General features: G+C 46.0%; 6 protein-coding genes and 1 non-coding gene across 13 annotated transcripts; 5 read left to right on the top strand and 2 right to left on the bottom strand.

Moving 5' to 3' along the window:
• The first annotated feature begins 13253 nt into the window (after positions 1 to 13253).
• Positions 13254 to 44218, top strand: SRCAP (Snf2 related CREBBP activator protein). 4 transcript variants are annotated; one of them, XM_063098807.1, is made up of 34 exons: positions 13254 to 13493; positions 14977 to 15050; positions 15750 to 16012; positions 17160 to 17411; positions 19301 to 19486; positions 19910 to 20050; positions 20822 to 21044; positions 21160 to 21437; positions 21963 to 22056; positions 22201 to 22290; positions 22791 to 22988; positions 23079 to 23407; positions 23516 to 23693; positions 23969 to 24105; positions 24336 to 24505; positions 24645 to 24837; positions 25947 to 26083; positions 26174 to 26360; positions 28320 to 28489; positions 28878 to 29143; positions 29351 to 29641; positions 30155 to 30319; positions 30610 to 30795; positions 31011 to 31274; positions 31732 to 33245; positions 36124 to 36389; positions 36528 to 36730; positions 38424 to 38593; positions 38743 to 38939; positions 39036 to 39150; positions 39367 to 39486; positions 40627 to 40821; positions 40972 to 41055; positions 41149 to 44218. In XM_063098807.1, the coding sequence occupies exons 3-34, from the start codon at positions 15959 to 15961 to the stop codon at positions 43813 to 43815; spliced, it is 9720 nt and encodes a 3239-aa protein (XP_062954877.1). In that variant the 5' UTR covers positions 13254 to 13493; positions 14977 to 15050; positions 15750 to 15958; the 3' UTR covers positions 43816 to 44218. The 4 variants fall into 4 exon arrangements, with proteins under 4 accessions (XP_062954877.1, XP_062954882.1, XP_062954878.1 ...); XM_063098808.1 differs by lacking the exon at positions 13254 to 13493 and adding an exon at positions 13635 to 13786; XM_063098811.1 differs by lacking the exon at positions 13254 to 13493 and adding an exon at positions 14438 to 14494.
• Positions 21746 to 21874, top strand: LOC134381398 (small nucleolar RNA SNORA30/SNORA37 family). The gene has a single exon (XR_010023988.1). It is a non-coding gene; the product is annotated as a small nucleolar RNA SNORA30/SNORA37 family (small nucleolar RNA).
• TMEM265 (transmembrane protein 265) lies at positions 22220 to 47768 on the top strand. 2 transcript variants are annotated; one of them, XM_063098814.1, is made up of 3 exons: positions 22220 to 22290; positions 45836 to 46006; positions 47276 to 47768. In XM_063098814.1, the coding sequence occupies exons 2-3, from the start codon at positions 45839 to 45841 to the stop codon at positions 47435 to 47437; spliced, it is 330 nt and encodes a 109-aa protein (XP_062954884.1). In that variant the 5' UTR covers positions 22220 to 22290; positions 45836 to 45838; the 3' UTR covers positions 47438 to 47768. The 2 variants fall into 2 exon arrangements, with proteins under 2 accessions (XP_062954884.1, XP_062954883.1); XM_063098813.1 differs by lacking the exon at positions 22220 to 22290 and having other exon boundaries at positions 45011 to 46006.
• A 4389-nt stretch (positions 47769 to 52157) lies between these two features.
• Positions 52158 to 63497, top strand: PHKG2 (phosphorylase kinase catalytic subunit gamma 2). 2 transcript variants are annotated; one of them, XM_063099925.1, is made up of 10 exons: positions 52158 to 52214; positions 52610 to 52722; positions 58115 to 58290; positions 58559 to 58613; positions 59953 to 60018; positions 60105 to 60268; positions 62305 to 62395; positions 62495 to 62648; positions 62721 to 62846; positions 62938 to 63497. In XM_063099925.1, the coding sequence occupies exons 2-10, from the start codon at positions 52628 to 52630 to the stop codon at positions 63229 to 63231; spliced, it is 1221 nt and encodes a 406-aa protein (XP_062955995.1). In that variant the 5' UTR covers positions 52158 to 52214; positions 52610 to 52627; the 3' UTR covers positions 63232 to 63497. The 2 variants fall into 2 exon arrangements, with proteins under 2 accessions (XP_062955995.1, XP_062955994.1); XM_063099924.1 differs by lacking the exon at positions 52158 to 52214 and adding an exon at positions 52223 to 52287.
• Positions 63498 to 63576: 79 nt separating this feature from the next.
• On the bottom strand, positions 63577 to 67580 carry CFAP119 (cilia and flagella associated protein 119). Its single transcript, XM_063099926.1, has 9 exons — positions 67258 to 67580; positions 66890 to 66921; positions 66254 to 66319; positions 65925 to 66094; positions 65063 to 65133; positions 64752 to 64868; positions 64595 to 64655; positions 64424 to 64513; positions 63577 to 63800 (listed from the first exon to the last, which is right to left on the bottom strand). Exons 1-9 carry the CDS (start codon positions 67468 to 67470, stop codon positions 63622 to 63624), a joined length of 999 nt encoding a protein of 332 aa, XP_062955996.1. The 5' UTR covers positions 67471 to 67580; the 3' UTR covers positions 63577 to 63621.
• Positions 67581 to 67938: 358 nt separating this feature from the next.
• On the top strand, positions 67939 to 80967 carry RNF40 (ring finger protein 40). Its single transcript, XM_063099463.1, has 20 exons — positions 67939 to 68017; positions 68122 to 68328; positions 68953 to 69120; positions 69253 to 69388; positions 70050 to 70256; positions 70816 to 70937; positions 71061 to 71207; positions 71302 to 71376; positions 72013 to 72132; positions 72221 to 72400; positions 72584 to 72719; positions 73434 to 73555; positions 73643 to 74070; positions 74161 to 74278; positions 74400 to 74549; positions 74736 to 74948; positions 75019 to 75144; positions 76088 to 76228; positions 76336 to 76437; positions 78535 to 80967. The coding sequence occupies exons 2-20, from the start codon at positions 68197 to 68199 to the stop codon at positions 78709 to 78711; spliced, it is 3000 nt and encodes a 999-aa protein (XP_062955533.1). The 5' UTR covers positions 67939 to 68017; positions 68122 to 68196; the 3' UTR covers positions 78712 to 80967.
• Positions 80968 to 83143: 2176 nt separating this feature from the next.
• On the bottom strand, positions 83144 to 110550 carry ZNF629 (zinc finger protein 629). 2 transcript variants are annotated; one of them, XM_063100123.1, is made up of 4 exons: positions 109990 to 110550; positions 108750 to 109016; positions 89115 to 89222; positions 83144 to 88960 (listed from the first exon to the last, which is right to left on the bottom strand). In XM_063100123.1, exons 3-4 carry the CDS (start codon positions 89185 to 89187, stop codon positions 86427 to 86429), a joined length of 2607 nt encoding a protein of 868 aa, XP_062956193.1. In that variant the 5' UTR covers positions 89188 to 89222; positions 108750 to 109016; positions 109990 to 110550; the 3' UTR covers positions 83144 to 86426. The 2 variants fall into 2 exon arrangements, with proteins under 2 accessions (XP_062956193.1, XP_062956191.1); XM_063100121.1 differs by lacking the exons at positions 108750 to 109016; positions 109990 to 110550 and adding an exon at positions 91599 to 91758.
• Between the last annotated feature and the right edge of the window lie 29121 nt (positions 110551 to 139671).

Below are 139671 nucleotides of genomic sequence, written 5' to 3'. Positions count from 1 at the left end.
TCTTGGCAGCTGACCAGTGCAGGGATGGAACCCTGAACCTTGGTGTTATCAGCACCCCTCTAACCAACTGAGCTGACTGGCTAGCCCTAGGAAAGATTTATTTTTATTTATTTATTTATTTTTGCAGCTACCTGGTACAGGGAACCGAACACTTGACCTTGGTGTTGTGCTTACAAGGCTGTGCTTTAACTAACTGAGCTAACTGTCCAGTCAATAATTATTATTATTATTTTTGTCCTTTTTGTGACCGGTAAGGGGATCGCAACCCTTGGCTTGGTGTTGCCCGCACCGCGCTCAGCCAGTGAGCGCACCGGCCAGCCCTATATAGGATCCGAACCCGCGGCGGGAGCATGGCTGCGCTCACAGCGCCGCACTCTCCCGAGTGCGCCATGGGGTCAGCCCCAGTCAATAATTATTACTAATATTATTAATCTGCCTCCAGCACTGACTTACTTGGGTTGGTTATTTAATAATAATATAATGCTAGGGCTCAATCCCTGTACCAGCCAGCCAACCGCCCCCCCACTCTCCCCCAAAGAAAAAAAGAATGGAATGCTCAGTTATACAGCGAAGCAGGCAAGACTGGTTTGACTATCCCTATTTTACACATGACTACAGTAAGGCTCATAGATGAAAAGGGCTCATCTAAACTTGGTGAAAAGAATCAAGATGAGCAGAGTTTGGGGTTGGTGAAAATATGGGTTTGAATCCCAGATTTGCTAGCTATTTGCTTGGTGATTTTAGGCTGATTACCTCTGTGAGCCTGAGAGTTAACCACACCTGTTAAAAGGGCCTTGAACCTCTCAGGACGGTAAGGATTAAAGCTGCTGCAAATGGTTGGTCAGTTGGTCAGAGCTTGGTGCTTACAACACCACGGTCCAGGGTTCGATCCCTGCCTACATGAGCCAGCTGCCAAAAAAAAAAAAAAAAAAGCTGCCACAGATGAAAAGCCCTCCCACAACTCTTGAAGCATGGTTAATGTAGTAGCTGTCAGGGCGATCGTTATGTAAATGTTCTGAGTAATAGTAACTGCTAATGCTTATGAAACTAGGTGTAAGACCCTATGTTAGTTACCCAGATCAGACCAGGTCTTCTGGTCTCTAGCTCATTCTCTAATACCAACTTCAGCTCTCCCAAGCCCCACTGTGAATGAGGAGGAGAGGCTCTCAGTCATGCAAATGAATGTTGACTTTTTCATTAACGAAACAATGAGTCCTTTGAAGTATACAATGGAAATGTTTAGAACTCTGAAAGGAGAGAAATCAGGTAACAAGTGTTTATTGATATACTCACACCCATCTTTGTCAATAAACATTTCCCAAAGCCTGGTGGAACAGCTCAGATTGAAATCCAGGTCTCTAAAATGCTGTGTGTATAACCCAAGGCCATGGGTTCACTTCCGGTACCAGCCAGCCACCAAAAAACAAACAAATGAATGAATGGATAAATAAATAAATTAATTAAAATAAAATGCTGTGTGATCTGGGGCCTGTTACTTAAGCTGTGTTTCAGGTTAATGCAGGAATAACAGGGAGGTAATGGTGCTAACCTCTCACCGCTTCAGTGAAATGTGTATGAAGAGCCTGGCCCTTATCAGAAACAAAGCAGTTTTTCTTATCTAGGGAAATCAGTTTATTTTACCCCAAACCTCCCATCCCCACCCCTACTTCAGGAGAAGCAATTGTAGACTCCCCCAGATTCTGAGCCCTAATGCACAGAGGCACTGCCATTTCCTGGAGAAGATAGGAGGGAGGAATAAGGTAAGGAATAAGGACTGAGGATGACTGGAGCCATTATGCTCAGTGCAGAACAGGCTAGTTAAGTAAGTAAAACAAACAAAACCAAACAGTTTTTCCATCCACATGAGTAAAGATATTCAACACAAGGGTATGCACTAAAATAGTGTTTCTAGGGCCCCTGAATGTACCACTCTCTCTATATATATCTATGTAGCTCTGGGTAGTCCAATGCAGGATACTTTGAACCAGTATCCTACCACTAGGCTGAGGGGCTGAGGTGTTGAAGCCACAGCAAGGCACAGGAAGAGGAGCGGCAGCTGTGGCAACAGATTGCCCTCCTGGGAAAGGATGAGAGCCCACAATAAGAGATCAGCCACTGGCTGCTAAGGAGTCACCAAAATGAACCTTGAACAGAAAGAGGCCATCTTCTATATGGCTAAACCCAGGATTGTTAAAACGTGTCTGCAAAACAGGAGGCTTTCAAACTAATGAAATCCTGGGCTTGGGGGTTGGTTAGGTTTCAGTAGAGCTGCTGGCTGTTGGCTGGTGGCTGAGTCCCACAGCCAGCTCTATCAGGCTGTAGCCTTGAGGTGCATAGAGATTTGTGTTGTTTCAGGGAGCTCTTGCATTCTTCTTCCCAACTACTCAGGTCTTCTCATCAGCCAGCCAGCTCTTTCTCTCCCTGGGCTTCTGGCTCTGCAAGAGTTGTTCACCTTCTCTCTCTGTTTTCCTTTGTTGCTCCCTCTCCTCCCTCCCCCTTTTTTTAATGAAAAAATAAACACTGCAGAATGAAAAAATGTGACTGTGAAAAATAAAATAAAACATTGTTTCTAGAGCTAGAAAATGGAAAGAACTCAAGTGTCCAAAATAAGGGATTGATTAAATAAATCATTTGACATTCACACAGTGGACTTGTGTGGTCTTTAAAAATATGAAGTATGGGCTGGCTGGTTAGCTCAGTTGGATAGAGCATGGTGCTGATAACACCAAGGTCCAGGGTTCAATATCTGTAATGTCCAGCCACCAAAAATAAATAAATAAATAAATATGAGGTGGACCCAAATGGGTAGATCTGAAATAATCTTCAAGATTTATTATTAGTAAGTAAATAGTGATAGATCATGCTCATGGATAGGAAAACTCAATATTGTGAAGATGTCAGTTCTCTCCAAATTGATCTGTAAGAGTCAATGGAATGCTAACAAAAATCACGAGTTTTTCATGAAACACGTCAAGCCAATTAAAAATATATAGGGAGGAGTAAAGAGCTTAGAACAGGAAGATACTTCTAAAGAATAAAGATAGGAGACTTACTCTATCAGAATTATTGCAAAGCTGTAGTAACAAAGACAATGTAGTGTTGGTATTGATAGGAATTCACCACAATTAACTCATCAGTACATGAAACTGATAAAGGCTGGCATGGCAGATCAAAGGAGGCACTGTTCAATAATTGGGGCTGGAAGAAAATGGTCACCCATACGGGAAAAAATGAGATTAGATCAGTGCCTCACACTATGCACAAAAATCAACTCCAGATATAAAGACTTAATTATCAAAACTAAAACTTTTAGGAGGAAAATAATGGAACTTCTTTCTGACCTTGGGGTAATGAAAAATCTCTTAAAACACAAAAGTTAACTTTAAAAGAAAATGGTAATAAATGAAACTATTAAAATTAAGGGCTGGCCTGTGGCTCACTTGGGAGAGCTTGGTGCTGACAACACCAAGCCAAGGGTTAAGATCCCTTTACTGGTCATCTTTTAAAAAAAATTAAAATAAAAAAAGTAAAGAAAATGAAATCATAAGCTAAATTTGAAAAAGACACATGTAAACACACAGAGCCATTCAAAAATATATATGGAGAAAATCTAAAGGCTTTCTAAAAATCAATAAAGAACAATAAAATGAAAATAGAAAAATGGCCAAAAGACTTGAATATGCATTTCAAAACAGAGAAAACATGGCTATACAGCTTATAGATACTCAATATCATTTGTAATCAAGGAAGTACAAATCAAGATCATAATGAGATAGCATTCCATATCTATGGGCAAAAATGAAGATGTCAGATAATACCAAGTATTGGAGAAGATCAATACGTTTTCTATACATTGCTGGTGGCTTATATAATCCATACAGCCATTTTGGAAAAAAATTATTGTCTCGTAAAATTGCATATTTACATACCTTAAAATCCAGCAGTTCTTCTTTTGGGCAAATATCCAGGAGTAAGTCTTGCCCAAGTGCTCCAGTAGACACATACATGAATATTCATAACAGCAGTAAACGTATGGCAAAAAAACAGAAGGAACCCAAAATGCCCTTCAACAAATACATTGGGGTACCTTGACAAAAGGAAATATTATTCAAGAGTGAAATTTGAGTGAACCATAGCTACACGTAACAGCATGGGTGATTTTTAATATAATATTGAGTGTAAAAAAGAAAGCAAGAACCCAAAGATTACATACAACATCATACCCTTTTCATAAAATTCAGAAACAACTAAAACCAAACAACATATTGTCTACTCATGATATAGAGGACAAAAGTACATAACCAAAGGCAAAGAAATAATAAAGATAGTGGTTTCCTGGCTTGGGGTGAGAGGAAGCAGCTGGAATGGGATAGAGGTAGAGTCCATCAGAAGAGATGAAGTTATTGTTAAAATTATTGTAATATTTATAAGTAAATATAGAAATGAATGAACAAAAACAGATAAAACAAGTAAAGAAATAAAAGAAGACCATGAATAGAAAATGACGATGGGCCACAGATTAAGGATTTCAATTAATCCAATTCTTTGTACTTGAGGTCCTTTCTTAAAAAAAAAAAAGCTGACCAGTTAACTCAGTTGGGTAGAGTGTGGTGCTGACAATACCAAGGTCCAGAGTTTGATCCCTGTACCGGCCAGCCGCCAAAAAAACAAAGAATGTGTATCATACAATTTGTGTCAAAAACATTAGCGGAGGAAATGCCCGTTGTCTATATACATAAAATTCTGTATTCGTAGAACAGCTGCAGAAGTACACACATGAAACCATCTAAGCCTTTCACTGGGTAACTGGGACTGGGTAGGGTGGGTGGCCATGGATACGGAGACTTCCTTTTTATCTTACACCTTTCTGGATAGTTTGGAATTTTTGCTTGGTTTTGTTTTACTTTGTGCAAAGAATATCTTTTTTTTTTTTTTTTTTTTTTTTTAAAAGATGACCGGTAAGGGGATCTTAACCCTTGACTTGGTGTTGTCAGCACCACGCTCAGCCAGTGAGCGAACCGGCCATCCGTATATGGGATCCGAACCCGGGGCCTTGGCGCTATCAGCACCGCACTCTACCGAGTGAGCCACGGGCCGGCCCCAAAGAATATCTTTTTAACAAGAGCTTAAGTGTCTAGATAAAAACTTAAAACAAAGCTTTTATTCAGTAAAATGATGTTTCACAGCAGATATTTTAAAAGCTTGCCTGTTAATGGTATTGTTGAGGGAGAAGCAAGGAGGCACTCTTCATATCCTGTTGGTGGCACTGGAGATTGGGGCAGTCCCTTTGGAGGGCAATATTTAAGCATCTACAGAAATCTTACATGTACATACTCTTCAACCCAGCAGTTCTCTTCCACTTTTAAGAATTTACATTACAGATTTACTTGCACAACTCAAGATGTAAATGTACAAGGTTGTTCATCACAGAATGGTACAAAGTTAGCTGTACATCAGCCCTGCAATTGACCATTAGGCAGCTGTTTAAAAGTATGAGATAAATCTACATGTATTGACCTGGAAAGATATTATACATATAGTAAGTGTAAAAAGGCAAGGTGTAGAACAATATACATATATATGTGATATCATTTGCAGGGATAAAAGACACGGGAAATTTCTGGGAGGGAAATGAAAGCAACTGTCAACATTGTTTACTTCTAGGCAATGGAATTGAGAAGGTGAGGGGAAGGACATAATTTCTGGTTTACACTTCATAATACTGGACTTAATTTTTACAAAGAGCAAGCACTTATTACCTCTACGATCTAAAAAAATCTATTTTAAGGAAGCAATGTGTGCTCACTGCAAAAACATTTTTTTAAAAATATAGAAGAATGTAAATTTTTTCTTATCCTCAACAGATAATGGCATTTAACAGTTGGGATATATTCTTCCAAACTTTTTGTCTAATTTTTTGTTTGCTTATTCAGATATATTTAATTTTACAAAATGGAATCATGTTACAGATGTTGTTAGTTGTTTTCCCACATTTTTTCATGTCAATAATATATGTTTCCAAAAATGGAAATTATTATACTTTTTTCCTGATTATACAAATGCAATTCACAAAGAAAAAAATCTTTATAACTGTTGCTAAATCAAAAATGTAAGTTAAAGAACAATATGTGCAGTATCACTTAAGTTTTGTTAAAAGAGAAAACGTATGTGTGTAAAGGTCTGAAAAACAGTCTATAAGGATACTCACCAAATTATTCAGAGTAGTTTTGTGTGGGAGATTGGATTGAGGTGGTATAGATTTTTTATAGTATGTTGCTTTTACAATAATGATACATCATGCATGTGACCAAAATTTTTTAAAATTCAGACAAATATACAAAAAGTTGAAATTATCTCTAAATCATACTGTTCAGAGATAACTCTAATAATGGAGAACACCATTTCATATTTCTCTGGCTATACAAACATATTTATTCTCTTGAGTTATAAATTGGAATCATACAAAATACACTACTCTGTACCTTGCTGTTCTCATATGTCCCAAGCCAGCACATCATTCTGTCCAATGGCTGCACATTATCACATTATACAGCTATATCATAATTCAATCAAGCAATCCCTTACTGTTGCACAGGGTTTTTGGTTTTTTAAAAGTTTTTAATTGTAAAATACAATACATATCAGAAGAATGTATAAAACATATGCACTTCAAAAAAAGTAATTATAAAGCAAATATTTGTGTTACCTCTACACTGGAAACATTTTCAGTTGTTTTTAAGTTTAAAAAATAAGTATAGCTCCTGTGTACCACTCTTCTAGAATTAACAAACACATTGTTATATTTTTTGCTTTTTTTTTTTTTAGATTAACAAGATAACACAATAGAAGGTATTTGGCTTCAGCCAACATCCTCCCTTCGAGGCTTAAACGGTTTTAATATTGGCTAGTGGGATGGCTCCTGCGTCTTTCCAACAAGGAAAAGATTCCTTGGCTCCTGGCTTAACAAGATGTTTCTGGCTCAACAAAATGTTCCAGGCTCACCTTGTACCTTCTAGCCATTGACAGGGACTCAGCCTTTTCTGCAACCAGCCCCTAGTTCCTTTCAGAGATCATAATTTGGATTGTGTGCTAAGGTGCATTGCAGAAATGAAGAATTGTTAAATAAAATGCAACTTTACAGATAAAAGTGAAAGTCCTCTTTGCTCTGTGAAATGGTTATGTTACCATTTTTATACTTCTCTGATTATTCATGAGGGTGACCATCTTTTCAATGTATTTATTGGCCATTTGAGTGTCCTTGTCTCCCTACTACTTCTTCATTTTCTTTGTCCGTTTTTCCTTTATTGAACCTTTATGTCAGGTCCAAATGTTTTGCTTTTATAAGCAGTGCTGTGATGAACATCTTTGCTCACACACATTTGCTCATTTATCTGATTCATCCCTGATAAATTTTTAAAAGTGGAATTTCTGGGGCGAAGTTATATTTAAAATAAAAAAAAAATTTTTTTAAGAAAGTTTTTAAAAAACCCAAATCAAAAAGACTGTGCACATTTACAGTCCCCCCAGCAGCACCTGAGCACCTAGCTTTCCACGTCTTTGGGTATCATGATTGTAGTTTCCTCCTTTTACGACTGGGCTTTTTTTTACTTTTTTTTTGGTGGCTGGCTGGTACGGGGATCCAACTCCTTGACCTTGGTGTTATAAGGCTATGCTCTAACCAACTGAGCTAACCCGCCAGCCTATAGTTGAAAAACTTTTGATTGGTGTGTTCACTTAAGAAGTGTCAAGTTCAGGGCTGGCCAATTAGCTCTGTTGGTCACAGCACGGAGTTCTAACACCAAGGTCAAGGGTTCAGTAAGGGGTTACCGGCCAGCTGCCAAAAATAAATATTTTTTTTTAAAAAAGGATGTGGTAAGTTCAACCTGTTAAGGTCCTGTGAAGGCTCTGTGCTTGGCTGTGGTCTCAGAAGTTCATAGGGAGGAGAGGTATTCTAGCAGCTCTCTCCACCCTCTCCCAGCCTCCTGGTACCTCAGCCACTATACACCTCCCAGAGTTACCCTGGAAGAGGTATTTGCTAAATCTGGTCATACTATCTCCATGTTCCCTTTCTACATGAAGATTTCAATTTCCATCACCTCTCACCTAGACTACAGCAATCACCTTCAAATCTCAACCCTACAGTCCATTCCCAACACGGTGTATCTGGCCTCTGCTTCTCAAAGCCCTCCTGCTACGCTTAGAATTTGATCTTAAGCCCTTAGCTTGGCTTGCAAGCCCTGCCAGATCCAGGCCTGACCCTCCTCTTAGACCTCATCTGCTACTGCTCCCTTGTTCCCTGCAGCTTCCTGGGCCTGCTGGTCGTTTCCTGTCAGGATAAGCTGGGTCTCGCCTCAGGGTCTTTGCACATATTTACCTCCGCTTACAGTAGTCTTCTCCCAGAGCATCTCTGTTCCCACACAAACTTGTGTACAACTGCACTTCCCCCGCCCTTCCCCCTCCCCCTGCAAATTGCTTTATTTTTTCAAAGCACATATTACCCATCATTATTTTATATTCTTACTTGTTTATATGTTTGTTCTTTGTCTTCCCCCACCAGGAATGTAAGCTTGATGAGAACTGGAACCTTGAGTGTTTTATTTGTTTTTCCAACATTATCTCCCCAGTGCCTAGAATAATGCCTGGCACATCGTACACTTGGACTTGATAGGCTGTATCGCACGACAATTAAGAGCACCAATGGGAGTCAGTCTCTCTAGGTTTGAGTACCTGTTCTACTCCTTCACAGCTGTGTAACTTGGAACAAGTTACTTAACCATCCTTTTTACCATCTGTAGAAAGGGATGCTAATGTACTTAACGGGGTTATTCTAGAATGAAGTGAGTTTGTGCAAAAACACAGATTGGTACTTAGTGTTTGTCACTATTATACTTTTTGTGTAAATTTAACACACGGTTATTGCTATCACTCATGCATGCAGGCATCAACTAAGCCCTAGTTATTGACATTTGCAATGTGCCTGGCACTCCCTAGACAAGTGCCCAGAAGTGAACAAAAGAGATATGAATTCAAAGAATTATTCCTAGTGTTAAGTGCTGAGAAGCAAAACAGCACAGATGTTACAGGAGATACCATGTAGTCTGAGGGCAGGGAAGGCTTCTGGAGGTAGCGATGCTACCCTGGGACTAAGAATATATAGGTTCTGAGCTGGCCAGTTCGCTCAGTTGGTTACAGTGTGGTGCTGATAATACCAAGGTCCAGGGTTCGATCCCTGTACCAGCCAGCTGCCAAAACAAAACAAAACAACTGGCTCTCAAGGATATGTAGGTTCTAACTGGGTGGAAGGAAAGAGAAGCAGAGTGGAGAAAGAGCCTCTAAAGAGACAAGTGGCTGGAGTGTAGAGGGCTGGGAGAGATGAGGCTGGAGAACTTAGCAGGGGCTCACCACGCAAGACCTTGTGGGCCTCAGAAAGAAGTTTCATGGGGGCCATGAAAGGACTTGAAGCAAAACTTGTTTCAAATGACTGATTTGCAGTTAGAAAAACTTTCCTGGGGCTGGCCGGTTAGCTCAGTTGGTTAGAGCACTGCCCTGTAACACCAAGGTCAAGAGTTTGGATCCCTGTACCGGCCAGCCACCAAAAAAGAAAAAAGTAAAAAGAAAGTTTTTCTGGATGCTGTGCGGAGAAACCTCCTTCAGGTCTCTGTTCAACTGCCACCTCCCTAGAGATGTCCTTGTCTAAAGTGGCACCTCCCCTGCCCTTCTCCACCTGCTTTATTATGTTATTAGCCCTCACCAGTCCCTGACATTATGTTACACTCTCACATGATTCTTCTGTTCCTCCCATTGGACTGGAAATCTCACAGGAACTGGGACTTGGTCCAGAATTTTCCCTTGCCAGGAGGGTTAGAAACAGCTGTCTAGATGGAAGAGAGCAGGGGGCTAGCGGACTCAATTAATCTTGAAGCTTAATTTGCATTACACTTTACATAAGACTGAGAAACATCAATTGCCCATATCAAAGAATGGGGCAGGAAGGAGAGGCTAAAGTCCCAACAAGCCAGTTTTTGTGACTGCCGATGATTGTAAGTCACCAAGGGCTTTGGAGAGGGTGTGGAACTGGAGAAAAATGGATAGAATTGAGGAATATTTAAGATGTAATGGATAAGACTTGGTAGCTGAATGTGGGTGTAAGGGAAAGGGAAGGCGATGCCTACATTTCTAGCTTAAGCAACTGGTGGACGGTGGTGCCATCTCCTCAGAGCAGAGGGGACCAAGAGCAGGTTCTGTGGTTTAGATCATGAGTTCACTTTTGGTTGTATATGAGTCCGAGGAGCCTGGGGGGCCTCTTGTTCAAGGAATCCAGGAGTTAGACAGATGGGAACCCAAGTTGCCAGCTGGGGATAGTCCTTGGGAGTCCTTGACTTAAGAGATGGGAATTGGAATGCACAATGAAAGCCGCATACATTACTGGAAGCTTAGAGAAGAATGCCCTTTTCTTATGAGATCTCTTGAGGCAAATGACCAGAAATGCTTAAATGCAAATGCCTTCTGGTTACAACCTGGCTTCCCTGTCTCACCTAGACAGTCCCATAACCCCCAGCCACTTCTAGCAATGAAGGATCCATGCAAGGGAGGGATTCTGGGAGCTTAAGTTTCATTAGCTTCACACTATCTGCCTCTGCCCTCGAAAACACGTTGGATGAGAGAAGGCACTTGAAGGAAGAACGCCTAGGATCCCCAACAATTGATGGGGGGTCCAGAAGTGTCCTGTAAGGGAGACTGAGAAAGAACAGCCAGGGAGGTAGGAGGTAGAAGCCTGGGAAAGGCTGGCTTCACAGAAGGCAAGGTGAACGGCTGTTTAGAGGATCATCACCACTGGCAATTAACTGTCTGCCAAGTTCTGTTAATTCTTCTCTTCTGTGTCTCTCCCCCCATCTTCACTGCCACCTCCTGGCCAGTGGCTCCCATTACAGCTGGATGACTGCTCATATTCTTCCTACCTCCACCCTTACAGCTATCCTTATAGCCATCCCATACATTCTGGTAGATCACGCTTTGAAAAATGGAGCCCAGACCATACCAATCCCCTGCTCGACAACTTTTTTTTTTTTTTTTTTTTTAAAGATGACCGGTAAGGGGATCTTAACCCTTGACTTGGTTTTGTGAGCACCACGCTCAGCCAGTGAGCGAACTGGCCATCCGTATATGGGATCCGAACCCGGGGCCTTGGTGTTATCAGCACCGTACTCTCCCGAGTGAGCCACGGGCCGGCCCTGCTCGACAACTTTCAATAGCTCCCTGTCACCTTCGAACTAATGCTCCATACCTCACCTGGTATGCTAGGCTTTTAGCCACTTGGATCCAGGCAACCTCCCCAGCAGTGCTTCAAGATGCTCCCTCATAAAGAATGGATCTATTTTCTGTCCCCCTAAACTTCAACCTTGTTGAGGCTGTATCACTTTCCTGGAGTGCCTACCTTCATGCCTAAATTTTTCCAGGCCAGGATCAAATGATACTTTCTCTAGGAGGCACTCCCTGATACTCCACTAGGTACCTGACCCTTGGTGAGTTCCTTGACCACCCTTCTCCCATGGCATCAGAACATTCTGGCGTGATTTTTTTTTTTTTTTTTTAACCATGCTCACAGCTTATCCCCAAATGAGACTAAATTCTTGAGAGCAGGGACTGTGCCATCTTCCCTCCTGTCTCTCCCACTGCACCCAACACAGGGCCAGACACAAAGTGGGCAGAGGAAATGTTGGGTCAGGCGAGTATGCTCACTGACATTCACATGTTACAAACAGAGGTTGCAAATTCAACTGCCTTCAGGAGCCAGACAGATATTACAAATGTGTGAAGTTGCCCAGTGCAAGACAATTGGGAATGATGGCAAGTTGTAGACCTCATTCTCCTGCCTGAAGTATTACTAATAAATACACAGAACATAAGAACACTATGTAAAGGCTGGCCAGTTAGCTCGGTTGGTTACAGCCTGGTACTAATAACACCAATGTCAAGGGCTCCCTGTATAGGTCAGCCGTCAAAAACGAACAAAAAACGACACTACATAAAGTGCATTTAAGGGCTAAACTTAACCTGAAAATCATGAGTTTGAGGCACTGAAATATAGGTCCCAAACACACTCTGCATTTAGGTGTTCCTTAGAGCTTTCAGAGCAATTTTACATCAGCAACTCTATCCCCACTTTACAGATGAGGAAAGTGAGGCTCAGAGAGGTGAAGTGAATTGCTCAAGGTGACACAGCGAGGAATTAGTAGCACAAAGCTAAGTTCAAGCCATTTGGACTCTGGCCTGGCCTCCTCTCTTCTGAAGGTGATGGGAGGAGGATCTAAAGTGAGCATCACTCACCTTTTATTTTTTTTGGCAGCTGGCCAGTACAGGGATCAAACCCTGGATCTTGGTGCTATCAGCACCATGCTCTAACCAACTGAGCTAACCAGACAGCTCTTCGTTCACTTTTCATTCAAAGAAAGCTTCATCTGTAAAATGGAACCACAACCCCTTCTTCACAGGAAAGAGCTAAACTGTGAGGATGAAGTAGAGGAGCTGAATGAGAGCTTTATCGGGGCTTTCTAACCTGGTCTTTTAGAGTGGGCTTAAGGTGGTAAAATTTTGTGAGAGCATTCTTGTGGCTTAGACAGTTTGGCTATGAATTTTGGCTTTGGGCTCAGTCACTGTGGTTAACCTCCCAGGCTCAATTCGTTTGTGAAATGAAGCAGTACTAGGATTAAAAGAGATAATCACGCACAAAGCAGTCTCAGTATAAGGTAGCTGTTATTACGGTTCTATTCTGGGGTGAGGGTATCAGATTCTCAAAGGGGTTCTTAACCTGGAAAGTTTGCGAACAAATGTTCGGGAGCAATCGGGAAAATATCCTCATGTAAAACCAAGCTGAGCTAAAAAAGTGGGCTGTCATGGGAATCAGGAGGCCCAGGCTCCACTGCTAACTTGCTTCAGCTCACCGGGTCATCTGTAAAAAAAAAATAGAAGGGGTGGTGGTCTGAGTTGGGAGCCGCAATGCAGACCAAGGCAGCTCTGTTGGTGGAGGATAGACGCTCTACTGCGGGGAAGCGCAGAGCCTTCGGGTGTTCCCCGCAGAGCCTTCGGGTGAACTACAACTCCCAGCGTGCCCTGCGGGTTGGGCGGTGCCTTACGCTAGCACGCGAACTCCCCCCCCCCCCCCCCCCAGTTACTGTCTCTCGCGAGAGGACGGGCCGCGCCGGCGGCAGCGATAGCGAGCTGTGGTGGTTGTGGTGGTGGCGGCCGAGACGGCGGCGGCCATTTTGGTGAGGCCTCGGGAGCGGCGGCGGCGGCGGCTTGCTGGAAGTAACGTCTCCCCTTAATCCCACCCACCGCCAGCATCTCTGAGCCGCGAGAGGAGGCACTGGAGACAAGGCGGTGGCAGTAGTCGCGGCCCTCAGGGGAATCTGAAGGCCGCGAAGGCGGTGGCCAAGAGGGGGCCCTCCCCCCTCCTCGGCGGGAGGGGGGTGGTGCGCACGCCCCCGAGGACGCAGGTAAGGAGAGGGAGACAAGATGGCGGACGCTCCACAGTTCCCCCTCCCCTGACGGGTGACTGCGCGCGCATCTTTCCGCCACCGCCTCCCCTCCCACCTTCCCGGGGTGCTGCGCGCGCACCTTCAGCCAGGGCCCCGGGGCCGGTGCGCGAGGCTGGCGGCGCGCGCCCATAGAGACAGACTGAGAGGGTCAGGCCGGCCGGCCGGCATTGGGCCCCGGCGCGTCTCGTCTCCCCTCCCGCCTTTCTGCGCACGCGTGCCTGAGCGAGCGATCCCTGAGAGGACCGACCCAGGTGCGCTCCTGCACGCCCACTAACCCTAGTCCCCGCTCAGGGGCGCGCGGGAAGAGGAAGGGGGGCGTGGGATGAGCAGTCGGGGCGCGCGCACGCCGCAACCAGTCAGGGGACCAGAACCTGGCGGCATGAACCCTCCTTTCTCTCAGCTTTTCGCGGTCTAGTGGTGGGGGGGGCCCCCTGACAGAAGTGGATGAAGGGCTTCCTAGCCCTGCTACCCTGGCGTGCGTGGGCTTGGGTTCTGGCGGGAGCCCCCGGGCTGTGCGCGCAGCCGACTCGCTCCGCCCCCAGCCGCGCACGCGCGGGCCCCTCCCCCCGTCTGGCGCGCACGTTGGGTGGGGTGGGAGTCTAGGAGGGGGCGGGGCGATCTTAGGGCTAGTGGCAGCTTGGGCAGAGGTCAGGGGTCACACTGGGTCAGTCTGCTGGGATGGGTTGGGCGACAGTTACGAAGACTGGGGTCAAGAGTTCAGGCTTCTTGGGATCTGGTTAGCTCGGTCCTGGGAATCCGCTGTGGAGGAGGGACTACATCAAAGGCGCACCGTGGCTGTGGAATTTCCTTAAACACTGGGGAAACACTTCCGGGCCTTGTGTGGGTTAACCCTGCCTGTTTCCGGCGCATGATTCTTCGCTGTGCGGCCTCTCTCACACCACGCTCTTTAATGTCTCTTGCTGTAGCTCTTGTGTTTGGGGAAGTGTGTCTCGGAGCAGGTATAGGATTCACAGGGCCCTGCCCAGAATCCTGGGTGGATTCTTCTGTGACCAGCATGTTTATTCTTTCTGCGAATTCCACTCTTATTTCTGACAGCCTTCAGTCATCACTGGAAAGGCCAGCAGGCTGCCAGGCAGCCAGCACCTTTTTGAGTTGCATGTGACAGCTTTTTTTGCTTTATTAGCCCTCTAGACTTGGAGGAGCCTTTTTGACTTACACTTTCTAAATCTTTTGCTCCACTTCGAACTCTCCTCCGCCGCCGGAATCTTATGACTCCACAGGATTCTGTTTTCGCGAAACATTATTTGCCTTTATTTTTCTGAAGTGTGAGCTGCTGCTGCTGTAGTTTTCCTCTTCCCACCTTTGAACTGATTTGGGTATATGTAAAAGTCTCAAAAAACTGGAGTGAATAATAAACTTTGGTGGATGTCTGCAAATATTAATTGGTTCTTTACTACTGTTTTTCTCTTGTTTGTTTCAGGCGTGATTCCCCTCAGTACGGCAGCACCGTGGAAGTGCAGACTTTCACAGGGGGTGTGGTCTCAGCTCACACAGGTGAGGGTTCCCATACCATTTTGTGTACTGATACTAATAGAAAAATGTTTGAGATAATGAGAGAAATTATAAATCAGTACTTGTGGTTTTGCTCTGGGGAACTATGGGAATACTTGCATGTGATTTTACTGTGTAGATTTTGATCATAGTAGTGCGATAACAATATTGGGGTTGTGGATGGAGGCATAGATCTGATCACCTTGGCGCTACCAGGGAGCATTGCAGATTTTCCATGGTGCTGGTATCAGACTCTGTGGGTTTAAGTCTTCCTTCTACTTCTTCCTTACTGTGTGACCTTATGCAAGTCATTTGGTCTTTTTGTGTCCTGATTTCCTAACTTTTAAAGTAGAGCTAACATAAGCTCCATTTAGGTCAGGGATCTTTTCTGTATGGCTCTGTCCTTGGTGCATAGAAGAAACTAAATATTTGTTATGGAGTGAAAAGCACCTGGCTCATGGGGTAGATGTGAGTATTATAGAGCACGTCAAGCAAGTACTTAGTAATAAAGTATCTGAGATATAGTAAATGCTCAAGAAATGTAGGCTATAATCCCTTTATTTTTTAATGTTCTCTTTTAAAAAGAATTCTTTAATCTCTTTTATTCTCTGCTTATCTTTATTTTTCAATGTTATTCCTGGTTTTTCAAAAGAATTCTTTAATCTTTAATCACATTTCTATCCTCTTTTTATACTACTTTAGGTGCTCCAGAGGCTGGTGGACCTGAGTGGAGGCTGGGACGCCCTAGTGGGCCCCGGGCCCTGGAAGGCGGGTCCCGGTGGCCGGTGGCCCAGAATGAGGCCAGCTCCCAGCATGCCCTGCAGCCGGACGCCAGCCCCTCGGCCAGCAGCAGTGGTGATAACACCCCAGTCATTCTTCAGGCATCCAACGAGGAGCCTGGGAGTGGGACCATGCAGAGCAGCCCCTCCCCTGCTCACTCTCAGCTCCCAATCCTACAGACACAGGTTTGCAAGTGGGGAGGGTTCCTTCTGTGCTTTTGCCTTGTAGACTGCTGGCTCTAAGGTGGAAGAAATGTGGCAGGTCCTAGGTTCCTGAGTAACTGAGCCTGGAGACTCTTTGGTGCTTAGGTGCGCTGAGCTCTAATACATCAAGCCATCAAGCCTATTGGATCTTCATATTCTACTTGACGTTAGTGTAGTATTGATTTCTAAGAGTGCAGAAGCTCCTCATTACCTAAAAAAGGTGGAATTAGGCCAGGTTGGAAATAGAGGTTAGGGTCACATGCTTCTAAGACTGTACGCTTTGAGAATAGTTTAACTTCTTTCAGAATTGGAAAGGATAACACTTATGGACGGTGTGTAGCATTCTCTTTTGTACTAAGGAAGTAATGTGGGGTAGAAAAAAGAGCATGGCTTTTGAAACTAGACAGATCAAGGTTTGTATACAGGAGACTTGATGTTTGTGGATTTGATATTTATAATTTTCCTGAGCAACTGGGGAAACTTGTGAGGAATAATAGTCTTTTGGCATTTAGCTGAGGGGGAAATTTGAGTGTACTGTGAGACTTGCATGCTGGAGTGGATTTCCTGAGTTCCCTGAGTATCTGCATTTCAGTACGACTTTGTTTTTTTTTACTTCTTATTGCTTGTGCAGTATCTTGTAAAATGATATGGGGTGTCTGAAAACAGTGACATCCTCACAGCCTCTGCCTCTCCAGTGAAGAGGTTTAGGTGGCTTGGTTTCTGGTGTCTACTGAATTTGGTAGTAGCACAGATTTATTACATAGGTGAATCTGCCATACTTGGCTGTGAAAATAGTGGGGGGGGGGGCAGATAGGGAATTGTTTATGTAAGTGAAATCATTGAGGCTTTGAAAAGATCATTAAAATTTGGAATCATTTGCTGTAGTAGTATTCTTAAATTTGGTAGCTGTAAATGTCAGAACATAACTCTTGCATGTCAAGCATCTGCTGTGAACTTGGCTCTGCCATCTTGAGCACCTTATTAAAACTTTATCTCAAATGTTTGTGTTTACAAAAATGAAATTGGTACTTCAGAGTTCTTTCTTATGAAGGTGGAACAAAATAATTTATTTAAAACACTTAGCACAGTGCTAAGCATTTGTTTTCTCTGTAATTTTTCCCTTTTCTAGATGGTGTCGGACGGCATGACAGGCAGCAATCCTGTGTCCCCTGCCTCATCCAGTTCCCCAGCTTCTAGTGGGGCAGGTGGCATCTCTCCCCAGCACATAGCTCAAGATTCCTCTCTGGATGGACCTCCAGGCCCCCCAGATGGTGCCACAGTGCCCCTGGAAGGGCTCAGCTTACTCCAGGCTGCTGATCTGGCTAACAGGGGCCCAAAGTGGGAAAAGAGCCATGCTGAAATTGCAGAGCAGGCCAAGCATGTACGTATTGGGAAGGCCCGTGATGATTCTTGGAAGTCTTCTTCCCTTAACCTCCCACGTCTTATGGGTATTTTACATTTCTTTCTTTTTTTTTTTTTTTTTTTTTTTAAAAGATGACCGGTAAGGGGATCTTAACCCTTGACTTGGTGTTGTCAGCACCACGCTCACCCAGTGAGCTAACCGGCCATCCCTATATGGGATCCGAACCCGGGGCCTTGGTGTTATCAGCACCACACTCTCCCGAGTGAGCCACGGGCCGGCCCCAACATTTCTTTCCTTTCGTATCATGAATTTAGAGTATGGATTCTGCCTTAGCTTATGTCATCTTGAGCAGGTCGCTTGAACTGTCTTTTTCCTTTGCTTTAAGTAAGGATGGTATAATGGTTTGTATGTACTATTAGGATGTTTAAATTAAAGGAAAACACAGACATAAAAGTGTTCTTAAGATTTAACTGATTATACTTATTTCTGTCCTGCAATTTATGTTATGTTTATCCGGTGGTAAAAATGGTAAAAAAAATAAGCGTGGTTCTTGGGCCAGCAGCATCAGCATCATCTGGTAGCTCTTCCCCATCTATCTATTTAAAACTTGGGGGGTGGGGGGTGGGGTCAGCAATCTGGTTTAAAAAGCCCTCCAGGTGATTCTGCTGCATGCTCAAATTTGAGAGCTGCTAGTCTGCTATTCATGTCTGTCTTGACTTTCCATCACTGTCAGACGATTTAGTTCCCTGTCTCATCTCTGGTTGTCATTTCCTCTGTGATTTAGTTTCTGTCAGGAGAGGACAGAAATGAGGAGGACAGTTGTCCTGAATTTGTTTGTTTTTTGGAGGCTGGATGGTACAGGGATCAAACCCCAGACTTTGGTGTTACCAGCACCGTGCTCTAACCAGCTGAGCTAACCAACCAGCCCTTGTCCTGAGTTCTTAAAGTCACATCTGTTAAAAAAAATTGGGGGGCCGGCCCGTGGCTCACTCGGGAGAGTGCGGTGCTGATAACACCAAGGCCCCGGGTTCGGATCCCATATACGGATGGCCGGTTCGCTCACTGGCTGAGCGTGGTGCTGACAACACCAAGTCGAGGGTTAAGATCCCCTTACCGGTCATCTTTTAAAAAAAAAAAAAAAAAAAAAATTGTTTTAATGCTTTTATTTGTTTTTTATCATAAAATATAACAGATGTAGACACTTTAGTAAAACTGACCACCCTGTTACCTTTTTGTTGTACCTAACTAGTGTTAATCTTTTTGTGTATAACTTCTCAGTATTTTTTATATAAGAATGTGCTTTTTTACAAAAACAGCATTTTTTAAAACAAATAGGATTGTGTAAATTGGGCTTTATGGAATATTTCTAAGCTTGATATAGCATGAACATGCTCTAAGTGGAATTCTGCAGTGATGAAGAGCCCTTGTATCTGTTTTTGTTTTGGCAGCTAGCTGATAAGGGAATCCGAACCCTTGACCTTTGTGTTATAAGGCTGTGCTCTGACCACCTGAGCTACCCGGCCAGTCAAGCCTTTGTATCTAGAGTCAAGAAGGAAGGGTGCATTCCTTCCTTCTCTGGGAATCTCCCTTTGAGATGTGTTTTCCCAAGTCTTGTCTGTGTATGTGGGGTGTGGAGATTGATGAAGTCAGGTATCTGGAGTCTTTAGACCTATCTTTGGTTCTCAGCTCTTATTAACTTCCTAGCTGTGTGATCTTGGGCAAATCACTTAATCTCCCTGAATTTTTTTTCATATGAAGAGAGCATAATGCATACTTGTAGGATTTGTATGTGGTCTAAACACAAGCATAAGACACTCAGCCTAGTCAGTGCTCAGGAACTCGGCCATGGCAGTGAGATGGAGTATGTGTCCAGGAACTGTTGATTAACTTAGCTCTCCTTCATTTAGGAGGCTGAGATTGAGACTCGGATTGCTGAGCTGCGGAAGGAGGGTTTCTGGTCACTGAAGAGGCTGCCTAAGGTACCAGAGCCACCCCGCCCCAAGGGCCACTGGGATTATCTTTGTGAAGAGATGCAGTGGCTTTCTGCTGACTTTGCTCAGGAGCGCCGTTGGAAACGGGGTGTGGCCCGTAAGGTATGTCCTCAGCTGGGTCCACCTTCCATTTCCTTTTTTTTTTTTTTTTGTCTTTTTTGTGACCGGTAAGGGGATCGCAACCCTTGGCTTGGTGTCGCTCGCACCACGCTCAGCCAGTGAGTGCACTGGCCATCCGTATATAGGATCCGAACCTGCGGCTGGAGCGCCGCTGCGCTCCCAGCGTTGCACTCTCCCAAGTGCGCCACGGGGCCGGCCCCCACCTTCCATTTCCTTCTCAGGTGTGCTTTCCCTTGATTGATGAGTTAGTTGAAGGAACCATACAGAATGGTATAGGGTTCTTTTTGATGCCTGTAGTATCAAGAAGCAAGCTCTCATTTCCTAGATTTCTTGCTTGATTATTTTCTTTGCTATTGGGTGGAGAGGTCCGGCTTTGAATTTTTACACTGGGTCCTCATTCCATAGGTGGTGCGCATGGTGATCCGGCACCACGAAGAGCAGCGGCAGAAAGAGGAACGGGCCCGTAGGGAGGAGCAGGCCAAGTTGCGCCGAATTGCTTCCACCATGGCCAAGGATGTCAGGCAGTTCTGGAGCAATGTGGAGAAGGTAGGCAGCAAGGATTGGGAAAGGGAAGTGGCCTTGGATTAGGTTGGTGGGTGGTATGGTGTAGTAGGAACAATCAGAACTTCTTGAGGGAGCAAATGCTTTAATTTCATGCATTGGACCTTTCTAGTATTGAGTGCTGTGAAGAAGAAAGAAGTGTAGTGGTAAAATATGGGGTCCTGAGTTTGGGGATTGCTAGCAGGACTCCTTGACCCCTCTAGGCCATCTGTCCTTTGCAGGGCATTTAGCATGCTTTTTCTAAAACATATTTGTCCCATTTTACCTGCTTAAATACCATCAAAGTTTCCATTGCCCATATATTAAGTTGTAATTATTTTTCAGGTACTACCTGGGTCTTTCTACATTTTCAGTCTTGGTCCTGCCAGTTCCTTTTCCTTTACACTTCAAACCTTTCATACCTTTCTTTTGCACATTCCTGGTCATTTACACATGCTCTTTCTGCTGCTGGGAATGCCTTTCTCCTGACTTGCACTTAAGGAACACTTATTTATTAAAGTTATTTTTTCTTTTATTATTTTTTTAAGATTTAACTCGATGCATTTGCCAATCTTCCTCAAATGCCTGAGGCAAAGCTGGCTCTTCTTTCTCTTGTACTCCCTTTGTGCTTTCCTCAGTAACACCCTGTTGAATCTTAGTTCTTCAGCTGTGAGAGGCCAGTCCGGGGCTTGACATAAAGGAGGCCTCCCTAAACACTGGGAAAAAGAGTATATAAATAGTTATTTTGATGAACAGTACCTTTCATGATTGTGGCAGGTGGTACAGTTCAAGCAACAATCCCGACTTGAGGAAAAGCGCAAAAAAGCTCTGGACCTGCACCTAGACTTCATTGTGGGGCAAACTGAAAAGTACTCAGATCTTCTGTCTCAGAGCCTCAACCAGCCGCTAGCCTCCAGCAAAGCAGGCTCTTCCCCTTGCCTCGGCTCTTCCTCAGCTGCCTCTAGTCCTCCACCCCCGGCTTCCCAGCTGGATGATGAAGGTGTGTGTTCTGTTTGGCCCTGTTACTCTTCTTTATGTACCCTTTCCAGAGCTGAAAAACCCACCCTGTGGCTTGCAGGGCCCGTGGACTTTGTGACCTTGTTCTCCTGCTATAGATGGGGACTTCCAACCCCAAGAGGAGGAGGAAGAGGATGATGAGGAGACTATTGAGGTTGAAGAACAACAGGAAGGCAATGATGCAGAGACTCAGAAGCGTGAGATTGAGCTGCTTCGACATGAGGGAGAACTGCCACTGGAAGAGCTGCTCCGTTCCCTCCCACCACAGCTGCTGGGAGGGTCTCCCAGCCCCTCTCAAACCCCTTCCTCTCATGATAGTGACACCCGAGATGGGCCTGAAGAAGGTGGTGAAGAAGAATCCTCTCAGGTGTTGGAGGTATAGGCAGAAGGGTTGGAGGGGGGAGGCTTCAGTGTAGGAGCAGAGAGAGAGACTAAGGGTCTAAGCTCTGTGCTATTAGGTTGGTTGTAGTTTTTGGGAGCCCTCCCTGGTTAAGGAAAATTGGGCTCTCATTTGGGGATGGATGGGGAAGAATCTGGGAGTTGGACAAGTTGCAGCCTGTGATTGGCAGAGTTCTGATACTGCAGTGGAAGAGTGAATGGTAACCTTGAAGTCTCTTCTGGACCTAAATCCTCTGTTTCTGCATATGCCTGGGTACATGGGGTGGTGTTGGAGGCCTTTCTCACCTAGCACTTTCACAGGTCCTTCCCCAGGCAGTGGGGCCAGGATTTGGTAGCTGGTGCTGAGAGAAAACCCTTGATTGCATCCTTGCCCTGGTGCTATACCAGTGGCAGCTGTCACTCAGTGGGACAGAGACCATTCTGTGATGTCTTATTCAGCATCGCGCTTTTCTCTTGCTGCTCTAATCTTAGGCCCTACCCTATTTCTTCCTTTGCCATATAGGTAAAGCCCCCACCTTCCTCTGTCAGACGGCGTAACAAGCAGCCTTGGCATCCAGATGAAGATGATGAAGAGTTTACTGCCAATGAGGATGAAGGTCAGGCCTGTTGTCTTTATCCTGTTGCCCCTTACTACTTGACTTAATTGTCTGGATCTAACCATTCAGGCTTTCTCACTCTCTCCCTTTGGATTGTGTTCTGTGCTTCTATCTCCATTGATCCTACTTCATTCTCTTTCCTAGCGGAGGATGAGGAGGACACCATAGCAGCTGAGGAGCAGTTGGAAGGGGATGTGGATCATACCATGGAGCTGAGCGAGTTGGCTCGAGAAGGTGACGTTCACCAGACATTATTGAGCATCCACTGGATAATTCCCCTGTGCAGAGTGCTGGGGTTACAGAGATAGTAAGATACTTTTTATCCCCCCTGTAGGAACTCCAGGTCTAATGCCAAAGACAGACTTATAGATGAATAATTATAAGTAGAAAGTAATGAGTGCATTTGACAGAAGTTTGAACAAAGTGATGTGGGAGCTCAGTGGAGGGAAGAGCTGCTGTAAGAGGATATTGGCAACATTTGACCTGAACCTTGAAAGAGAGGCTCACCAGGTTGATGTCCTTCTCCGTAGAAAGCAGCACCTCCCATGATTCTAAACCAGGTTGTGGGGCATGGTTTGATAGCTGGTGCTGAAAGTAAACTCTTCTGCCTCCCATCAGACCTGGGCCTAGCAGTGTCGACAGAGACCTAAGTAAAATGAACTGGCACCACTCAAATCTCTCCTTGTCCTCTCCCCTTTAAGCAAGCGAAAGTTTACCCTTTATTTATCTTCCAGGTGAGCTATCTGTGGAGGAGCTATTGCAACAGTATGCAGGAGCTTATGCCTCCGATGCTTCCGCCCTGGGCTCTGGGAGCAGTGAAGAAGAAGAGGAAGATGAAGATGAGAAGGATGAGGCAAACAGTTCTGACTGTGAACCAGACGTGGCCACAGAAGCTGAAGAGGCTCCTCAAGAGGACAGTAGCAGTCAGTCAGGTGAAATGTGTGATCATGAGATGGAGCTGGGGAAGGCAGGCATTGAAGCAGCAGGTATGGTGAGTGCTAAGCCTTGGTCTTGTACTTTAGACTCTGCTGAGGAGCAGAGCGAGGATGAAGAAGATGAGCATTCAGAGGAGGAAGAAACAAGCAGGAGTTCAGAATCAGAGGAATCTGAGTCTGATGAGTCTGAGGATGCCCAGTCACAGAGCCAAGCGGATGAGGAAGAGGAAGATGATGATGATTTTGGGGTGGAGTACTTGCTTGCCCGGGATGAAGAGCAGAGTGAGGCAGATGGGGGCAGTGGGCCTCCTACCCCAGGGCCCACCACCACTTTAGGCCCTAAGAAAGAAATTACTGACATCGCTGCAGCAGCTGAAAGTCTCCAACCTAAGGGTTACACCTTGGCCACTACCCAGGTGTCCATCCCCAGTCCCCAACTTCTACTTTTTCATATCTTGATGTTCCTGTTTCCCAGCGACAGATGCCTCAGTTCCACTGTAATACCTCTTTTTCTTTTCTGCCAGGTGAAGACACCTATTCCCCTGCTTCTGCGGGGTCAGCTCCGGGAGTACCAACACATTGGGCTGGACTGGCTGGTTACTATGTATGAGAAGAAGCTTAATGGCATTCTTGCTGATGAGATGGGGCTGGGGAAGACAATCCAGACCATCTCCCTGCTTGCTCACTTGGCATGTGAGAAAGGTAACTAGTCAGAGCCTTTTATCTTGGATCCTCATGGCCAATGTCCTGGGGAGTTTGTTGGTGACTTCAACTGCAGGAAGGTGAAATACTTGCGATCTTGCTGCTGTCTTAGTAGCTTCGTTGATTCTGGTCAGTAACTGTATAGAGAGAATAGCATAGGTGCTAGGATTCTTAGGAATGACCATTAGAAGGACAAGATGGTCAGGGATATACCTGAGGAACGAGAGCTGCAAAGTTTACATTTCCTTACCATCTCTCATTCTTTTGCCAAACAGGTAACTGGGGTCCCCATTTAATCATTGTTCCCACCAGCGTGATGTTGAACTGGGAGATGGAGTTGAAACGTTGGTGCCCCAGCTTTAAAATCCTAACTTACTATGGAGCACAGAAAGAGAGGAAGCTCAAGAGACAGGTTTGATCCTTCATGTGGTCACTTTCTCCCCATATTAATGCCTTCTTTATTTTTAGGCCTTTTCTCAGATGAGGTCCTTTCCTTTCTCTTTTTATTTCTTCATTATTCTCCTGGGACTTTCTCTTTTCTTCCAACCTGATTTCAGTCCCTTGAGGACCTTAGCATGTTTTCTCTTAACTTAATTTTCTTTTTATGCCAGTATCTGCTACTTTTCTTCTTTGATCCCTCAGGGCTGGACCAAGCCCAATGCCTTCCATGTGTGTATCACGTCTTACAAGCTGGTGCTGCAGGACCACCAGGCCTTCCGCCGCAAGAACTGGCGCTATCTCATTCTGGATGAAGCTCAGAACATCAAGAACTTCAAGTCACAGCGTTGGCAGTCACTGCTCAACTTCAACAGGTAGGTATAGAGATGGGGATTTGTGGGAGGGTTGACTAGGCCTGAAGGATGGGCTGCTTGGGTTGAGTTTATCAACGATACTCAGAAGGTTGGGATCTTGCTGACCATCCTCCTGGTGATTCCCTCTGTCTCTTTGCAGCCAGAGGCGCCTGCTCCTGACAGGAACTCCCTTGCAGAACAGCCTTATGGAGCTGTGGTCCTTGATGCACTTTTTGATGCCCCATGTCTTCCAGTCTCATCGCGAGTTCAAGGAATGGTTCTCTAACCCCCTCACTGGCATGATTGAGGGCAGCCAAGAGTATAATGAAGGTCTAGTCAAGCGCCTCCACAAGGTAGGGCCTGCAACACTTTGTTGAGGGTATTGGGAATGGCGAGGAACTAAGGGCAATAGTTCCCCAGGAAACCCTTGGGGAGGGGGAAGTCAGCGCTAGGCTGAACTTACCCAGTTGTCAAACTGCAGTGTTCTAGGGCCTAACCCGTTATGAAATTAAGTGACTTTGTTAGTTATCATTCTGCTTGTTTTCTTTAATGGTGGTGATTTTGTCCTTATTTTCTTTGAGTAGAATGATAGTGCTGATCACTCCCTGCTTGGATTTCTCCTTACCTGGGTTTCCTCAACTTTGTATTTTTGATGTGTTCTCTCTCTTTTTGGTGGGGGGGTGGATCATCTTTGGCACCTCCCGCTTTGCCCAGCTTTTAAATAACATCTTTCAGCGTTCTGATTTTTAGCTCATCTTCTCAATCTTTGTATTTCATAAGCATACTCATTCCTAAGGCTTTGACTATTTCCTGTGTGACAATAAACGTCACTCGACCTGTATTTAAGTTTCTGACTTGATATCTTTAATAGAAAGTTCTTTTAACTCACTCTGTTCTAAGACAAACATCTTTGGCCTTATAGCCTATTATTTCTACTCCATCTTGGTCAGTCACACCATCATTTGGTAAACTAAGTTTATTTAACAAGTGCTCTTCCATGTCACTATAGATATTGATGATCGTATCCTACCAGATTTTATCTACTGAGATTACAGGCTTGCCTTTTGTTTTTTGTCCTGTCAGGGCCACAATTTTTGTTTTCACATCTCTCCTGGATTTATTTTCATAATCTTGTAAATTTATAATCATTCCTCAAAATTTAGTTTGAGTCATTTTTCCTGCATAGTTGGTCTATCCTCAGTGCTTCCTTGTATCACATTGTATGTTGTGGTATCATTATCTTTGTCTCCTTTAACAGACAGTAAGTTCCTCGAGAGGAGGTCTCATATCTGATTCATTTTTGTGGGGTTGACATCTGGGCATGCCACATCGCTCCATGAGTGTTTGCTGATGGGCTTATTCAGCGCTCAGCCAGTCATCAGGCCAAGACCCAGCTAGACGGGCTAGGCTGGGGCTCAGTGCCCGCTGTTCTTTCATCAGCCTCCTGCTTATTTGCTTTTAGGTTTTGCGGCCTTTTTTGCTGCGCCGAGTTAAGGTGGATGTTGAGAAGCAGATGCCCAAAAAGTATGAGCATGTTATCCGCTGCCGGCTCTCCAAGCGCCAACGCTGTCTCTATGATGACTTCATGGCACAGACCACGTAAGGGAGGACTGAGGATGGGCCCTGGGACCGTAGGTTGAAGTGGAGGTGGCTGTCAGGATATCTTATTTACTTTTCCTCTCTCTCTAGAACTAAGGAGACACTAGCCACAGGCCATTTCATGAGCGTCATCAACATTTTGATGCAACTTCGAAAAGTCTGCAATCATCCAAATCTGTTTGATCCTCGACCTGTTACCTCCCCTTTCATCACCCCAGGCATCTGCTTCAGCACTGCCTCTCTGGTGCTAAGGGCCACAGATGTCCATCCCCTTCAGGTAAGTAGTTGCCCCCAAGGTTATTGTCCCATACCGCAAACCTGTACCTCTTTCCTTTTTTCTTTTCTTTTCTCTTCTTTTTTCTTTTTTCTCTTCTCTTCTTTTTTCTTTTCTTTTCTCTTTCTTTCTCTTTCTCTTTCTTGCTCTTTCTCCCCCTTTCCCTCCCCCTCCCCCTCCCTCTTTCTCCCTCTCCCCCCTCCCTCCCTCTTTTCTTTAGACTAGGGTCTGACATTTTGCATCCTTTCCATTCACCTCATTTCAACCCCTCAGTACTGTTTCTCTAGTTCCATTGTTTTCTAGCCATGCTGACTTTTGGCGAGTTAGTTATTAACCTCTAACCCTAGGTTTCCTTGCCTTTCAAAACAGGTATTGTAAAGCCTGTTCTGCAGTGTGTTTGAGAATTAATGTTTTTGAAAGTGCTGAGACGTGTGCCTGGCATATTTGTATTCTTGGGTTTTTTTCTTCTTTTTTTCCATGGCATATTTGCAGATACTTTGTAAATATTATCTTGCTTTTCCTACTCTTTTCTTCTTTCTGACCACTTTGTTCTCCTAATTTTTTTTTCTTGGAGTAAAATATATGTAACAAAATTTAGTATTTTAACCATTTTTAAGTATACAGTTCAGTGGCATTAAGTACATTTACATTGTGCAGCCATCACCACCATTCATCTCTTGGACTTTTTTTGTCTTCCCAAACTGAAACTCTATACCCATTAAACAGTAACTGTCCATTTTCTCCTTGTCCTACCCTGGCATTCACCATTCTATTTTCTGTTTCTATGAATTTGACTCTTATGCACTTCACATAAATGGAATCATGAAGTACTAATCCTTTTGTGAATGGCTTACTTCACTTAGCATAATGTTTTCAGTGTTTATCCATGTTGTAGCATGTGTCAATTTCCTTCCTTTTTGTTTTTATTTATTTATTTTTTATTTTTGGCAGTTGTCTGGTACGGGGATCCGCACCATTGCCCTTGATGTTACTAACACCATGCTCTAACCAACTGAGTTAACCAGCCAGCCTTTTTCCTTTCTATTTAAGGCTGAATAATATTCCACTATGTATACCAGGTGGTCCCTGATTTACAATGGTTCAACTTAAAATTTTTCGACTTTACAGTGGGTTTATTGGGGGTGTTAAATGCATTTTCAACATACAGTATTTTTGACTTATGGGTTTATCAGGACATAACCCCATTGTAAGTTGATCAGCATCTATACTACATTTTGTTTATTCATTCATCTGTTGATGTACACTGGGTTGTTTCCACCTTTGGCTATTATGAATAATGCTGCTGCGAACGTGGGTGAACAAATATCTGTTCGAGTCCCTGCTTTCTATTCTTTTGGGTATGTACCCCAAAAGTTGGAATTGCTGTATCATGACAATTCCGTTTCTAATATTTCGAGAACCACCATACTGTTTTCCATAGCAGCTGCACATTTTACATTCCCACCAGTGGTGCAGAAGGCTTTTCATTTCTCCACATCTTTGCCCCAACCTGTTTTTTCGTTTTTTATAGGAGCCAAATGAATGGGTGTGAAGTGGTGTTTCATTGTGGTTTTTGATTTGCATTTCCGTAATGATGAGTGATGCTGAGTGTCTTTACATGTACTTGTTGGCCATTTGTATATCTTTGGAGAAATGTCTATTGAAGACTTTTGCTGATCTTTTAAAAATTGGATTATCTTATTATAGTTGTTGAGTTGTAGGAGTTCTTTGTGTACTTTGAAAATTAACCCCTTATTAGATATATGACTTGTAAGTATTTTGTCCCATTCTGTGGGTTACCTTTTCACTGTATTGATAATGTTTTTTGATGCACAAAAGTTTAAAATTTTGATGTAGTTTGATGTATTTTTTTCTTTTGTTGCCTGTGCTTTTGATGTATCCATGAAATCATTGCCAAATTGTCATCTTTGACACCATTCTTTGTGTTCCTTCTTGCGGCAGCGGATAGATATGGGTCGGTTTGACCTTATTGGCCTAGAGGGTCGTGTCTCTCGATATGAGGCTGACACATTTCTGCCCCGGCACCGCCTCTCTCGTCGGGTACTGCTAGAGGTGGCTACCGCTCCTGACCCCCCACCCCGGCCCAAGCCAGTCAAGATGAAAGTCAACAGGTACCAGGACTAAGGAATAAGGGGGTGGGTTCCTAGGAAAAGTGACTACAGTTGGCTGGAAGGTATTGGGGTAGAAAGGAAAGTGTTGGAGGCTAGGTTAGATTGTTTATATGGGGTGGGTGCAAAGTACTATGGAGGGATTGGGGGGAGAGAATAACTAGAAGAGGGTCCTGGGAGGGTCTTCTATGTTTGTCACTGATTTTTCCCCCCACTCTCTGCTTGGTGCTTTCTGATAATCTTGGATCTCCTTTCCTCTTCCTCCTTTGAGTCTCTTTCCCCCGTTTGCTTTTGTAATCTGTTTTGTTTTTTCCTGCTTCATCTTTCTTTTTCCTTTTTTTCACTATTTCACTTTCCTCCTTATTTACTTCCCTTGTTTTTTTCCTCATAGGATGCTGCAGCCAGTGCCCAAGCAAGAAGGCCGGACAGTGGTGGTGGTGAACAGCCCACGGATGCCCTTGGGCCCTGTGCCAGTTCGGCCTCTTCCAGTCCCTGAGCTCTCAGCCCAGCCCACCCCCGGCCTCCCCCCCCCGGTGCTGCCAGCACCACTGATGGTGTCGGCCTCACCTGCTGGGCCCCCACTTATTCCCGCATCCCGGCCCCCTGGCCCTGTTCTCTTGCCTCCATTACAGCCAAGCAGTGGTCCTCTCCCCCAGGGTGAGTTGAAAGGGAGCCAAGGAGGATGAGTGGTACTTGAGAAAGGTTGTTCCGACTGGGGAAGAAGTGATGAAATTAAAGTGTTTGAGGAGCCAGGTTGGGGACTGGGGTGTGGTGTTTGAGTTGGAAAGGGAGCATGGAGGCTTTTGGGATCAGGCTAAGGCTTTAGTCGGGTGTATCTGACAGGTGTTTGTTTTGTGTCTTCAGTGTTGCCATCCCCCCTAGGGGTTCTGAGTGGTGGGACCTCACGGCCTCCTACTCCAACTCTGTCCCTGAAGCCGACCCCACCTGCCCCAGTTCGTCTGAGCCCAGCCCCACCTCCAGGCTCCTCTAGCCTGTTAAAGCCCCTGACAGTGCCACCAGGTTACACCTTTCCTCCTGTTGCTGCCACCACCACCTGTACCACCACAGCAGCTGCTACCACCACAGCAGTGCCAGCTCCGATCCCTGCACCACAGCGCCTCATCCTGTCTCCCGACATGCAGGCTCGCCTGCCCTGTAAGTTTCTAGGGTTCTGGGGAGGAACTTGAGATGGGAAGAAGGCTTATATGCCAGGGAGCTCGAGAAAAGCTCAGGAACATGAGAGTATCAAATTCTCGGCAGATAAAGTATATTGCGTATTTTATCAGACTTTGGTAAATCATAATTAAGAGCCATCCAAGAATTCACATATGGAGATGACACATAGATGAGTAAATAATAGTAAGCCTAGCAGTAGAAAATTATTTGGGGTAAAAGGGCAGTGTACAGGAGAGGGTGGTGATAAGCTCATTCTGGTGGCAGGCCATAAGATGTAAAGGAGATTATTAAGCAAACAAGTGGGATTGGAAGGAGTAGCATGTGAAAGCTCAAAGGCTGTAGATGGAGGCTGATTTTGTTGGGGCATGGTAAATTGTGGGAAAGGCAGTGAGGAACTGGGGATTGCGGGAGAGGTGTGTGCTTTGTGGGGGTCTGTGAAGTGAGGTTAAGCAGGGTGAGTCCTGTGTACAATAAGGCCTTCTTTGTTCATAGCAGGCGAAGTGGTCAGCATCGGGCAGTTGGCCTCACTGGCACAACGTCCAGTGGCTAGTGCAGGGGGAAGCAAACCTCTCACCTTCCAAATCCAGGGCAACAAGCTGACTTTGACTGGTGCCCAGGTGCGCCAGCTTGCTGTGGGGCAGCCCCGCCCGCTGCAAAGTAGGTAAAACCCATCCCCTGTCCTGCATTTGTTCTCCTCTCCCCTGTTCCCTTGTTTTTGTGACTGTTTTTAGTTGTCAGCCTTTATGTTTCTTTCCCTAGCTTTTGGTGGGTGGGTCCAAGGGGAATGGTTGGAGGGGATCTTTTGATAAAGATAGGGAAGAGATGATTCTAGAGAAATCATTCCCTCTCTGTTCTTTGCCTCTCTTCTTGCCCTTGCCTCTGCCCTCCTCTGGCTGATAGCTGCTTCTCTCTCTCTTTTTCTCTCTCTCTCTCTGCCCTTAACCTAGGGAATGTGGTGCACCTGGTGTCAGCAGGGGGGCAGCACCACCTCATCAGCCAGCCTGCCCATGTGGCCCTCATCCAGGCTGTGGCCCCGACCCCTGGCCCCACCCCTGTCTCTGTGCTGCCTTCTTCGACCCCCAGCACCACCCCTGCCCCCACTGGCCTCAGCCTTCCGCTTGCTGCTAACCAGGGTGAGGCTTCTGGCCTTCCTACTTACTAAGCCCTTGCTGGCCTTGGTCTATCCAGGCATGTCCTGGGCTGTTGTCTGTCCAGTCTTTCCTCAGTGTTGTTATCCCTTATCAGTGTCTTCATCTGTCTGCCATCCTCTCCTGCCCCTGGACTTCTTCCATCCTTTGGGTCTCTTGTTTCTTTTCTACCTTCCCCTCAATGTAGCTTCCTCTTGCAGTGCCACCAACCATGGTGAATAATACAGGCGTGGTGAAGATTGTAGTGAGACAGGCCCCTCGGGATGGACTGACAGCTGTTCCTCCGTTGGCCCCAGCACCCCGGCCTCCAAGCTCTGGGCTTCCAGCTGTGTTGACACCACGCCCTACGTTAACCCCTGGCCGGCTACCCACACCTCTGGGTACTGCCCGTGGCCCCATACCCGCGCCCACTCTGGTGAGGCCTCTTCTCAAGCTGGTTCACAGTCCTTCACCTGAAGTCAGTGGTGAGTCCAGGTGGCTGAGGCCAAAACTTTTTGCCAGGAATGGAGATGAAGTGGGGGTGGCCCTGACGGTTTCTTAGTCACAACAGATCATTATCAACATACAGCCTTGATTTACAGTGAGCCCCAAAACTAGGCTGCCTGAGCTCTGACAAAATATACCTGTTGGAGTCTTGGAGGGAATGAAAAGGTTAAGTTTTCTGGCCTGGCTGGTTAGCTCAGTCGGTCAGAGCATGGTGCTATAACACCAAGGTCCAGGGTTCAATCCTTGTACCAACCAGCTGCCAAAAAAACCTCCAGAAAATGTTAAGTTGTCAGGTCCTTTAATTTTTCACCTCATGTTGTGGAGTGAAGGCTTTCTGAGAAACAGGTGAAGCTTGGGGGTAAGGGAAAGGGTGGGACTTGGTAGTAGAAGGGTCAGGAAAAGAATCCTAGGGCTAACTAGTCTCTGTCTCCACAGCTTCAGCACCTGGAGCTGCTCCCTTGACCATCTCTTCTCTCCATGTGCCGTCCTCACTCCCTGGGCCAGCCTCTTCTCCAATGCCAATTCCCAACTCCTCTCCCCTTGCTAGTCCTGTGTCCTCTACAGTCTCAGTGTCATCTTCACTCCCCGTCTCTGTCCCCACCACGCTTTCTGTCCCAGCCTCAGCTCCACTCACCATCCCCATTTCAGCCCCCTTGCCTGTTACGGCTTCAGGCCCAGCTCTGTTGACCAATGTGTCCCCAACACTGGCCCCTGTTGTCTCAGTGGCTCCTGGACCTCCGTCTTTGGCACCAGCTGGAGCTTCCCCATCAGCGTCAACCTTGACTCTGGGTTTGGCCACAGCTCCGTCCCTGTCTCCGTCTCAGACACCTGGTCATCCTCTGTTGTTGGCTCCCACCTCTTCACATGTTCCAGGGTTGAACTCAGCCGTGGCCCCAGCATGCTCACCTGTCCTGGTGCCAGCTTCAGCTCTGGCCAATCCTTTTCCAGCAGCGCCAAATCCAGCTCAGACTTCCCTGCTGGCTCCAGCGCCTTCTGCATCTCAGGCTCTAGCCACCTCTCTGGCTCCTATGGCGGCTCCACAGACAGCAATCCTGGCACCTTCTCCAGCTCCACCTCTGGCTCCTCTTCCAGTTCTGGCACCATCACCAGGTCCTGCTGCTGTCTTGGCTCCATCACAGACTCCAGTTCCGGTTGTGGCTCCATCATCTACTCCAGGAACCCCTTTAGCCTCAGCATCTTCATTGGTGCCAGCCCCAACTCCTGTGTTGTCTCCATCAACTCAAACTATGGTACCAGCCCCAGTTCCATCACCTCTCCCGAGCCCGGCTTCTGCGCAGACACTGGCCTTAGCTCCAGCTTTAGCACCCGCTCTTGGCGGCTCATCTCCATCTCAGACACTCTCTTTGGGAACAGGGAACACCCAGGGGCCCTTTTCAACTCAGACATTGTCATTGACTCCAGCATCATCCCTGGTACCACCTCCAGCCCAGACACTGTCTTTGGCACCAGGACCACCACTGGGTCCAAATCAGACACTGTCTCTGGCTCCGGCACCCCCTCTGGCTCCAGCTTCTCCAGTGGGCCTGGCTCCAGCTTCTCCAATGGGCCCGGCCCCAGCTCACACGCTGACTTTGGCTCCGGCATCATCATCTGCTTCACTCCTGGCCCCAGCTTCAGTGCAAACACTTACTTTGAGTCCTGCCCCAGTTCCAGTGCCCACTCTGGGCCCAGCTGCAGCTCAGACCCTGGCATTGGCACCAGCCTCAACACAGGCCCCAGCTTCCCAGGCATCTTCCTTTGTGGTTTCGGCATCTGGCACCGCTCCCTTGCCCGTCACCATGGTATCCCGGCTGCCTGTTCCCAAGGATGAGCCTGAGACACTGACATTGCGCTCTGGTCCCCCCAGCCCTCCCTCCACTGCTGCCTCGTTCAGTGGCCCCCGGCCTCGACGCCAGCCCCCCCCACCACCTCGTTCCCCTTTCTATCTGGTAAGTGTTACTTCCTCAAAGGTGAGGGAACAGGAAGTTGTTTCTTTGGAGTGTTGATAGAGCGGATGGAACAGAATACCACTTTTAACTTGGCAAATTACAAAGCCTAGTGTATGAACTAAGTACTTGAGTGACGCTTGGGCAAGTCCCTTCTCTTTCCTGGGCCTGTATCTTCATTTGAGAAATTGTAATCCATGTTCTTCCTTTCTTGGAGGGTAATAGAGGACTGAATGTGCTTTTAAAAGTACTAATCACTGATGTGTTCAAGCCCTTTTTGTTACCAGTGGTTTCTTTGGTTCATTTTTAATCTGTTGAATTAGTGTTGGCATGTAATTGCCTCATTTTACAGAGGAGAAAACGAGACCATTAAATGCTGTTCTAAAGGTTTACACAATTTGTGAGAACACAGATGTATTGATTACATTGCTTTCACCTCTTCCTCACAAAAAACAATCATCAGAGACAGGAAGGCTTTTTCTCAATTGCTAAAATCATCACCATCATCAAGTATTTGAACTTCTAAGGGAAAGATGAAACCATGGAATACAGTTCCCTAGAGATTGTGAACCTCTAGCTTTGATAGTCATTTCTTCTAGTTTTTACCTCCATGGTGATAAGTGGGCAGTAAAAGGAAATCTGTTCTCTGTCCTTTTGTGAGCTTTCTAGTAGCCATTTTTTTTCCTTTATTATATATATAGTTTCATATATGTGTGGTTAAGTTAAATTAACAGCTCAGCTTAGAGTAACCCAGAAACTAATAAGAAAGGTCCAGTGAATCCCTCCAGATCTTTTTCTCACTCTATCAGAGTTGCTGCTTATTCTTTGCTTCAGCCCTAGTCCCCACACCCCACCCTCCACCAATGCCACTGATTCTGCCTTTGATCTTTTCCTGATGCTTGGGTTGGTCTTGGTTTTTGGCAATAGAGAGTAGAGGGAGAAGAGCTTAGATCCTAACAACCCAAGTGTGGCAACCCATGGTCTGTGCTGAATTTTGGTTGCTCTGTGATTGGGTAGTAGCTGCTTGCCACTATTTTTTTCTTTATACAATTTGAGTTGTAAATCACATACCATACAATTCACCCATTTAAGGTGTACAATTCAGTGGCTTTTTAGTATATTCATAGAGTATGCAGCTATTACCACTATCAATTTTAAAATTTTTCCACGGCCCCAAAAAGAAACCTTGTACCCCTTAGCCATCATCCCCCTACCCAACTATCCCTCCCAGCCCTAGACAACCACTGACCTATTTTCTGTCTGATTTGCCTGTAGAGTCATATAATATATGGTCCTTTGTGACTGGCTTCTTTCATTTAGTATAATGTTTTTAAGGTTCATCTAGGTTATAGCATATGTGAGTACTTTTTATTGTTGAATAGTATTCCATTGTGTGGATGTACATCACATTTTATTTATCCATTCATCAGTTGATGGAGGCATTTGGATTATTTCTATTTTCTGGCTGTTGTGAATAATGCTGCAGACATTTTACATACGAGTTTGTGTGGATATGTTTTCAATTTCTCTTATATACAAATACGCAGAGGACAAGAATTGTTGGGTCATGTGGTAACTGTTTAACTGTTTGAAGAACTGCCAAACTGTTTTTCAAAGTGGCTGCAGCACCATTTGACATTCCCAACAGCAATCTGTGAGAGTTCTACTTTCTCCACCCATTTTTACCAACACTTTCATTTATAGCCATCTTAGTAGTATCTTATTAATGTTTTGATTTTCATTTCCCTGTTGGCTAATGTTGAGCATCTTTTCATGTGGTTGTTACCCATTTGTTTATCTTCTTTGAAGAAATGTCTGTTCAGATTCTTTGCCCTTTTTAAATGGATTATTTATCTTTCTATTATTGAGTTGCAAGTGTTCTTTATATATTCTGGTTCCAAGCCCCTTTTCTGATGTGTGGTTTGCAAATATTTTCTCTTTTGTTACTATTGGGAACTGGTGTGTATTGGTTTTTCCCTCTGCTTTGATGTTTTTTCCCCCTTCACTTAAGGTAGCAATCAGGAAGGGAGATTTGGGACAGTGCTTTTTTCAGAACCATCTCCTGGAGTCCAGGCTCCCTCATTTGTTCTTTCTATTAACAGATAAATTTGCTGAGAGCCTACTTTGTGCCAGATACTGAGCTTGATATTGGGATTATAGTGAGCAAGATCATGTTATATGGGGCTTACAGGTTAGTAGGTGGAAGATATTAATCAAATAATCGTACAAATGTAAAACTACAAGCATGGTAAGTACAGCAGAGAAGAGTTAGGTGGTTTTACAACTGAAACTGGAAGCACAGAGATGGAAAGGATTGGGTCAAAGTCATATAGTTTTCCTGACTGCCAGGTAACCCTTTTTCTTTCTCAGAGTGTTGATACCTGGATGTCCGGTTAGCTGTTCTCATCCCATCTCATTCCAGTCTGGCCCTTGGGAAAAACCTGCTATAGATTTGATTAGCCCCTCTGTATCCTAGTCAGCAATTTGAGGAAGGCTTCCAATGATTGTTTTGGACCCACCATAAGAAGATAAATTAAGATAGGTGTTTTGGAGTTGTGTTACATAGGAAAATCCCCATAAATCTTCCGTTCTGTAAACTCATTGGATAATCAGATCTTAATTTTGAATGTTTAGACATTTTGCTCTGGTAGCATACAAGGGAAGATTTATCTTGCAGAGAAGTTATTTAACGTTGTGAAAGGAATAGTTCTCATTGATAGTTCATTGGAAAACTACAAAAAGCATAGTGTATTTTTGGATCTCATGGTTTCTATAGATTGTCTATCTCTGGGAAGAACTGTCAGATTTTCTATAAGGCTTTGATGTGGACTCTTGAGGACACTGATTCTTGTCTCTGTGATTTTTTTTCTCTTATCCCCAGGACTCTCTGGAGGAAAAGCGGAAGCGGCAGCGGTCTGAACGCCTGGAACGGATTTTCCAACTTAGTGAGGCTCATGGGGCCCTGGCACCCGTGTATGGGACTGAAGTCCTGGAATTCTGTACCTTGCCCCAACCTGTTGCCAGCCCCATCGGCCCTCGTTCTCCTGGCCCCAGCCACCCCACCTTTTGGACTTATACTGAGGCTGCCCACCGGGCTGTACTGTTACCCCAGCAACGACTAGACCAGCTGTCAGAAATCATTGAGAGGTTGGCAGGGCTAAGTGCTAATGGGGAGTGGGTCTTGGGGCTCAGAGTGGATGTAGTGCTTAGGGCTGGTGAAGGTGCTAACTTCTGTGGTATTTCAGAATCCCATCTTTTACACTGCTTGCCTTCTTCCTTTCACAGGTTCATCTTTGTCATGCCTCCTGTGGAGGCACCTCCCCCTTCCCTGCATGCCTGCCACCCACCTCCTTGGCTGGCCCCACGTCAGGCAGCATTCCAGGAGCAATTGGCCTGTGAGCTCTGGCCCCGGGCTCGTCCTTTGCACCGGATTGTGTGTAACATGCGCACCCAGTTCCCCGACTTGAGACTCATCCAGTATGATTGTGGTGAGTTCATTGGCCAGTGCAGAACGTGACGTCTTTTTCTTAGTAGCAAGACTGTTATATCAGAGGGATGCTGCACATGAGGTCTCTAGGGATTTCTGTAAAGCATTAGACAGTTTTTTAGGTTGTGCTTATGGGCAGGATGGAGAAATGTAGGCCTTATGATGGTACCTTAGCATTCATGAATTTGACTTTTATGAAAGTTGAAATGCGTGCTGCTAACTCATTTATTCATTCACTGATCGTTTTGTGAACATCTGTCATATTTTGTAAATCCTATGGTATACAATAACAAGTGAGATAGCACAGCACAGAGTTTTTAGATTTATGGGAAAAGGTTATTGTGGTACAGGACTGCACAGTAAGTAGTTAATTTTGGTCTTTGAAAAGGCAAGGACCCTTGTATTGGTTAGAATGCATTTGGCTACAGGTAACAGAAAACCAGTTGACAGTGGCTTAAATCAACAAGAGCATTTATTATTTAATGAGAAATTCTGAGAACAGTGGTGTGTGGTTGGCTCAGCAGCTTAATGGTATCTTCATGGACCCAGAATCTTGTCTTTCTAACTGCTTACCATCATTATCTTTTATCTTTTTATTCTCATGCTTATTTCTCATGGTGTTAAGTTGGCTACCATAGCTCCAGGGAGCACACCAGTTCTCTATCTAGGAAGCAAGAGATTAATTAAGACAAAACACTTTGAGCAAGTCTTTCTCTTTTTTTCCTGGGAAAGAAAGTCCTCCTTTGCTTTACAGCCCATTGGCTCAGAGTGAGCCATGTGCCCATCCTTAAAGCAATCACTAACAAAGGGGAACGGCAAAGAGGAACTGTGGCTTATTTAGACCAATCATAATTCACTTTCTGGGGTTGGGGTGGGGCCTGCCTACCCTGGGAGCAGGGGATCTCTGCCAGGTGTCTACAGTGTTAATCATGTTCTATTACCCAAGAATGGCTATTGGTCAGTAGTGACCAGTTTCTGCCACAACTCTAGACAGACATTTTTATAGTAACATGTTTGGAGATTTCCTAAATGTCCTAGACTATAAGAAAATCAGAATTTTTATTCATACGTGCTGAATACATATTTTAGTAAAAGAAAAAATTTTAGTAGCATTTGAAACCATTCAGAATAGATGAATTGAAAGTCTCTGTTGAAAGTGTTAAAATGACCTTTCAGAAATGTCATATTAGTTATTTCTGTGTTTAATGTGAGGATGAACTATATAACCTAAGATCCTATCTGACTCTATGATTCTGATCTGTGATCTTAAATCCCTGTCTGTAACCTATGCCCATGGATTTATTGGTGTCGGTCCTGTGATTCTGTTCTTTGTTTCAGCTCATATGACTTTTGTGGTAGGAAGGTCTCTTGTTCATAAACCTTTGAAGATTCCATTTTTCCTCCCTGATGGTTCTGTATTATCCTATCTATCCCTAGTTACACTCAGAGAAGTTAGATCCCAGACAGGAGCAGACTTAAGAGGGGTACCCTTAAAGGAAGAAAATGTATGGGGTTAAACTTTTTTCCTATTTATTGTCTTTATTTTTATTGGAGTTAAATATATTTGGTCTCCTAGGCTAACTGAAACATTGGCCTAAAGCCTTGATTACCTCTCAATCATAGCCTTCCAGTGCTAAGCATTCTCCTCATTCCAGCTTGTGGTTAGCTTCCTGTACTCCTTCATATCTCTTCAGGAAAGCTGCAAACGTTGGCAGTGCTGTTGCGGCAGCTCAAGGCAGACGGACACCGGGTGCTCATCTTCACCCAGATGACCCGAATGCTGGATGTATTGGAGCAGTTTCTCACCTATCATGGCCACCTCTACTTGCGTCTAGACGGGTCTACTAGAGTTGAACAGAGACAGGTAACACAGACATCTGCAGCCCATACAGGGTCACCTCAACTTCTGTCTCCTTTTCCTAGGCCTTGGCTTCCAGAAGAGGCCTCACTAAGCCTTGGACCTGTTTTGGGGGATAAGTCATCCAATGCCATCTTTTTTTCCTTTTCCTCTAGGCCTTGATGGAACGGTTCAATGCAGACAAACGCATATTCTGCTTCATCCTTTCAACTCGGAGTGGGGGTGTGGGCGTGAACCTGACAGGAGCAGACACTGTTGTTTTTTATGACAGCGACTGGAATCCCACCATGGATGCTCAGGCCCAGGATCGCTGTCATCGAATTGGGCAGACACGAGATGTCCACATCTATAGGTATTGCCTAGTGTTTCCTCACCTTAATTTCCCTTTAATTGATTGGGTTTCCTTGATATATTTGGCTGTTTACACTTAGCCTCCATTACCCCTTAGGCTTATCAGTGAACGGACAGTGGAGGAGAACATCCTAAAAAAGGCAAATCAGAAGAGAATGTTGGGAGACATGGCCATTGAGGGAGGCAACTTCACTACAGCCTATTTTAAACAGGTACTAAATAAGATCTTTCAGCCTATGCAGAAAAGAACTGCTATCCTTATAGGTGTTTTTCCTGTCTATTAAAGGACTTTCTTTGGCCTTCACAGACCTATCTTTTCAACCAGCGGTGCCTATGATATCCAAGAGCTATCAACCAGCTTCACAGCTATAGACTGGAGACTAGCATTCCATTGACTATGACATTTTTCCCTCTATTCTGTTCAATAGCAGACCATCCGAGAGCTGTTTGATATGCCTCTGGAGGAGCCACCTGGCTCATCTGTACCCCCTGCCCCTGAAGAGGAGGAAGAGACTGTGGCCAGCAAACAGACCCATATTTTGGAGCAGGTGAAAAAAGAGTGGGCAATCCCTAAAGTAGAGCTAAGTACTTACAGTATATCTTGTCTTTCATTAGACTGTTGTACTTGTCCAGGGAGAAAGAACTGTTTCTACTGCTTCCCAGATTACAGTCAGCTTTTGATAGTTGTAAGTACGTAGCTTATTGGTTCACATGATTTAGTAGGAAAAAACAGGATTTGGAGTCCTCAGTTTGAGGTTTGAATTCCAACAGTACTTCTTAATAATTGTGTTTGTTAAGCCAAGTTACAGACTTGTTACACTTGTGAGCCTCACTTTCCAGTTCTCTGAAATGCTAATGAGAAGGAAGTAATTCTGAGGATTAAATGGTATAATGCATGTAAGCAGTGCTTTGTACATGATGTAGAACACTGTTTTCCAAACATTGATGAATAATAGAATCACTTGGAAAGGTTTCAAAAGGATTCTTGGGCCCCATCTCAAAATCTACTAAATCATAATTTTGGGGTGTGGGTCTTCGTTTGTGGGTTTTTTTTTTTTTTTTTTTTTTCTTTCTTTTTTTGGCGGCTGGCCAGTATAGGGATCCAAACCCTTGATTACCAAGTGAGTTAACAGGCCAGACCTGTTTGTGTTTTTTTTTTTCAGAGCTTTTCAAGTGTAGACAAGTGTTTAGGATCCATAGGTGCCGCGCATCATGGAGATGTTTTCCCCTACTGAGTGCCTTTTCATTTCAGAGTGTGCTGTAGGCAGCTTCCCTCAGTGGCTTGGTGTGAGCTCTCTGGATATTCATCTAAAGGAAAGATTAGATGTGGTTAGTATGTTGTTCTGAGGCATCTCAGTACGAAAAAGAATTACAGGTTTTTTGATGTTCAGATCCTTCTGTGACTGCCTTTTTTTAGAGATCTAAGGCTGACTCTAAAGGAAAGGAAATAGAGCTAGGGGTTTCTAAAAAACAGTCTTTTTGTCCCTAGTGGGAGTCCTGGTGAAATCCATTTCATCCTGTGTGGACCACTGAATTGTTTCGTTAGCCCTAGGGGCCCAGAAGTTTATTGAGTTCCATTACAAACCTGCTTAGGTATAAATTTGGTCTCAAATTTTTGCCAGAATCAAATCACAGAATGTAAAGTTCATTAAGTCTCAAGTTTTTTTCTCGTCTTTACACCCTTGCAGGCATTGTGTCGGGCAGAAGATGAAGAGGATATCCGTGCGGCCACCCAGGCCAAGGCTGAACAGGTGGCTGAGCTTGCAGAATTTAATGAGAATGATGGGTTTCTTGCTGGTGAGGGAGAAGAGGTCAGTCGGCCTGGGGCTGAGGATGAGGAGATGTCCCGGGCCGAGCAGGAAATTGCTGCCCTTGTAGAACAGGTCAGTGTTGGATTCAGTTCTCTACCTTACCCTCCACAACCCCTTCCCCTGTGCTTATGACCCTCTTTTATCTTCTCTGGTGATAATAAACAAACATGATGGGGCTTTGGGCACCAGGTCTGTGTTCTTCACCACTACTACTCCCCACAGCTGACTCCCATTGAGCGGTATGCCATGAAGTTCCTGGAAGCCTCTCTGGAGGAGGTGAGCCGAGAGGAACTCAAGCAAGCAGAAGTAAGTATTTCTAGGGAGTGGGAAGCTGCTAATTTCTACTCACTCCCTCTCTTGCTTGCCTCTCTGACCACCCTTGGGCTCTGTTGTTGGTAGGAGCAAGTGGAAGCTGCCCGAAAAGACCTGGACCAAGCCAAGGAGGAGGTGTTCCGCCTACCCCAAGAGGAGGAGGAGGGGTCTGGGGCTGGGGATGAGATTTCCTGTGGGAGTGGTGGAGGCAGCCACCGGCGCAGTAAGAAGGCCAAGGCCCCTGAGAGGCTGGGGACTCGAGTTAGTGAGCGTCTTCGTGGAGCCCGGAATGAGACTCAAGGGGCAAACCACACTTCTGTCACATCCACCCATCATACCCGGAGCATCACCACGACCCCCCGCTGCAGCCCTGCCAGGGAGCGAGTTCCCAGGCCAGCACCTAGGCCTCGACCCACTCCAGCTTCAGTTTCTGCTGCAATTCCTGCCCCAATCCCTGTCCCAACCTCTGTGCCAATACCCATTTCATCCCCAAATTCAATAACCATTCTTCCTGTCCATATATTGCCTTCTCCCCCACCTCCTTCTCTGCAGATTCCTCCCTCCTATTCTCCTGCCTCTACCTCTCCTTCCTGTACTCCTCCACCAGCTCATACTCCACCACCAGCCCAGACCTCTCTCTTAACTCCTTCCTCTCCTCTCTTGCTTGGTCCACCTTCTGTGCCCATCCCTCCCCCAGTCACCAGCCTCCCCTTGGGATCGGGGCCTGAGGCAGAACTGTGTGCACAATCGTCATCTACAGAGTCCCTGGAGCTGGCTAGCATGGCCAGTTCTGAGACCTCCTCACTTACTCTTGTGCCCCCTAAGGATCTGTTGCCAGTTGCTGTTGAGATCCTGCCCATGTCAGAGAAGCACCTTACTCTTACCCCTTCTGCACCTAGTCCAACCCTGGAGGCTGACAGTGTCCCCAACGGTCAAGAGCAGGAAGTACCAGGTCCTGCTGAGGGGACCATCCTCACAATGCTGCCTGCTGGTGAGGAGCTATCCATGTGTCTGAGTGAGAGCAATGGGCTGGCGCTCCCAATCTCAGCAGCATCCGATGAGCCGCTTCAGGAGCCATTGGAGGCTGACAGGAACTCAGAAGAGCTGGTGGAGGCCCACACCCCAACCTGCGGCCCAGAGAAGCCACAGGAAGTTGTTACGGCTGAGATCGCAGCCCCGTCAACCTCATCTTCCACCACCTCCTCACCTGAAGGTCCTTCACCTGCCCGACCCCCTCGGCGTCGCACCAGTGCTGATGTAGAAATTAGGGGTCAGGGGGCTTGTCGGCCAGGTCAACCTCCAGGCCCCAAAGTTCTTCGCAAACTGCCAGGACGGCTAGTAACTGTGGTAGAGGAAAAGGAACTGGTGAGGCGACGGCGGCAACAGCGAGGAACTGCCAGCACACTAGTGCCTGGAGTCTCTGAGACTAGTACCAGCCCAGGAAGCCCATCTACCCGCAGCATGTCAGGGCCAGAATCCTCGCCTCCCACCAGTGGGGCCTGTGATGCTGCTCCCCCACCCTCACTGCCCAGCCCAACCCAGCAGTCCTTCATAGCTCGTCGCCGCATTGAGCTGGGGGTGACTGGTAGGGGCAGCCCAGAGAATGGAGAAGGGGCACTGCTTGCCATCACCCCACCTGCTGTGAAACGACGGAGGGGGAGGCCCCCCAAGAAGAACAAGTCTCCAGCAGATGCTGGGAGAGGGGTGGATGAGGCACCTTCATCTGCCTCTAAGGGAAAAACCAATGTGGCTGACCCAGTCTCTGGGGCTGAGACTCTAATTGTTGCAGAGCCTGTCCTGGGACCCCAGCTTATTCTTGGGCCCCAGCTAGTTCACAGACCCGAGCCCATCATCCTGTCACCTGTGGAGAAAAGAAGGCGTGGGCGGCCCCCTAAGGCACGAGATTTGCCCATCCCTGGGACCATTTCCTCTCCAGGGGATGGCAACTTAGAGAGTCGGACACAGCCACTCCCACCACCACCCCCTTTGCCACCACTCCCACCACTGCTAGCCTGTCCCACTGCTACTGTTGCCAACACTGTTACCACTGTCACCATTTCAACGTCCCCACCTAAGCGGAAGAGGGGCCGACCTCCTAAGAATCCACCATCGCCTCGGCCCAGCCAGCTCCCTGTCTTGGACCGTGACAGCTCTTCTGTCCTTGAGAGCTGTGGATTGGGGAGGCGGCGGCAACCCCAGGGCCAGGGGGAAAGTGAGGGTAGTTCCTCTGATGAGGATGGAAGCCGCCCCCTCACCCGTCTGGCCCGGCTGCGGCTTGAAGCAGAGGGAACACGGGGACGAAAGAGTGAAGGGTCCATGGTGGTGGCCGTAATTCAGGATGACCTGGATTTAGCAGATAGTGGGCCAGGCGGGTTAGAATTGACACCTCCTGTGGTCTCAGCCCCCAAACTGCGTTCGACCCGGCTGCGTCCAGGGTCTCTAGTTGCCCCACTAGAGACTGAGAAGGTGCCTCGCAAGCGGGCAGGGGCCCCAATTGGTGGGGGTCCTGGGCTGGCAAAGCGGGGCCGCCCACAGCCCCCAAGTCCCCTGGGCCCTGAGGGTTCAGTAGAGGAGTCTGAGGCTGAAGCTTCTGGTGAGGAGGAGGAAGGGGATGGGACCCCACGCCGCCGGCCTGGACCCCGCAGGCTTATTGGGACCATCAACCAAGGGGACCAGCGCATCCTGCGCAGCAGTGCCCCTCCCCACCTGGCTGGTCCTACCGTTAGTCACAGAGGCCGCAAGGCCAAGACGTGAGTGGACTGCACCTCCACCTAGGCTTTCCATCACGGCTGCGCTCCTTCCATGACCAGGCCTGACTCTTAACCACTACTTGAAGTCTTTTGAGAGGGGAAAGCCTCCAGGGAGACAGGGGCCTTCTCCCTTCTTTCCACCAAAGTAGGGGGTAGGCTGCTGGTTGTCATGGAAACGGGGCTCATCACAGTCCTTCCCTTTCACCCCACATGGCTGGGCAGTGTTAAGGGTGGCAAGATCGTCTCTGTCCCCACCCCCTTGTACTTGACTCCCCAGCTGTCTTTCATAGCCCCCCACCCTTAGGGGAAGGGGGAGGGGCTTCTCTACAACGAGTTTTTTTTTTTTTTCTTTTTCTTTTTCTTTTTTTTTTTAAGAAGAAAAAATAATAAACTTAGTTTCTGTACGAGCATCCGCGTAAGGAGGCTTCTGATTTTCTGGTCTGGTGGAGGGTTGGGTGGGAACTGGGGCATTGTTTTTCTCTTCTCTTTTGCTCTTGGAAAGATCCTAGTACCTGATCTCTAACTCAGGGTTCTATACCTTTGAGGCAAAAATCACCCATGGAGAGGGAAGATTGGCAAATCTGATCTGCTAGGGTGCTTTTTCCTAAGTCACTCAGACAGACTCCCCCCATCTATCCCCGTGGTTCCTGGACTTTCCCTCTAGAGCTCTCTAATGCCTCAGACTCTTCCCTTCTTTCATCCCTCTTGCTCAGGTGCTACCTTTCACTCCTTTTCCTAGAAGGCAGGCATCCTACCTCTCTCTAGTTGCTCCTCCCTTGGCCCTCCTGTTTTCCATCTAGCCAAACTGGTTTGAGCCAGCCACACCCCCTTCCCAGCTCCTGGGACTCCAGGTGGTGGCTGGCCACCCAACCCCACCCTTGAGCTTGGCTTGGAGCCCTGAGTCAGCCCCATCTCCACCCAAGGCAAATCAGACCTGAGGCAGGAGCCGAAACTCTCAGTCTCTCAAGTCCTATAGACAGGTAAGAGTCCCTGTTCTTTTTACACCTTCTGACTTCAACTCCCTGCGCATTCTTGTGTTCTCTTCCTGCCGATTTTATGTCTGTGTTTACCTCATCTGAGTTCTTTCCTCATGCCTACGCACCTGCAACCTCATGGCACATATCATTCTTTGCTCTCTGATTGTCTTGCCTCTTTCATCTTCTCTATCCCTTGTTACTTGTTTTCAGGGAATCACAGATGGTTCTATTTTGTCTAGGCTATAGGAATGGTTGGAGATGAGGGTGGAAAGAGTTTGATGTCAGAGCTTAGAGGATCTAGAAATTGGGAGATGAGAAATGATTAAGTAGAGCATCATTATGCTGGTTTCTGTGTGGGTAATGAGGTCATTTGGACTCAGTATGCTAATCTGATTGTCCTGTGCGGCCTGGGTTAAAATGGAGAGAGTTGGTGGCAAGGAGGCAACAGCAAAGAAGGGTGCACCGTGGAAGGTAACATCTTTCTGATGTTTCTTCAACTACAAAAGACGGCTTAGATGGGTGTTTTTTCTTTCCTCCATTCTCAGAACTGTTTTCATGTGAAATGGCTGCTCTGTTTGAAGTGGGGTACCGGACCTAGGGTCCTGCTCTCTGACGACTCCTTATTGCTTAGAGGCAACTTCTGGGGATCTTCAGGGAACTTTAGGGCTGTTTGAAGTGTAGTTTAAAATCACTGACTTAGTCTTGGATTCATAGCAGATTTTGAGATTCTGAATCCTTCCTGCTTCTCAGTGTGTACTTGTCATTTTGCTTCTCTCCACTTGTCAAAACAGTAAATAATACAGGTAATGCTTTGTTCACACTGGCTTGCCTTCAAAGACTCAGAATCTTAAGCTGGGGAAAGAGGATTCCAACCACACATTTCCTCTTCTGGTCTGAGTCACTGGAGGAATTCCCCAGTAAGGCAGCATTCCTGAGAGTTAGGCTAGGCCAGGAGGACAGAATGCTCTGAGAGGGGTGGAGTCTGAACAAGCCAGGCCAAGGGCTCAGTTGTTGGGCTTACAAGTACGTTGACTGTATCGCCCACAGGTGATGGAGGACGAGGAGAAGGCAGTGGAGAGCTTGGTGAGCAACACGGAAGCTGCCCATTCTCCATCCCCCATCCGCTGCTGCTGGCTCCGCCTCCGCTACATGGCAGCTACTAGCATTGTCTGTGGCTGCTCTTGCCTGGGAGTCATGGCTCTTGTGTTTGCCATCAAGGTGAGGAACACAATTCCTATGGGAGCAGGGGAGTGGGTGTTAGGCAGTGGTTTTGAATAGCTTTTCCACATTGATGAAACAGTTTCTAAATACTTATCAAGGCTTGGCTCTGGACCTAGTGCCAGAAATAAGAATAAGACATGGTTCTTGCTGTGCTGTCAAAAGATACATGGTCTAATGAAAGAAAGGGCAGTGAAAGTGGATAATTTTTAATATAATGCAGTTCATCGGTGCCATAATAGAGAACACAGCGTACTCGGGATATATGTGTGTGATTGTGTATGTGTGTATGGAAGAGTAAGTTACTGGAAAAGCATCTTAGGGGAGGTTACAGGAAAGTAACCTTACAGGATGAGTGGATAAGGGTGAATGGGCCTTCCAGGTAAAGGGAGCAATGTGTACAGAAGCCTGGATTATTAGTTCAGCATGGCTGGACCAGTGAAGGATAGTGAGAGATGAAGCCAGAGGGCCCAATTCCTGAGGGCCTTCAATTCTGTGCTTAGGAGTTTTGACTTTATCTCGAAAGTACTGGGGAGCCATTGCAGGATTTTTGCAAGGGAGAGTGGTATGGTCAGATTTGTATTTCAGAAAGATCCACTCTCAAGACCTACATGGAGGGTGGATTGTAAGGGACAAGACTGGAGGCAGCTGATCAGTTATGAGAACAATCTCCAGGAATCTGGAAGAAGCTGTAGAGTCTTTGAGAAGGCTTCACTATTTCAAGAAACCTAACAGGAACTGCATGCGTACCTTTTGAAAGGCTACACAGGCTAACTTAACTATTGTGCTGGAATTTTCTCAACCCTAGATGATTTTAACAGTCAGAAACTGTTCCTATCATCATAAGAGCTTCTGGGTTTCATTAGGGCAAAATCACAAAAAGTTTCCTTAACGATGACAAAGGTGAGCCTATGGGGTGTTGTTTGACGGGTCATGAATGAAGTACAACAAGCTCACCGTTTGTTTCTTGCCAAGAATTCCAAATTCTGAATGAGTCTGGGATGGGTAGAAAAAAAATGGGGAAAAAAACGATTGAAAAGCACTTTCCCATATGTGATCTTATGAGCTAACTGTGGCTTTCCTGAAAAGTAGACAGGGCAGAGGTGGATATCTCATTTTGTAGATGAGGCATAAGAGAAAATGGAAAGGGAGGTAGAGGGCTTGGGTGTGAGGTTTTGAGCTATGACAGGGATGGGGGAGTGGAGTGGGGTAATGGGCACTTTGGGGCAGAAGCAGAGGGAGAACCTAACCAAGAACCTGCCCCCACAGGCGGAAGAGCGGCATAAGGCAGGCCAATCCAAGGAGGCAGTGCACTGGGGGGCCCGGGCCCGGAGGTTCATCCTGGCCAGCTTTGTTGTCTGGCTTGCTGTCCTTGTTCTGGGCCCCCTGCTGCTGTGGCTGCTTTCCTACGCCATCGCTCAGGCTGAGTGACCCTGGGTGGCCTCTGCTGAGTCAGCCGAGACCTCCTGGATCCTGCAATGCGGCATTGCTAAGATCTGGTGACAGCAATGGTCCTTCCTGGCTGGAAGGATGATGCCTTTCTCAAGGGGTTTTGGAAGAGCTCTTCTAGCCCTCATAAAAGGAGGGCAGCAGCTGAGACTGATAAGGGGAGGTCAGTCTGCTCTATTCCTTCAGTGCCCACCACCCTCTATTTCCCCCACCCCTCCCCATCCTAGGGGCCTCCACCCAGAGGAGGGGTTGAAGACCAGGCCTGATTTTATCAAAATTTGTTTTGTAATAAAAACCTTTTTTAGTGGTGAAATGTTCCTGTCTAATTGTTTTTCCCTGCTTTCCTCTGGGCCCTTGGTGAGATCCAGACTGGACATCTGACTGACGGCAGAAGCCTGCATGTCACCTCGTCTAGGAGCTCCAAGAGAAGGAAATCATTTTTTCTTCTGAAAGTTTCTTATATGTAGCTTCTCCCTTACATATCAACAAGAGATCCTGAGGCCAGAGAGGAAGAGTACTACTGGTAGCAGCTGCTATTTTTTGAGTACTTTATTCCAGGTTGTGTTCTAAGCACATTATATTTCTTAGCTTCTGTCATCCCTCAGCAATGATTCAGTAGTAGGTACTCTTGTTCTCATTTTATAGTTGAGGAAACAGGCACAGATTTGCCCAAGGTCACTCAGTGAGTAAATGGCAGAGCTGTGATTGAACCTAGGTAGTTTGGTTCCAGAGCTCAGAGAGGAAGGAAAGGGTTGGATAATAGCAACAACTACCCTGTATGATTTTTGTATGATTATAATGAACTTTCACATCCTTTGTCTCAGGCCTCATGATAATGTTTTAAATATTTTTTAAATTGTGAAGTATATCACACATACAGGAAATTACCCAAAACAAATAACACAGTTCAATAAGTTAACACAAAGCAAACATCTGACTAACCACCATTCAGTCAAGAAACTGAACATTGCAAACACTTCAAAGCCTCCTTTATAATCCTCCTGATCACTGCTCCTTCCTTTCTTCCCACGGGTAACTACCATTCTGACTTCTAAGAATGTAGTTTAATTTTTCCTGCATTTGAATTTTACATAAGTGGAATCATATGTATTCCTTTTATGTCTGGTTTCTAACATAGTGAGACCCATCAGTATTCAGTATAGCTATAGTTTTCTTTGCTATACAATATTCTTTTATGTGAACATGTCACAATTTATACATTTTTGTTGGACTTTTGGGATGTTTCCAGCTTGGGGATATTTTGAATCATGCTGCTGTGGACATTCTTATACGTGCCTCTTGGAGTACATGTGTCCTGGGAATGGAATTTTGGGGTTACCTGACCATAATTCAGAGACCAGCAGAACTCTTAAAGGAATTAGAGATGTTGCATACTGAAGAGGTGAAGGGAAGAAGCACCTAATGGCTGTCTTCAATGTTCCAAAGTGCTCCAGGAAGGAAAAGTGAAGAGAATTCTTTGGTGGTCCCAGAAGTAAGAATTACAATGGGTAGAAACCATACACAGGGCAGTGGTTCTCAACCTTGACTTCACAATGGAGCTACCTGGGGAGCCTTAAAAAGTATTTATGCTCAAGGTCAGACACACACACACACAAAAGTTTTTATGCCTGGGTTTAAGTCTAGAATGCCCCAGAGATTCTGATTTAATTGGCGTGAGAGGCTGCCTGGGCATTAGGATTTCTCAAAGTTTCTTGAGTGATTCTAGTGTACATAGTTTAAGAAGAGATGCTCTCTAGATAAGATTGTATTGGATTCACTCTACTAATTACTAAATCAGAAAGAAAAAAAATACATTTTAGGAACATTTTTACAGAAACACTTTTTGAGCTAATGTTTGATTAATCAGCAATTTTAGTTTCCTATGAGAGAATATCCCATTCACCCAAACTGATTATATAAGTTCTTGCTATTGTTTAACTCTTTATTTTTAAAACATTTAAAAACAATAAAAGACTAATATAAAAAACTCATGAATACTCTTTAACTGGATTAATAATTTTTAACATTTCACCACATTTGTTATATCGCTGAACCATTCAAGGGTAATTTACAGGCCCTTTATCTGTAATTTCATGATTTATCTCCTAAGAGCAGGTACATTCACTCACATAACTACAGTACAATTATATAATTCAGAGGAACTGACATCTATATAATATTCTAATATATAGTCCAAATTCAAATTTGCCGGTTGTCCCAGTAGCATCCCTTATAGCAATTTCTTTTCTGTGTTAGGATTCAAGTGGGAACACTCACTGTATTTAGTTGTCATGGTTCTTTAGTCTCCTTCAATTTTAAATAGCTCCTCATCCTTTCTTTTTTTGTCTTTCCTTTAGTGACATTTTTGAAGCAAGGCCAGTTGTTTGTAGAATGTCCCTCAATTTAGATTCTTATAAGTAGATTCAAGTTATGATTTTTTTTTGCAAAAAGACCATATAAATTGTCTGTTCTCAGTCCACATCAGAAGGCATATATTGGTTTGTCCTCTTATTGGTGGTGGTAGCATTGACAGCTTGGTTAAGGTAGTGTCTGTCATATTACTGCAAGGTAAAGATTCTTTTTTTTCCCCCTTCGTAATTAAAAAGTAATCTATATAAATATCTTGTTCCCCAGCAAATTTTCAGCAGTGATTTTAATGCCTGTTAATTTTGCTGAAAACATTTATTACTGAGGCTTGTAAAATGTTGATGTTTTCACATCTACATGATGTCTTAAATGGACCTTTATCATTCTTTATGCATTTGTTAGTTGGCTTTCTACTGTAAAGAAAGTCTTTTTCTGCATTAATTTACACACACACACATATATATATATATATATATATATTTTTTTTTTTTTTTTGCGACTGGTAAGGGGATCGTAACCCTTGGCTTGGCGTCGTCTGCGCCGCACTCAGCCAGTGAGCGCACCAGCCATCCCTATGTAGGATCCGAACCCGCGGTGCGGAGCGCTGCTGCGCTCCCAGCACCGCACTCTCCCGAGTGAGCCACGGGGTCGGCCCTACTTATAATTTTTAATATCAGTATGACCTCAGATTATTTTTCAGTTCAGTTTGTTATACCATTACTGTCATTATCCTTAAAATGCTTAGTTGAGGTATAATTTACATACAGTAAAATGCACAGATCGTCTGTGTGCAGCTTGGTGAATGTTTTTATATGAATATACCTGGGTAGTCACCACCTGGGTGAATAGAACATTCGTAGCACATCAGAAGGCCTGCCTCATGACCCTCCCCTCATAATTATTTTGTCCCTGATTTTGACCCTTGGAAACCCCTTCAACCTGGTTGTTGTGTCCTTTAGATAAGTCCCCATCATTTTTTACTTAACTTTCTGGCACAAATGGTTCCAGACTCATCTTGTATTTTCCCTGCTACCACCTGGGAATTGACAATTTCTCCCAGGGGGCCCTGGTTCCCTTTATTTGGGACTGTTCTTTAGAAATCAGTATCTAGACACGAGGTGTGCTCATTCTACTGGGCTGTTACTGCTTCTGGGCCCTTCCAGAGGTCAGAGCTAGAAAATACGTAATTTCATCTATTTTAAACCATTCTTCCAATTTCAGTCATCATACAGTCCTTTCTCTCCTTTCCGCATTCTAGATTCCTTTTTCCCACATTATGAAGTAGGCTCCCAACTACATCATGTGTTTATTACAACTTACTCAGTTTCAGAATAATGATATACTACCAAAAACCAAACCTACTAAATACAGTCCAAGATTTCTTTGCAATTCTTTTGTCTTTAAATTTATGGTATAAAGTCTACATACTCCGTAAAAAGTTACGCGGATATACTTTTCTCCCCACATATGGTTGTGATCCCAGACTGACATTTTTAAGGTAGCTATCGTTAGATTAAATGATTTCATTGTGTTCTCTTTCGCTGGAACATAATCTCCATCCACATGGATATGTTGTCACTGCTGTTAGTCCAGCGCATAAGTCTTAAGACGTTCAACAAATATTTGTTGAATGAGTAGGTGAATGCCAGTGCTGAGCTATGCACTGAAAAGGCTTCTTATATCGCTTCTGGCAGAATCTAACAACCCGCTGGGCTTAGAACAGAGCTTGATACACCCCCAAGGCTTTTGAGAGGGGGTGAAAGATTGGGAAAGTGAATACTCCCAGATGGTAAGCATTAGGACTTTGGAGGTATTCTGAACGGCCACAGAACGAGTCCTCTTCTAGCTGGCTGAGTTCGCACCCAGTGGCAGAGCTAGGGTCCAAGCTTCGTGCGTCCAGGCGTTTTAAGGGCTGGAGTCTGCCCTTCAAGGCAGGAGCTTTGGACCAGGCTGCTAATATTAAAAACAGCTAAATTCAGATAGGGATGCTGGGAGGAGACTGAGGGGGCCCCTGCCAAAGTCCGGGAACTGGAGGCGCAGCGAGGTCCTGCATCCCAGCTGCCCGACATCCCAGCTGTCACGCTTCCCGGTAAACCTAACTTCCGAGTCCCATCGCAGACCTCCAACGCCCGTTGACAGCAAGCCCCGCCTTCTGCTGCCCCCCCAGCAGATGCCGTACGCCGATTGGCCGTATCTGAAGCCCCGCCCGAGCGCCGCGCTCTGAGGTCATTCCGTGCTCCACTGCTCGCCGCAGCCCCGGGGCTCTCGGCTTCCTATTGGACTACCAGTTTCCAATCGGAAGGGATTCTGAGCCGCAGTCTTCGGGCGGCGTTGCCATTGGTGGGCGGCGTGGGGCGGAGCCTCAGGTCGTCGCCGGTGCCGCCGGGTTAAGGTAAGGAACTAGAGGCGAAGCCGGCGACAGAACGGCCTCGCGTCGACCCTGCCCTCACTGCCCGCCCCCACGGGTGAGCCTGCGCGAGACCCCGCGCCCCCTCCCCGTACCTGCTCAAGTGCGCCTGCGCGGCAACAGCCGCCAGCCCTTGAGCCCCTTCCCCGTTCTTCCTAGGCATTTCCCTTCCCCTTCCCCGTCCTCCTCCCTGCCGCCCCTCCCGCCCCCAGGCCCTTCTGAGGGGGCTCCCCAGTCCCGATCCTTCCCCAACCCCGTCCCCACCCCCCAAGACCCTGGCGCCCCAGCCGCAAGGGCTTCGCCTTCGGGAGCCGCGATGTGTGTCGTCTCAGAGCCTGTGGGCCTCTCTGCCCTCACTTCCCTCCGTCTCCTCCGCACAGGCCCCCACCTCCTTCAGAATGACGCTGGACGTGGGGCCGGAGGATGAGCTGCCCGACTGGGCAGCAGCCAAGGAGTTTTATCAGAAGTACGACCCTAAGGATGTCATTGGCAGGTGAGGCCGCGGCCAGGGAAACGGGGCTCCAGAGAGGTCGGGTCCTAGCCGGTATGCGCGGTTACATCTGAGGGCTGGATAGTTCTCAATGGGAAGGGTTAGTGGAGACTATTTGGTGACTAGACTCTTATTCTGGATCAATCCCCGTTTTTTCACGAGCTCATTCATTTATGCATTCAGCAAACATGGTTGAAGCACCTACTGTGTGCCAGAAACAAAACTAAACACGGGGAGGGTAGAAGAGATGTCTTTGCCCTGGAGGCACTCCAGGTGAAGTGACCGAAAGAGGCACATGAACATTCTAAAGAGGCACATGAACATTTATCAAGCTAAATAGGTAGAGGTTTGTATAAAGTGCTGTGAGGTCCCAGAAAACCACAGCTTCCCAGAAGGAGTGATCTTTGGGCTGGGAATGAGTAGGAATTCAGCACGCAGAGGATAGAAGGAAGGCCTCACCTGCAGAGGCAGTGGCAGATACATACATTTCTCAAAGGTTTCCTAAACTCATACAATGTGCTGGGTGTGCTGTGTTAAGCACTGGGGATACAGATCCATAAGGTTTCTGTCCTGTAGTTTATATTCTGTTGGTGGAGGCAGACAGTAAACACAGAAACAAGATAAAGATCAAACTGAGTGCTAGGGAGAAAATAAATAGGGCAATAGAATGAGCGTAATTAATGAAGGCCACTATCGATAAGGAGGTCTGGGAGAGCTTTCCTGAGGAAGTGAGTTTTGAGCTGAGATCCATGTGGGCTAGAATGTAGTAAGGGTAGAAAAGGTAGAAGAAATTAAGTTGGAGAGGTGAATAAAGGTTAGATTATATAAGAGCCTTAGGCCATGATAAGGAATTTAAATTTTATTCTAGTGAAACCAAATGGTTTCTAACAAGGTAATAACATGATGTGTTGTATATTTCTGTGATTTGAGAGCAAGGAACTTAACCTTTTTGTGCTTAGTTTCTCCCTTGTAAATTGGGAATAAAAATAGAGCCTACCTTGTAGGTTGCTGTGAGGATGGCATGAGTTCATATGATATCTTTAGAACACTTCTCAGCACATGGTAAGCACTCGATACATATGTGTCATTATTACATTTTAAAAAGATCATTCTGGCTCCTGTGTAGAGAATGGAAAGGAGAGGGGCCAGAATGAAAGCAGAGATCAATTAGGAGCTATTGATTCATTCAGGCTAAAGATGGTGATGGTTTAGATTAAAGTGGTGGTGGTGGAGATGGAGAGAAGTGAATAGATTTGGGTGATGGTTTAGAGGGAGATTTGATACAACTTCCTGAAGGATCGGATATGGACCATGGGGGAAATGGGGAAAACAAGGATAACTTCCAGGATTTGGATTTGAGTGCTTGAGTACCATTTACTGAATGAAGAAGGCTGAGGAAGGATCAGATTGGGAGGTGGGGTGAGTAAATCAAGAGTTCTATTTTAGAAATGTTTAGTTTGAGGGCCGGCCCGTGGCTCACCGAGAGAGTGTGGTGTTGATAACACCAAGGCCATGGGTTTGGATCCCTATATAGGGATGGCTGGTTAGCTCACTTGGGAGAGCATGGTGCTGACAACACTAAGTCAAGGGTTAAGATTCCCTTACCAGTCATCTTTAAAAAAAAAAAAAAAAAAAAATGTTTAGTTCGAGATATCCAAGTGGCACTGTCAAGTGGGTATATGGGTCTGGAACTCAAGGGAGAAGGCTGGGCTAGAGCTCTGAATTTGGGAAGCATCAGCATTAGGTAGTAGTTATGGGGAGAGAGTATAGATAGAGAAAGTGAAAGGGGCCTAGGCTCAGGCTCTGGGGCTTGTCACCATTAAGGGGTCAGTTAGAGAAAGAGGAGCCAGCACGGGAGACTGAAGAGATGGCATCTACTAATTAGAAAGAAAAACACAAGAAGAATGTGCTTCTGGAAGGTTGGCATGGTCTGCTGTGTCAAATGCTGCTGAGGCCATGAAAGCAGACAGGAGTGTGACTGTCAGATTTGGCCAGACTCCTTTTAGATATGACATGGAGATGTCAATAAGGCAGTCAGCATCAGGAATTCTGGAGAGATATCAAGGCTTGAGACAGTATAGTGGGAATCATTTGCACATAGAAGGTATTTAAAGCTCCAGGGACTGGATGGAGGTCACCAGGGGAAAGAGTATTGGGGAGGAAAGAGAACCCAGATCTAATTCCTGAAGCACTGCAGGGTTTCTGTACCAGGTAAAGGAGGATGCACTGAGATGGAGAAGAGCCCATAGGGGAGAACCTAAGAGTGACTCCACTGCCAAGGGGAGCAGAAAGATCAGTTTTGGTAGAGGCGGATCAGAGAGGGTAGGGTCTTTACTGTCTCATTTCAAGATTACTGTGGTAGCATCATCCCTTGTCTTTCTCTTCTATCTTTTCTTTTTATTTGTCCCGCACAGTAAATTACTTGCACACTCTCACTAAATTGCTTTACCCAGAGTACCAGTTTCTTCATGGATAAGCTTGAAACTTTTTTTTTTTTTTTTTTTTTGGCTGCTGGCCTGTATGGAGATTCAAACCCTTGACCTTGGTGTTACCAGCACCACGCTGTAACTAACTGAGCTAACTGGCCAGCCTGGCTTGAAGTTTAAAAGAGCTTGGCACGGGCCGGCTCGTGGCTCACTCGGGAGAGTGCGGTGCTGATAACACCAAGGCCACGGGTTCGGATCCCATAGAGGGATGGCCAGTTAGCTCACTTGGGAGAGTGTGGTGCTGACAACACCAAGCCAAGGGTTAAGATCCCCTTACCGGTCATCTTTAAAAAAATTAATAAATAAATAAAATAAAATAAATAAAAGAGCTTGGCACATTCTAGAAATCGGTGATAAGTTATAAGTCACTGAAGCAAAAATTGAATAGTGTGGCTGTAGCCAGAGATGAGGCTGAAAACAGACTGAGCCGTTTGGTGAAGGCCATGAATGACTGGTGAAGCAACTTGGATTTGACTTTTATTTTGTAGGTAGTAATAAGAGGCAGCATGGAAAGAAGATAAGAATTTTGAGTGCACCCCACAATTAACTGTAAGATTGAAAGTATTAGATATCATTTAAAAAGAGGACAGTTACTCTAAGGGTCCTGCTGAGGAATCAGGGAACACTTATAACTCAGTAGAGCATTTAAGCTGGGAACTCTTTAAGCAGCAAATGACATGATTGGAACTATATTTTAGGAAGCTAATTCTAGAAGCAATGGGTTGGATGGGTTGCAGGGGCTGAGACTGGCAGCAGGAAGATCAGTGAGGAGTCTGTTAGTTGTCCAGGTTAGAAAGACAGGGCCTGAGCCAAGGCAGTGGCAGTGGGGGGTGGAGCATTAGGAGATAGATTAGAGAGCTCTGCAGAGTGGATTGGAGTGGTTAGATTTAGATTGTGAAGGAGAAGGAGAAGCCAAGAATGGCACCCAGGATTCTAGCTTGGGAGTCTAAATGGATGGCAACACCATTAATTGAGGTCAGGAGTATGGAGAAAGGAGCCAGTTTCAGGGGAGATGAGGTGTTCAGTGGTCATGATGCATGTGAAACGTCTCTAGGACCCTCAGGAAGAGGTGTCCAGTAAGACATGTTGGCCTGATGCTTGAGGCAGACATCTGGGGCATGGAGGTTCATAGGATTACTGAGGGAGAGTGTATATAGCCTGAGAACAGGGTCAAGGATGGGACCCTGGGGAAGTCTAACATTTAAGGAGTAGGCAGAGAACAAGGCAATGGGGAATAGCAGTAGAAAGGAATTTGGGGCCAGCTGTGGCTCACTTGGGAGAGTGTGGTGCTGATAACACCAAGGCCGTGGGTTTGGATCCCTATATAGGGATGGCCGGTTAGCTCACTTGGGAGAGTGTGGTGCTGATAACACCAAGTCAAGGGTTTAAAATCCCCTTACTGATCATCTTTTTTTTTTTTTTTTAAAAAAGGAATTTGGACTTTGAGTCAGAAGACTAGGGTTTCCCACACAGATAGTCATGATACATAGTCATGATATACTACTTAAGAGTGAATGTTCTGTACTGTCACACTGATCATCAAAAAAAAAAAAAAGTAAATACTCTTAGGGGTAAAATGCCGTGGGATGCCAGAGAAGAGAATGGTCCCTTCCTCTGAAGAATAAACAAAGAATTAGCAGAGGTAGCATTTAGTTTGGGCCTTAAAGTAGGGATTCTTAGCTGGATGGCCAGGTTCAGGGGATCTTTGAACCCCCTGAAATTGTAAAAATGTATGTACATGGTAGAGGTGTGCAGCTTTCATCAGATTCTCAAAGAGGTTTATTAAAGATGAATAATAATTAGACAATGGGCCTCAAGTTCAGATGCCCTTAGTGGTTGGGCAGGAAATTAAAACCATAAAGTGCCAAGAGTAAGACAGTAGGAAGTGCTGAGTACTGTGGTAGCTGGAGGGTTCTTGTCCCATCTGAGATATGTGAATTCAGATTTGTGAAAAGCATTGCTCTTCCAAAACATAACACATCTGTGGGCTGTGTTTGGCCTGAGGGTCAGTAGTTTGCATCTCTTGATTTAACCAGAGAGGTGGGTGACAGAACTCCAAACAGAGGCAGTTATGTGAGGCCAGGGAGGCCCCCGAGAGCACAGCAGTAAGGCTCACGTGAAGAACAACTGGGGAATGAGAAAAACAAATGTAGTTTGAAGCCAGATCCTGGGGGGATTTGCACCTTAGTCTGAGTTATTTGTAGGGTCATATGGAGTTGGTGACAGAGCCCTAGCAAGGAAATCCCTGTCTAGGACTTTCTCTTAGGAAAGCCAAATGGACTTTCCTGTCTTTATCTCATTAATGCCTTTCAATATCCCTTCAAGATATTGTTGGCTACATTGAGAACTGCAGAAGCTAAAACCCAGAGACCTTATGTGAGCTGCTTGGAGATTAATTGGTAGCAAATTGGGGGCCTAAACTAAGGTCTAATTCTTAACATTGGTCTTCTAGTCAATGGCTCCATATTTATTTGGAGCCTCCTACACCTGAGGTATTACAGGGGAACTGTGGGATTTGGACGGGGTAATCAGGGAACTGTGAGTGAAATATGGAAGGAGATGTAGATGATTTCTTCCCCCTTCCTGCAAGAGGCAGGTTCTGGGGCTCAGTGTGGAAAGGACTTGCCTTGGCTTACCTGTGGAGGGAGTGGCAGAACGTGGATTTGAAACCAGATCCCCTGCCTACCTTCCCTATGAGCTAGCTTCGTGTTGCACCTTGCCGGGTACCCATGTTCCTGAGGCTACTGTGAAGCTACTGTAGACCAGGGTGAGCCCCTGGGGTAACTGCCCTGTTGTCCAGGTGGGTCTTCAGAGTCTGGCGCAGTGGGCATGAGGACACTGAGGCTCTGTTGTATGTAGAAAGGAGACTGTAGGAGGCCCTGACTTGTGCTGTTGTCTGGCTCTGGCAGAGGAGTGAGCTCTGTGGTCCGCCGTTGTGTTCATCGAGCTACTGGCCATGAGTTTGCAGTGAAGATTATGGAGGTGACAGCTGAGCGGCTGAGTCCTGAGCAGCTGGAGGAGGTGCGGGAAGCCACACGGCGAGAGACACACATCCTTCGCCAGGTCGCCGGCCACCCCCACATCAGTGAGGCTGCATTCCCTGCTCCTGTTAGCCAACAACCCCACTACCAACTGCCCACAGCCCCCTTCCCCCAACAGTGCCTCCATGCCTCTCCTCCCTTCCTGGTTTTGTTCCACTTCAAAGAGTGGCCAGCCTTTGGGTCCCTACTGCCTCCTTTGGTTCTCCTTCCTTCCCAGTAACAGCCCACTGCTGCCTCAGGTGGAAAAGCCCATTTAATATGTACCTGCTTCTTCCCATTTCTGTCTCTCTGCCTTTCTATCTCTTTCCCCAGTCACTCTCATCGATTCCTACGAGTCTTCTAGCTTCATGTTCCTGGTATTTGACCTGTGAGTATCTCCTTGTCCTGATCTGAAAAGCCGCCTCCCCACCTCCATGTATGGCCCCAATCTTACAGCTCAGTGGGCTGAAGACTACCCTGCTCACACCTTCCTCTGCTACAGCAAGGGCTCTCTCTACCACCTTGGCCTGCCTGCAGCCTATGGCTCTGGCCCTTTCCCTAGGTTCTATGAGTGAAGCAAGTTCTTCAAGAGTGATAGTGATCAGTCAAATACAAAGAGTTCTCATGACCCAAGGGGTCACTATCCAGTACCCCATGGTTATAAAGTGAGCAGGGGAAAAAGCTGTTTTAAGAGGAGAGTGTTCAACGATGAACTGACCACTTATAAAACAGATCCTCACTCACCAGTCTCTCCTTGTTTAACACATACCCTGATGTCTCTCTCTGCCCATTAGTTCTTTTCCTGATCAGTCTATTCAAGTGTCAGATGTTATACAATATAATGCAAACTGATTACAGAGGTACTTAAAAAGAGAACGAATACCAAAGAGTTAAGATGTGCCCTTGGAAAAAAATTCATGAAGCCTTCAGTGTATTTACAGAAATGACCCTCTGCAAAAGTCATAGGGAGAGTAGGGAATGTCTGTTACACTATCATGCAATTTTGCAGGACAATGACACTCCCCAAAACAATACCTGATATATTCTTTATTTTGAGGATTGATGCAGAGTTGCAATTATAAGCTCTCTTTTTTTTTTGGTAGCTGGCCGGTATGGGACATAACCTCAACTTTTAAAGACAATATAAAATAAAATTTCAAAATAAAGTCCTATTCAACCTTTTTGCCACTATTAACTGAAATTCTGGTTTTTTTAATTTTTTTATTTTTTGACCGGTAAGGGGATCGCAACCCTTGGCATGGTGTGGTCTGCACCATGCTCAGCCAGTGAGTACACCGGCCATCCCTATATAGGATCCAAACCCGCGGCCTCGGTGCTACCAGCACTGCACTCTCCCAAGTGAGCCACAGGGCCAGCCCGAAATTCTGCTTTATGTTCTAAATAGAATTACTTTAAGAGGACTTTTTAAGGTATAGTTATTCTCAGATAAAAAGAACCACCTGTAAATATTATCCCAAGAAGCCACTTATCCTTGCTAAAATTACCCCATCACGGTCCAGTGCAGATATTTCAAACACCAATCCACCAGACCAAACTGCCCTAGTGTCTAGTTCACTCTTGGAGTGCTCTGTTTTGTGACTCTTTGGTTTGTCCGCAGAGGAATCTCTTTTCTGGCTTCTACCATGATATTTTATGTGAGCACTGGCTTATCTTCTCAGTCCCCACTGTGGGGTGAATCAACCTCCTGTGCCCCTCCTGTCCCTTAGGATGCGGAAGGGAGAGCTGTTTGACTATCTCACAGAGAAGGTGGCCCTCTCAGAAAAGGAAACCAGGTAATGGCTGAGCCTGCAGCCCCTGGGGTGAGCAGGGAATGGGGCGGGGCAGGAAGAAGCAGAGGAGGAGACTGCGCCTCCCCCAGGTCCATCATGAGGTCTCTGCTGGAAGCAGTGAGCTTTCTCCATGCCAACAACATTGTGCACCGAGACCTGAAGCCCGAGAATATTCTCCTAGATGACAATATGCAGATCCGACTTTCAGATTTTGGGTTCTCCTGCCACTTGGAACCTGGCGAGAAGCTTCGAGGTGAGGGCATCTGGTGCCTTAAGATGCTTGGGAGGGAAGGAGACTCAGGCCTAAGGATGGTTGGCTGGGTCTGAGTACTGAGTCCCAGGTACCAAGGAAAGGGGAGAAGTCGGTGAGTGCTTGCCAGGTACCCTCTGGGTGTAGAGCCTTGTGTGCAACTCAGAGTGGCTGTCCTGACCTGGGGAGGATGGAGACAGACAAATGAGCAGACAGTGTTACCCAGCAGGCACAGGGCCATGCCTGGGAAGTTGAGGAAGGAGTATCATCAGCCTGAGTGACCCACAGAGGAGGGGTCTCCCAGGCTGGGCCTTGTCCCAGGAGGAAAAAGAGGGAGCAGGGGATAACAGGGCTCAGCACTGTGCTTGGGATCTGGAGGAGACAGGATCAATGTGATCCTTAGGTGTGCTGTTAGGAGCCTGATGTGTCTAGGCGGCACTTCCCACCTGGGGTCCCAGGACTCGGGCTTACCTAGTCCAGTGTTAATGCGTTTGTTGTGACAGAAATGTTTCTAGTGCACGTGGGAAACGTTAAAGAAAGTTCAACTGTGGGACTCCTCAGAGGCTTTAATATGCTACTATCTCCCTCAATGGCTTTGCACTAGATTTATTAATAGCTAACATTTACTGGCACTTTCTGTGATGTAGGCACCACACAAAGCTTTACATGGCTTATTTCTTTAAGCTGTCTCCATAACCCTATGATAGGTAGTGTCTCCTTTTTATAGATGGGCTTAAAGAGCTGAGATGACTTGCCCAAGGTCAAAGGGCCAAGATATGAACTTGGCAGTCTGACTCCAGAGCTCATGCTTTTAACCTGTGGACTTATATGTCTTATGGATGCAGTACTTTATTTCCCTTTGGGCTTCCACTAATCCTTTTCCCCTTTCTGGAATCATCTTTGCCCCTGCCCATTCTGCCTTCTCCCTTGGCTCAGATAATTCAGGTTTCATTTTATTTTATTTTATTTTATTTTTTTTATAAAGATGACCAGTAAGGGGATCTTAACCCTTGCCTTGGTGTTGTCAGCACCACGCTCAGCCAGTGAGCGAACTGGCCATCCCTATATGGGATCCGAACCCGGGGCCTTGGTGTTATCAGCACCGCACTCTCCCGAGTGAGCCACGGGCCGGCCCCTCAGGTTTCATTTTAAACCTCCAGGTCAGGTTAGGTTCCCCTGCTTTTTGTTGTTATATCTTCTCCCTTCACGACACACATCTTATTCTATGCTTATTTCTTGTTTGCTTTCTGGTAGACAGCCCAGTAGGGGCACATCTAATTTACCACTGTGTCTCATATGGTGCTTGGTACAATAAATACTTGGTATAGGAATGAATTTCCCAGGACAGTAATTTTCAATTCAGGCCTATTAAAATCTCCTGGAGGTGTGCCATGGTACACAGTTTGGAAAGTGCTGGCCTGGAAGAATTGATACCTGAGTGGTAGAAGAAAATACAGATGTGGATCAAATTATGGTGGGCTCTGTGCTGCAGGAGTCTAGACTTGATCCTGATGCCATGGTGGAGAGTCATGGAAGGGTTTTAAACAGGGGACTTACCCAGTATGTGCTTTAGAAATCCCATATTTTCACTTGTTCCCCTTGGGCTGAGTTGTGGTTTCATGAACCAGAGTGGAGATTATCAGAAGAGGAATAGGTTTTGGCAGAAAGGGATGCACAGAAGATTTAGGTCTTGTTTTCCATATATACTATGTATGTAAAAATGTGGTAGCAAGTTGTGTGAGGAGTGGGTAAGTTGGCTTGCCTGGAGGGTTGGAGGAGGCAAATCATACACCTGGGTAGGACCCTGAAGTCAATGCCAAACCCAGGTTTTCCTAGGAAGGCCACCAGGAACCTTGGTGGGCATTTGAGTTGTTCAGCAGGGACAGTGTATAGTACTGAGACTTGACAGAAGGCAGGTGGGAGCAGAATGGGAATACTGGTGGCCCTGGTAGTGTAGAGGAGGCTCCAGCAGAGATATGGTGTTAAGGGCCCTGGAGGGAGCTGGTAACATCTCCTCAATCTTGACCTTCTCTCCTCAGATTTGTGTGGGACCCCGGGGTATCTAGCACCAGAGATCCTTAAATGCTCCATGGATGAAACCCACCCAGGCTATGGCAAGGAGGTTGACCTGTGAGTTTCTAGTCTCCCCCTCCCTCCTCTTGTGTTTACTGTCCTTCAACTCACATTTGACTGTCACCTAGTCCTGCCTGACTCTGGTCTCTTTCTCAGCTGGGCCTGTGGGGTGATCTTGTTCACACTCCTGGCTGGGTCACCACCATTCTGGCACCGGCGCCAGATCCTGATGTTACGCATGATCATGGAGGGCCAGTACCAGTTTAGTTCACCTGAGTGGGATGACCGATCAAACACTGTCAAAGACCTGGTGAGCCGGGGTCATGAGAGGACACTGGGGGAGGCCCAAGAGCTGCCCTTCATGCTCTGGGGTTTCTCCTAGATCTCAAGGCTGCTGCAGGTGGATCCTGAGAAGCGCCTAACAGCTGAGCAAGCCCTACAGCACCCCTTCTTTGAGCGTTGTGAAGGCAGCCAACCCTGGAACCTCACCCCCCGTCAGCGGTTCCGGGTAAGCCTGACAGTGTCATGGTTTGTGTCTCTGTCCCATGATCTTTCTCCTGTGTTTCTCCACTGGAGCTCACGCTGGCCCCTCTTCCCAGGTGGCAGTGTGGACAGTGCTGGCTGCTGGACGAGTGGCCCTAAGTACCCACCGTGTGCGGCCACTGACCAAGAGTGCCCTGTTGCGGGATCCTTATGCACTGCGGTCTGTGCGGCGCCTCATTGACAACTGTGCCTTCCGGCTCTATGGGCACTGGGTGAAGAAGGGCGAGCAGCAGAACCGGGCAGCCCTCTTTCAGCACCGGCCCCTTGGGCCTTTTCCCATCATGGGCCCTGAAGAGGAGGGGGACTCAGCTACTGTCACTGAGGATGAGGCCGCACCGGTGCTGGGCTAGGACATCAGCCCAGGGGAATCCTAGAAAGCAAGACTTTCCAGGAAGATTTTTATTATTCCAGCCCCTCTGGGCTCTAGCCTCTGGCCCCCCTGCCTAACCAGGCCCACCATTGATCATGTTACTATCATAAATACCAGCCCTGTACACCTACCCCCGCTGGCCAGGGCCTTGAGATCAGAGCTGGTGTGAAAAGGAGCCACTCCGAATGCCATGCCTGGCCCTGTTAGTGCTACATATGAAATAAAATCTGCTGCACGCCAGGGAGAGCAAGTGCCCCATGTCTGGTGTCTGGCTGCAGCAGGGAAGCCCAGAAAGTGCTGGGGGGACGGGGGACAGAGGCAGGGATGGGGCTGCTCTGGCCAACGCCTTTATTAGAGAAAATGCTGGGGATCACTTAGTCTTGTTCTTGCCTTTGCTCGGAGGTGGCTGAAAGGGTCGCTCTAGTGCGGTCAACTTGCTGCTGAGCCTTTCCTCGCTGGCCTTCAGCTGCTCCTCAACCAGCTGTTGCAGCTGCCCCAGCTCCTTGTTCAGCTGGGTCTTGATGTAGGCTCGGAGGACACAGACCTGACCTGCAGGGTCAGGGAGGCAGAGGTGGGTCAGGAGAGCTGCCATCTGGGAATGAGAGACTGTATCTAGCTGGGTGAACACAATCCCCAAGGTGCACCTGGGGGTTCACAGGTGGCAGTGTTGCTTCAATTTAGGAAATGTCAGCCAGCCTTCTGTGACAGACAGTTGGGCAGAGTGGCTGTGCTGGACAAATTCTGATTTGTTACTTAGTAGCTGTGTGACCTTATGCAGGTTATGTGTGTGTCCCTTTCTGTGCCTCAGTTTCCTCTTGTGAAATGTGAATAATAATGACACCTAGCATGTAGGTTTGAGGGAGGATTAAATGAATTCATATATGTAAAATGCTTAAGAACAGGGCATGTCTGCTGCACTTATTGCCAAATATGTGCTGGCTATTATTGTCAATGGTTTTCTATTCATTCTCTTTCTGGAGCCACCTCTTCTGCCCCACCCTGAGCAGCTGTGCTTTTATCTATTTGTCATCTTGGCCTTCTGCATAGGGAATCATTCGGAGAAAGGACACCATAACTATAAACAAAAAGTCTGAAGTCCTGATGGTGGTCCAAACCCTTCATTTTACACCTGCTTAGAGTCACTGGGCACCCTAACCCCTCCAGATCCTCACTTGGCTCTTGCTCTGGCTGGGCCACTGTCTCCAATTCCTTCTCCTGTGGGGTGACTGCCTGCTCCTCCTCCTCCTCGCTGCCTTCTTTCTCTGCAAGCCAGAAGCAGGAAGAGGCCTCAGCCCCAGCCCTAGCCCACCCCTAGCCCCAGCACTCTCTCTTACCCATCTTACCCTCTGGCCAGACCTCAGGTGGCTGTAGCCCCATGTAAGTCAAAGATAGATCCAGCTGCACCTGGGAAGAGAGGAAGAGGGAGACTAAGAGGAGGGCACCTGCACTGAGGGAGAGGGGGAGATGAGGGATGGCCTCTTGTAATCTGTAGCCCAGTACCTGGGGCGTGAAGACATATTTGTAGAGCTTGAAGTGGCGAAAGTAGGTGTTGACCACATAGTCTGCCATGGCCAGCAGCTGTTCCTCCTTGAAGAGGTCGATGCTGAAGGGGGGCCGCTGTGGTGATGACTGGGAGTTAGAGCACTGACTACCTTGAAGCCCTGGCCTTTCCTCCAAGAGCCCAGCAGTCTAAGAGCAGGGAGAGCCCACTGTGGCCTTGAGAAGAAGATGAGGGTGTGTGTGAGAGAGGAGGGAGACTGGGCTAGACCTTATCTGGGGGAGGAAGAAAGTTCTGTTCCAGGCAAACTGACCCTGACTCCATGGCAAAAAAGAACACTGGTGAAGTAGCGGTAGCATTCCTCCACGTTGCCCAAGGGGGTTGCTGGTCGGGGAAGTGAGACAAAGCCATGAGTCCCCTCCCTGATAATCATTCATTAGTTTCTTTCTTTCTTTTTTTTTAAAAAAGATGACCGGTAACGGGATCTTAACCCTTGACTTGGTGTTGTCAGCACCATGCTCACCCAGTGAGCTAACCGGCCATCCCTATATGGGATCCAAACCTGTGGCCTTGGTGTTATCAGCACCACATTCTCCCGAGCGAGCCACGGGCTGGCCCATCATTCATTCGTTTCACTCACTCAGCAGCTACTTGAGGAGCATGAGCTTCACAGGTGGACAGATCTAAGTTTAAGTCCCAGCTCGTTTCCTTAATTCACTCAACAAATACTGAGTGCCCAGTATGTACTGTTTTAGGCTCCAAACAAGACACACTAGTCCTGCCTTATGAAACTTATATTCTAGTGGAAGTTACATACAATAAACCAAGAAATATATAATTTTGAGTTATTGTTAAACGTTTTGAAGAAAATCAGTCCAGGAATAAAAGGGAGTGGGGGTGGGGAAGCAGGAGCTATTTTATGAGTACTATACATATATTTACATCTTTTATTTCTGAGAACAGTCCCATAAAATTAATGCCATATCCTTTTGTTCCCTCCAGGGAACAGGATGTCCAAGGCAATAACTTGTATGTGACACTACTGCTAGTAATGACAAAACAAATATTTCAGGGGTAATCCCCCTACTTCTGCTTCCCATAGTCCTTTATGCCAGCCAACCCAGCTGCCTCCTCTCCCTGGGGCTCAAACCTTCTTGTAGCTGCCTCCCTCTCACCAACACAGGCCTTGTGAAGGTCTTGGAGCAGGGCACAAGCCGCTGATGTCTGCTCCAGTGAGAAGCCCTGCTGGCGGCAGAAGATGAGTGCATGGGAGAAGAGGTCCAGGGTGATGGCATCCCGCAGGCTCTGCTCAGGATGGCCTAGCTCCAACAGCTCAGCCAGCACCCTTGGGAGGGAGAAGGAAGGAGTGAGTGACAACAGGAACCTCCCCTCCTCACCCCACACTCACCACATGCTTTAGAGCCAGCCATTCCTCATGTCTTCCCAACCCACCCCCTCAGCCTTCCCCAAGAGTTCTTTTTCCCTTCCCTGCTCAGTCCCATACTCCCTCATCTCCTCAATGCTGGCTGTCTTCTCCAGCTGGTGCATGGAATGGATGTCCAGGTACTTCCTGTTGTAAGAAAAGAAAAGTATTGGTGGCTGTTACACATTAGTCTCATGACAGGTCTATGAAGGCTAGAGCATCAGACTGGGGATGAGGAGACCCGAGTTTTTGAGGCTTGGCTTTTTTACTAACTTGCTGTGTGACCTTAGGCAAGTCACTTCCCTTGCCGGACCTCACTTTCTTCATCTGTAAATGAGTGGTATGGCCTAAATGAACTCTTATGATCCTCTCTATTTATAAAGCCTTGGATTAGCAAACTTGAGTTCTTGTCTCTGCTCTGCCATTACTTTGCTGTATGACCTTGGTTAAGTCCTCCCCATGGGCCTCAGTGTCCCCGTTTATACAGTGCTCCATAGCACCTACGATATCATTTACATCTCTTTACAAACTGCCTTTTTTGGACTGGGGAGGCTGAAAAGCTGGCTTCTAATGACCTTGAGTAACTGCATGCCTGAGCCTCAGTCTCCTCATCTGTAAAAAGGCGATGCCCTGGCTGCTGGACAGGACTGTTAGGGAGGCACTAAAAGAATAATGCAAGTGTGAAGTGTAACTTTCCCCTGGGGCTCCCACACTCACCACATGCAGATCCGGGGCTGGGGCGGTGGCGGCTGCGGAGAGAAAGTGGATTGGGGAAGGCAGAGCTGTTTTGTATCTGGCCCCTAGTCCCTGGCCTATCGCGAATCTCCAGCGGGCCTGAGAACGCGCTGTAACTTGCCTTCTCATTTCAAGAACTATGTACGAGCAACGCGGACAGGGCTGGGCTCCAGCAGGCCGTAAGTATTATTCAAGAGCACATTAACAGTGCGGATCACACAGCCCCTACCTCTCTAAACAATAGGCAGCCCGAGAATCGTCGGAACGTTAGTAAACATAATGGCGATGGCGCCCTGCCCCGGAACCCCTTTGTAAATATTCACGAGCGGACCACTCTGTCCCGCTCTCACCGGGAACAAGTTGGCGCCAGGATCGTCATCCGCTCCCACGGAAGCCAGCGCCAAGGCTGCCGCCAAGCCGGCCCGCACTCCTGTTCCCATCCGCGCGGCCGATTCGCCCACTGAGCTGAGCCCCTTCTCCGGCTCCCGCCGCAGTTCGGAGGGCTGTTCAAGCTCAGACTGCACCCGCACTCCCAGGAACTGGCTGAACTTCTGGCTGATCATCTCCCCGCTCCGTGTCGCGGGCCACCGCAAGCGCTGTCCCTCCTCGGTTCTGGGACGGGAAGTTCTCGGGCAGCGACTGCCAAGGCTTGGCCCATCCGCGACGCTTCAGCCAATCCGCCGGGACGTCTCCCTCTGTTTCAGCAGCGACCGTTGCTAAGGGGGCTTGTGAAGGAAGGAAGGGAGAAAGTGCAGGCACACGCCAATCAGGGAGAGGCGGACGCGCGTGCGCATAGGGTGCACGTGCCCACCCGGGTGCCCGCTCGTGGAGGTGCGGATGGCAGGGCCCGCGAAGTCCTCAGGGTTGGGAAGTGGCAGTGCGGTGTCAGTTACCATGGGAACTGCCTACTGGCCAATCACTGAGAGAAAGAGGAGGTGTTCAGGAAGAAGCCGAAAGACCCCAGGGGCGGGACCAAACGCGACCAATAGGAGCAAGAAGTGGAGAAGGTTCGCCACATCCGTCGCTGCCTCTGGCGCCTGCGCCCGGTGCCGGGGGCCGTTGATATCCGGTGAGATCCAAGATGGCGGCGTTACGCTGACCCTGCTGCCGGTAAGGGCCCCGGGGCGGCAGCCGGCGGGTGTGTATGGGGCTGCTGGGGTTCCGGGCTGGGGAGCACCGGCCGCTTCCACGTCTGTGCTTTCTGTCTTCTACAGGTGACGGAAGTGCCGCCTCCGCCCTCCTGACGCCCCTCGGGGGACCCTGCGCCGCTGCTTCTCGCCGCCGCTGCCATGTCTGGGCCCGGCAACAAACGCGCCGCAGGCGACGGGGGCTCAGGGCCTCCAGAGAAGAAATCGAGCCGCGAGGAGAAGACCACCACCACTCTTATCGAGCCCATTCGTCTCGGGGGCATTTCTTCCACGGTTCGTGGGCTTCTGCCCTAGCCCTCTGAACTTGGCAGACTCTATCTCTGTTTTCGACCCAAACCGTCCAGAATCTTACTCCCAGTTCCCCAAACGTGGCAAGGTCCATTTCACAGAACACTCTGTTGAAGGAAAACAAGAACACCACGTCTGTCTTCGCTTTGCATATAGGAAAACAGGTTCCCAGAGGGTGCATGATTTGTCAAAGACTTCAGAGTTAAGGAAGGGACAGAGGCAGAAGCAGAATGTGAGTCTCCTCACAACCAAGACGCTTTCTTTGTGGGTGTCTGAGCCTCTTTGAAAACCTGTTAGCAGTGGGCCGGCCCGTGGCTCACTTGGGAGAGTGTGGTGCTGGTAACACCAAGGCCACGGGTTCCGATCCCTATGTAGGGATAGCAGGTTAGCTCACTAGGGAGAGCGTGGTGCTGACAACACCGAGTCAAGGGTAAAGATCGTGTTACTGGTCATCTTTTTAAAAAGCAAATTTAAAAAACCTGTTAGCAGTTAGTCTGGGAATACCCTCGTCTCTCATCCAGTCCAGTTGCTCTCTTCCTCTGTCTCTCTTTGTGATTGGTTTCTGAGTCGTGCTTGATCCTCTCCTCGCGCCTTTGTTTCCCTTGGTAGGAAGAGATGGATCTGAAAGTTCTGCAGTTCAAGAACAAAAAATTGGCAGAGCGGTTGGAACAGCGACAGGCTTGTGAAGATGAACTGCGAGAACGAATTGAGAAGTTGGAGAAGCGGCAGGCCACAGATGATGCCACACTCCTCATCGTCAACCGCTACTGGGCCCAGGTGGATGTCCTTTGCTTTCCAAGACCTGGTCTTGATTCAGTTGCCAATCCTCAGAATCTCCTGCTGGGAAAAGAGTATCATGCTGGAAAGCACCGAGGGATTTGTAACATTTTTGGTGCTTTCTCTTTTCAGCTGGATGAAACTGTGGAAGCCCTTCTCCGATGTCATGAGAACCAGGTGGAGCCAGGGATAGAGGCACCTGGGACCCAGGAGGGGCCAACACGTGTTGGGACCCCTCTCACAGAGCCAGGGACTTCGGACCTGAGGGGTAGGGCCAGAGCCCTAAAATCTGGGGAGCTTAAGTTCTGCGAAATGTCCTGGGGAGGAGGGGACTTTGATATTGGGCTCTTGAATTCTCTGCCTCACCCCCTCCCACCTCACAAAAAATTGATTTCATGTTTGAACAGCAGAGTGCAATGGGTAAGAACACAGGCTTTGGAATTCTACTAATTTGATTCATACTGCAGTTTGTGTTTTGACATCTGTTTAGTTCAAAAAAGTGTTATGTGTTGACTTGGTACTTGGCACTGTTCTAGACTCAGGAATCAAAGATAGGCAGAAAGTGTTTTTGTTTTCAGGGAGGAAATGATCATAAACCATAATAAGTAGGTTATAAACTATAACAAGTGGAAAGTATTGGGGCTCCTGAAAGAGAATAAATGTGTTTGCATGTGTGTGTGGTTCTAATTTGGATTGGGAAGGTAGAGGAGGCTTCCCTGAGGAAGTGATTTGGCAGCTCGTCAACCTTCAGGAATTTACTTTTCCTCCCTGAACCCCAGTTGTTTCACTTTTGAGATGGGGATAACAGTGCTCTACAGCTTGTATTGAGTGAGCCATGGAGTGGTGAAGGGCTCAGTCTGGAATTTGGTACAGAGTGGTGGTAACTGCTGCTGCTGCTATCGTTGTGAGAGTCTGTTCATCCCTTCCAGAGCCCCTGCCGATGCAACTGCGGCCCCCTCTCAGTGAGCCAGCCTTGGCGTTTGTGGTGGCACTGGGTGCCAGCAGCAGTGAGGAGGTGGAGCTGCAGCTACAGGGCCGCATGGAGTTCTCCAAGGCAGCTGTGTCCCATGTGGTAGAGGCCTCAGACTGCCTACAACGCCGGGTGGAGGAACTCTGTCAGCGAGTATACAGCCAAGGTTAGTCCTTTGTACTCCTACCCCAGAGGTGTCCATCCCCACCTGGATTCTTATGGCACCCCCTGCCCAATTCCCCTAGTGCCGTAAGACCAAAGGTAGCCAAAATTCCTCAAGGTATAAATCAGCCATATTCTCAGGAGGGTAGGCTGATGACAGGGATTCCAGCTTTGATTCCTGAACTCTAGAGCCGTGGAATGGAGGAGTTAATGCTGGTAGGGCCAGCCCCTCCTGGGTAGAGACCTCTCTGGAGCACTTTGCACAAACCTTGGTGGCAGTTGCTGATCCATGAGGCATAGCAGCTAGTGCCCAGGATTTGCAAGTTGACAGCGTTTTCCCAGCCTTAGTTGTGCCACCCTAGCATGGGCATTCTGGGTAAATGGTTCCCCTCTCTGAGCTGGTTTCCTCCTCTGTACAGTGAGGATAAAGACTCCGGGCTTTGTCATGAGAAATTGGCAAGACAGCTGGTGGATCATACTGGGCACATAGCAGACTCCAGAATGAGTTAGTACTTTGCCCCATTGCCCTGGGCTTGGCTCTTACCTGGGCCCTCCCTTCCCAGGAGACAGTGAGCCCCCCAGTGAGGCGGCTCGGGCACATACCCGGGAGCTGGGCCGTGAGAACCGGCGGCTACAGGACTTGGCCACCCAGCTACAGGAGAAGCACCATCGCATCTCATTGGAGGTGGGAGCCAGGGGCTTTTGGGATGGGGTTAGAACCAGGGTAGGGTTTGGGTTAGATGGGCACCCAAGGATCTCAGGGAACCAAGTCCCCCATCCATGCATCTGTGCCCTGCATTGCCCCCAGTACTCTGAGCTCCAGGATAAAGTGACATCAGCAGAGACCAAAGTTCTAGAGATGGAGACAACGGTGGAGGACCTGCAGTGGGACATTGAGAAGCTGCGTAAGCGAGAGCAGAAGCTCAATAAGCACTTAGCAGAGGCCTTGGAGCAGGTAAGGCTGGGGTGCTGGGGCAGATGGAGATAGACTGGGCACTTAGGGCCCTAGCTTCTCCCCTCCACATCCATAATCTGTCTTCTTTCCACAGCTTAACTCTGGCTACTATGTGTCTGGAAGCTCGTCAGGCTTCCAGGGGGGCCAGATCACACTCAGCATGCAGAAGGTGAGCAGTGTCATTCCTCTCAGTTCTTCCCATGACCTTTTCTCTTTTCCATCTTTGAAATTCTCCTCAGGATTAGGAACAAACATTTACCTTTGAGGCCCTTCCCTGTCATTCCTGCTGGTCTTTCATTCATTCATATTCTTATTTGGTAAATAATTTCAGAACATGAAGTGCTAAGCACTAGGCATATTGGAGAGAACAAGAGAAAAAAATCAAAGCTTCTGTGGAATTTAGGTTCTAGTTGGAGGAGCAGATGAGAAATAAATAAGGTAGTGCATCAGTTGGTTGTAAGTATCACAAAGAAAAAGCATTGAAAAGAGATAAATGTTATGATATGCTAGGTAAACTATGTTAGAGTCATTGGCATTCTAGGGGTCACTGTACCCGGTTATTCCTTTACCGGCTCTTCAGTTCTTCCAGGAATGCTTCCCTGACTCCTTGTCAATTCCTCACACTGAGCATGCAGTATTGAATTTTCTGCCACTTGCCTGGGAGCCCTTAGGAACGTCCTTGTTTCGGGGCTTCAGAATCCATCACTGCCCTACACAGGGGAGTGTGGGTGGAGTGCATGGTGGGATGTGAGGGAAGCATGCCACCTGACCTGGCCCTGCCTGCCATTGCTCTTCTCCTCCTTAGTTTGAGATGCTGAATGCAGAGTTGGAGGAAAACCAGGAATTGGCCAACAGCCGCATGGCAGAGCTAGAGAAGCTGCAGGCAGAACTTCAGGGGGCTGTGAGGACCAACGAGCGCCTCAAGGTGGGCTGTGGTTGGGCCTGAGAGGGCCTGGGCCTACAAGGTAACTGAATCCTCTCGCTGATTCCTTTTGGGCATCCTTGTCTGTTAGGTGGCCCTGCGGAGCCTTCCTGAGGAGGTGGTGCGGGAGACAGGGGAGTACCGCATGCTGCAGGCCCAGTTCTCACTGCTCTACAATGAGTCTCTGCAAGTGAAGACCCAGCTGGATGAGGCCCGGGGGCTGCTGCTGGCCACCAAGAACTCCCACCTGCGACACATTGAGCACATGGAGGTATGGCCCTGGAACAGGGGCAGGGGCTGGGGGTGAGGGCTAGACCCTTAGCGTTGAGCTGTTCGTGGACTTAAGAGGCCCTGTGTGCCCACCAGGGGTCCCTTGGGAATAGATTCTTCATAAGGCACTGAGGCCTGAGGTTGGGCTGAGGTGTTGTGCGAGTCCTTAATGCCTCAACCATAGAGTGACGAGCTGGGGCTGCAGAAGAAGCTGCGCACGGAGGTTATCCAGCTGGAGGATACGCTGGCCCAGGTACGCAAGGAGTACGAGATGCTGCGCATCGAGTTTGAACAGAACCTGGCAGCCAACGAGCAGGCGGGTATGTGGTGAGGATAGGGTGGAGGTGGGGCCTTATCTGGGAGTGCTGGCCCCTGGTATGGGGCTGCTGCTTATCCAGATGCAAGAGGTGAAGCCCCTTCCTTTTGCAGAGCCTCAGCTCCCTGTAGAAAATGGGGACTGCACTCAGGCACAGTGAGGGTCGCTACCAGCTATGGTGGTTGACGGAGCACATGTAGCCAGGAAATGAACTGTTGGCCCTATCTGGTTCTCTGGCCTTAACAGTGTTTCTTCAAGATACTCATTTTTACAAAGATTTTCTGCCACTTGCCTGGTAGCCCTTAGGAAAGTCCTTGGTTTGGGGCTTCAGAATCCATCACTACCGTACACAGGGGTTGTTGGGAGAGCAAAGCTCTGTTCTAGGCTTTGAGGTTATGCCAGTGAACAAAACACAAAGAATTCCTGCCATTGTGGAGCAACATTCCAGTAGGGGAAGATAGACAGTAAAGAAAAAGATAGTACGTGTATGTTAGGTAATGATAGATATACCAAGAAAAGTAAAGCAGAAAAGGAAGACAGGAAGTATCATAAGAAGGGTGTTGCAATTTTGGATGTGGAGGCCAGGGAAATGTAACTGAGAAAGTGACATTCGTTTAATGGGAGTGATGGCTCTGGCTTAGCCTCTTTCTCCACTGAAGGGTTGGGGCCCTAATACAGGGACCAGTCCAACACCCTTACTTCTGGACCCTCCCCCCAGGGCCCATCAACCGAGAGATGCGCCACCTGATTAGCAGCCTCCAGAATCACAACCACCAGCTCAAGGGGGATGCCCAGCGATACAAGAGGAAGCTCCGAGAGGTGCAGGCTGAGATTGGCAAGGTGAGGAGGGAGCTGCCTGGGGAAAGTCTTGGTTTAACCCCAGTGAGCACCATCTCCCCTCATCCCTGTTCCTCTCTGTCTCTGCAGCTCCGGGCCCAAGCCAGTGGCTCTACCCACTCCATCCCCAATGTGGGCCACCCAGAAGACTCTGGCCTCAGTGCCCCAGCCCCAGGGAAAGAAGAGAGCGGGACAGGCCCTGTTGGTACTCCTGACAGCAGAAAGGAGATGGCTTCTGTGCCTGGCACTACCACTGCTACCTGCTCAGTGAAGAAGGAGGAGCTGGTCCCCTCTGAAGAGGATGCCCAAGCCCTAACCCCTGGGGCCCAGGGCCCCTCCTCCCGGGGCCGAGAACCTGAGGCCAGGCCCAAGCGGGAGCTTCGGGAACGGGAAGGGCCTGGTGTGGGACCCCCACCTGTAGCCTCGGCTCTCTCAAGGGTTGATCGGGAGAAGGCCAAGGTGGAGGAGGCCAAGAGGAAGGAGTCGGAACTCCTTAAGGGTCTCCGAGCAGAGCTCAAGTGAGGCCCTATTCCTGTTTTCTTCCTCCCCCTGCCAAGTGGCCTCCAGCCCAACTCACCAAGCCTTCCTCCTGTACCCTCCTCCCGCAGGAAGGCCCAGGAAAGCCAGAAGGAGATGAAACTGCTGTTGGACATGTACAAGTCAGCACCCAAGGAGCAGCGGGATAAAGTGCAGCTCATGGCAGCTGAACGCAAGGCCAAGGCTGAGGTGAGGGCAGGCAGGGCTTGTGGTGCATGCAGAGAGGCTGCCCAGGGGCTTCTGTCCAGAGCAGAGCCCTAAGTTAGCAGGAAGCATTGACAAGAGAGCTCCCTCCTGCCTGTGGCTGTAGGTTGATGAGCTACGGAGCCGTATCCGGGAATTGGAGGAGAGAGATCGAAGGGAGAGCAAGAAGATTGCAGATGAGGATGCCTTGCGGCGCATTCGGCAGGCAGAGGAGCAGATAGAACACCTGCAGCGCAAGTTGGGTGCCACCAAGCAGGTGCAACCCCCTTAGGGTCCCCTTGCATCTGAATACTGGAATTCCCTTAACTCACTAGCAGATGTGGCACCTAGCTGGCCCAGGTCCACTCCGTGGTTGTTTGCTTTGCCACATTTTCTTGTCATTCCCACATGGCCATCCCATCCACCTACCATGTTCTGTCTTGTCCCTGCCCGCTTGATGCAGGAGGAGGAAGCTCTACTGTCAGAGATGGATGTGACAGGTCAGGCTTTTGAAGACATGCAGGAGCAGAATGGGCGGCTGTTACAGCAGTTACGGGAAAAGGACGATGCCAACTTTAAGCTGATGTCAGAGCGCATCAAGGCCAACCAGATTCATAAGCTGCTGCGGGAGGAGAAGGATGAGCTGGGCGAGCAGGTTCTTGGCCTCAAGTCGCAGGTATGGCCATCCCAGTCTTGCAGGGGGACCTGAGAGGCGGCTCGCAGCACTGAGTCTGTCACACCCCCAGGTGGATGCCCAGCTGCTGACCGTGCAGAAGCTGGAGGACAAGGAACGGGCCCTGCAGGGCAGCCTTGGTGGTGTGGAGAAGGAGCTGACGCTGCGCAGCCAAGCCCTGGAGCTCAATAAGAGGAAGGTGCGGCTGGCCCGGGGGGAAGCAACCTACATGGGTGGCCTGGGCAAGACCCGCTTTGCTGCTTCTCAGGGGGCAGTTCACATGTACCAGATGTTTACTGTGTGCCAGACCCTGTGCCAAGGACTTGACATGCTTGGTCACGTTTCAGTCTCAACGAACCAAGATAGTTTTTGTTATTATCCCTATTTTATATGCGAGGAAACTAAGGCTCAGGGAGGTCAGTTGATTTGCTCAGGAAAGAATGGAGCTGGGATTTGGGTCCAAGTCTCCTTGGCTGTAGGACCCGCATCTTCACTACTCACTGGTTAGCTATAAAGTGGGGTTGGTGGTCCCGATCGTATAATTGTATTAAACATAAGAAATATCTAGCTGATGGTAAAGGCCTAAGGTTAACATTGATTTTTATTTTATTTCCTCTATTGGGCTCTTTTCTACTCCAGTTAGTTCATTTAAGCAGTATTTTTTACGCCCCTGCTATGTACTAGGCCTTATGCTGATCACTGCAGAGACAGTGGGAACAAGAGGGTCCCTGCCTTCCAGTCAAGGCTAGAACTTCCAGTCTTGAGGGACAGATAGCAAGCCAGTAAACCCACAAATAAGGAAATGCTATTAAGGTCACAGTAAGTATTATGAAGGAAACTAAGGTGCTGTAAAAAAAAATAGGAGGGGACATGAGCTGAGACCTGAGGGAGCTGCATGTGTGTTGGGGGAGTTGAGGGGAGCAGAGAGAAGTGCCAGTGAAGGCTCAAAAACCAGAGGGAGCATCATGCAGGTGAGGGACTGAAAGTGTCAGGAACGGGAGGGAGAGTAGGGAGGTGAGAGCTTGAGGGGTCAGGAGGCAGGACCAGCTCCTTGCAGGTGTCACTGGAACATTTGAGACAAGCACCAGTAGACCATGGCTCCACATGCTTGAGTCTCCCTCCTTCCTGTCCTACCACCTCAGGCTGTGGAAGCAGCCCAGCTGGCTGAGGACCTTAAGGTGCAGCTGGAGCATGTACAGACTCGTCTGCGGGAGATCCAGCCCTGCCTGGCAGAGAGCCGGGCTGCTCGCGAGAAAGAGAGCTTCAACCTCAAGAGGGCTCAGGTGTGTGGGGGGAGTGCTGAGTGGGCCAGGGTCACCCATGTGGCCTGGGGGCAAGCATTTCAAAGGTGAGGACCCTTGCACTTAGCTTAGCCTCTCTCTTGCCCCAGGAGGACATTTCACGGCTGCGGCGCAAGCTGGAGAAGCAGAGGAAAGTGGAGGTTTATGCGGACGCTGACGAAATCCTCCAGGAGGAGATCAAGGAGTACAAGGTGGGGCTGTGGGGCTGAATTGTGGCCCATCAACCTAGGAATTTTAGATGAGGGGTTGACGAGAATTGTAGTGGGTAGTCTGGGACCCTGGAAATAAGGTAGGACAGCAATAAGTGGGCAGAACACTGGTTGTAGAGTCAGACAACTGTCTGTCTGTTGTATACATGCCATATGCCAGGTACAGTGCCTGGCTGGTTATGGCAGAGCTAAGAACTAGATCTGGTCTCAGTCTCTTGAAACTGACAGTCACTTGGGGGAGGCAGCCAAGGAATTCTTCCATCCCAGGATGGGAGAGGCCAGAGGGGCTGTGGGAACTCTTGGGAAGCCCTTAAATCAGCTCTGGGGGTCAGCAGGCTTCCTGGAAGGAATGTCACCCAAGGGGTGAGGGGGTGACTCACTGAGGAGTGAGTCAGGGTTGGCCATGAGGAATGGATGAGAGGGTTCAGGCAAAGGGGAAGGCAGGCGGTGAGGTCCTGAGCTGAAAGAGGTGTGCTGGAGGGACAGAGCTGGATGTTGGAGGTGAAGGAGAGAATGTGGAGAAGTGGTGCAGGATCAGATCCTGAAGGGTGTGGTAAGCCAGGTTGAGCAGCTCAGCTTATCCCGTAGGTGGTGTGGAGACATCGAAGGGTTTAAATAGAATGACGTGGTCAGATCTGCTGTTGGATTTGGGCTGGAAGTGGTGAAGACTAGAAGCAGGGAAATTGTTAAGCGATTGCAGAGATTGAAGCAAAAACTAGTATTTAGCTAGCTTAGAGTATTGGAGATAAGTAGATTGGTTCAAGAGATACTGTGGAGACAATTGCTTGGACTCAGGGATGGATCAAATGCATGGAGTGAGGGAAGTGGAAGTACTGAGGAGGACTCCTGGGGTCCTGGTTTGGGAAACTGGGTTGATGACAAGTACCATTTAGTGGGTTAGGAAGACTTTGGAGGAGCAGGTTTTGGTAGAAATGCATTGATGCTGAGAATGTGGTGCTCATGGTACTTGGCGGGAGACTGTCTGGGGAGGTACTCAAGGCAAAGGGCTGGGCTGGAGAACAGGGGCTTGGGAAATGCCAGCAGAGGTGGAAGCCACGTACGACTGTGGTCACCCAGGAGGGTCTGTGGTATGAGAAGGGTCAGGGGTCATCTTTCCCTTAGGAAACTCAAAGCTTAAGCAATGGGCAGAGGAAGCCTGTGGGCTGTGAAGAAGGAGAGCGAGCAGGGGACTTGGTGGAGAAGAAGGAAGATGGACTGAGCTATGAGAGATGCCCCCTGGACTCAGCAGTCTTGGTGGGAATGGTTCTTGGGCAGGGGTGAGGATGGAGGTCAGATCACTGGTACTCTCACCACTTCAGTGCGGAGGGGTGAGGGCGAGTCAGTAATCAGACAGCCCTTTGAAGCAAGTGGGTCTTGAAGGGGCAGAGGCAGCAGGAGGCAGCCATGAGGTAAAGAAGAGACAGACTTTAGAGCCTGTGCAGAGGATTGGGTCCTGAGAAAGGGAAGAGGGATGGATGCTGAGGAGGTTGCTGAGGTGGCCGGCTGGCTGGGATTTCAGGCAGGCCAGAAGAGGAATGTTGGGAAGTGCTAAATTGAGGCAATTCCTGTCTTGAGGCAAGACTCTCCTGGTGGCAGATGGGAGGTCTCAGGCTAAGGCAGGACCCACAGCAAAGTCTCTGGGCAGTAGTACCAGGGCTGGACCCAGTTGAGGGTAGAGATAGCAGATTTCTAGTGGCACTGCCATGTCCAGCTGTGACTTAGCAGGTGCAGATGAAGAGAAGTTAGACAGGATTGGGGTTTTGCCAGAGACAGCCAGTGGGGCAAGAGGTGAAGTTCCAGGACGGAAGAGTCCAGGCTGTGCCTGTGTGTCTTTGTCCTTGAGAGGGAACAGGTGATGTCATCACTGCTCTGGTTAGAATCCAGAACCTGCTACTTTCTCTTGTGGCTTTGAGACTTTTTCCTCATACATAGTGTTCTCATCCCCACCTGCCAGGGTTATGGCGAGGATTAGATACAGTCCGCTGTGTGGGGGGCTTAGCCTGGACCACCTCATGCTGTCAGCTTGGGGTCTGGGCACTGTTAGAGTTGTTCCCAAGCTGATGCCTTTGCCCGGCCCAGGCGCGGTTGACCTGCCCTTGCTGTAACACCCGCAAGAAGGATGCAGTCCTTACCAAGTGCTTCCACGTTTTCTGCTTCGAGTGTGTGCGGGGCCGCTATGAGGCCCGCCAGAGGAAGTGCCCCAAGTGCAACGCAGCCTTTGGTGCCCATGACTTCCACCGTGTCTACATCAGCTGAACCCGAAACTCAGGGACTTTGGAACACCCATGGACCCTGGGGGCTGTGCCCCCAGCCCCTTCCTACTCCAGGTCCAGTGGCCCTATCCTCCATTCTGGACCCCATGTGCCCAGCCCCGGCCCTCCTAGTTGGTTTGGGGGCTCTGGTGCATGCTAGTGGGAGTGGGATCAGCCAAGCCCAGTTCCATCTTTTCCTGAAGGTCAGATCTATGTGCTAGGGGACACCCACCCCCATAGGAAAGGTCTGCCATGGGAGGCCCAAGGCGCCCAGAGCACTCAACTGAGCTTCCCAGAAGCTGGCCCCAACCTTTCTCCTCCTGTCTCCGTGGACCCATCCTATCCCTAAGGGGATATTCCCCAGGCTGTGAACTCCCACACAAAAGGAGGCTAACTACCTGCCTACATACCCAGAAGTGAGGATCAGGGCTGAGCCAGGTCCTCAGCTTCTTGCTGACTGGGCCCTGGGGCCCAGGTAGACTTTCTTCACCTGCCTCCACCCCCCCAGGCCTGGGCAAGGCTTCTGTCCTGTGGCGTACCGTAGACACTTAGGTCTGGCTCTTGTGCTAAGGGCTGAAGGAGATACCCCCTGGGGGGCACCACCTGCTTCCTCTGGGAAGCTGTATAGTTGCAGTCACCATCCTCATTTTAGGAGTACAGAACCAAGATCATCAGTTTCTAATCAGGCCCCTCCCCAATCTCTACGTCCACTTATCCCCACCTCATGCATCCCAAGGCTCCACTGGATCCCTGGCCCTAACCCTGCTTTCATCCTGGTGGCCTTAACTGCAGTGGAGGTGGAACTTCCCAGGAGAGGAAGGGACAGACCAGCCCCAGCCACTGGGCCAACTTCCGATCATTCCAGGTAGAAGAGCTTCACCCAACACCCTGTGACTGAGCCTGTCCCTACAATGCCTCCTGTGCTGTCAGCCCAAGCAAAGGCTTGGGCTGTGAAGGCAGCACCCAGAGAGGCCTGGGAAGTGGAGCTGCTAATAGGTGCAGGGGCTTATTTGGACCCACAGCCTCTGCTCTAGAAATGTCTTGTATAGGCTAATTGTTACGAATAAACATCCAACCCTTGGCCTAGGTCAGAATAGCTAAGCCTCATACCCCAAATATAGTCCCGGTTTTTAGCTGCTACCTATCCAGCACTTACCGGGCTCGATGTGTCTGGGAGGGGGCCTTCGCCAATATGCCACTCCGTTCCTGCACACCTCAAGGCTAAGTTGTGCTTAGCTCTCATGGCCATTAGGGATCCCTAACCGGCCCTGTTGGGGAGCGCGTCTGCAGGGACAACACGTCCTAGTCACTGGAGTTGAGCTATCCTGTACTGGAGGGAGGCTGCAGACCCTCGGCCGGGCTGTCCACGCCCCCGGCAGGCATTGGTTGCTGGGGCGCTGGGAAACCTTGGCTGCATCCTGGGAAGTGTAGTCCCTATTCGCACATGGGAGAAGGTTATCGGAGGCTGGAGCTGGTTATCCCGTTTACTGGTAAAAGGCGGTATTGAACCCAGCCCCGCGGGCCGTTCCTCAACGGCTTCACCCGCCCCAACCCCTCGGACGCACAGATCGAGACACCTCAGTTGGGTGACTTCCTTCATTGCAACCTGCCTCAGCCGCGGGCTGGCCGGGTCCTCGGAACTATGCCGCATGCTGAGCGGCGCCTCTGGGCTCAGCGCACTATCGGCGCTACGGACCGAGCCTTTTCCGAGGCCGTGCTGGAACTGGCGCCAGTGCCGGTGCTGACCGGGGTTGGTGCTGGAGCAGGAACCAGGGCCATGGTTTCGGTAGCGGCCACAGGCTTGTCAGCAGCCGTGCCTCCGCAGGACCCCGGAACCTTGTCAGCGGTCGTGCCTTCGCGGGGACTCGCGGCTTTGTCCGCTTTCGGGCCCCACCTGGCGCCCGGGGTTTCGGCGGGGCCGCAGCAGCTGGACCAGATCGGACTGGAGACTGAGGCGTGGACTACGGTGACCTCGGGCGCAGTGTTGGCGGTGGTGGGCACGCTCGCGGAGGCACGGGCCGGGAAGGTGGAAGACATCGGGCCGCCGAGGAAGTGGCTGCGGCCGAGAACAGCGGTGGCAAGAGTGGGTTAAACGCAGGATATTGCATCATAGAGGCGCGGTCATCTGCGCGCGTGGAGAAGCCCAGTCTCCGAAGAGCGCTGCGCCCGGGGTGGAGGTTAGCCAATCCTCTGTGAGCACTGCCCTCCTTCCCGGGAGTCACCTTCGCATGGGCTCCTTAAGTAAAAGCAAGTAACCACACATCTCTTTCCTAGATATCTTCTCTAAAGGCCAATCTCCATATCAAAGGGACTAAAAACTCCTTGTGGGTCTTCATAACTGATAGTAAGGTCGGGGGTCAAGCCACTTTCTCAAGCTCAAGCCCAAACGAGTGTAATAAAGATCCCAAAATCTTAGTGGGTCGAGCAAGCCTTCATGCGGTGGCTGGGACAGAGTAAACTCTCAGTAAACGTTGCTTTACTATGAGCCTGTGCTGGGAAGACCTACGTTAATGGTTGGTCAGGCCGCTCCACCCAGGTGGTTTGAGTCCTTACTAACCCAGTCGCCCTAGTGGTCTCAGAGGCTATGGTACACTGGGCCACGGGGAAAGGCAGGCCAAAAAGCTCCTCCTGGGCCAACCCTGACCTTGGCTATCCTCTTGGGGGTGAGCAGATGTTGGCATCAGTGGTGGACTCACCAGTTTCAGACAGAACTAGGGCTACTGCCTGTGATTGGCCAGTGGAGCATTTAACGTTGACCACTCTCTTCTGGAAACTTCCCTTGGGTCCTGTGGTGCTACATTTTCCTGGTTTTTCTCATACTATCTTCTGCTGGTCCTCTTCTTTCACTCGTTTTTCTACTTTGCCACTCTCCCTGGGTGCGTGCGTGCATTCATGGCCATGGCTACAGCCAAGCTGCTAAGACCCAACTCCTCCAGCCCAGTTCTTTTTCCTGAGCTCCAGGCCTGGAAAATCACCACTGTTCACGGTGGGGAGGAGAAGATCATGTCATCTTAAAAATCCCCCAGTGGCACCCTGTCCCCACGCTCCTCAGATAAGATGCTCCACACTCTGGCCTCTGCTCTCTAGTTTTCTGCTCTCAGCCTATACACAGCTGTTATGCACCCTCTGTCCACGCTCCACTCTTGGCCCCTACACATACTATCCCTGTTCCTGCAACCTTCATCCCTCAGGACACTCCCTCCAGTCAGTTTCCCAACCATCTGCTGTGGCAGCACCATCTCTAGGTCCATAGCCCTTTTGCTAAATCTCTGAACCAATCACTGTGCCCCAGTGCCTTCTCTTTCCCTGTAGTCCCCTCACTTTACTGAGAACTCCTCCAATGCTGGGACTAGTTCTCATGTACCTCAGTGTCCCCAGGGTGGGGGACATGGAATGTGGAGTAGCCTTCATTACTGTCTCTCAATGAAAGACAAGGCCTTCCTCCCATCCCTCCCACCCCCATGCCCGCCCCACCCACTTCCCAGGTGGGGAAAAGGAAGGAGACAGTGAGCCTTCCCCTGGGGTCTGTGTCAGAGGCACAGGGAAGATAGGGAGACACCTCCCTGTCGGGGTCAGGAGTTCCCCGGGAGACAGAGACAGAGGCATATGACAGGCTAGAGCAAGCACTGATCTCAGCCACTCGGCTATGGCCAGGCCCAGGCTTAGGAGATCAAGCCTGGCACTGAGGATTCCTTGGAGCAGCTCCTGCTGGCCCAGTCAGTGTGGAGCCCCAGCCAGGCCCAGAAGTGGGTAGGAAAGGCTTGGCGGGGTGCAGAGTCTGCTTGAGCTCATGGTCATGCTAGTTTACCTCACTGTCTTGCTGTGGATCTTGGGCAAGTAGCAGCCCTTCTCTGAGCCTCAGCATTCCCACGTGGTAAGGGCCTATGGGCTGACCTCCTGAGAGTGAGATGGAAAACCAGGTCTCCACCCACCTCTCCTCAGGGTCTAAGAGACAGTCCAGAGGAGGGACTGAGCCAGGCCCAGGACCCATGAGAACCAGAAGAGGTGGCTGCCAGCTTCTGGAACTAGCTAGATCCTAGGAGCCATCCCCTGTGGCACCCTGGGGAAGATGCAGTGTTGTGGCCAGAGAGGCCTGCCTGGGGCTGCACAGCTGGGCCTGAGCTGGTCAGTGCCAGAGGCACCAGGCACTCACCCAGTAGTCAGCATGTCTGTTGGGGTTGAAGCCAGGCACTGACAAGGGAAGCTTGGCTCTGCCACCATTTCATCAGATTTCTCCCCCAGTCCTCCAAGGGTATGGATTTTAAAACTTCATAAACCCTTCAGTCTCACAAGCAAGCACTGGATGGGGACTTCAGGGCCCCTGGATGGAGGGTGGGCCTGGAAGTTGGCTGAGCTTTTGAGGTCAGTCATGGGCCCTGGCTCTGGTAGGGGCTGAAAGGGAAGACAAAGACACCTGGGGAATCTTATTCCCTTTATTCTCTTCAACTAATCAACATGACCACCGGAGACACAACACTGCTATTGACACACAACACTCAAAAGCGGGGCCTCGCTTCACTCCATGGGGACAAGTTGGGTGAGTGGGGCTTTCCTAATGGGGGCAAAGAAGTCTGGGAGCTGCTCATCTCCAGCGTGGTGTCATGGGACCCCACCTCTTGGTTGTGATGGTGTCAAGTTTCCCCACCATTCAGGATTCCTGCCCAGTTCTTTGGAGTTCCCATCTGACCTCCATATCCACAGCAGTTTCAAGTTTCACCCTAAGCTCAGATCAGTTTCTGCTCTCCCTTCTGCTTCCACCAATGACTACCTGACCCCTGTCTGTTGGGTTCCTCCACCGGGGCACTTGTGAGGGGTCTGTGTGAAGTTGGGTAAGAGGGTCTAGCTATGTTACACCTTCCAGACTCAGTTTTGGTGGACAAGTGCCTCAACCCCTGGGCCTTTGCCTGAGCTGGTCGGAGGGACTTTGGATGCTGCCCCCTCCCTGCTTAGTTCTTCCCAAGACATAGCTTGCTCTGGGAGGAAAGCTCCTGGCTAAAGGAGCTTAGGGAGGTGGGCAAGAGAGAACAGCTTACACTCCGGAGGCCTCTGACTCTGCCCGTTTCCTACTATGAAACCCCAGACCCCACCAATCATGTCCACATCCTCCACTCAGTACCAGAGCCAAGACCCTTAGCCCTCACCCTCCCTACAACATGCGAGCATCCTACTACGTATGCTACACCCTAGTCCTCAATAGGCCTACAGTCGGCTTTCAACTACACTGACCACCTCCCCCAGACTGGCCTCTGAGCCCCGAAAGCTGCTCCCCAAGATTCTTCTGGGGACAGATTCCTCAGACCTGTTTCTGGGGGAATCTACTTATAGCTTTACAAAGGGCTTGTCTCAACAACTTAAGTTTCTTTCTGCTACCATCTTAGAGGAGGAAAAGTCTGCTTAGACTTGGAGGATTTCTCTCAGTCTTAGGGGCGTCCCCTTTATCGACATTTCTGCCAACAGAGATTGGCAGGCAGGCTGCTCCCCTCTCAGTAGTGTTTCCCTGCCTGGTGCTTGGATGGGCCAGGGCTTTATGCAGACGTCAGCAAGGTCCTCCCCACAATCATAGAAGACCTGCCTTTCCACTCTCACCAGTGGCCTGGGTTTCTTCTCCCACAATGTTCTACATTTTGATCCTTTTAAATGTGAGCGTCATCCCTTTGGAGGCAGGATAGATGAAGCGTAAAAGATTTTCAACTTTTGAACTTGTAGGTAATGAAATTAGGTCGCTTCCACAGCTTCGCAGGAATCCAGGTCACCCCTATCCTCACCTGGCATCTCAGTCCTGTCACTCCAGGACAGCACATTACTGGTACAGTGAGCACTTCCTTTCTGAACCAGCACTGAGCAGAGTCCTCTCCTTCTTTAAGGCTCTCCAGGGTTAGGGTGTGGGATTCTTGTTACAGATGTTTCTCTCTCGAGTTTTCTCTCTTCAACCATATTATAGGGCAACAGTCTCTCCCCTGCTACACATGCCCAGTCATGTGAGCAGGTTTGGCTGGTTTATGCAAGTGTGTGACAGTGTGGTGTGTGTGATGAGAGGGGCCTGGCAGGGGAACGCTTGTCTTCCTTCCGTTTCCCTCTGAAGGGTTCTGGCTAAGCAGGAGAGAGGAGCTGAGTGGGTGGAATCCATCTCTTCCCAAGGCCAGGATTGGGTCGGGTCATCACAGCCTCAGAGGGCTCCAGGGAGCAGGGAGAGGAAGGGTCAGGTCTCCGTAGATGCTGTAGAGACCTATGTCCAGTCTGTGGGGTGTCTAGACACCCAGCTCTGCATGTGGCCAGGTTCATCCTGCAGGAAGCCTTGCTACCAGCTCAGATGAAGGCTGAGGTTTAAAATCAGGTTGCTGGCTGACCAAAGCTTTCTATTCTGTCCACTTGCTGTCCCTTGTTGCCACCGTGAACCCACACATAGCTCTCACTGACTTGGAGAAGTCTAGGGAGGACAACCACACACAAGCCTTGAGTCTCTGATGGGCTTTATTCTTTGGAGGTCGACTAGCAGCAGTTCTCTCCACTGAGGACAGAATTTGAAGAAACGGGCTGCCACTGCAGCAGGACTGGTGGCAGTTAGATTTCAGGAAAAAGCTCCTGACAGTGAGACCTGAGAATGTGGCAGGAGGCACCCTTTCCCTGGACGCCTCTCAGAGTACAAGTCCCCAGCTTGGCTGGGGAAAGGGTAGTCCTGCCTGGCTCCGGGAGAACCCTGGCGGCCTGAGCTGGGAGTTGCTTGCACTTACAGATTAACAAGCTCCTGGAAGTGGGAGAAACTGGCCTGGAGTTTTTGGTGGGTTTCAACTGAACAGTTTCTCCACCTGGGTTTGCTTCCTTCAAAGAAATCTAACAGAAATCCCCCCACTCTGTCCCCTAACTTTTGTGGTGGTCTTTCAGTATTCTTACATTCAAAAGTTTTTTATGCACCCCAAACTTCAGCCTTTAAAAAGGATTGGCATAATTTTTTTTCATCCCCATTTTTGGGTTCTTTTTGATAAGGGATTCCATGGACCTCTTCCCCTCACACACAATTCAGCTAAGGTTGGCCCCATACCCCAAGGAACCACCAGTGCAATGAGCTGGACTTTCTCTTCCTAGTCTGTGTCTTATCTCCTCTGTGGGTTTGAGCTCCTTGTCATTTATTTTTGTCCTCTTTTTGTTTTCCTTTTCCAGTTCCACCCAGTTCCCACACTACTCCCCAGCTGAGCATCTTCCTCAGTGTTAACTGTCCATGGCTGCTGGGAGAGAGGCTCTCTCCCATCCTCCTGGGGGAGAGAACACTGTGGAACGAGCGGATGGGAGGTGTTTTCTGCACCTTCTGAGGGTCACTCCTCCCAAGTTGATGCCACTGCTGCATTTCCTACACTTCCCCTACAGGATTTTGATACAGTTTTATAGGGTTGTCTAGAGACATATTGGGACCTCATCCTACAATTAATAGGGCTTTTATCCACTATGGTTTATAGGGTTCTGCTACAGACTTAAAGGGCTTTTTTTTCCTACATATTTATAGGGTTTCTAACCCGACAGTTTTTCTCTACTGCCTTATAAGTGGTTCCCACCAACAATTTTATAGGGTTTCTCATCACTGATGGAAAAGCACTTTTTTCCCCAGGGTTCTTTATCCTCCACTTCTCTATAATCTGATAGGGTTGTCCTTTCCCCCACATATTTTTTTGGGTGATCCAGTGTTCCTCTCAGGAGAGAGAGGCCCCTGGTCTCTCCAGACCCATTTCAAAGGGAGACACCTGGGTGACAGCTCCTGTGGAGCAGTAGGGCTGCGACTTCTGTGAAGCCATCTCCACACTCAGGGCACAAATAGGGCTTTTCTTCCAAGAGGGTTTTGGGGCTTTCCCCTTCCTTGTGGCTGCTGCTCCCTGTGGGGGTGGGGGCCTCTCCCTCACCTTCCTGGCTTGTGGACAGGGTGGCTAGCTCTGGAATAGGGTCCTCGCGTCTGGGGGGCTTTTCTTGGGTGTGGGTTTCCTGGTGCCTGGCGAGGGCTAGGCGATCAAGGAAGGAGGCCCCACAATCTGAGCAGCTGTAGGGCCTGGCCCCTAGGGGGCTCCTGAGGTGTTCCAGGAGGACGGAGGAGCTCTTCCCCGGCTCCGGACTCTTTTGGGACTTCCCGCCTGCATGGACTTTCTGGTGCAGCAGCAGCTCAGAGCTGAGGCCAAAGCTTTTTTTGCATTCAGGGCATTTAAAGGGCTTTCCACTTAGGAAGGGACTGGGCCCTGCCCCTTCCCCTAGGCCAATCCTATAATCAGGAAAGAGAAAGGGCTTTTCGTTGCCATGGGTGAGCTGATGTTGGAGGAGCACAGAGCGATCCAGGAAGCTTTCTCCACAGTGGGAACAAATGTAGGACTTGGAAGAGAGCAGCCCCAGCCTTTGGCTGAAGCTCTCCTGACCATCAGGCGTTTTAAAGGGCTGTCCTGGGGGGTCAGCTCTGCCCTCCCCAGCACCTGGGTAGGAATTCCCTCCAAAAGGGAGCCTCGGGGATCGGAACTGAGGAGGTTTGGGGGTTGGGTGTGCGATGAGACCGTCTGCGTTTTTGTAGGGGTTTTCTCCAATATGGATCCTCTGATGCTGCATGAAGATACCCTCATCATTGAAGCCCTTTCCACAGACCAGACACTTGTGTGGTTTGGCTCCGGGTGGCGGGGTCAGCAGGGCGGGATCCCCAAGCCCCAGCAGGGTGTCGCCTTGCACTCTTCGGGCTGGAGTCTTCCCCCGCTCATGGATCACCCGGTGCTGCTCCAGCTCGTGTGCCTCCAGAAAGGCCTTCCCACAGTCCGAGCACACAAAGAGGTTCTCGTCCATGTGGGTGCGGACGTGGGTGATGAGGTTCGAGCTCTGGCTGAAGCTCTTGCCGCACTCAGGGCACTTGTAGGGCTTCTCGCCCGTGTGGGTGCGTCGGTGCTGGATGAGGTGGGAGCTGCGGATGAAGCTCTTGCCGCAGTCGGAGCACTTGTAGGGCTTCTCGCCCGTGTGTATGCGTTGGTGGCGGATGAGGGTGGAGCTCATGATGAAGCTCTTGCCGCAGTCGGCGCAGATATAGGGCCGCTCACCCCGGTGGATACGCTGGTGGTTGATGAGGTTGGAGCTGACGCTGAAGCTCTTGCCGCACTCGGGGCACTTGTAGGGCCGCTCGCCCGTGTGTGTGCGCTGGTGTCGCAGCAGCGTGGCACTCAGGGTGAAAGTCTTGCCGCACACGGGACACTTGAAGGGGTCCTCGCGCAGGTGAGTCCGCTGGTGCTTGATGAGGGTGGAGCTGTGGCCGAAACTCTTGCCGCATTCGAGGCACTCGTAGGGCTTCTCCCCAGTGTGCGTGCGCTGGTGCTGGGTCAGCTCTGAGCTCTGGATGAAGCTCTTGCCGCACTCGGTGCAGCGGTAGGGCTTCTCACCTGCGTGGATCTTCTGGTGCTTGAGGAGGTTGTGGTTCTGGCCGAAGCGCTTGCCGCACTCGGGGCACTTGTAGGGCTTCTCGCCTGTGTGGGTGGCCTGATGCTGAATGAGGTCCGAGCTGCGGTAGAAAGCCCGCCGGCACTCGCCGCACTTGTAGGGCTTCTCGCCCGTGTGCGATCGCTGGTGCTTGATGAGGTTGGTGCTCTGGGTGAAGGCCTTCTCGCACTCGGTGCACTTGTAGGGCTTCTCGCCGGTGTGCGTGCGCTGGTGCTGCACCAGGTTGGAGCTCCAGCTGAAGCACTTGCCGCAGTCGGGGCACTTGTAGGGCTTCTCACCAGTGTGCGTGCGCTGGTGCTGCACCAGGTGCGAGCTCTGCGTGAAGCTCTTGCCGCACTCGGAGCAGGTGTTGGGCCGCTCGCCCGTGTGGATGCGCTGGTGCCGCAGCAGCTTGGACCACTGGCTGAAGCTCTTGCCGCACTCGTTGCAGATGTAGGGCTTCTCGGCGCCGGAGGGGCGGCCCTGCACCAGCTCCCGCAGGCTGGGCTCATTGGTGGGGACCACCGGGGGGCTGTTCCACGTGGTGAGAGTCCCCCACTGCCAACTGGCCTCACAGGCCTTGGTCCAGTCAGATGGGGTAGGGACTACCTCGGGGGCTGGGGGGTCCAGAGGGGTCTGGTGGTCCAAGGGGTTGGAGTGACCCAGTGTGGTTGGGGGGTCCTGGGGGACTGAGGGATCCTGGGAGGGTCTCTCCGGGGGCATCTCTGGTGGGTCCTTGAATTCTGGACTCTGAGCTGGATCTCCCAAGATGATCTCCACCCCAGAACTTTCCTGCTGAGAGCTCTCCTCTTCGTTCCCACTCTCGGCACCTACAGAGAGAAAGGGAGTCTCCAGCCCCCATCTCCTTTCAGAATAGGGGTCTGGTCTCTCTTCCCTCCCCGGGGTTTCCCCCAGAGTCTGGGCCCCTCCCTGAACTGGGGCCACTGTCTTGTCAGGACCACTGTCCCTTCTTGTGCCCCTCACCTCTGTGAGCATCGTTGGGGCTTTGTTCAGGACCCTGCAGATCCGGGCCCCACAGCGCTGTCTCAGGCTCCATCCCAGAGCTCAGCACTGCAGAGGGTTCCAGGGACCCTGGGGAGGGGAGGGGGAAGAGAGAGATAAGCACACAGGGGAGCTGATTTTGCACTTTTCCTTACTCCCTCTGAACTTCACTTTCCCTCTCCCCACCCTTATTCCTCGTTATGTGAACTTCAGTGTCCTACCACCCCATTTTTTCTGGGCACCCATTCTCTCTGTGGCCCCCTTCCCCCGCAGGCCTGGTTCCTGCTCCAGATCTTAAAATCACAACTCAGCAAGTAGGTGAATTTAAGAGTGTAATTAAAAACTCATCAGTCATAACCCTTTGAACCCAGACTGGGGGCTGGAGAGGTTTCTGACACCTACAGGGGAGGGAGGTTCTCACTTCACATCTCTGATGCCCAGAGGCTGGGAAACCTGTTATTTCGCTAATCAGAGGAAGCTCATTAAGACTCTAATTTTCCTTCTTAATGGGGCTACTAATTGAGACCAATAAACTATTACCTTATGAGCCCCAGAGATAACTGAGTCTGCTCAGGAAACTTAAAGGGTTAAAAACAAAAACAAAAAAACTCCTGTTTCCCTAAGGGGCCCTCCAGAAGGAGTGGGGCACTTTGTTGTTATCCAAGCACAGAAAGAGGGTCAGGCCAGAGGTGGGGGAGGGGTGTTTTAAAGCCCCAAGGGTCTTCTGCAGGAGCCACCAGGAGAAGGAAAGAGGGAAATGGAAAGGAAAAGAATGGACAAGTGTGTGGAGGCCAGCTGCAGCAGACACAGTGCCTGCCATGGTGCCCTCATTTCTCTCACCCGATTCTCCCACAACCCCATGAAGAGACCCAGGAATCAGGTTGTCCATTTTGCAGATTAGTAAATCAATGCCCAGGGAGACTTTTTCAAGGTCACAGGTTGGGAAATGCAGGGTTCTGTGTCTGGCATGACCCTGTCTCTCAGAGCATGAGGTGACCTTGGAATCATGTTGTGGGCTGACTCATACTCGTGGGCTGCTGGCAGGAGGCAGGTGACAAGGAAAGCTCAGACAGAGCCTGCTGGCCATGAGAATGGGCTGGAGAAATTCCTGGGACCCAGGGGTTTCCTTGGCTGTAAGAGGGGTTGGACCCAGGGACTAGGCCTGCCAATCTGTCTGTGAGCTCGAAACAGTACTCCCCACCACAGCTTCATTATCCGTCCCCCCTGAGACTCCTACTTTTGTTCTGTTTTGTCAATGTTATAGATATGCCTAGGACAGTGCCTAGCACATAATAGTTGCTCGATAAATTTTGCTGAAGGACTGAAGGATGAGTGAACGAGATGCCCCTTGCTCCTGGAAAACCTGTGTGGTCCAATGCCTTTAAGATCAGTTTGCAAGTTGATGTCAGCAAAGGAACAGTTCGGAGTGCCCCCCCACCCTTTACAACACAGCCAGCTGTCTACTCCAAAGACAGTGAGATGATTCCAGGATGAGAGAACAGGGCAACAGGAACAAAGTGCTAAGAGGACTTCCCACAACCTTTAGACCCTGAAGAGAGCCCCGAGGTGGGGCCTGGGCTTTGGGCGGCCGTGTGGGATGGGCACTGTATGCATAGGGCCCAGGGTGTAAGGGAGGAAAGGGATCCCTGGGAGCGGCCAACTAGCTGAACAAACAGCGACAGAAGAGACTGAAGTTGGATTTTAGGAAGTGCATTCATTTCTGCATCTCTGCATTTCTGCCCCTACTTAGGCTCTGAGAATCTGCCTCCCCATCTGTGTCTTTGGGGAGGTGGAGGCAGGAACTTCCACACCTGTCCACTTGGAGGAGGCCGGGAAGGCCGTCCTGGTGTGTTTGCGGAGGACAGGTAAGACCTTATGTACCTTGATTGTCCCCAAAAATTCAAACTCAGTGGTCCAGGGCAGAGGAAGGGGTTAATGACAAGGCCGACATGGACCATGAAAGTGGGAAGAAAATCGGAGGGAGGCAAGAAGTGCCGGGAGCCGCCCGGCCAGCCTCGGACCTCGGAGGGAGAGGAGGAACGGCCTCTGGGAGAGGTGTGGGGAGCCGCCGGGGTGACCCTGACGTGGAGGCAGCGCCAGGCCAGCGCAAGACTTGCGCTGCCCCCGAGCCGTGACCCTACGGCCGTCTTCCGAGCCGCGCCGGCGTCGCCCCTACCCCCACCGGCCTCCGGGCCCCCCGCCGCGCCGCTCCTTCCAGAACCGCGGCTGGCTGGCGCCGGCCCCGCTGCCGGCGATTCCCTCTTCCCGGCATGCTCACGCCTCCCCTCCCCCACCGCCGACCCTCGCGCCGCTCCCAGAATCCTCCGGCCCCCGCGGCGCCCCCGCCCCCACTGGCCGTGAGGGGGGCGCCGGCCCGCGCCGCCCCCTCCTGTCGCCCATTGTTCCCCGGCGGCCGTCCCGGGCGCTCCGGGCCACCCCCCGGGAACCCAAGCGTCCCCGACTCACGGCTCTGGGGTCTGGGAAAAGCCGGAAGGCGGAATCCAGCCCCGGGGGATTTAACCCCTTGACTGCCCTGCTGCAGGGGGCGGGCTGGACGGCCAGGGATCCGGGGTCCTCCTCAAGGGGTGATTCCAGGCTGAGGACCCGGGGACCAGTTCAGGGTGACTGGGACGGAGCAGGAAGTGACCCCAGCTTCCCGGGCCCCTCTAGCCTGGAGTCAGAGCATCAGCTCTATGGGATTTAACCCCTTGCCTCCCACAGCCTGGGAAAAAGGGGACTGAGGGAGCAGGGAGGTGGCTGAGGCGACACCCCTCTCCCTGCCTCAAGTGGGAGCCGGTGAGATGGGCAGCTGGGGGAACCCAGGTGCCACCGAGGGTCTCCGGATCTCTGGCGGCTCACCATCTCCCAGGAGCTCCGCCAGCGCCTGGCAAGGCCTGTCTCAGCTTTGGCGGCTGCTGGTCCCCTGGGGCCGGCCTTTGTCTGGACTCACCCTGGGATGGGGCTGGGATGCCTGGGTTCTGGGGTAGGAGTAGGGGCTGGCAGGGGGAACACGTAGAGGGAACATCCTACAGACTAAAAATGGCTTAAATGAAATAAATCATGGCAACAAGAGTTTGGGCTGAGGGGACAGGGGCAGCCAGGAAGGATTTGTGGCAGACTGTGTTCTGGCCCCTCTTATCCTATCACCTCCCCTCAGAGGAGAAAACTGAGGCCCATGGTGGCAGGAGAGAAGCCAGTGGGGTCTCTCTGGCCAAGGAGGGTGAGCATCTTTTCCATGAGCTCAAGGGGCACCTGGCTTGCAGCAGGAGAAAGCTTTAAAAACCCGGAAACACTGGTCTCTCAAGGCCCGGGTTATCTGGGCTCCCAGTTTTTACAGCCTTTATCTCATTTCCTCCTCCCCACAATCGGGTGAGGCAGGACTATTATCCCATTTTACAGGTGAGGAAACCAAGGCATGACAAGTGAGGTCATGTTCTTAAGGCCACATTATTCTTTCAGTTCAACACATTTGTACGTTGCAGCCTACTGTTCCTGGGCACCGTGTGAACACAGAGGTGGGGTGACCTCAGAGTTAAACCACAATTGGCCTTTCTACCCTCAAGAAGTTGGATGTTGTATATGGGTTACAGGCACAAAGGAATCCCAGGAGAAGGTGTAAAGGGCTATCTGTCCAGAGACTCCAGAGAGCTAGGGGAGGAAAAAGGGCCAAATGGCAGATATTGCTAAAAAGGATACAGCTCCTTTGGGCCCCATCAGGGGTTCACAGAGTGTGACCACCAGGAGAAGAGGTCCGGCCGGGTCCAGTCTCTGCCCACCTCCCAGTACTGTCTCCTCCACCCGCCTTCCCATCCAGGCCCAGCTCCATCTTGTCTCTGGCTCCCACCACCTTTGCCCCCTCACTCTTACCTCAGGGCCCCTCCTGGTCCCCCTTACCCTGCTCTGTTTCTTACAGCCTGTAACAGAATATGTGCTTGTAATCTGTCTCTCCCTGCCCTGCCACACACCGTACCTGCCTGTGCACACGTGTGCTAATGTCAGCTCTGCCTGGGCAGGGGCTTTGTCTCTTGTATTCACTGCTCTATGCCCAGTGCCTGCAACAGTGACTGGCACGTAGTAGGTGCTCAATTTGCTGACGAGGCTGCAAAGGCCTGGCCCTGGGGTGGCGACATACTCTGGGGGTTCACAGAAGTGTTTAGTTTGGCTTTACACAGTTTTCGTTTTCTTGCTTGCTTTTTAAATTATTTGCCACACTTAAAAATCAGTATATTTCAATAGAGATAAAAAAGAAAAAGAACAAAACAAAAAATCAGTACATTTCACATAAAAGTCCGAATTTCCTGCTTCTTTGGAAAATCCAAAGATGTGGCAACATGACCCAACTTTTCATGTCAATGACTGGCTGTAGCTGGGTAGGAGCTTGCTTTTCTATAGGGGCACCAACTTCCCAGTTTGTCACAGTCCCTATCACTCCTGTAGTGTCCTCAACGTTGAGGTTGAGAGGTGGTTTCACTGTATTAATGGTCCTTCACTACTGACATTCCAACACCCATTTAACTGTAGGTGTTAAGTCTGTACCCCTTTAGTCTGTGGCCCCCAGGTCCAGAGTAATAAGTAAAGGTAATAAGATGATGTCTTCTGAAATAGCCACACTTAGTGAGTACTTATTAAGTGCCAGGCACTGTTCCAAGGGTTTGTATGTAGTAACTCTTTGAACCTTCACAACAACTCCTGACACCAGTATTATTATTTTCCCAAGGATAGACAGGGTAAGTCACCTACACACAGATAGGAAGTGACAGAGCTGGATTTAAACCCAGGCACACTGGCTTCAGATCCACCATGGCTCCTACCCACAACTTGCTGCTCAGATTGGCTTCAGTGTGTCTAGGACCACAGGCACACAGTCTTCTATTCTCTCCTTCATCTTGCTCTGGGAGTCGGAGACAGAGTTGGGAAGTGCAGGATGCCCCCATTTGGGCTGAGCCATTCTCAAGGAACAGTTTGGGTGTCCTGCTCCTAGAGAGACAGAGGCTCTAATCGTGCACAACAGTGCGATGTCCTCCTGCCCACATTCAGCTGGCGTAATGGCCATGAAGGTGACCCTCCTGGCAGGGGACTCTTAGAAGGATGAAGATGATCCCACCTACCCATGCCTTTCATGAACAACCACCGCCATGCTCCTCTTGGTCATGGCTCACCTACCTCCCACGTGGCCTCTTAATGCAGGTGGCCGTGAGAGCAGTGAGGTCCTGGAGGTGGACCCTGGTCCAACCCTAAGCCATCCTCATTGGTGTGCTCTTGGGCAACTGAGATTCTTGGAGATTCCACTTCCTCTTCTTTGGAATGAGGATGAGCCTTGGTACCCAAGGGACAGGAGGGTTAAATGAGATAATGCATGTCTGAGCACTTGGAAAGAATCCGTTCCCTTTCCCAGAAGGAGTTGACCAGCTCTAGCCAGGTCTACCTCACTCTTCCTCATCCAAGTTCACAGATTGGTAGGCAGGAGAGCAAGGAGTCTCAAAACCATGTCCTGAGAACTCAGGCAATGCTTAACCTGTGAGCACTTAGGGGCCCACGATCATGCACTCCAACCCTCTGTTTTATGGATGGGGACACTATAGAGGGCACCACCTGAGGTGCCAGGAGAGCTATCTAACCACAGGCATGAGAGTTAACTAGAGGCTGCATCAGGGAAGGATGGCGCCTCCTTTCCTGGAGACATGCATGCGCACAAGGTGTGCTGGGGGCTGGTTTTTAGGAGTGTGGGACAAGAGCTATGTCCCAGGACCTGGGAGGTCCCTTCCACCTCTGAGAGTTGGGGGATTCTAGGATCAGTCACTCCTCTGCTCAAGAACCTACAGTAGCTCCCTAGAGCTTCTCACACCAAACCCTCCTGATGCCTCCTGGCTACTGCATTTCCTAAGGCTGAGACCTAAGTCTTTCCCTTTCATTCTCTTCCTTAAAAGTCTCCTCCTCCATGTGGTCAATTCCAGATTCCTTAGATGCCAGCTGCCGGCCCTACCCCTTTCCTCACCTTGTTCTTTCTCTGCATTTGCCTAACAGATCTTTCCACTCAGCAGTCATCCCAAATTCACCAGCTCCATTTCCCTATACCATACCTAGTCATCCTGCTCCCCAAGGCCTCGGGGGTGCCCTCTTCTGCACCCCCTCTAACCAGTAGGTCCTCAGACCTATGGGGCACCCTCTTCCATCTGCCCCAGCTCCAGGCTACAGTAGCCATCAGGTCCTCATTCCTACAGTAGTGACTTTCTAATGGGTTGTCCCACCTCCATCCCTCTTCATTTCTCCCCATTGATCGGATGCCCCATGATCTTCCTAAAAGCTTCAGAATATCTCCGTGGTACTCATTAGCAATAGAGGGCTGTTGTTGTTTTTAATTTTTGGAAATTCATAGAATTTTTATATTTTTTAAAAACCATATCTAATTGGATAAATAAATGTATATATTAAGCAAATATGTATATGTTAATTAAAGATAAATGTAAATAAAATAAAGATATGTATACAATTTTGTAACCAAATATTTGCTTAAAGGTGAGATTTGAAATAACTCTAGTCACTTTTCTGGGTCTCAGTTTCCTTATCTGCAAAATGACAGTGTCAGATCAGATGTTCTCTACTCTAAGAGTCTGTGAGTCTGTGAATCATTTTTGTGTATATCTTGACTATTTGGGTGCGATACTAAAGGGCCTGGGGACAGTAGCTGCTTCTGGGGAGGAAGGACTAAAGACCCGGGGTAGGAGGAAGACTTAACTTCGTAACCCTTTGTTCTGCTGAGGATTTCCAATTACAAAAAATATTTTTAAAACGGTAAATATTTGCAGTGTAAGGCTGGGAATGAAGATTGTGAGATTAAAATAACATCTTGATTTCTTTTTCAGGTCTGAACTGATCCAAGTCATGTTAAGACAAAGGTGATTCTTTGCCTGCCCACATTTGACACATGGGAGCAAACTGTCTGGAGAGGTCTTTGATCACCCCTGGGAGCAAATGCTCTATTGCTGCCTAAGAGTAGGGAAGGAAGTTGAAGACAGACAGAGGAGAGTATTATATTTTCACACAGTTAAAATTCTTTAAAAACCCAGTAAGCTTTCCAAACACTTGAAGCCTGATTCTACCACTGGCATACCCCAAGGAACCTAGAATTATGCCTGTAAAACAGTGAAGTCCAAACTCCCAGAGGGCCTGGCCCTATTGGAAAACAACCTTTCTGCCTCCATGCACAATGCTCTTCTAGTAATCCCCACTCTTACATGGTACCAAACACTCCACACCATCCCGCCCCCATCCCAGTAAGGACTGTCTTGCTTCTGGGCCATTAACTGAGCCATGCCTCCCTCCACCTCCTCCAGAACACTTCCCCTTCTCCACTCTACTGAGGCAGGTCTTGTCTGTCTTTCAGGGTCCTGCTCACACGCCAGCCAATTTAAGTCTAGGCCCTGGTAGACTTAATTTATAACTTATAAAGTACGTTCATGCACATTAAGGCATTTGTTTCTCTTGATACCTTTGAGAGGCCAGTATTATCATCCTTTTTTTTTTTTTTTTTTTTTATTGGCAGCTGGCTGGTTATCATCCTCTTTTTACCTGTGAGGAAACAGGACTTCAGATAGGTCAGATATGTTTGAGGTCACAAAGCAACCATAACACCTTGGGATCTGGAGGTCTTTGGATTTCTGACTCTAGGTTTGGGAATTCCCATGTTCAAATTCTAGCCGAATCCTACAGTCCTAACCACAAGGTCTCCTAGATAACTGCTTTTATCTTTGCCATGGTCTGACTGTAGGGATTCTGTTGTACTCACTCTATTTGCCACATTCAGGTTCTCTCTGTACTGTTATTTGATATTTTTCTTCAAATTGCCTCATTTTTCTTAGCTGAAAAAAAAAATCTGTCTGGGAAGGAAACTAAACATCAGTATAATAAATAGAAAATTGCTTGTTATAAATTATAATTATAAAAGTAGATACATTGCAAAATTAACTGATTATATATCAAAGACCTAAATTTAAGACCTAAAACTATAAAACTTTTAGAAGAAAATATAGGAGTAAAATTTCAGGAATTTGGATTTGGCAATGGTTTCTTAGATATGATACAAACATACAAGCAATGAAAGAAAAAAATTGATAAAATGGACTTCATAAAAATTAAAAATATTTGTACATCAAAGGAAATTATCAAGAAAATATAAACAACCCACAGAATGGGAGGAAATATTAGCAAATCATATATCTGACAAGGATCTAGTATACAGAGCGTATAAAGAACTCTTCCAACTGAACAACAAAAAGACAGACAACCCAATTAAAAAATAGGCAAAGGACTTGAATGGACAGTTCTCCAAAGAAGATATATAAATGGCCAACAAGCACATAAAAAGACACATAATGTTATTAATCACTAGAGAAATGCAAATCAAAACCACAATGAGATACCACTTCACACCCATGAGGATGGTTATAATAAGATAAAAAAATGTAAAAACCTGAAAATAACCAGTTTGGGTGAAAATGTGAAGAAACTGGAAACCTCACACATTGCTAGTGGGTATGTAAAATGGTGTGATAGCTATGGAAAACAGTTGAGCATTTGTCAAAAAGTTAAACAAAGAATTATCATACAACCCAGCAATTCCACTCCTAGGTATGCTTGTATACCCAAGAGAAATAAAAATAGACGTTCACATAAAAACTAGTTTATGAAGATTCATAGCAACACTACTCACAGAAGCCCAAAAGTGGAAACAACCTAAATGTCCATCGAGGAAGAGTGTGGATAAATAAAAAAACAGACTGTGGGATATCCTGTATTTTTTTCTAAGTTTTTTTTTTTTTTTTTTTGTCTTTTTTGTGACCGGTAAGGTGATCGCAACCCTTGGCTTGGTGTCGTCCGTACCGTGCTCAGCCAGTGAACGCACTGGCCATCCCTATATAGGATCCGAACCCGCGGCAGGAGCGCCACTGCGCTCCCAGCGCTGCACTCTCCCGAGTGCGTCACGGGGTCAGCCCCTAAGTTTTTTTTTTTTAACACAGTTGTCAGTTTTTGTTGTGTCATTGTCTTTAAAGCCATAGTTTTAATGGCTGCATACAGTTCTTTCCACATATACCACATTCTGCTAAGTCATTTCCCTGTTGTTGAATATTTACAACCACCTCCATTTTTGTGCTTTTAGAAATAAAATTATTTTTTTTCAAAAGATGACTGGTAAGGGGATCTTAACCCTTGGCTTGGTGTTGTCAGCACCACACTCAGCCAGTGAGCTAACAGGCCATCCCTATGTAGGATCCGAACCTGTGGCCTTGGTATTATCAGCACCACACTCTCCCGAGTGAGCCACGGGCCAGCCCTTAGAAATAAAATTTTGATGAGCATCTCTGGAATACGTGTCTTCCAAATTTAAAATATAGTACTAGAAATATAAATATTGGGTTAAATATGAGCATTTCATTGGCTTTGCTGGTGCATAATCTTGTAATTAGCTGACTCTCAATGCAGGACATCTAGCCTATATCTCTCCATCTTGTTTAAAGGATGTGAGGAAAGATTTTATTACATGCCTTGCTCAAATCCATATAAACTTGATCTATACAATTTTCTTGGCCTGTGAACCTATCAATCCTATAACCATAGAAAATAGTTCCTACTTTATAAAGTGGACATGAGGATTGTAATGTGTTGAATTATGTCCCCCTCAAAACTCCCTAAAGCTTGAATTGTGTCCCCCAAGTTTTATGTATTAGAAACTTAGCCCCCACTGTGACTTTTACGAGGGTGGGAAATCCTATTATGGTAATTGAAAGGGGAAACCTTAAAGAGGTGATTGGTTTGAGGACCACACAGTAGTGAATGGATTAAAAATGGTGTCAGGGGCATGGTTCTGAGGGCTTTAAAAGAAGAGGAGGGTTTGTCTCTCTCTCTCTGCTCTCTCTTGCTTCCTCTCGCCATGTGATCTGCTTGTACCCGCTGGTTGCCTGCCACTTTCTGCCATGAGTAGAAGTAGCCTGAGGCCTGCATCAGATGCAGCTGTGCCAGAACTGTAAGACAAATAAACCTCTGTTCTTTATAAATTACCCAGTTTCAGGTATTTCTGTTATAGCAATACAAAAGGGACTAATACAAGGATTAAATATATTAATGCATGCAAGCTCTTAGGTCAGTGTCTGGCATGGAGTGAGTGCTCAGGCCTCATCAGTGACTGTTCTCATACTATATGAGGGGACTTCAAAAAGGTCGTGTTAAAATAGATTTCAAAGATAATACAAATCTTTCCATGAACTTTTTTTTTTCTTTCTGGCACCTAGGCAGTATGCGGACCCAAACCCTTGACCTTAGTGTTTTCAGAATCACACTCCACCAACTGAGCTAATTGGCCAGCCCCTCTATGAGGTGTTTGGAGCACCCTCATATAAAGGACATGAGATTTTTCTGGTACTGCTATTCTTTGTAGACTCCTACAATCACCACTTACCTTATTCAGGTCTTAGGGGTTGAGTTTTATAGTGTTATTATCACTAAACTCATGGCTTCTGACTGCTAAGAGGTTTTTGTTTTGCTTGCTTTGTAGGTTTGTTTATTTTCAAACACAGGTTGTAAGAACTATGAAGTGAGGATGTGCAGCCTTTCTCTAATATATAAAGCTTTGGATATTAAAAAGATACCTCTAAGTGGGTACCATAAAGGAGATGAGGGAGTTGTATTTGTTTCTTTATTTATACCTTGCTTCGTTTCAAAAAGGACTTGAGGCATTTATAGAGCAACATATTACAACAGGTGCCTGGCATCTAGTAAGACTCACAGCCACTAACTGTTGGCCATTGTTAGTGATAGTAGCAGTAGCAATTGACTAAGTAGTATCATTAACAAGATCAAAAAGAAAATAGCAAAGGGAAATTAAGGAGGAAAATGATAACACGAAGCTAGTGTTGGTACACAAAACATATGGTATAAAGTTTTGTTTATACAATTGCTAAAAGTAGGTCACAGATTTGCTGAACTTTGTAGAGGTCCAGGCAAATATTGGTTACATAATTCATGTGAGGCTTGGGGGAAAGTTCTCCTATGGGTCCTCATCAAGGTGCTATTTTGGGGCGGGCAGGTTAGCTTAGTTGGTTAGAGTGCAGCCTTATAACACCAAGGTCACAGGTTCAGATGTGGATCTGAACCAGCCAGCCAGACACACACAAAAATAATAAAAATAAAAAATATGCTACTTTGCGATGCAGATGGTCATGTCCTCAATCTCATGCCCTAGTTTTGGTTGGTCCCAGTCCAACACAGAGGCAAATGGGAAAAGAAGGCCCCAATGGTGTATGATGTAGAGCCCAGTGGCTATATTAGTCCGTTTATGTTGCTTATAAAAAAATGCCTGCAACTGGGTGATTTATAAAGAAAACGAAATTTATTTGCTTACAGTTTCTGAGGCTGGGAAGTCCAAAGTCCTTCTGGTGGTGGCAACAGTGACCCATGGATCTCACATTGCAAGATGGTGGAAGCAGAAAGAGCAGAGAGAGAGAGATAGACTTTCTTCTTCTTTTAAAGCCGTCAGAACCACACCCCTGACCACCATTTTTAATCCATTCACTACTGCACAGTCCTACAATCCAATTACCTCTTCAAGGCTCCACCTTTCAATTACCATAATAGGATTTTCCACCCTCTTAACAGTCACAGTGGGGGTTAAGTTTCTAATACATAAAACTTTGGGGGGACATAATTTGATCCACTACAGCAGCGATAGGTTTGGCAGTCATGCTTTGAAAGCCACTGTTACAGATCACATATACCAGCCTTGGATTATCCCGATCATTTCCATAGAATATTGAATTTTAAGCACTGGTGAACTCTAAGAAAAATTAGCCACAACATGTATCTCTTGGCTTTGTGAGTTTACTAGACAGATACACTATCTCCCCCTTTCCCAGCTCCAGGGCCATTCACAAAGAGTGAAACATGGTGGCCCTAGAAATATCCAACTGGTAAGAAGATGGTTTTTGTTTCATCCTGTAAGGGGGTAGTGCAGTCATGCACCACTTAATGGCGAGGATGTGTTCTGAGAAATGCGTTGTTAGGCGATTGCATCGTGTAAACATCATAGGGTGTACTTACACAAACCTAGATGGTATAGCTTACTACACACCCAGGCTGTACAAGGGTACTTCATAAAGTTTGGGGAAAAATAGAATGAAAAGGTAATACGAATCATTCCATGAATTGTTTGCAGAACCCTTGTATGGTATAGCCTATTGCTCCAAGGCTACAAACCCATACAGCATGTTATTGTACTGAATACCGTAGGCAATCGTAGCAGAATGGTAAGTATTTGTGTATCTAAACATAGAAAAGGTACAATAAAAATACGGTAGTATAATCTTATAGAACCAGCATTGTATATGTGGTCCATCATTGACCTACATGTTAATGTGGTACATGACTGTATTTGGGTTTTGCTGGTTTGCTTCTTTACCTTTGGGAGCTGCCCACTAGTTTTGGAGCAAGCCCCCCTTGGATAGGGGCAATCGACCTATGCTGGCTCCAGGTCATCTGTCGGGTCTTCCCTTTTTCTTGGAGGTGTAGGGGCTGCAACCCCAGAGGGCTTGGATTTGATTTCTTTTCTTCCATTTTAACTAACATCTTTGTGCCAAGCATTTTACGAGTCGTTTTAGTTTTTGCCATCACTCTGGCAGATGGCTATTGCTGCCCCTATTTTATGCTGAAGAAATTGAAATTCAGAGATATAGTAAGTGCCTTGCCCAAGGACTCCCTGCTAGTAAGAGCTGAGATTTCACACAGTCCTGCAGGGCTCAAGGCTTTACTCTGCCCCGCACCATACCATCCTATTCGCAAGTGGTCCATTTGATGGTCTAATTTAGAATTGCCATTGAGTTAAACATCAAGTTTCCTGGCCTTCGGTCTGTAGCAATAATAGCTTTCCCTGATTTTAAAAACTGGGAATTCATTTGTCCACTCCAGTCTTTTGCATCTCTTGGAGGCAGGTGGTTGGAGCGCTTTCTGGCACATTTTCTCATTTTGCTCGTCCAAGTCGGATCAGGAGACATGAATTAATTCAAAGCAGCATGATGCTTTTTTAAAATTTCACACCTCTCATGTTAAGTTTCAATCTCTGCTTACCAGTGTTTGTTATAAAACAGACCTTGTAATGCAAGTAAAAACAACCATGAGTGCTGGCATCACCAAAGTCAAGCGTTTGGATCCCCTTCCCAGTCAGCCACCAAAAAACAAACCAACAAAACCCCCAAACCAAAAAAATCAATAATCATGAGATACCATTTTTGACCTAAGAGGTTATTGGATATAAAGTTTGATTATATACTATGTGGAAAAACAGGTACTTTCAAACATTATTAGTAAGAGCATGCATCTGCACTGCCTCTTTGGAGAAAAATGTGGCTATACTGATCAAAATTCAAAATGCCCACACACACCCTCTGACCCAACAATTCCATTTCTAGATCCTACAGGCATGGCTGAACATGCATACAAAAATGTATGCACAATAACAGTCATCGAAAAGTTTTTATAACAAAAGACTGAAAATTACCTAAAAGTCCGCCATAGGGGAGTTGATTAAATAACTCACAGCTTATCCTATAATGGAATACTCAGCAGCTGTGAAAATAAATGAAGCAGATACGTATGCTCTGACATGAAACATTCTCCAGACTAGGTTATTATGTGAAAAAACCCAGGGGAAAAGCAAGTATCTACAGTGTTCTATCATTTTTGTAATTTCTAGATGATGTTTGCATAGACTATCTCTAGAAGACACAAGAAACTGGTAACGGTGTTCAGCTCAGGAGAGGGAATGGGATGGGGGTGGGCAGAGGCAGAAGGGAGACTTGCTTTTCACACTTACCTTTTTATATACTCTGAATTTTTTTAAACCATGTGAATTTTTTTTTCTAAAATATAAAAGCAAAGTGAAAGAAAAAATGTGAAAGAAACCTTATTAGAAAACATACCCTGTATTGTATGGGTATGGGCATGATTCTCCTTGCTGGGGAAAGTGGGCATGGTCTTTAAACCCAGTTATGTTCCCCTCCGTGCCCACGGGTACATTCTGTGGGACGCTCATGGCTCTGGCCATGTACTCCAAAAAGAACCTGAAGCTCGCAGCCAGCAGGCAAGGGATGTGAGTTCCAGTCCTGACTAAACCATTTACTTCTGAAGTTGTCCTGGGAAAGCCCCACATTGTTCTCAGGGTAGGGGGCAGAGATGACCAGATGGACAGCGTCCCACCCTCTCAAAGCTTAAATCCAGCAGAGGAAGCAGCATGGTTAAGGGCATGCAGGTGAGAAACTCCGCACTTCCCACCCCTCACCCCCACTCTCCTGGGCCTGCCTCTTCAATGACTATCCACCTGCTAAATCCCTAGGGTTCAAACTCTGCAGGAAATGAAAAGAAAGGACAGCCTGACCATGCTCTCTCAGCCTCCACAAACTCTAAGGACCTTTAGTACTAAATGCTGGAGCCAAGCGGAAACTGCCCAGAGGGACCCTGAGCCATCGAAGCAGGAAGAAATGGCTGGTAGGGAATGTCTGCTCTTCCAGCATCTCCACGAGTCGTGTGAAAGGGCAAGCAGGATGGTAATTGTTGTTGCTCATAAAAACATGGTTCTATTTTATCCTCAAACATACACTCAGTACCTTTCTCTCTTTGATTGTCTGCACCTTGTGTCTTTTCCAAGGTCACAAGATCTTCTGTAAGCAAGGTTGGTGTTCAATCTGGGGCAGCACCATTCACAATTTTTTTTTTTTTTTTTTTGCATCTAGCCAGTTTGGGGATCTGAAACCTTGACCTTGGTGTTATCAGCACTGTGCTCTAACCAACTGAACTAACTGGCCAACCCTCACAATCGGTTTTTATACTACTGTAGGAATTAGGTGATTTTGCACAGTGTCCTCAGCTCTAGACTAACTTGATATCCATATCTAGGGAAGCACCATGGGTTTGATGCTTTAGTTTGGAATTCCCAGAAAAACTTTCCCATATCAGAGATGCGGTGTGGAGAAGAGGGAAAGGCATGTACCCTGGAATCAGTTGGCCTTGACTTCCAGACTGTGACATACATTCTTCATCTATAAAATGGAAATTGCCCTGAGGTCTTAGAAAAAAGGTATAGAAGGAACCTAGCTCATAGAAGGTCCTCAATAAAACAGCAGCTCTTACTATCATTTCTATCATGTTCCTAGTCTCATGTCACAAAACTGACCCTCCGGGCTGGCCTGTGGCTCACTCGGGAGAGTGTGGTGCTGATAACACCAAGGCCACGGGTTCGGATCCCTATATAGGGATGGCCGGTTACCTCACTGGGGAGAGCGTGGTGCTGACAACACCAAGTCAAGGGTTAAGATCCCCTTACCGGTCATCTTTAAAAACAAAAGACAAAAAACCTGACCCTCCATTGCTACAACGGTTTTTTTGTAGCAGTAAAAATAATGAAAATAATATCTGCCATTTATTGAGCACTTCTTGTCAGGCGCTCTTCTTAAGCACGTTACATGTTGAATCCTTAACAGCAGCCCTTTGAGATGGATACGATTATTTTACAAATAAGAAAGCAGAGGCTCAGAGAGGTTGAGTAACTTGTCCCAGGAGCTCAGCAACGTGCCGATCGGGGATATGAACCCAGGCAGTCGGGTACTGCCCTGTAGATGGAGGCACAGCACAGAAGACAGACAACGCAGCGCTTCTCAGGGAGAAAGTAAACGAATCCCTCCAGCCATCCTTAGCCTGCTGGAGCAGAAGGGGTTATTCTCACTGAGAGCAGAGCCCGGGGCTCCTAGAGAGGCTGCTCGGGGGCGGGAGGCGCCCGCACTTCCTGCCAGTGTCGGGGATTCCGGGACACCGACGTGCCGGCCCACCTGGGACTATATGGGGGACGGCAGCAGGGGAAGAGGTCCCCGAAAAGCATCCCTGCCCACCTGAGTTCCCAAGAGGGAGGCCCAGGAGCCGGGGAGGGGAGGGCCGGCTCGGGCCGGGCGCGCGGGAGCTGCGGGGAGTTGTGCACGCCGCGTCCCGGAGGGCCCGCCCGGTCCCCTGCGGAGGCCGCTCCCGCCCCCGGCTAGGGAACCGCTCGCTCGCGCTCCCTCCGCAGCTCCGGCCCGGTCGCCTCCTCGCTAGCCCCCAGGTGATAGGCCACTTGCTTATAAAGTCTGAGCAACGCGCTTGTCCAAGGCCACCCGGCCAGCAGCGGAGCCAGGCCTGCGCCCAGGCGACGGGGTTCTGGGCGCATCACCCCCTGCGTGTTGCGGCGACGATCGGATCGCTGGACCGCTTCTCTGCACTCAGAGGGCCCGAGACCCGGGTGGCCGGCTCTTCTCCTGCTGCTGGTTCGCTCTCACTCAGATTGGAATCTCAGTTATCTTTCTCTCCTGCCTTCCTGCCCCTTCCCGCATCCTCTCTGCATCTTCTCCTGACCATACTTTTGGTCTTCGTCTTTTTCATCCGACCTGTCTTTCCAGTCCTACTGCCACCATCTTTCAACCTCACTGTCACAAACCTCTGTCACTGCAGTAACCTGCAATCCAGACGCCTCTCCCTTTACTACATATGCAACTCCACAACCCTCGAAGCAAGCCACTCCCCTGTTCAAAAACAAAACCTTTTAATGATTTCTCACTGTCTATAAGTTCAAGTCAAAACTCCTTAGCTTGGCGTTCAAGGCTATTTGAAACCTGGCTCCAGCCCACCTTTCTAACTTGATCTGTTGGTTCCCTAAGTAGAGGTCACAGACTGGCAGATGCAACTGGAAAATGTGTTTCAATTGGCCAACAGAGTTTCTTTTTAAAATCTGAGCTGATGTTTATTTTTAAATGGGGAGATTTCATTTAAAAAAAAAACAAAACAACCCAGATTTCTAGCTTCTTTTGAAACATCAGTTAGAGCTGGAACCACTTGGCCTATGTTACAACTGCCTTGAGCTAAGGAGCGACTACCCCCTTTAGACTGGTTTGTGTCCCCAGTTTGTCATAGTCCCTACCACTCCCAAGTACCTCCCTGTCTCTGAGCCCAAGGATCAGCTGTCGTGCTTGCACCAATGTTTTTCACGTATAGAGAAATCGTTTTTTAGGACCTGCGTCTCTATCAAAAGTGCCCAAGTGGAAGGCAGAGCAAGAAGGGTGCATACGAGAAAGATAAATGAGAGAGAGTACACACCCAGCCTCCTTAACTCATTTACTTTTCTTGGACCCAGTAGCTATTTGAGTCTTCCACTCAGGCCCTACAGGAACCCTCACATACAGCTAGACTTATTGCCCCACAGCTTCGCAAGTGAACCTGAGGGCCCTATCTTTGTGTCATCTTCTCCGGTGAGTAAATTCTATTCAGCAAGGTCCAGGGCTATTTCTTCTACTCTGTGAAGCCTTCCCTGACAACCAACCATCCAACGAACCAACCAACCAACCATCCATCCATCCATCTCATCCACAGTTTTGGAGACCAGGCACCGGATTTGGTGGGTATGGCCAAACCACCACACCTCCTCTGTGTTTCTATGTTTGTGCCAAAATCAATGTTTTATATAATGTCTTGCAGATGGTAGGTGGTCAATAAATAATCATCAACTGGGTAAATGGCATAGTCATACACGTGTCCTATCTCCCCAGTTAGATTGTAACGCCTTCGTATCTGTCTTTGCACTGCCCTAGTAACTAGCATGGTGTCTGGCATGTAGCAGACATTTGGTGATGTCTGAGGAAATGTGCTGCAAGGAGGTGTCCCAGCCAAGCAATATATACAGAATTTCAGTCCAGTCCCACGGCTGGAAGCAACACTCACCCTGCCCCCAAGCCTTAGTGGTACAGAGGAATGGAGAGGCAGCACCACAGAACAGAGAACAGAAGTCTTACTCAGTCCTGAAAGCTGGGAGCATTTCCCAGACCCCTTGACATGGAGTCTCTGCCCAGGATTCAGCCGAAGCTGTGTTTAGGACTGGGCTGTATCTACGGAACCTTGTGAGCAAAAAACCCAAACTGATTCTGATTCTGAATTCTATACTCTAGAATAATAACAATGGTTAACAGGTACTGAAGTGCTCTCTGAGCCAAGCCCTTGCCAAGTGCTTCATTCATATCATGGCTCTTTCCAGCCTCACCACTGCCGTGGGGTCAATACCATGAGTATGCCCACTTGGCAGATGAGAAGGCTGAGGTCGCAATGCCTGAGCAACTTGCATAAGGCCACAGAGTAACAGGCAGAACCAGGATTTCAAATCCATGTAGGATGATTCCAGGGTGCCTGTGTGAATCACTGGGCTCCTTTAAAACACCTGAGGCTGAAGAGGGACATTGGGCAGGACTCAGAGACTCAGCTGTCATCTTACTCAGGTTCTGGGTTGTGTGCCAAATATTAAACCTAAAGCAAATGCCAACTCCCAACTTCTTTTCACCAGTTTTCTCTAATATCTTTCTTTAACTCCCTCCCTAAAGGATTAAAATATATGTCATCAGAACCAATGATACCATAAAAAGTCCAAAGAGAAAACTTCAGAACTTTATCAAACTGACAGACGATGTAGCTTCAAACTCTTGAATAACATGCCTGTATTCATGGGAAGATATCACAAGAGGGAGAGGTAGCTTCCCAAAGAAAGGACAGAAAGGAAAATAATTATCGAACACTTACTGGGTGCCAGGGACTGACATGTTTTCATATCTTATCTCACTGAATATTTACAAATATGAAAGTATTATAATCCTATTTTACAGAAGATGGAAGTGAAGCTTTAAAAGGTTATGTAATTTTGAAAAGTTGAATGGACACTGAGGGCTAGAGCTTGGATCAGAAGCCAGTCCTGGTAGTCAGAAGGGTGTCTAGCATTCATCCCATTCATGCCCTCTCCTGTGTCTCCATGTGAAATGGTTCAGGCAAAAACTGTTAACAGTTTTTATATAACAGTGAGGTATATAGGTCCATCACTCTCGTCCTTCACTGTCAAATGTCATTCTAGACTTTCTCTCCTTGCCCCCCAGAGTTCTTTTAAAAAGACTGCTTTCTCCCTAGCCTTTTAGCCACAAATCTGTCCGGTTTACAAAACACTCTTTTAACACTTCCCTTCTTTATCAAAAAAGTACCCACATGGTAGATTCATTCACTCATTTAATGGATACGTATTGAGGGCTTACTCTGGGCTCTCCTAGGCACTGTAGATATAGTGTGAACAAAACAGATAAAAATTATAAAACAAAAATTTGGGCCCTTACAGTGGTTAAATTCTACTAAGGAAGATAGATAAAGAAAATAGGGAGAAAAATAAAGCAGGGAAAGGGGAGAGGAAGTGTTAGGGTCAGGGAAGATGGTGACAGTTTGGGTAGGTCAGCCAGGGGAGACTTTTCTGAAAATGTAGACTTTTAGTAAAGACATAAAGGAAGTAGATGTTTAATACCTGACTGCATGAATAAGCTATTAAAATGATGCTCCCTCTAGGAACACCTCCATAAAGAAAACAACCATGAAGAAGGCTACTCAAATACTATATCCCATCCTTAAAGTAGTCCAGAAGGAAAAATAAAATCACAAAAGATTAAGGTTCTTTTCCTTTTCAACATTTCCTTTTGTTCTTTCCAATTTTGCCCTACGGAATTTCTCATTTCTCCAGTCTCCTGCAAGACTCACCTCTATTCTATTCTTCTCCTTTCGATTCTTCCCTTCTCTATCCCAATTCCATCCAGGAACCGAGATGGCAGCCCAGGCAGGTGCGCGGGCGAGCACGGGAACTTGCATGCTTCCTTCAACCACATGGAGCCAGGCAGAGTAGAAGGTAGTGGCCAAGCAGGAGATGGGGACCCTGAAGCGACACACTTGGAGATTCAGGAAACATCTGCAGGGGCCAAAACAGCACCCTAGGTCTCCCAAGAGTGAGAGGATGTAGACACGCAGAAGCTAGGGAAGAAACAGGCACGTGTTGGTTTGATTCGCTTTTGCTTCCTGGGATGCCTCTTTTGATGTAACAGCTTTATTGAGATGTAATTCACATACCATATACATCATCTACTTCAAGTGTACAATTCAATGATTTTTAGTATCACAAAGTTGTACAACTGTCACCATAATCAATTTTAGAATATTTTGATCACCCCAAAGTAAACTCTGCATCTCTTAGCAATCACTTCTTGTTCCCCACCATCCTCAGCCCCCTAGGCAACCACTAATGTCCTTTCTGTCTCTGCAGATTTGCCTAGTCTGGATATTTCATATAAATGACATGGTTGTTTTTGGCTTTAGTTGGCTTTTTTCTATTCTTTTTTTGAAGGTGGATGGGTGACCCCTGAAGATTAGAGGTGGATTTGGAACATTAGAAGGTGAGAAGCTCCTCTGGAGGGGACAAGGGTGACAGAAAGCAAAAGCAGAAAAGGGAGGGAACTTGGTTCTGTTTTATTTTTTATTGCTTTATTTTTGCTTTGCAAGTCACCCCAAACGTAGGCGGGATAGAAATCTTAAGTAAATGAAAGTGGGAAGTGCTACAAATTAAATGGTTTGCTTTTATTTCTGTGGGCAATTTTCTTTCCCTGTTTCTACATATTTATGCCTTCTATTTGCTAACACTTAGTAAAGGAACTGATCACGAAGTCAGAAAACCTGAATCAGTCTTCCTCATATTGTGACTTGGCTCTTCTCAAGGTTTCCTCTTCTGTAAAATTAGGGTGTTAAAATATAGCGGACTTTCCACTATCCTCTCCAGCATCATTTCCTGTGTTGCAGGCAGTCTTTGTTGCCAGTATATGTTCACAGTCCCTATTTTATTTTTAGTTGCCAACTTAGACTTTCCCCTCCTTTCCTAGAACTTCTAGGTACAGAAAGTGAAGGTGGCTGAGAAGATACCAATGTCAAACATTTACAAAGAAACTTTACGCACCTTATCAAGGCTGTTTCATAGATAAGAAGAACTAGAAGGGACCTTAGAGGACATCTAGTTCAATCCCTTCACGGTAAGATGAGGAAACAAGCCCAGAAACAGGACGTGACTTGCCCAAGGCCACCCAACAAGTGAGTGCCAGAGCCAGGATCAGTTCTAGGCTTCCCATGCCTATTCATTTACACTTGACGAGGCCAATGGCCAGAGAAGCCCAGGACTTCCATGAAGAATACAGCCTGTCAGACGGCAGGCTCCTTGGAAATCATCTAGTGAGTCCAGTCTTTCAACAGCGGTTCAGACGAGGGGCCGGCCGTGGGCTGAGGTTTCTCGGAACTCGCTGGACCTGGATCCAGACCTTTAGGCTCCAACTGCAGTCTGAATGAATAACCGGGGAACCTGTGGTGGCAGTAGTCGCCAGGGGCAGAAGCACCTCTCCCTGCGCCGGGCCGGGGCGATCACTCTGGGCGGGACTCCTCAGGTATCCGGGCTACCGGGGTCACCTCCCCGGGAAGAAGCCGCGACCAGGGGGCGCAAGCCGCCCTTGCCTTGTCCTCCTCCGAACGCGGCGGCCCCCGCAGCCAACCGGTTGGGGCGCTGCACGTGCCCGGCCGGGGGCGTGGCCTTACAGCGGCGAGCCTATCCCAGGGAGCATCGTGGTAGGGGCGGGACGTCCGCTTCTCCGCCCCTCCCCTTTGCTCTCGGCGGCGGAAGCTGCGGTGGCCTAGGCAACCGTCCCAGCGGAAACGCCCACCTGGTAAATTGGCTGCGACCCGCCGCTTCTGGCACTGCTTTTAGGAAAGCCAAGGTTGGGGCCGGCCCGTGGCTCACTCGGGAGAGTGCGGTGCTGATAACACCAAGGCCCCGGGTTCGGATCCCATATAGGGATGACCGGTTAGCTCACTGGCTGAGCGTGGTGCTGACAACACCAAGCCAAGGGTTAAGATCTCCTTACCGGTCATCTTTGAAAAAAAAAAAAAAAAAAAAAAAAGGAAAGCCAAGGTCCCCCTGAAGGGGCAAAAAGGACGCGGATTTTGATAGGTTGGTTGGATGGGGCCTTGCACAGGTTGTATGCGGTGAGCTTGGGACGCACACTTTCAAGAAGCTGAGCCGAGAAAGGGCTTAGGCGGACCGAAAAATCGGTGTTTTTAATTCAAAGCAGTTGCTCTCCGAGGTGTGGTTGAATGTATGGGAGTTCAAGAGCACCCGGGGCCCACCACCCGATAGCGTTAGTTATACTTCTCGGTGGTAGCATTGTCAGGCATGCAGGCCTCTAATGTTCACATTCAACATTTATTGGGCGCCTGCAGTTTGCCAGGCACTATTCTAAATGCTCGGGCTCCGTGAACAAGTCAAAGATTTCTGCCTTCTTGGAGCTTTGGAAGCAGGACACAGTAGGGACACGGCCCGGGGAGGCTGCTCGTAAACATTCAGACTAGATCGCCGGCGCCTGGGCACTAGGCGGAACAGGAGGGGCAGAGGACGGACCATTAGGAGTTTCCACGTGGGACAGAGAGGAAGGAGAAGGCGGGGGGTGCCGTGGGTCTCTCTCTGGCGGAGATGCCTGTGCACGATGGCGCGTCCCTGCGCACCTTCCCTTGGTAATAAAGCCCTATCATGTTCCGTTTTTCTCTCTCTCTCTTCTTTTCCTTTTGCCGGTCCCGTGAAAGGTTCTTCTTTCATGGGTCAAGAATCTGGATATGCCGCCTGGTAACACTTCTATTCTAGCAAGGGGAGATAATACATTATGTAGAGTGTTAGGAGGTGATTACAAGACTGTGGGGGGAAAGGTAAAGCACAGTTTCATCATTTAAAATATCTCCAGGTTAGACACCAGCGAGAATGAGAGCTAAACAAAGAACTGGAGTCAAGACTGTTAGCCAACGGGCTATCTGGGAGAAGAGCATTCCAGGCAGATGGAACAGCTGATGGTGTTACTGAAGAACAGCTGGGCTAGTATGGCTGGAGCATCCGGAGTGAGGACAGAGCGTGAGGAGCCAGGAGGGGGCAGAGTGCAGATCCTGTAAGGTCTTGTGTGCTTGGCTTTTATGCAGAAATGGGGAGCCATTGCAGCGTTTTGAGCAGAGGAGTGACATCACCTGACCTATATTTTAAAATAATCGTTCTGGTTGCTGTGTTGAGAAGCAATGGAAGGGGGCAAGGATGGAAGCAGGGGTGCCCGCTGCAAGGCCATTGCGGTAATACACGCCACAGTGTACAGGATGTGATGGTAGTTTGGGCTAGGGTAGTGGTGGTGGAGGTGGTGAAAGTGGTAAGATTCTAGAAATATTTTGAAGATAGACCCCACAGGATTTCCCAGAAGATTGCAAATGGGGGCGGGGGAGGTATGAGATAAAGAGATGAATTAAGAATTGCTCTAAGGGGTTTGGCCTGAGCAACTGAAGGGGGAGTTGCCATCACTGAGGTAGAAAAGGCTGGGGGTGGAGCAGGTATGGCCCCTCAGGGAAATCAACATTTACAGTATTTACAAGTAGAGTGTCTCAGTCAGAGACAGATGTGACTAGAACACACGACAGGGTCAAGAAGGCTTTCCCTCGCCTCTGTCAAAGATGGAGAGCGACCTCAGTGATTCTGTAATGAAGGAGGGGGACCAGAATCACTTGGGAAATCTTTTCAATCTGAACGACTGAGGCAATCTTCAGTCCCTTAAGTCTTGATTATGGCAAGGTGGTGGGCGCTGTGGCTGCCAGAGTGTGCTGCAGCCAGGACAGCCATGACAACGGAGAATGACAAAGAGGGAGGCAGGACATCTACTCTCTAGTAGAGGGCATATCTTGTGGAACAGCTATTTCCGGCAGGTTGGAAATCAGCCACCAAGTGATAAGACCAGAGGGAAGTGTCCTGTCCAGCCTCTAGACTTTTATTCTTTTATTCACATTTTTATTTGTAACAATGACATTAATAAGAGACTTCTGGTTAAATATGGTGGTTTGAAGTCACTTATTTATCTCTAACTTTTCCTGAACCTCCTTTAAAATGAGAGTAAAGGAGTTTTTTTGTTTTTTCTTTTTAGAGGCTCAAATATACAAGGACAAAGAGAAATAGAGAGGAAATGAGAGCTGACAAGAGCTGACAATAACATTTTGAAGCCTGAAAACAGAGAACCCTTGCTGGTAAATATGATAGGCTATTCAGACCAATTCACTCCCTGAAAACAAGAAAACTGCAGGTGCAGGAATATATACATACATACATATACATATATATCAATATATACATATATACATGCATCTGTGTGTGTGTATGTATGTATATAACTTTTTTAAAGTACTGAAGAGCAAAGAAGTAGTAAGGAGTTATCAGGATAAAGCTACATGGAAGTGTGAGCCCAGAGAGGAACCTGAGCACCAAAGCTGTCTTTACCCTGAAAGAATTTGCCAAACCAGGTGAATGTCAACAGGCTTCACACAACAGAAGTCCAAGCCCTGGGTCTGCACAGTGATTAAGAGATGCTCCCTAAAGAAGGTTGGACCCAAAAGGAGTAAACCAGGAGTAACCTGGCTCAGGTTCCTTGCCATCCCAGAGGATTGCAATGAAAGTTCTTTGGTTCTAAGCAGAGCAGAGGGAAGAAACTATTTCTGAGATGATGTTGTGATGACAAACTAGCCCTGGGGTGGATATTCAGCTCTAAATGGCATAGCTTGTATAATCGAAAAATATCTTTAAACGGTAAGTTTAGTTTAAGTGCCTGCAGACTGGCCATCTTTAGGTGATTGACAGAAACAAACACAAATCTCAAATAAGTTTTCAAGGAGAATATACAGTCAAAAATATTTAAGCACACAGAGAAATAACAGAAAGCAGAAACTGACCTGCAACACTTCCTATATTGGAATTATACCCTAATAATAAAGTATCTCTGATTTATATGTTTAAAGAAATATAGGCTTGAAAAATACTTACAAGGAGCAGGAAACAACAACAAATGACCAATCAGATCTAAAAAGAACCAAATAGAACTTTTAGAAATAAAAATACAATAATCAAAGTTAAAAACCCAATAGAATGGAACTTCTTTACCTGATAAAAGGTATATACAATAAAACTACAGCCAAGATCATACTTAATGATGAAATATTTAATGCTTTCATTCTAAGATTGTGAACAAGTCAAGGATGTTCACTCTTGCTACTTCTATTCAACATTGTACTGGAGTTCTCAGCCAGTGCAATAAAGCAAGAAAAAGAAAAGGGTCAGAAGCATCAGAAAGTAAGAAGCAAAATTTTCTACATTTACACATTACATGATTATTTATGTAGAAAAACCCTAAGGAAACTATAAAACAACTATTACAACTAATAAATTTAGCTCTGTCTAGGATACAAGATCAATATACAAAACTAAGTCGTATTTTTTTCTTTTTTCTTTTTTTAAATTTTATTTTGTTGATATACATTGTGGATGATTATTGCTCCCCATCACCAAAACCTCCCTCCCTTCTCCCTCCCCCCTCCCCCCCAACAATGTCCTTTCTGTTTGCTTGTCGTATCAACTTCAAGTAATTGTGGTTGTTATATCTTCTTCCCCCCCCGTTTTGTTTTTTTTTGTGTGTGTGTGTGTGTGTGTGAATTTATATATTAATTTTTAGGTCCCACCAATAAGTGAGAACATGTGGTATTTCTCTTTCTGTGCCTGACTTGTTTCACTTAATATAATTCTCTCGAGGTCCATCCATGTTGTTGCAAATGGCAGTATTTCATTCATTTTTATAGCTGAGTAGTAAGTCGTATTTTTTCCATTCTATTTTTTTAATTGTAAATTTTATATATTATTAGCAACAATTGGAAAATAAAATTTAAAGGATGTCCATTCTTATTACTCTTATTCCATAAAGTTCTGGAAGTTCTAGTCAGTGCAGTAGGGCAAGAAAAGAAAAAAAAGGGCATGCAGACTGGAAAGGAAGAAATAAAACTGTCACTACTTTCAGATGATGTGATGATTGCCTACAAAGAAAATATCAAGGAATCTACAAAAACTACTGGAACTAATAAGTGAGTTCAGCAAGGTCTCATGATACAAGATAAACTTTTAAAAAATCAATTGTATTTCTATATTGTAGCAATGAACACGTGGACACTAAAAATTACAATACCATTTATAATGTCACAAAACAATAAAAAAGAAATATGTAAGTGTAAACCTAAAAAAGTGGAATAGGTCTTCTATGATAAAAACTGCACAACACTGATGAAATAAATCAAATAATATACATATAGAGAGAGACAGAGAGAGAGAGAGAGAGAGCCATACTGTGTTCATGGATCAGAACATTCAACATAGTAAATATATCAATTCTTTCCAAATTGATATACAGGTTTAATAAAATTTCTATCAAAATTTTGGTAAGATTTTTTGTGTATATAGACAAGATTATTCCAAAATTTAAAGAAAAGATGCAGAGGAAATAAAATAGCTAAAACAATTTTTAAAAAGAAGCTAAAATGGAATAAATCCATTACCAGATTTCAAAACTTATTGTAAAGAAGCTAGAGTAATCAAGACTGTATTGTCATCAGCCATCAAAAAAAAAAAAAAGTAAAATAAAAAAGACTATTGACAGAAGGATAGATATATACATAGATAGTGGAACAGAATAGAAAACCTAGAAGTAGACCCACACAATTATTCCCAACTAATTTTTTTACAAAGTTGCAAAAGCAACTCAATGTTGCTTTTTCAAGAAATAGTGCTGGAGTGATTGAACATCCATAGGCAAAAATAAAAACAAAAAACAACAAGGACCACCACCACCAGCACCAACAAAAACCCAAAAAACAAAAACAAAAACAAAACCTCTCATACAAAAATGAACTCAAAATGGGAAAAAAAAAAAAAAAAGATCTCAAAATGAATTACAGACTTAAATGTAAAATGTACAAACTATAAAACTTTTAGGAAAAAACAAGAACGTGTTCAGGACCAAGGGCTAGACAAAGAGTATTTAGATTTGACACCTAAAGCAAGATTCATGAAAGAAAAAGTGATACCTTAAAGTTCACTGGGGTTGGCCAGTTAGCTCAGTTGGTTAGAGGGCGGTGTTATATCACCAAGGCTGAGGGTTCGGATCCCTTTACTGGCCAGTCGTCAAAACAAAACAAAACAAAAGTACTCAATTCAATGGTTTTTGGTATATTACATTGTTAATTTTTTAAAATTGTGATAAAATAGAACATAAAATATTCCATTTTAACTATTTTTCAGTGTGCAATTTAATGAGATTAATTACATTCACAGTGTTGTGCAACCATCATCACTATCTCCAAAACTTTTTCATCACCCTACAATGGTTTGAATGTGTCCTCTCCAAAATTCAGGTGTTGAAACTGAATGGCCAATGTGATGATATTAAGACGTGGTGCCTTTAAGAGGTGATTAGGTCCTGAGGGCTTCCTCAGGAATGGGAATCAGGTGCCCTTATAAAAGGGATTTTGGGCCCACCCCATGGCGCACTCGGGAGAGTGCTGTGCTGGGAGCGCAGCGATGCTCCCGCGGCGGGTTCGGCGGGTTCGGATCCTATACAGGAAAGGCCGGTGCGCTCACTGGCTGAGCGCGGTGTGGGCGACACCAAGCCAAGGGTTGCGATCCCCTTACCGGTCACGAAAAAGACAAAAATAAATAAATAAATAAATAAAAGGGATTTTGTCATTTTTTCCCTGCCACTTTCTGCTATGTGAGGACAAAGCGTTCTTCCCTTCTGAAGACATAGCATTCAAGCAGAGAGAATCCCTCACAAGATGCCGGCTTCTTAATCTTGGACTTCGCAGCCTCCAGAACTGTGAGAAATACATTTCTGTTCTTTATAAATTAGGCAATCTCAGGTAGTCCCTTATAGCAGCACAGATGGACCAATGCACTTGGTAACCATTAAGTAAAAACTTCCAATTTCCCTCTCCCTTTAGGAATAGGTTACCCACTGGTAACCTCTAATCTACTTTCTGTCTCTAAGAATTTGCTCATTCTAGGTACCTCATATAAGTGGAATTATACACCGTTTGTCTCTCTTTCTCTGGTTTATTTCACTAAGCATGATGTTTTCAAGGTCCATCCATTTTATACCATGTATCAGAACTTCATTCCTTTTTATGGCCGAAAAATATTCCACTGTGTGTATACACCACATTTTGTTTATCCATTCACTTGTTGATGGACACTTGGTTGTTTCCGCCTGTTGGCTATTGTGAATAATACTGCTGTGAACATTGGTGTACAAGTATCTGTTAATCCCTGCTTTAAATTCCTTTGGAGTGGAATTGTTGGATCCATATAGATGTTTAGTTTTTTTGAGGAACCACCAAACATCTTTCCATAGTGGCTCCACCATTTAACATTCTTGCCAGCAATGTACAAGGGTTCCAATTTATCCCTATCCTTGCTAACACTTGTTTTTGCATTTTTGTTTCGGGGGTTTGTTTGTTTGTTTTGTTTTTATAATAGCCATCCTAAAGTGCTCGAAGTGATATCTCAATGTGGTTTTGATTTGCATTCCTCAAATGATTAATGATGTTGAACATCTTTTTATGTGCTTATTGGCCATTTATATGTCTTCTTGGGAGAAATGTCTATTCAAATCCTTTGCCCATTTTTGAATTGGGTTGTTTGGTCTGTGATTGTTTAGTTGTGGGTGTTCTTTATATATTCTGACATTAATCCCTTACCAAATATATGATTAGAAAAATATTTTCTCTCGCTCAGGGAGTTGTCTTCTAACTTTTTATTTCATGTTTTTGATTACTATTCTATGTAATATTGTATTTTTACATTTTTAAATTTATTTTTATTTTATCGTTACACAATGTAAACATTTTTTTTGTGGCTCTTTACCCATCTTTTCACTTTCTTGATAGCGAGTGTCTTTTGATGCACAAAAGTTTTTAATTTTGATGAAGTCCAGTTTATCTATTTTGTCTTTTATTGCCTGTGTTTTTGCTGTCAGATCCAAGAAATCATTGCCAAATCCAATGTCATAAAGAATTCTCTCTACGTTTTCTTCTGAGAGTTTTATAGTTTTAGCTCTTAAGTTTAGGTCTTCTTTGATCCATTTGGGGTTAATTATGTATGGTTGAATATAGGGGTCCCACTTCATTCTTTCACATGTGAATGTCCAGGTTTCCCAGCATTATCTTTTATAAAGACTGTCCTTTATCCATTGAATGGTCATGGCACTCTTGTCAAAAATCAATTGATCATATAAGTGAGGGCTTATTTCTGGGGTTTCCTTTCTATTCCATTGGTCGATATGTCTATCCTTATGACAGTATCACACAATTTTGATTACTGTAGCTTTGTAGTAAGTTTTGAAATCAGGAAGTGTGAGTCTTCTGACCTTGTTCTTTTTAAAGATAGTTTTGGCGATTTCTTTGGGGTTTCTTAAGATTCCATATGAACTTTAGGGCGGGTTTTTCTATTTCTATAAAAAACACTGTTGGGATTTTGATAGGGGTAGTATTGTCACCTTAACAATATTAAGTCTTCCAGTCCATGAACATGGAATTTCTTTCCATTTGTTTAGGTCTTCTTTAATTTCTTTCAACAAGTGTTTTTTAGTTTTCTTTCTTTTGTTCTTTTTGTGGCTGACCTGTATGGGGATCTGAACCCTCAGCCTTGATATAACACCAAGATCTAACCAAATGAGCTAACTGGCCAGCCCTGTTTTGTAGTTTTCAAGGTGCAAGTTGTTTGCCTCCTTATTTAAATTTATTGCTTATATTCTTCTGTAATTGGAATTGTTTTAATTTTTTTAAAAAATTGCTCACTGAAAATATATAGAAATACAACTGATTTTTGTGTGTTGATTTTGTATCCTATAACTTTGCTGAGTTCACTTTTTATCAATAACAATTTCTCTGTGTGTGGATTTTTTTTGTTTGTTTGTTTGTAGCTGGCTAGCAGGGGTATCTGACTCTTAACCTTGATGTTACAAGGCTGTGCTCAAACCAACTGACCTTACCTGCCAGCCCCAATTTTTTAGGGTTTTCTACATAAAAGATGTTGTCTGCAAACAGATAACTTTATTTATTTCCAGTTTGGATGTCATTTATTTTCTTTTCTTGCCTAATTTTTCTGACTAAAACTTCCAGTACTATGTTGAACAGAAGTGGTGAGGCTGTCTCTGCTTCCACCATCTTGCAATATGAGACCTCTGGGTAACTGTCACCAATAACAGATGGACTTTGGACTTCCCAGCCTCAGAAACTAATTTATATATAGACTTCCGGTCAAGATGGCGGAATAGACGGTCCCTAGCGTCACTCTCTCCCACAAATCAACTGATTTAAACTATAAAAACATAACATCAAGTGCATATGGAATGGGGAGACGTCCAGCAGGGGAGGCAGAAGCTCCACGGAGACCACATGCCCTGCAGGGCCACTGTCGCACTATCCAGCAGATAGGCTTCACTGCCGCCACCTGGCTCCATTCCCAGCCCAGCCCAGTGTGCACAGAGTGGGGAGACATCCGGCAGGGAAGGTGGAGGCTCCGCAGAAACCACACACCCTGTGGGACCGCCACTGCATGATCCAGCAGGTAGGCTTCACCACAGGCACCTGGCTCCATTCCCAGCCTGGCCTAGTGCACTTGGAGCAGGGAGACATCCGGCAGCGGAGGCGGGAACTCCACGGGAACCACACTGCTGCCGCAGGATCCAGCAGCCCGGCCCAATGCGTACAGAGCACAGAGATGTCCAGCAAGGGAGATAGAAGCTTCGTAGAGTCCACACACCCTGTGGGGGGGCCACCGCCGCACGATCTAGCAGCAGGTAGGCTTCACCGCCGCCACCCAGCTCCATACTAAGCCCAGCCTAACGCGCACAGAGCAGGGAGACATCCTGCAGGGGAAGGGGAAGCTCTGCAGAGACCACACGCTCTGCGGTACCTCGGCACATCCCAGCAGCCCTGGCCAGAGTGCATGGAACAGGGAGAAGTCCAGCCCGGGAGGTGGAAGCTCAGCAGAGACCACACACCCTGCGATACTGCCCCGTGATCCAGCAGCCTGGCAGAGTCCAAGCTGACCAGAGAGGTGGCTCCCCAGAGAAACCTAAGACCTGAGGCAACCACACATGCAAGGCACTAGTGGCCAACAGAGCAGTCATTGAGGTAGCCATACCAAATTGGCAACCACAGCAACATCTTAGTCAGTCAATAGTGTCAAATCTGTGGACTGTGAAACCCCCTGCCACAATGAATAAACATCAAAGAAAAGATACCAAAAAATACAAAAAATCAAGAAAGTACACCACCAAAGGATAATAACACTCAAGCTCTAGATCCTATAGAACGAGAAGCCCTTGAAATGACTGACAAGGAATTTCGAGTGATAATTCTAAGGAAACTGAATGAGATACAAGAAAACTCAGCTAGACATCATGATGAAAAGAGGAAAAGTATACAGGACCTGAAAGAGGAAAGGTACAAGGAAATCAATGCCCTGAAAAAAAATGTAGCAGAACTTGCCGAACTGAAGAAGTTATTCAGTGAAATAAAAAACACAACGGAGAGTTTAACCAGCAGGCTTGTGGAAGTTGAAGAGAGAACCTCTGTACTTAAGGATGGGCTGTTTGAAATAACACAAGCAGACAAAAAAAAAAAAAAAAAAAAAAAAAAAAAAAAAAAAAGAAAAGAAAAGAAAAAGAAAAAGAAAAAAGAATCAAAGGCATTGAAGAAAATCTGAGAGAGATATCAGACAACCTTAAGCGCTCAAATATCCGAGTCATGGGTATTCCAGAAGGGGAGGAAAAAGAAGATTACATTGAAAACATATTCAACAAAATAGTGGCAGAAAACTTCCCAGGTATAGGAAAAATCACAGATCTTCAGATCCAGGAAGCTCAACAATCTCCAAACGTATTTAACCCAAAAAGGTCTTTTCCAAGACATGTTATAGTCAAATTGGCAAAACTCAAGGACAAAGAATCTTAAAAGCTGCAAGAGAGAAGCATCAAATCACTTGTAAGGGAACCCAATCAGGCTGACATCAGACTTTTCATCACAAACCCTAAAAGCTAGAAAGGAATGGGATGATATATTCAAAATACTAAAAGACAAAGATTGCCAGCCAAGAATACGCTGCCCTGCAAGGCCATCCTTCTGAAATGAAGGGCAAATAGTATATTTCTCAGACAAAGAAAAACTGCGGGAGTTCACTACCACATGACCACCCTTACAAGAAATCCTCAAGGGAGTACTGGGTTTGGTTCCTGAAAAATAGCTACCACTGCCATAAAAACCCAAGAAAAAATCAAAAGCGACTAGTATAATAAAAATGGCATTCATGAAGAGAAAACAAACAAACAAAAATGCTATCTACAACCTAAGGAACCAACAAACACAGAAACCAAACAGTAAATCAGAAAGCAAGGAACAAAAGACACCTAAGACAACCAAACAACCAATAAAATGCTAGGAATAAATCAACACCTTTCAATAACAACTCTTAATGTAAAAGGCTTAAATTCCCCTATCAAAAGACACAGACTGGCTGACTCGATCAAAAAGGAGGACCCAACTATATGCTGCCTACAAGAGACCCACCTCACCCATAAAGATTCACATAGACTGAGAGTGAAAGGATGGAAAAAGATTTACCATGCAAACAGAAAAGAAAAACGAGCTGGAGTAGCTATTCTTATATCTGACAAAAGAGACTTTAAACTAAAAACCATAAAAAGAGACAATGAGGGACACTAAAAGGACTGATCCATCAAGAAGACATAACAATCATAAATATGTACACACCCAATGTTGGAGCAGCCAGATTTATAAAACAAACTCTATTAGACCTAAAGAAGGAAATAGACACTAATACCATAATAGCAGGGGACCTGAACACCCCTGTCAATATTAGACAGATCATCTAGGCAAAGAATCAGTAGAGAAACACAAGATCTAAACAATACTCTAGACCAATTGCAATTGGCAGATATCTACAGAACATTCCATCCAACAACCTCAGAATATTCATTCTTCTCATCAGCACATGGATCATTCTCCAGGATAGATCACATATTAGGTCACAAATCAAGTCTCAATAAATTCAAAAAAATTGGAATTATCCGATGTATTTTCTCAGACCACAATGGATTAAAACTAGAAATTAATAACAAACGAAACTCTGGAAACTATACAAAAACATGGAAATTTTTTTTTTTTTTTTTTTTTAAAGATGACCGGTAAAGTGATCTTAACCCTTGACTTGGTGTTGTGAGCACCATGCTCAGCCAGTGAGCGAACCGGCCATCCGTATATGGGATCCGAACCCGGGGCCTTGGTGTTCTTAGCACCACACTCTCCCGAGTGAGCCACAGGCTGGCCCAAACACATGGAAATTAAACAGCATTCTGCTTAATGACATATGGGTCCAAGAAGAAATCAAGCAGGAAATCAAAAAATTTATTGAAACAAATGAAAATAATGATACATCATACCCAAACCTGTGGGATACTGCAAAAGCAGTATTAAAGGGGAAATTTATTGCATTAAATGCTCACCTCAGAAGAATGGAAAGATGGCAAGTGAACAACCTAACACTTCACCTTAAAGAACTAGAAAAACAAGAACAATCCAAACCTAAAGTTAGCAAACAGAAAGAAATCATGAAGATCAGAGCAGAACTGAATGAAATTGAAACCCAAAAAACAATACAAAAGATCAATGAATCAAAAAGTTGGTCTTTTGAAAAGATAAATAAAATTGACAAACCATTAGCATGGCTAACAAAAAAAAAGAAGAGAGAAGACTCAAATAACAAAAATTAGAAATGAAAAAGGCGATATTACAACTGACTCATCTGAAATACAAGGAATCATTCGGGACTACTATAAACAACTATATGCCAACAAATTTGAAAATCTGGAGGAAATGGATAAATTTCTGGACACACACAAGCTCCCAAAACTGAACCATGAAGATGTAGAAAATTTGAACAGACCAATAACAATAAAGGAGATTGAAGCTGTTATCAGAAGGCTCCCAAAAAAGAAAAGCCCAGGACCAGATGGATTCACAGCAGAATTTTACCAAACATTCAAAGAGGAATTGACACCGATTCTTTACAAACTATTCCAAAAGGGTGAAACAGACGGAAATCTCCCAAACTCATTCTATGAAGCAAACATCATCCTGATACCAAAACCAGGTAAAGATATAACCAAAAAAGAAAACTACAGGCGGATATCCTTGATGAATATAGATGCAAAAATCCTCAATAAAATACTAGCCAACAGAATACAACAACACATAGGTAAAATTATTCACCACGATAAAGTGGGATTCATCCCAGGGATGCCAGCTTGGTTCAACATATGCAAATCAATAAATGTGATACACCTTATTAATAAAGTCAAACACAAGGACCATATGATCATCTCTATAGATGCTGAAAAAGCATTTGATAAAATTCAACACTCATTCATGACAAAGACCCCCTATAAGTTAGGTATAGATGGAAAGTATCTCAACATAATTAAAGCCATATATGATAAACCCACTGCCAATATCATCCTGAATGGGGAAAAGCTGAAAACTTTTCTTTTAAGAACAGGAACTAGACAAGGATGCCCACTCTCACCACTTCTATTCAACATAGTTTTGGAAGTACTAGCCAGAGCAATCAGAGAAGAGAAGGAAATAAAGGGCATCCAGATTGGAAAAGATGAAGTCAAACTGTCCCTGTTTGCAGATGACATGATCCTATATATCGAACAGCCTAAAGCCTCTACAGAAAAACTTTTGGAGTTGATAAATGATTTCAGCACAGTAGCAGGATACAAAATCAACACACAAAAATCAGTAGCATTTCTATTCTCCAATCGTGAACATGGAGAAAGAAAAATCAAGAAAGCTTGCCCATTTATAATAGCTACCAAAAAAATAAAATACTTAGGAATTGAGTTAACCAAGGATGTGAAAGATCTCTATAATGAGAACTACAAACCATTGCTGAGAGAAATTAAAGGGGACACAAGAAGATGGAAAGATATCCCATGCTCTTGGATTGGAAGAATTAACATTGTGAAAATGTCCATACTACCCAAAGTGATATACAAATTCAATGCAATCCCCATCAAAATTCCAAAGACATTTTTCTCAGAAATGGAAAGAACTATCCAGACATTTATATGGAATAACAAAAGACCATGCATAGCCAAAGCAACACTGAGCAAAAAAATAAAGCTGGAGGCATAACACTACCTGTCTTTAAATTATATTACAAAGCTATAGTAACCAAAACAGACACTTGGATCAATGGAATAGAATAGAGAATCCAGAAATCAACCCACACACCTACAGCCATCTGATCTTTGACAAAGGTACCAAGCCTATACACTGGGGAAGAGACTGCCTCTTTAGCAAATGGTGCTGGGAGAACTGGATATCAGTATGCAGGAGAATGAAACTAGACCCATACCTTTCACCATACACTAAAGTCAACTCAAAATGGATTAAAGAATTAAATATACACCCTGAAACAATAAAACTTCTTAAAGAAAACATAGGAGAAACACTTCAGGAAGTAGGACTGGACACAGACTTCATGAATACAACCCGAAAAGCACAGGCAACCACAGGAAAAATAAACAAATGGGATTATATCAAACTAAAGAGCTTCTGCACAGCAAAAGAAACAATTAACAGAGTTAAAAGACAACCAACATAGTGGGAGAAAATATTTGCAAAATATACATCTGACAAAAGATTAATATCCAGAATATATAAGGAACTCAAACAACTTTACAAGAAAAAAACAAGCAACCCAATTCAAAAGTGGGCAAAAGAGCTAAGTAGGCATTTCTCTAAGGAAGATATACAACTGGCCAACAGACATATGAAAAAATGCTCAACATCACTCAGCATCCGGGAGATGCAAATCAAAACTACACTGAGATACCATCTCACCCCAGTTAGGATGGCTAAAATCCAAAAGACTCTGAACGATAAATGCTGGCGACGTTGCGGAGAAAAAGGAACTCTCATACGTTGTTGGTGGGACTGCAAAATGGTGCAGCCTCTATGGAAAATGGTATGGAGGTTCCTCAAACAATTGCAGATAGATCTGCCATATGACCCAGCTATCCCACTGCTGGGAATATACCCAGAGGAATGGAACTCATCAAGTCGAAGGTATACCTGTTCCCCAGTGTTCATTGCAGCACTCTTTACAATAGCCAAGAGTTGGAACCAGCCCAAATGTCCATCATTGGATGAGTGGATACGGAAAATGTGGTATATCTACACAATGGAATACTACTCAGCTATAAAAAAGAATGAAATACTGCCATTTGCAGCAACATGGATGGACCTTGAGAGAATTATATTAAGTGAAACGAGTCAGGCACAGAAAGAGAAATACCACATGTTCTCACTTATTGGTGGGAGCTAAAAATAAATAAATAAATTCACACACACACACACACACACACACACACACACACACACACACACACACACAAAACCCCGGGGTGGTGGGGGTGGGGGTGGGGAAAGAAGACATAAAACTACAGTTCCTTGAAGTTGATACCACAAGCAAACAGAAAGGACATTGTTGGGTGGGAGTGGGGAGAGGGAGAAGGGAGGGAGGTTTTGGTAATGGGCCACAATAATCAACCACATTGTATATTGACAAAATAAAATTTAAAAAAAAAAGAAGTGGTGAAAGCAGACATCCTTGTCTTGTTACTGATCTCAGAGGACAAGCTTTCAGACTTTCATCACTGAGTAAGATATTGCCTGTGGGTGCTTCATAAATGCACTTTATCATGTTGCGGAAAGTTACTTAAATTCCTAGTGTTTTCAGTGTTTTTATCATGAGTGTTTAATTTTGTTAAATGCTTTTTCAGCATTAATTAAGATGATAATGTTTTTTCACTCTGCTAATGTTAATTCTTTTATAATTTTATAATACATAAATAATATACTATTAATTCATTCTATTAATTAATTGCATGTATTGATTTCACATTGAAAAAATCCTTGTATTCCAGGAATGAAGCCCCTTGGTCATTTTATTAGTCCATTTGTGTTGCTATAACAGAAACACCGGAGACTGGGTAATTTATAAAGAAGAGAGGTTTAATTTGCTTACGATTCTGGGACAGCTGCATCTGGCACAGGTCTCAGGCTGCTTCTACTCATGGTGGAAAGTGGTAGCAGCCGGTGAGTACAAGCAGATCAGGTGGAGAAAGGAAGTAAGAGAGAGACAGAGAGAGAGAGAGAGAAGGTGCCAGGGTCTTTTAAATAACCAGCTCTCGTGGGAACTAATAGAGCGAGAACTCACTCATTAATCCTCCCACCTGGGGAGAGCATCAATCCATTCATGAGGGATCCACCCCCATCACTCAACTCCCAACACTGCCACATTGGGGATCAGATTTCTACATGAGTTTTGGTGGGGACAACACATCCAAACTAAATCAGTCATGATGTGTAACACTTTTAATATGCTGGTGAATTAGATTTGCTAGTGTTTAGTTGAGAATTTTTGTACCTATGTTCATAAGGAATATTGGTCTGTAGTTTTCCTTTCTTGTAGTCTTTGTTTGGCATTGGTATCAGGGTAATGCTGGCTTCATAGAGTGAATTATAAAGTATTCTCTCCTCTTCAATTATTTTGGAAGAGTTTGAGAAAAATTGATATTAATTTCTTTAAATGTTTGGTAGAATTCACCAGTGAAGTCATCTGATTCTGGGTTTTTGTTGAGTGTTTTTGATTACTGATGCAATTGCCTTACTAGTTATAGATCTATTCAGATTTTCCTACTTTTTCCTGAGTCAGTTTAGGTAGATTGTGTTCTTCCAATTCACCTAGGCTATCCAATATGTTGGAGTACAACTGTTCATAATATAACTCTTTTATTTCTGTAAAGTCAGTAGTGATGTCTCCACTTTCATTCTGGATTTTAGTAATTTGAGTCTTCTCTTTCTTTCTTAGTTAATGTAGCTAAAGTTTTGTCAATTTTGTCGATCTTTTCAAACAACCAGCTATTGTTTTTTTAATTTTTTCTATTCTCTATTTTATTTATCTCTAATCTGCATTATTTTCTTTCATCTGCTGGATTTTAGTTCAGTTTGCTCTTCTTTTTCTAGTTCCTTTACATATATAGTTAAGTTATTGATCTGAGATCTTTCTTTTTTACAAAATATATGAATTTGTAGCTTTAAATTTCCCTGTAAGCACTGCTTTTGCTGCATTCCATAAGTTTTGGTATTTATGTTTTCATTTTCATTCATCTCAAGTTATTTTCTAATTTCCCTTGTGGTTTCTTTCTTTGACACATTGGTTATTTAAGAGTATGTTGTTTAATTTCCACATACTTGTGAATTTTTCAGTATTACCTCTGTTATTCATATCTTGTTTCATTGCTTTGTGATCAGAAAAGTTATCTTGCATGAATTTAGCCTTTTAAAATGTTTTAAGACTTGTTTAGTGGCCTATCATATGGTCTAATCTAGAGAATGCTCATGTGCACTTGAGAAGAATATGTATTTTGCTATTCTTGTATGGAGTGTTCTACATATATCTGTTAGGTCTAATTAATTTATACTGTTGTTTAAATTGTCTATTTCCTTGATGATCTTCTATTTTGTGGGATTGTAAGTGGGATATTGTTATCTCTAACTGCTATTGTAGAATCGTATTTCTTCCTTTAATTCTGTCAATATTTGCTTCATATATCTTGGGGCTTTTTTACTAGGTTAATATATGTTTATAATTATTTTATTTTCTTCTTGTATTAAATCTTTTATCAATATTTAATGTCCTTCTTTGTCATCCTTATCTTTGTGGAGTTATTTTGTATATAACATATGTACCCCCCACTACTTTTAATATTTTCTCTTTATTACTGGTTTTGAGCAATTTAATTATGACATATCTTAATGTAGTCTTTTTTTTTTTCATATTTTTTATTTACAATTGTTGAGCTTCTTGAATTTAAGAGTTTGTTTGGAAATTTTTTATCCACCATATATTTTCATAATTTTTTCTATCCCCAATCCTCTCTTAGAGACTTTTCTTTTTATTTTAATTGACACATGGTAATTGTACATGATTATGGGGTACAATCTGATGTTTCAATACATATATATGTTATATAATGATTGGGTCAGGGTAGTTAATGTAACCATAGCCTCATGCGTTGATCATTTCTTTGTGGTGAAAACATTGAAAAGCCTCTCCTCTAGCTATTATGTAATATACAAAACTTAACTGTTAACCATAGTCACTATGCCTACTGTGCCATAGAAGACCAGAACTTATTCGTCCTATCTAATTGTAATATTGTACCCATTGGCCAACCTCTCCCTATTTTTCCTTCCCCCCTCTCCTTTCTAGTCCCTGGTAACCACTGTTTTACTCTCTGTCTCTATAGAATCAACTTTAAAAAAATTCTCCATATGAGTGAGATTATGTGATATTTGACTTTCTGTGCCTGGCTTACTTCACTTAACATAATAGCCTCCAAGTCCATCCATGTTGCTGCAAGTGACAGCAATTCATTCCTTTTTATGGTTAAATAGTATTCCATTGTGTATATACCACTTTTTTTTTTGGCAGCTGGCAGTATGAGGATCTGAACTCTTTACCTTGGTATTATCAGCACCATCCTGTACCAACTGAGCTATCCTGCCAGCCCTACTACATTTTAAAAATCCATTCATACACTATTGGATGCTTAGGTTGATTCCATATCTTGACTATCGTAAATTGTGCTGCAATAAACATGGGAGTTCAGATATCTGTTTGACATACTGACTTCATTTCCTCTGGGTATATACCCAGTAGTGGGATTGCTGAATCATATGGTAGTTCTATATTAAATTTTTTGAGGAACCTAAATCCTGTTTTCCATAATGGCTGTACTAGTTTACACTCATGTCAACAGTGTGCAAGTGTTCCCTTTTTTCCACATCTCCACCAATACTTGTTTCTTTTGTCTTTTTCATAGTAGCCATTCTACCTGGAGTGAAGTGGTATCTCATTGTTGTTTTGATTTGCATTTCCCTGATGATTAGTGATGTTGAGCATTTTTTTCATATGCCTGTTGGTCATTTGTATGTCATCTTTTGAGAAGTGTCTATTAAGATCCTTTGCCCATTTCTTAATTGGGGTTTTTTGTTTGTTTGTTTGTTTGCTGTTGAGCTGCCTTATATATTCTTGATATTAACCCCTTGACAGATGAGATGCATAGTTTACAAATATTCTCTCCCATTCTGTAGATTATCTCTTCACTCGGTTAACGGTTTCCTTTGATGTGCAAAAGCTGTTTAGTTTGATATAATCCCACTTGTCTATTTTTGCTTTTATTGCTTGTGCATTTGAAGTCTTATTTAAAAAATCATTCCCTCTGTCTTCTTCAAGTAGTTTCATAGTTTTGGGTTTCACATTTAAATCTTTAATCCTTTTTGAGTTGATTTTTGTATATGGTGAGAAGGTAGAGGTCTAGTGTCATTCTTCTGCATTTGGATATCTGGTTTTGCCAGATCCATGTACTAAAGAGACTGTCTTTTCCCCAATATGTATTCTCAGCACCTTTGTCAAAGATCAGTTGGCTATAGGTGTGTGAATTTATTTCTGGGTTCTCTATTTTCTTCCATTGGTTTATGTGTCTGTTTTTATGCCAAGAACATGCAGTTTTGGTTATTATAGTTTTGTAAGTACAATTTGAAGTCAGGTAGTGTGATGCCTCCAGCTTTGTTAATTTTTCTCAGGATTACTTGGCTATTTGGGGTCTTTTTGGTTTTGTGTAAATTTTAGGACTTTTTTTTTTTATTTTGGTGAAGAATGTCATCAGTATTTTTTTTTTTTTTTTTGTCGTTTTTTCGTGACCGGCACTCAGCCAGTGAGTGCTCCGGTCAGTCCTATATAGGATCCGAACCCGTGGCGGGAGGGTCGCTGCGCTCCCAGCGCAGCACTCTACCAAGTGCGCCACGGGCTCGGCCCTGTCATCAGTATTTTGATAGGGATTGAATTATATCTGTAGATTGCTTTGGGTAGAATAGCCATTTTAACAATATTAATTCTTCCAATTCATAAATATGGGATATTCATGTCCTCTTCAATTTCTTTCTTCAAAGTTTTATAGTTTTCATTGTAGAGGTATTTTACCTCCTTGGTTAAGTTTATTCCTAGGTATCTTTTTTTTATAGTTATTATAAAAGAACTTTTGTTCTTGATTTTTTTTTCAGATTATTTGCTAGTAGTATATAGAAATGCTACTGACTTTTGTATTATGATTTAGTACCCTGCAACTTTACTGAACTAGTTTATTAGTTCTAACAGTTTTTTGGTGGAATCTTTATGGTTTTTTATATATAAGATCATATCATTGGCAAACAGGGACAGTTTGACTTCCTCTTCTCCAATTTGGATGCCTTTTATTTTTTTCTCTTGTATAACTGCTCTGGCTAGGATTTCCAGTTTTTTACACATACACACACACACACACACACACACACACACACACACACGCATGTATAAAGTATAAAACTAAAATCTATACATATAAATCTCTCTCTCTATATATATATATTGAGTTTATATGTATAGATTTTAGTATATAAAAAATATAAAATATATATATTTTGTTGTTGTTGTTTGTTTGTTTTTGGTGGCCGGCCGGTACAGATATTGGACCATGGACCCTGGTGTTATCAGCACAATCTTCAGTACTATGTTGAATAGAAGTGTTGAGAGTGGGCATCCTTGTCTTGTTCCTGATCTAAGAGTAAAACCTCTCAGCTTTTACCAATCAGTATGATGTTAGCTATTCATTTGTTGTATATGGCCTTTATTATATTGAGGTATATTTTCAACACTTAGTTTGTTAAGAGCCGTTACCATGAAGGAATGTTGGATTTTATCAAATGCTTTTTTTATTTCAGTTGAAATGATCGTATGGTTTTTGTCTTTCTGTTAATGTGGTGAATCACATTTATTAATTTGCATATGTTAAACTATCCTTACACTCCTGGGATAAATCCCACTTGATCATAGTGAATGATCTTTTTAATGTGCTGTTGGATTTGGTTTGCTAGTATCTTGTTGAGAATTTTTGCATCTGTGTTCATCAAGGATATTGGCCTGTACTTTTCTTTTTTTCTTGTGTCATTGTCTGGTTTTGGAATCAGAGTAATGCTGGCCTCATAAAATGAGTTGGGAAGTATTCCCTCCTCAATTTTTTGAAAAGATTATTTCAAAATAATCTTCAGTAGTGAAGTCATCAGGTCCTGAGCCTTTCTTTAATGGAAGAATTTGTATTACTGATTCAATTTCCTAACTTGTTATTGGTCTGTTCAGATTTTCTGTTTCTTCATAATTTAATCTTGGTAGATTGTATTTGCCCAGGAATTTATTCTATGTTACCAGATTTGTTGTCATGTAGTTGTTCATAACAGTCTCTTATGATCCTTTGTGGTTTTTTAAGTTTCTATTTCATTTATTTCTGCTCTGATCTTTATTATTTATTTTCTTCTGCCAATTTTGGGTTTAGTTTGTTGTTTTTCTAGTTCCTTTAGGCACATCATTAGGTTGATTATTAGAAATTATTCTTTTTTTTCCAGCCCCCAGCCTACCCTCCTCCCCTCTAAAAATCATTCTTTTTTGATATAGGCATTTATGGCTATAAATTTTTCTCTTTGAACTGCTTTTGCCATATCCCATAGGTTTTGGTATGATGTGTTTCTGTTTTCATTTGTCTCAAGGAATTTTTTAAATTTCCCTTTTAATTTCTTCATTAACCTGGCAGTGGATTGAATGGCCCCCCCAAAGTCATGGGAAGCTTATCCCTGCTGTAACTGTTGAGGGTGGAAAATCCTATTATAGTAATTGAAAGGTGGGGCCTTGAAGAGGCAATTAGGTTGTGGGGACACTGCTAGAACAAGTTGTTTAATAGTGGTAATGGGCATGGTTCTGAGGACTTTAAAAGGAAAGCACATGGAAGTCTCTCTCTCTCTGATCTGCCATTCTGCCAAGTGAGAGCCCTGTGTCACTGTTGCCACCAACAAGGCCTTTAGCAGATGCATTCCCCGGACTATGGATTTTCCTGCCTCCAAAACTGTGAGCAATACATTTTGTTTCTAACAAATTACCCAGTTCCAGGCATTGTGTTATAAGCAACAGAAACAGACTAATATAAGCCATTTGGTTGTTTAGGAGCACGTTTAATTTTCCTGTATTTGTAAAGTTCCAAAGTTTTTCTTGTTGTTGATTTCTAGTTTTACACCACTGTGGTCAGAAAAGATACTTGATATGATCTCTATCTTTTAAAATTTGTGTAGACTTGTTCCGTGGCCTAATGTAGGGTCTATCCTGGAGAATATTCCATGTGCATCTGAGAAGAATGTGTAGCTGTTGGATGGAATGTTCTGTAAATGTCTGTAAGGTCCATTTAGTCTATGGTACAGTTTAAGTCAGGTTTTTTGTTTATTTTCTGTTTAGATTATCTGTTCATTGAAAACAGGGTTTTAGAGTACCCTACTATTATTGAATTGCAATCTATCTCTCCCTTAGGTCTAATATATTTGCTTTACATATCTGGATGCTCTGTTGTTGGATGCACATATATTAAAAATTGTTATATCCTCTTGTTGAATTGATCCCTTCATCAATTTTGTCTCTTTTTACAGTTTTTGATGTAAAGTTTATTTTATCTGATGTAAGTGTGGCTACTCCTGCTCACTTTTGGTTGGAATATCTTTTTCTAGCCCTTCACTCTCAGTCTATGTTTGTCTTTAATAGTTAGGTGAATCTCTTGTAGGCAGCATATTTTGGGGTCTTGTTTTTTTAAATCCTTTCAGCCACTCTATATATTTTAATTGGAGAGTTTAATCCATTTACATGCAAGGTTATTACTGATATGTAAGAACTTATTCCTGCCATTTTATTAATTGTTTTCTGGTTGTTTTGTAGAGTCTTAGCTCTTTTCTTTTTCTGTTGTTATTTACCTCTATGGGTTTGTGGTTTTCTGTGGTTCTAAGCTTTATTTTCTTTTTCTCATTTCTGTGTATGCTGTAATTTCTTTTTTTGTGGTTACTTTGGGGCTAACATAAAGAATCTTGTAATTACAATAAACTATTTAAGCTGATAGCAACTTAACTTTAGTTGAGTTGAAAATACTCTAGACTTACCCACCCACACATGCAAATCATATTTTTGTTGCCTTAATTAACATTTATGTTTATATGTTCCTTAGCCACTAATTATATTTGGTTTTCTTTTTTCATTTGTTTTTGGTTTTGACCATTTTGATTTTAAATCTTCATACTAGAGGATTGAAGGGTTTACATAGTACCATTACCTCACTGGGATGTTCTGAGTTTGAATTATGAATTTACTCCTACAGGTGAGTTTTGTACATTTACATGTTTTCATGATAGTAGGTATCATCTTTTCATTTCCGGTTGTTGCTCCCCTTAAGTATTTCTTGTAGGGTTGGTCTGTTAGTATTGAATTCCCTCAGTTTTTGCTTATCTAGGAAGGCCTTTATTTCTCCCTCATTTCTAAAGGCTAGCTTTGCTGAATAAATTATTCCTGGCTGACAGTTTTTTTCTTTCATGACCTTGAATATATCATCCTATTCTCTTCTGGCCTGCAAGGTTTCTATTGAGAAATCTGCTGATAGTCTAATATGGATTCCCTTATATGTGACTTGATGTTTTTCCCTTGCAGCTTTTAGAATTCTCTCTTTGTCTTTGACAGTTTGATTATGATCTGCTTTAGAAAGGATCTTTTTGTGTTGAGTCTAACTGGGGACTTTTGAGCTTCCTGAATTTGAATGTTCATATCTCTCCCAATACATGTGGAGTTTTTAGCTATTGTTTCATTTAATAGGGTTTCTGTGTCTTTTTCTATCTCTTCTCCCTCTGGAATACCTATTATTCAAACATTTGTTCACTTAATGGTGTCTCATAAGTCTCATAGGCTTTCTTCATTCTTTTTCGTTCTTATTTCTTCTTTTTCCTCAGACTGGGCAGTTTGAAAAGATCTGTCTTCAAGTTCAGAAATTCTCTCTCCTGCTTGATCTAGTCTGTTGTTGAGCTATCAATTACATTTTTTATTTCATCCATGGAATTCTTCAGCTCCAAGGTTTCCAGTTTTTAAATGATATCTATCTCTCTGTTAATTTCTCATTCAGATCATGAATTATTTTTCTGATTTCATTGAATTGTTTGTCTGTGTTCTCTTGTATCTCATTAAGTTTCCTTAAGATCATCATTTGAAATTCATCTACAGGTATTTTGTGACTATCCATTTCTTTGGCATCTGTTACTGGAGACTTATTGTGTTCCTTTGAGGTATCATGTTTCCTTGCTTTTTCATGCTTATGTCCCTAAGTCAATATCTGTGCATGTAATGGAGTAATTGTTTTCCCCAATTTTATGGAGTAGATTATGTAGAAATGAATTTTTCCTGTATGCAAGTCCCAGGGTGTCCTTTGGATATGTTGCAATGGCTCTGGTGTTGGGTGGACTGAGAAGTATAATCTTTGTGCAGTTTCTATAGTTGTAATCTTCCTCAGTGAAGTCTACAAATGGCTTAGTGGCCTAGACTGCAGGAGTTTGTGCCAACACTGGCTCTGTTTTGCTAGGTCAGAGACTCTGGGCTTGTTTTTGAGCCAAGTGGGTGCAGGCACAGAGGGCCAACTGGCTGTTTGGTAGTCTGAGGCATGGAGTCACTGCCCAACTGACTATCAGGCCATGAGTGGGCATGCAGTTGATGTTGTCTCTCCTAGGGGGCAGTGCATTGCATGACAAGTTTTTGGGCTGCATACGGATGTGCCTGGTGCAGGGTAGGGGGTCAAGCAGCTCTGTGAAGACCACTGCCTGGCCAGGAGCTGGCATGTATGGGGAGACTTTAATTACCCATATACTAAACCACTTGAAGTTGTCCCATAGCTCAGTGATGCTCTTTACCTTTTTGTTTTTATTCTTTTCTTTTTTCTGAGTTTCATTTTGAATAGTTTCTATTGTCATGCCTTCAAGTTCTCTGATATTTTCTTCTGCAGTGTGTCATCTGGTGTTAATCCCATGTAGCATATTTTTCATGTCAGACTTTGAGAGTAGTTTCCACTCTAGAAATATGATTTGGGTCTTTTTTTTTAATGTCCTCTATATCTCTACTTAGTTTTGTGAAAATATAGAATTTATCTTTTAATGTCCATCACTTCTAATTCTAAAATCTCTCTCAGTTTTGGGTCACTGTTGATTGATTGATTATTATTCTCACAACGATCATGTTTTCTTGACCCATTGTGTGACTGGTAATCTTTTATTGAATGCCAGACATTGTGAATTTTACCTTCTTGGTTGTTGGATATATTTTTATTCTTATAAATATTTAACCTAGGATATAGTTACATTACTTGAAAACAATTTGATTCTTTTAGGTGTTGCTTTTATGATTTGTTAGGCAAATCCAGAGCAGTGCTCAGTCTAGGGCTAATTGTTTCCCAGACTGAGGCAAGGACTTCCTGAGTGCTCTACCCACTGCTTCATGAAGTATGAGTTTTTCCAGTCTGGATGGGGGAAATAGGTATTATTACCTGCCCTGTATGAATGCCTGGCACTATTCTGTCTAATTCTTTCAGATAGTTATTTCTCTGATATCAAGTACTTTCCTCACACCCATGCACTAAATACTCTAGGGGGGTTTCTGCAGCTCTACAGGGATCACTCTTTGTACAGCTTTATCCTTTCTGGTAGTCCTTCCTGTGAACTTGAGGTGCCTTGGTGTCCCTGGTATCTAAACTCCATCTTATGAACTCAGAGTCTGCCGGGCTCTACCTCATGTCTTCTTCTCTGTGCTATGTCTTGGAAATTCTCCCAATGTAATGGACTGGGACTGTTTTAGAACTCATCCATTCCCATCTCCCATCTCCCAGGGATCACTGTTCTTCACTGTCTGATGTCCAAGGTGTTGAAAACCATTGTTTCATGAATTTTTTTAAGTTGCCTCAGGCAGAAGGGTAAATCTGGTCCTCATTATTCCACTTTGGCCAGAAGTGAATGATAACCCAATGCCTTAAAAAAAATTGTGATAAGCTATACATAACATAAAATTTACAATTTTAACCTTTTTCAAAGGCACAATTCAATGATATTAAATATATTCAAAATGTTGTGCAACCATCACCACTATCCATTTTGTGAACTTTTTATCATCTCAAACAGAAATTCTATACCTATTAAAAAAATAACTCCCCATTAGCCCTTCCTTCCATCCCCTGGTAACCACTATTCTAGTTTCTGTCTCTATGAATTTGCTTATTCTAGCTACCTCATCTAAGTGGAATCATAAAATAGTTGTCATTTTGTGTCTGGCTTATTTCACTTAGCATAATGTTTTCAAGGCTCATCTGTGTTTTGTATCAGAATTTTATTCCTTTTTAAGGCTGAATAATATTCCATTGTGTGTTTGTATAGACCACATATTGTTTATTCATTCATCTGTTGATGGACGTTTGTTTCCACCCTTCAGTTCTTATGAATAGTGCTGCTGTGGATATGGGTTTACAAGTAAGTCATGTGTTTTAAAGTTCACGGCCCTTTTTACCAAGTGAACTGTATGGTAGGCATCAGTTTTTACTGTCCAGAATCCCTCCTTTCTTCTTGCCACAGCCCCTCCTTCACAAAGCATATATTCACTAGTCAGCAATGGCCCCAATGGTGCTATATGACTCCCTTGCCCCAAGCATTTGGTCCCAAACTGGACAAATCAGGGGCAGAGCTGAGGAAAATGTGGTAGAGATTCTGTTTGTAGCCTTGTTTACAGCTACATGGAAATACCACTCTCAGAGAAAAAAACAGGTATGAATAAAGCATCAAGAGAGTTGAGGAGAGGATGCCCAGGTTCTATTTAAAGCCCTGATCCCAGATGGCTCTGAGGCTCAGGTGAACTCCTTTCCTTCTTGTGACTACTTGAGGTACTCCAGTATCCTTCAAACCCCTCCCCCACCCCATTCCTTTCTTGTCTAAGCTAGTAATTTGGGGGTTTACATCCCTTGCAACCAAAACAGTCCTGACTACTATACTCTCTCAATATCAGAATTCCTCCTCTTCAGGAGAGAGTAAAACAGTCTGTCTTAGCTTGGATTCTCCCAGAAGCTGATTAGAGTGCAAATAATACATTAAAGAAAGAAGTATTCCCAGGAAAAACCAATAAGGGAGTAAAATAGTCAGGATAGCAAGCGCACGAAGGAGCCTACCAAGTGTGCAACCTTAAATAAAGTCCCAGCCTAAGCCTTATCCTGGGAGGAGCTCTGGAGTATAAACACCTTAGAGTTTGTTCTACTTCAGGGCAAAGTAGCTGAGCTTTTGCATAGTGATGTGCTGTATAATGTTTCCATAAATGATAGACTGAATGGTGGTCCCATAAGATTATAATGGTTATACCATTTAGCCTAGGTGTAGGCTATACCATGGAGATTCCAGTAAGTGTACTCTGTGACACTCACACAATGATGAAGTCGCCTAACAATGCATTTCTCAGAATGTATCTCCATCATTAAGCGATGCATGACTGTACTTACATACCAATCATGGGGTATAAGCCTCCCTGGGAGAGGCAGAGGGTAGGGACATAGAAGTTTCCATGGTTAAAATGGCTCCAGTGTCCAGGTGCAAGACTCTGAGGGTTGTGGGTATAAGCCATTGGCAGAAAAGCATGCAGAATATGGGCTCACTGTGCTGGTCAAAGGGATCTGAGGATATGGCTGGGGCACAGTGTTCAAAGCGACATCTTGCAAAAGCTTGGGCTTCCCTCTCTGCTCCCAGCCCACCTTGTCCCTTTACCCCCATGCAAAGCTGGAGTGTACCACTAATATCATTCACATGCCAGTACATGGGCTGACCCATGTGACCTACCATCAAAAATAAAGTGTATCTCAGTGTTTTTCCATGCTGGGAAGCTGTTGACTTTGTTTTCCTTTCTGTTTTTTGTAATGACTTTTTATTTATTTATTTTTATTTTTGGCCATAAAACAAGTCTTAATTCATTTAAAAAGACTAAGATCATAGAAAATATGTTCTTTGACCACAGTAACAGAAAGAAATTTAGAAAATTCACAAATGTGTGGAAATTAAACAACACTCTCCTAAATACACAATGTATAGAAAGAAAAATCATGGGGACACTAGAGAGTACTTTGAGGTAAAAATAGATGTCCTCTTCTTTTTCTAGTCTCCCCTAGTGACTCTCCTTGTGTCAATGCAGTATAGTGTCTGGAGGGCCACCTGCATGGTAGCTGTGGCTACTGCTATTGCATCAAGCTGCTTTTGTGGCAGTCATGGCTACGGCGATGGCTGTGATGGGCCACGTGCATGGAAGTGGTGTTTTCAGTGTGCTCCTTGCCTGATTGTGGGTGGGGGGACAGCCCTAGGCTCCTGCCTCAGGACCCTGGACTCACAATGACTTCTAATGCTCTACATGAGGCATTATGTTTACCAGACGTGTGCTGGACAGAGAAAAAAAGAAGATGGTTCCTAAAGACCTTTTCTCCCTCTATACCAGAGGTCTCAGTGCCAATATTGGTCAGCCAGGCAACATGATAATAATCACAGTAGCTGATTCTGGCTTTATTGAGCCCTTACCATGTGCCAGGCAATAGTCTAAATATTTTACATTCACCATCTTGTTTAATCCAACAGCTATACCAGGGAGAAACCATTATATTATTACTTCCATTTTATGGGTAAGGAATTTAAGCTAATGAATGGCAGATCTGGGATTTTAACCCAGGCTGTTTGACTCCAGAGCCTGGGTTCTTAACCTCACTCTCTAAAAGGTATAATGAACAGTGAAGGGGTTTAATTCCTTATGGGTCAAATAAAGAACAAAGATCTATGAAATGAAATACTTAGTAATACAAGGAAAAACATGAGAAACAGTTTTATTGGAAATACTCTAACACATTTTCTGAACAAGTAATCAAAAAATAAATAAGGACATAGAGGATATGAACATATAAAAATTTTTTTACTCTGAAAACAAACAGTACACCTTCTTTTCAAGTTTCATGGACAGTGACAAAATTCAATAAATATTAAACTACAGAGAATATTTTGGTAAACTTTGAAAAGTAGAAATTCTAGAAGCCATTCTCTGGTCAAAATGCAATACAACTAACTATCATATAAAATACACCACTTATAAATTTAACAACATAAACAGCATCTCAAAGTATCTTTAGGACAAGAAGTAAATAAAAAATAAAACGGATTATTCAGAAAATAATTTTAAAAGTAGGATTAACAGCCAAAGCTATATGCAAAGGTAAATTAACAGCATTAAATGATTTTAGTGCCAAAAAGAGAGAAAAATAAAATGAATGAATTAAACATGCAAGTTGAAATTTTGGAAAATAGTATAAAAAGTCTCCCCCAAAATGGGAGAAAGGAAATATTTGAAATAGAAAACAGAAAAAATTAACACCCAGAAGCCTAAGAAATGTGCTTTCTGCCTGTGGACAGAGAAGGACTTAGCAGTGTCATGTCACCTGGTCTTTGGATGTGTGTCTTCAGTCCTCTTTCCTTCTCACTGCCGGGAGCAGGGCTCTGCTTGGATCCTCATCTGCTCCTAAGGCTTCAGCTACTTCAGCAACTTCTATGTCATCACCACATCTTGTACATACTGTGCCTCTATTGTGGCACTCTATGTGTTGCTCTATGATCAGTT

The sequence above is a fragment of the Cynocephalus volans genome, chromosome 6 (assembly GCF_027409185.1).
Source record: "Cynocephalus volans isolate mCynVol1 chromosome 6, mCynVol1.pri, whole genome shotgun sequence".
NCBI classification, from domain to species: Eukaryota; Metazoa; Chordata; class Mammalia; order Dermoptera; family Cynocephalidae; genus Cynocephalus; species Cynocephalus volans.
The sequence above is the reverse complement of the archived record's forward strand: the minus strand, read 5'-3'. Positions and strand labels throughout refer to the sequence as shown.

What these genes read in the sequence shown, in the direction of transcription:
- TMEM265 (XM_063098814.1), top strand. Translation starts at nt 45,839, where the DNA reads ATGGAGGACGAGGAGAAGGCAGTGGAGAGCTTGGTGAGCAACACGGAA. An exon ending in CTCTTGTGTTTGCCATCAAG is followed by an intron (nt 46,007 to 47,275) that starts GTGAGGAACACA and finishes CTGCCCCCACAG; the next exon opens with GCGGAAGAGCGGCATAAGGC.
- ZNF629 (XM_063100123.1), bottom strand. Translation starts at nt 89,187, where the DNA reads ATGGAGCCTGAGACAGCGCTGTGGGGCCCGGATCTGCAGGGTCCTGAA. An exon ending in CCCCAACGATGCTCACAGAG is followed by an intron (nt 88,961 to 89,114) that starts GTGAGGGGCACA and finishes TTCTCTCTGTAG; the next exon opens with GTGCCGAGAGTGGGAACGAA.
- PHKG2 (XM_063099925.1), top strand. Translation starts at nt 52,628, where the DNA reads ATGACGCTGGACGTGGGGCCGGAGGATGAGCTGCCCGACTGGGCAGCA. An exon ending in ACCTGGCGAGAAGCTTCGAG is followed by an intron (nt 60,269 to 62,304) that starts GTGAGGGCATCT and finishes TTCTCTCCTCAG; the next exon opens with ATTTGTGTGGGACCCCGGGG. An exon ending in TATGGCAAGGAGGTTGACCT is followed by an intron (nt 62,396 to 62,494) that starts GTGAGTTTCTAG and finishes TCTCTTTCTCAG; the next exon opens with CTGGGCCTGTGGGGTGATCT.
- CFAP119 (XM_063099926.1), bottom strand. Translation starts at nt 67,470, where the DNA reads ATGATCAGCCAGAAGTTCAGCCAGTTCCTGGGAGTGCGGGTGCAGTCT. An exon ending in CTGGCGCCAACTTGTTCCCG is followed by an intron (nt 66,922 to 67,257) that starts GTGAGAGCGGGA and finishes TTCTCTCCGCAG; the next exon opens with CCGCCACCGCCCCAGCCCCG. An exon ending in CAGCCCCGGATCTGCATGTG is followed by an intron (nt 66,320 to 66,889) that starts GTGAGTGTGGGA and finishes TTCTTACAACAG; the next exon opens with GAAGTACCTGGACATCCATT.
- RNF40 (XM_063099463.1), top strand. Translation starts at nt 68,197, where the DNA reads ATGTCTGGGCCCGGCAACAAACGCGCCGCAGGCGACGGGGGCTCAGGG. An exon ending in GACACATTGAGCACATGGAG is followed by an intron (nt 72,401 to 72,583) that starts GTATGGCCCTGG and finishes CCTCAACCATAG; the next exon opens with AGTGACGAGCTGGGGCTGCA. An exon ending in GGTCTCCGAGCAGAGCTCAA is followed by an intron (nt 74,071 to 74,160) that starts GTGAGGCCCTAT and finishes CTCCTCCCGCAG; the next exon opens with GAAGGCCCAGGAAAGCCAGA.
- SRCAP (XM_063098807.1), top strand. Translation starts at nt 15,959, where the DNA reads ATGCAGAGCAGCCCCTCCCCTGCTCACTCTCAGCTCCCAATCCTACAG. An exon ending in AATCCTCTCAGGTGTTGGAG is followed by an intron (nt 21,438 to 21,962) that starts GTATAGGCAGAA and finishes TTTGCCATATAG; the next exon opens with GTAAAGCCCCCACCTTCCTC. An exon ending in CAGTGGTCCTCTCCCCCAGG is followed by an intron (nt 29,144 to 29,350) that starts GTGAGTTGAAAG and finishes TTGTGTCTTCAG; the next exon opens with TGTTGCCATCCCCCCTAGGG.